The sequence below is a fragment of the Notamacropus eugenii genome, chromosome 1 (genome assembly GCF_028372415.1).
Source record: "Notamacropus eugenii isolate mMacEug1 chromosome 1, mMacEug1.pri_v2, whole genome shotgun sequence".
In the NCBI taxonomy this organism is placed as follows: Eukaryota; Metazoa; Chordata; class Mammalia; order Diprotodontia; family Macropodidae; genus Notamacropus; species Notamacropus eugenii.
Genome location: NC_092872.1, coordinates 607601640 through 607745818, shown reverse-complemented (window position 1 = coordinate 607745818; position 144179 = coordinate 607601640). Strand labels below are relative to the sequence as shown.

General features: G+C 39.5%; 2 protein-coding genes across 5 annotated transcripts in view; one reads left to right on the top strand and one right to left on the bottom strand.

Moving 5' to 3' along the window:
* The window catches only part of PNOC (prepronociceptin), a 62951-nt gene extending 14497 nt beyond the window's left edge, over positions 1-48454 (bottom strand). Inside the window, exons 1-4 of one of the 3 annotated variants that reach the window (XM_072634803.1) lie at positions 47909-48454; positions 47436-47486; positions 44851-44988; positions 17153-17303 (exon numbers count right to left, since the gene is read on the bottom strand). In XM_072634803.1, the coding sequence (XP_072490904.1) occupies positions 17153-17278 (126 nt within the window). In that variant the 5' untranslated portion in view covers positions 17279-17303; positions 44851-44988; positions 47436-47486; positions 47909-48454. Of the gene's footprint in view, positions 1-17152; positions 17304-40300; positions 40416-40620; positions 40643-44850; positions 44989-47435; positions 47487-47908 lie in introns of those variants that run through there. The other 2 variants (XM_072634805.1, XM_072634802.1) reach the window with 2 other exon arrangements.
* A 24733-nt stretch (positions 48455-73187) lies between these two features.
* LOC140520680 (serine/threonine-protein kinase 35-like) lies at positions 73188-142081 on the top strand. 2 transcript variants are annotated; one of them, XM_072634796.1, is made up of 6 exons: positions 73237-73356; positions 88011-88072; positions 92062-92677; positions 103825-104041; positions 106543-106795; positions 141823-142081. In XM_072634796.1, exons 3-5 carry the CDS (start codon positions 92132-92134, stop codon positions 106782-106784), a joined length of 1005 nt encoding a protein of 334 aa, XP_072490897.1. In that variant the 5' UTR covers positions 73237-73356; positions 88011-88072; positions 92062-92131; the 3' UTR covers positions 106785-106795; positions 141823-142081. The 2 variants fall into 2 exon arrangements, with proteins under 2 accessions (XP_072490896.1, XP_072490897.1); XM_072634795.1 differs by lacking the exon at positions 88011-88072 and having other exon boundaries at positions 73188-73356.
* Positions 142082-144179: the final 2098 nt, after the last annotated feature.

Here is a 144179-nt window from a genome sequence, read left to right as displayed (position 1 = left end):
AAATGGTTTATTAAAAAATACTTCAATCGTTAAAAAGACTTCAGAATTCTGAAAAATGTGATTATCAATCATGATTTCAGAGGACTGAGAATTAAACATTCTACCCACTGAGAAGTGATGTCATCAAACTGCAGAAATAGTTATATATTTTGAGGTATGGAGAAAAAGGACATTTATTTTGTTCAACAATATTTGTTATAAGGATTCTATCCCTTTTTTTCTTTTCAATGTTAGAGGGAGCTTGGGGTAAAGGGGTGGGGGCTAGTGATAGAGTTGTTAAAAACAAGAAAAAGAAAAGAAAGAGGTTCGTTGAAGTATTTTTTTCAGTGCACAATGAAGGAAATAGACAAGCAGGACAATTTTGAAAATTATATGTTGGATTTATTATATACTTAAAAAGAGAACTATATGTAACAGATTTATGGTTTCATGTAAAAAATCTTTTTCTGTTCTACTTTTTATATGGACATGCTCATTTTGTTTTGTATTTGTTGAGTTGACAATAAAAATAATTAAACATTTTAAAAAATCTTATGGGCTATAAATAAAGCAAAGAAAAATGAACAGTTCATCAAAGAAATGTCTGGTATTCTATGTGATATCAAAACATTTATAGCAGCATTTTTTTTCTGGTAACAAAAAACTAGGAACAACGTAGATGCCCATCAACTGGCAAATGGCTAGACAAATTGTAGTACACGAATGCAGTGGAATATTATTACGCTGTAAGGAGTGAACATGATGAATACAGAGGATCAAGGGAAGAACTGACACAAAGGAAAAGAAACAGAACAGTCAAAACAATATACACAATGATTACAACAATGTAAAAAAGAAACAACAAAACAATCAAAACTGAATGAGAAATGCTGAGAAATCATGATAACCAAGTTTTATCCCCAAAGAAAAGACATGAGAAGATACTTCTTTGGGGAGATGGGGGTCATGGGTAATAATAATAATAATTAACTATAGCTAATATTTATATAGCACCTACTATGTGGAAGGCACTGCGTTAAGTGCTTTACAATGATCTCATTTGATCCTTACAATAAACTCTGAAAATTAGGTGCTTATACATTTTATAGATGAGGAAGCTGAGGCAAACAGAGGTTAAGTGACTTGCCTGGGGTCCGACAGTTAGTAATAATAGTAATGGCTAATATTATATAGTGCTTACTATGTGTTAGGTGCTTTAAAACTATTATCTCATTTAATCTGCACAAGAACCCTGGGAGGCAGGTATAGTAGTTATCCTCATTTTACAGATGAGATTTGCCCCGGGTTGTACAGCTGTTAAGTGTCTGAGAGGGAGGTCTTCCTGACTGCAGTGCCAGCACTCTCTCCACTGTGACCCAGCTGCCTGCATGGATCACTGCATACAATAGCAGGATACACACACTTGTACACACATATACATATATGTACATGTTATGTACACATATATACACACATATATGTATGTATATATATATGTATAGTTTTCTGGAACTTATTTTTTCTCCTTATTTATTCTTTATCAAAAGGAATGACTCTGAGAGAGGGTAAGGGGAAGGATACCGTAGGAAATATAGGTCATATAAAAACAAAATGTATCAATAAAATGTATTTAAAAGCAGAAATCGTTCAAATGTGACAGATGCATGAAAGAAAGTGTCAAAATATTGTGAATTCAATATTGTAAAATAAGCAATTGTTGCGAAGGGAGGATATGTTGCATATTAGAACTTTTTAAAGATATAAAAATGTATAAGAGTTATTGTATGTCAATATATTTAATTTTTTTTGTCCCAGTACATTTGTTCAAGGGCAGCTAGGTGGCACAGTGAATAGAACACCAGGCCTGAAGTCAGGAAGACTCATTTTTGTGAATTCAGTTCTAGCTTCAGACACTTATTAGCTGTGTGATCCTGGGCAAGTCACTCAACCCTATTTGCTTCAGTTTTCTCGCGTGTAAAATGAGCTGGAGAAAGAAATGGCAAATCACTCTAATATCTCTGCCAAGAAACCCCAAATGAGGTCACAAAGAATTGGACACGATTGAAAACTACCATACAAAAACAACAATTTGCTCAACAGTAGGCTTGCCTAGAGTTACATGGGAGCAAGTGTCTGAAGAAGGATTTAAATTGCAGTTTTCTTGATGCCAAGTCTAGTTCTCTATTTACCATATCACCTAATGTTTACTCTGCCAGACTACATCTGAGGACCACCCTCAGTAAGTTTGGGGAGGTTCATCATCCAATTGACTACAAGGCAATGAATTCTTCAGAAATAGCTCCTGGAGAAGTCCAGTTATCTGAGCTGCTCATTAAGTTTGGGGCTTCCCAGATCTATGAAATCACGTCATCTTTGAAATTTTGAAGTGCTGAAGGAAGATTCCTTTGGGGTATAGTCTAGACTACTTGAGGAGCTATTCCAACTCTTTTCCAATTTTTTGATTCCGTATGACTCTGTTTCTCCTTTGGGAAACATTTTGTCTCTCTCCCCTCCATCCCTATATGTGGTATTTCACAAACGCAAGGATTGCCTTTTTAAAATAAGAACTTAGTTAATCAACATGGAAAAAGAAGACTAACCTATCTCAGCTTTAGTTTCCTCATATGTACAATGGGGGATAATAACAGTACGCACATCAAAGAATTGTTGTGAGGATCTAATGACATGTAAAGTACTTTAGAAAGCTCAAGGCACTACACAAATGCTACCTGCTATTATTGTTATGAATTCTTATTGGCTCAAGGGTGAGCTCTTGGTTTAATTTCTGCTTAACTAAAAAGACCAGAATTTAAGAATATTTCTAAGAATCAGGCCATGCCAACTGACGTAGTGCAATTCGTTTTTAGCTCAAGGCAAAGAAAACAGAAGAAGAAAAAATTTATTTCAAAGTACAATTATCATTAAATTTTTGTACCTATTGGTATTCTAGTGTTACTAATTGACTTGCCCAAGATTATATCACTAGTTGGTATGTTTTAGGCAGTATTTGAATTCAAGTCTTCCTGAATATAAGTCTGACTCTCTCTCTATCACACCAGCTAACTGCCTAGCAGGGAAAAGGAAATATTGTTGCTATAGGACAGAAAGCATCATAATTAATCTACCAGAGTTCTTTAAAGCAATAAATAAGCACAAGGACAGTGGGCAATCAATAGATATTATTTAGGCTTTCAAAAAGTACATGTAAAGATCATGCATCAAAACCAGTTAAAATATTAATAACTCACATTTTTATAGCTCTTTCAAAGGTTTACCAAGTCCTTTTCTTCAAATAACCTGAGAAGCAGGTAATGAAGGTACTATTATACCTATTTCGCAGATGTGAAAATTGAGACTCAGAATGACAAAATGACTTATCTCGCCATGTATTTAGGAAGTATTAGAGGCAGGACTCAGAAGCCAGGTCTTCTGATCTTCTGAGTGCAAGACTCTTTCCATTATATAATAATGCCTCCCTAAAGAGCCTCTTGTGATGGGCAGAAACATTTTTAAGTGGCTGAAGAATGGAGCTGGAAACTGGAGAACAATATGTGGGAATAAACAGGGGCTTCTATGGCTAGAGAAGTGTTAATAATGGAAACCCTGGTGCCTGGTACTGGAATGTTTTTATAAATGGCCTAGGAGAAGTATTGCAATGAAATTTCCAGGTTCACAGATGACAAATTCTTCTGGGTAATAAAATGCCAAGCTGACAGAGATAAATGGCAGGAAGGTCTCATGAGACTGTAGGAGTGGGCAGAAAAATTACAATCTGAACTTTTGGGCAGACAACTACAACGTAATGGATTGGTAACAAAAGCTTCTAAGATATTGGGGGTTAGAGGATTGCAGGCTCAATTGGAGCTAACAGCATGGGAAAACAAATCCAAAAAGTTAAGAGAATCAAAGGTTGTACCTATAGTTTTCATGTTCAGAAGCTGGAAGGTGGTAATCTTGCCAAATTTTGTACTGGTCAGATCATACTTAATTGTTGTTTTGCATTCAAGGCCTCACCTTTAAAGAAGGATATTGACAAATGGCAGCATGTTGAAAGAAGGGGTTGTAATTGATCAGTTGATTCTGTTGTGTCCCGCTCTTCTTGTCCCCATTCAGGCTTTTCTTGGCGGAGCTACTGGAAGGGCTTGCCATTTCCTTCTCTAGCTCATTTTACAGATGAGGAAACTGAGGCAAACAGGGTAGAGTGATTTGCCCAGGGTCACATAGCTAGTAAGTATTTGAGGCTGGATTTGAACTCGTGAAGAGGAGTCTTTCTAATCCAGGCTTGGAGCTGTATCTATTGTACCACCTAACTGCCCATGAAAGAAAGGGTACCAAGATGCTAAAAAGATTGAAGATCATGCCCTACAATGAACTAGGGATGGTTAGATTGGAGAGAAGAGACAGTGGGACATGATCGCTCTCTTCAAGTATTTGAAGGGCTATCATGTGGAAAGGAGATTAGATAGACTTGTTCTTCATTCCAGGGGTCAGAATTAAGGGTTGGAAGTTGTAGAGAGGTCAGTTAGTCAATAAACATTTATTGAGCACCTAATGATACTGGGAACATGAAGAAAGGTGAAAAGTAGTCCCTGATTTTATATGTGTACTCAGAGTTTAGCACAGTGTCTGGAATATAATAATCTCTGTCTCTCCCTCCCTGTCTCTGTTTCTGTTTCCTCCACCCCATTCTCTCTTTCTTTCTCTCTCTCTCTCTCTTTCTTTCTCTCTCTCTCTCTCTCTCTCCCCCTTTCTATTTCTCTCTCTCCCATCTCTCTCTCTTTGTCTCTCTGTCTCTATCTCCCTGCTTCCTTTCTCTCTCCTTCCCTCTCTCTCCCCCATATTCCCCACTCTATTTCTCTCTCTCTGCCTCAGAGCTTTTAGCTACAACCCAAGAAGGAATGTAAGAGGCTCGGTAGAATGTTCTGTAAAGGTATCAATTTAATGTGCTGTTATGGTCCCCAAAAGCCAACAAAATGACAGACATTGTCACAAAGGGGATCACATGTAAACTAGAAAACAGTATTCTATTTTGAACAAAATGATGAGATGCTATGTCTGTATGAAGGGAGTACTTTGTATTGTTCTGGTTCGTTCTCTCTCTCTATCTCTTTCTGACTGTCCATCCCTGTCTCTGTCTCTCTCTGTTTGTGTGTGTGTGTGTGTGTGTGTGTGTATGTGTGTTTCAGTGGGAGTGGGAAAAGAAACAAAAGGTATATATTAAAAGACACCACAGAACAAGAAAATATCAAAAAAGGAGACGATTAAAATGATGAAAAGAGAGCACAGTGATCTCTGCCTGAAGACAAAGGGGGAAAAATCAGTAGGCTTGTTCAAAATCCAGGTGAACTATGCAAAATTATTAAGGGCATCAATAGCGTAAACGTGAAGCTTGTGTTCCAAACCCCAAATACTTGAATCATGAGGCAGCCTTTGAACCCAGAAGTCATCTTGGCGCAACCAAAAGGAAGGATCACTTGACATAGTCCATCTCAGTTTACATGGTTTAGAAATGTGTTACCCAGAGATAGTGGCTTCTGAAAAGATAAACGGGTTTGAATTTGCTTCAGACACATTGATTATTGCTTCTCAGTGAGTTATTAGAAGAAAGGACATGCCAGAGACATCTCTTACTTTTGAGACAGACATTAAGGAAGAGTTACCCCCAAGCTGTCCTTTGAGATGCAAATTCCAGTCTGATTCAAAAGCATTTCTCATATCATTAGCACAGCAAGGCATTAGTAAAATTGACCAATGGTTTCATTCATTCGACTGTCAGTTGTCTGTGTCTGTGTGACTGGTGATCCACATTCCTTTTGTTTGGTGTCTGTGCACAGACCAAGAGCAGCTATGATTCTTGCTCTCATCTTTGTGCCCTGTTCCCTGGGTCAGTTGTATACTCCTGCCCTGAAGAGATTGGCCAAGGTTACCTTAATTGGAATGTCCTTGTATCCCTCTTTACCTGTTGAATTCCATGCCCAGAGCCAGCATAATGCCCTCTCTTCCATAAAACCTTTCCTGGTCCCCTTGGCTGATAACAATCATCTCTCCCTCTGACTTCAAATAGCACTGTAGCAACTCTCTAATATATTTATCATATAACATTGTATATAATCATTACCCATATTTCCATTTCCCATATCCCTCCAAGACTGAATTGCAAGAAGGCAGGAACCATGGCTTGTCTCAACTTTATATGTCCTCTAATACCTTGCATAGACAGCTAGGTGGTGCAGTGGATAGAGCATTAGGCTTGGAATAAGGAAGACTCATTTTCTTGAGTTCAAATCCAGCCTCAGACACTTGTTAACTGTGTGACTCTGGGCAAGTCACTTCACACTTTTTGCCTCAGTTTTCTTATCTGTAAAATGAGGCAGAGAAGGAAATGGTAAACCATTTCAGTGGTTTTCAAACTTCAAATGGAGTTATGGATAGTTGGACTGAAAAACAGCTTAACAACAATAATGCCTAACATCTACTACATGTAGTAGCATGTAGTACCTACTGGCATGTAGTAGGAATTTAATGACTGATTCTTGAATGAATGAATAAATCCCTTTTCCTAAATCTGGCCTTACCATTTTACTGCTATCTAATCCTTGACTAATCTGGTGACTAATCCTGCTTTGTCTTTTGACTTTTCTAGAAGAAGAATTTGTGGCTTATTTAGGCAGCTTGACACTGCCATGGGGTCAAGACTGTGAGATAGTTCGGGTCTTTTGCCTCACTTCAAGCAAGGAAACAGGTCATTGAACCACTCCCTACCAACTTCTCACCAGCCCTCCTCTCCCACCTCTCCCTTTCCCTTTCCCTTTCTCCTTCTCTCTCTCTCTGTCTCTCTCTCTCTCTGTCCATTTCTCCTCTTTTTATCACTGTCTTTGTCTCTCTGTCTCTGTTTCTCTCCACCCCACTCCCATCCCTCAAATTGTCCTGGCCAATCACCAGATGTCAGATATGTGGCTTAGGGAGGAAGCCTTCATAAGCTGAGATAGGACAAGTGCCCACAGATGGTCCTGAAGATACCAGTACAGGGACTACATTTTAACTGATGCAGGCAAGGATCTCTGAGGACCTCCTATTCATCCCAACATCTCTGCCCAGAGAGGGCCCTAATTAGGTACAAATTTCCCTTGTAGGCCTCTGAAATCTCTTTGGTTGTCCTTAACATCTGTGGTTCCAGGGCTGCCAATTTATTCCCAACAAGTAAAATAAAACAAGGGACAGATCGAACAGCTTCTCTCATAGCATCAGAACTTATCTTTGGAAGCCTCCTGTTCATTCATTACTATTGTTGTTTTTGACTTAACAATTTCCTTGGACACTTCTTAGATACTACTTGCCTAGACCTAGGCTCTCCATCTCTCAGATCCTGCTAGTTCCTCTCTGCCTTAGCTAATTTTCAGGACTCAACCTTTTACAACCTAACTATTGTCTTATGAGACTGATTTTATGACCTAATTATTGTCTTATGAGACTGGTTCCCCTTGTTTGACTAGTTTCAGAGGCAGTTACATCCTAGCCTAACAGCAATCATTCATATTTCCATAGGGTTTTAAGAGTTACAAAGTGTATTCCTTACAACAACCCTGTGAGATGGGTAAAACATGTTTTATTATGTGCACCTAACAGATGAGAAGTCTGAGCCCAACAGAGGTCAAGTGATTCACTCAAGGTCACACAACTAGTAAGTCTAGGAGGTAGAATTTGAACTAGCTGTCCTGATCCCAAATCTAGGGTTCTTTCTGCTACAGAAGGCTGCCACTGGATCACAGAATCCTTTCCCTACGCCCTGACATGAAGCACTGGGCTCTTTGTATGGGCATGGATTTTGTCCTGAATGTACAAACCTGGAGATTAAAGTGAATGTTCTATAAGCATAGTTTCCACCTGCCACCTGACTGGTAGCTTGATCATCCTGGTTATTTGACCTGCCACAGGTATACCACTGCCTAAATGGTTGATGAGATACCAGAGCTCCTCTCATTTTTTCTCCCCGCCCTCTTCCATCCCATCACAACTTTTCCTGATTTCTCTTGTCATCAGTGCTTTTCCCCTCACAAACAAAAAAAATTTGTATTTATATTGTCTATATTTTGTATTTGCTTATCCATGTAAATGCTGTAGCCTCCCTACTAGAACATAAGCTCTCTGTGGGCAGGAATTATTTCATTTTTACCTTATACATGGTAGGGACTTAATAAATACCTGCTGAATAAAAAGATGAATGAATGAACACATTCATGTAGGTTTCATTCTCTGCCTCTGCATAGGAACTATTTCTAATTGCCTCCTCCCTCCCCAGTCCCCCACTCTTAGACAGTGGGATCCCATCTTGGACTTTGGCTGGGGGCATTGGTTTTTTCACCCATTTTTGAAGTGTAACAATGTTAAAAACCCCTTAAGGGTCTGCTGAAATTGTCCTTTCGAGTTGCCATATTTTCCAGAAACACTGAATCCAAAGCATGCAGGAGGCCCTGAATATGTCAAGGATGACCCCCACCTCCTAGCTGACATAATTTGTTGTTTGCATCCCAAGCTGGATTCCCTATGTGTTCTTAGGAGGCAAGACAGGCACCAGCCACTTTGTGCCAGGCTGGGAAAATGCCTGTGCAGGCAGTTGGGGTCCTTTGCAGATAGTAGATCCTTCTATCTTCATAGTCTAGTCAAACCAGGGTGGGGAACCTGTGGCCTCTGTCCCGAGGCCACACGTGGTCCTCTAGATTCTCAAGTGTGGCCTTTTGACAGAGTCCAAGTTTTAAAGAACAAATCCTTTTTTAAAGGGATTTGTTCTGTAAAGTTTGGATTCATTCAAAGGGCTCACAAGCATCCTTGTAAAGTAGGTGCTTTTATTTTCATCTCCATTTTACACATAAAGAAACTGAGGCAGAGAATTTAAGTGACTTCCCCAGGGTCATATAGCTAATGAGGGTCCAAGGAAGGATTTGAACTGAGGTCTTTCTGACCAGTATTCTACTCACAATGCTACCTAAGTGCCTGTTATCTTCTCAGCCAAGATGGTACCACAAACACATAAAATATAGGCACCAGGGGAAGCACTCTGTGTTCAATTACACAACCACCAAGTGAAATGAGCCATCCAAGCCCTTCCTTCCACCAGAGGTTTCCATCTGCTTTTTCATCTGAACAGCTCTATACCAGGAATTAACTATTTCATTGCCCTCTGTAGATAAAATTACCATTGGCTCACAGGATGTACCCAGGAGAGACAGAAGGGAATGAAGCATGAAATAAGTAACACAATCTGTGTGTGTTTCTCAGATACAAAAAGAAAAAAACAAGGTCTCTACTTAGCACATTTGTAGATGGATTTGCTTCATAACAAACTGAGTAGAACTTATTTGTACATATGTAATTTAGGGAAATAATCCTATCGGATGAGAGCCTTATGGGACTATCGAATGGAGTTAAGTAGCATTAGGAAAGAAGTAAAATATATGTTAAAACTAAAGGTCATCAGACCTTTGGTGTGTCCCTGGTTTTCTAAGACCAGATGATACAATTAGATTCTATGTTAATGATAGAAAATCAAATTCTCTAAACAAATCTAATGCATGTTCTATTTTCAGAACTGATGTGCTATTAGAAGTACCAGGAGCTGACAATCACTGAAACTAATCGAGAGCCTTAATTGCATTGTTGGCAAATAGCCTCAGATCTAGAATCCAAACCTCCCACAGCATTTTTAATAGCAGTTGGCATATATAAACTTAATGTATTACCCTTTGGACTAAGGCATTCACCTGCCCCTTTCTGATGGTTGGTTAATGGTCTATTAAGCAAGCGAGCGGCATTTGCTCCAGTCCCCATTAATGACAGTTATTTTTAGCCAGAGTATGAATGAGCATCTGGAATATCTCCGGCTAGGGCCAAGTGCAGTGGGTGGAGCAGGTCTTACAGTGAGGCACACATAGTAAATGACAGGGTGAGCGCTCAGAGGCCAGATATTTGGGACACAAGGTGGGGAATTAGCATTTGACCTCTCTGTGAGATAAAGTAAAATTCATTTGCCATTAGCAAGAACAGGAACAGCTGGCATTTATAAAGTACTTTAAAGTTTACAGAGAACTTTGTAAAAGTCAACCCAGAAGCCTTGCAACAACTCCCTGAGGTTACACTGCAGATAATGTTATCTCCATTTCACAAATGAGAAAACTGAGTCTCAGACAAGTTTAATGACTTTGCCTACCATTGCACAGCTGAGATATATCGATTAGTCAGTGAACACACACTTATTACGCTCCTGTGTATCAGGGCTCAGAGGCAGAATTTGAAGGGAGATTTTCTTGACTCTAAGAATGACCCTCTATCCAACCTTATTCTAAGATTGCCTTTGCAAGTTCCTAGAAACAAATTGAACCACTCTGGGGATGCGTGACGCTAGAGATCATTTGTCCGTCAGTCTGGACCTTTCCTGATCTGCTGCTCGACAAGAGAAAAGGATAAATTGGATAAAATGATCATGAAACCGGAGTTTTAAAAATATCTGGAAAAGCTGAAATAGGTTCTGATCTCTTTGTTGTCATTAATATTGGATTGTTTGTGGTTGTGGGTGGGGAAGGGAGGGAACATTTATATAGCACCTCCTAGGTTCCAGGCACTGCATTAAGTGCTTTACAAGTATTTTCTCAGCTGATTGACAACCTTGCGTGGTAAGTGCTATTATCACCCTCATTTTACAATTGAAGAAACTGAGGCAAACAGAGGAGTAAGGAAAACCTGAGTTCAAAGGTGGCCTCAGAAACATCCTACCTGTGTGACCCTGGGTAAGGCACTTAACCTCTGTTTGTCTCAGTTTCCTCAGCTGTAAAATGGGATAACAACAGCACCTACCTTGAAGGGTTGTTGTAAGAATCAAATGAGATAATACTTGTAACACACCTCAGAGTTGTTAAGAGCCTTAAATGAAATAAAATTTGTCGAAGGTAAGTTCCTGGGCAGAGACTAATTCATTTTTGCCTTTGTATCCTGCCTTTGTATCTCATTCTCCTGCCCATCGTCAATGTTTAGTAAAGGCTTATTAAATTGAATTCAACTGAATATGTAAAATGCTTGGCAAAAGCATAAGTTAATTATTATTATTGTGAAAACTTATACTTTGTTTTTTGATGAACATTCTATAGGTTCCTAGATGAATGTATGCTGGTGGATGAGTTTTCCCCAAAGCAGAATGAGGAAGCATCTCATGGGCCTGTCAGCATCCTAAGTGGACACTGACCTTTTATCCTAGAGGAATAGAGGAAAAGGGCAGAGAAATCACTCTGTCTCTCAGCTTGGAAATCTAGTCCTGTTTGGTTGAAATGTACTTGGTAAATGTACCTTGGTACTTTTTCTACATATTGATTGGTTTTGCTGAATTTCTTTCTGTCTTCTTTTTTATTCTTTATTATAGGGACTGCTATAAGCTCTCAGGAAGGGAACAGGAAAAATACACTGGGAAATGTAGGTGACGTAAAAACAGAAAGCATCTATCTAAATGTAGTTTAAAAATACGGCCCCAGTGTGACTTGGACTTGTAAAGTCTGGCTCCTTACGCTGAAACAGATGTTTTGATCAGAGTAGTGTCTCATGCCTGATTTGTTGCTGAGACCATTTCTAACTAATGAGTAGATATCTAGTAGCTAGATACCAGAAAGAAGAGATACTTGAAACAATTTAGAAGCTCCATGTGAGGGGAGGGGGTGCTTCAATGAAACCCCAATTCTCAGGACAGAAAAAGCCAAGAAAATAAATTATTTTGAATAGTTGAATTTTCTGCATGGCCCAGAGTTTAACCCTTGAAGCAAATATTTTAAAATATATTTTTAACCAGTGGAAAGAGTGTGGAATTTGGAATCAGAGGGACTGAATTCAGGTTCCCAGTCTGCTACTTACTACCCATGTATGTGACCTTGTGCAAAGCTCTTGTTCTCCCTGGGGGCTTCTTTCCCTGAAAGAGTCACATGAGGGGGGTTGGATGAGATGACCTCCAACATCCCTTCCATCTCTCTGTGTGATCCCATGATTCCTCCCTACTCAAGTTCTATGATCCTAAAATCACTCTAGACTTCTGTTCTTTTTTTGTAACTGCTTTTATAATTTTTTTAATGTCTCTCACCCCATTTCTAATTTACTGCTTCTAATATGCTATAGGAGAGGCGACTAGATGGTATAGTGGACAGAGCACTGGGCCTGGAGTCAGGAAGACCTGGGTTCAAATCCAGCCTCAGATACTTGACCATTTGTGTGACCTTGGGCAAGTCACTTCACCCTCTTTGCCTCAGTTTCCTCATCTGTAAAATGAGCTAGAGAGGGAAATGGTAAAAGCACTGCAGTATCTCTGCCAAGAAAACCCCATGGACAGAACTGGCATGCTATGGTCCTTGGGGTTATGAAGAGTTGGACACAACTGAACAACTAAACAACAACAAAAGTATGTTATAGGAAGATAGTTAGGTGGTACAGTGAGTGCATAGAGCACCTGCTTTGGAGTTAGGAAGATCTGAATTCAAGTGTGACTTCAGACACTAATGGTGTGATCTTAGGCAAGTCACTTAACTTCTGCCTTAGTTTCTTCAACTGTAAAATGGAGATAATAAAGCTCCTACCTCCCAGAATTGTTGTGAGGATCAAATGACATAACATTTGTAAAGGGCTTAGCACAGTGCCTAGCACATGTTGTTTAGCTGTTTTCAGTCATTTTTGACTTTCTGTGACCTCATTTAGAATGGTTTTCTTAGCAAAGATACTGAAGCAGTTTGCCATTTCCTTCTCTAGTTCATTTTACAAATGAGGAAATTAAGGCAAACAGGATTAAGTGACTTGCCCAGAATCACACAGCTAGTAAGTATCTGAGGCTGGATTTGAACTTAGGTCTTCCTAACTCCAGACCTGGTACTCTATCCACTGTGCCACCTAGACTGGCTCATTGTAGGTATTTAATACAAGCTTGTTTTCTTCTCCAGGACAGGTTTTAGATGAGGTGAAGCCAGGGAAGCTTTCCCATATAAATTTTAGTCCACTGACTTTGTGTTTCTGTTTTGCTTTCTCCAAAGCCTTCCTTGCTTCCTGTTTCTTGGCTATGGTCTAGGTAGGGGAGGATGCTCTATAATATGTAAGTGAGGTATTACTCTATTTCTCTTTTTCTGATCCAACCAGAGAGCAGCCACTGTTGTCATGCCCTGAAGGCACCAGCCTCACTCTTACTGGCAGACATCTTTTAGTATAGGCAATGAATGGATCAAAGCAGGGAGAGTCCAGGCTTATTTAGATTGGCCCACTATACCATGGTGGTAGAGTTCTGTTTCGAAAAGATTGGTGGGCAGGAGAGTCAGATGAGACCTCTTTACAACAAAATAGGGCCTCCCTTATTTTGGACTCTGTTCACCTGGATCACTTTCTTTCTCTCGGTATTCTCCTGTGTCCTGGTGTTACTGGGGAAAGCCTTGTGCCATTGGATTCTGCCTCTGGTTGTTAGTGATCTTGGACACCCGGATACTTGATAACACCTGTTGGGTTCTTCCCCCTTCTTGAGTGCTACTGGATATCACCCAGGCAAGAGGTACTGTACTTCTTGATAATATTTTTCTTTGCCACAAGACAGAAGAAGTATGAAACATAGGGGAACGCAGCAGAAACTCTTAGCACTACAGAATTAATTGGAAGAGCAACTCTAGGTTTCTCTCTCACTAGAGAACATCAAAGGCCAGTGAGTGACTCTTCTGGTTCCAGGGGGTTTTAACTTCAAGGGAAGAAATTTACAGCAAATGAGAACTACTCAGTGGTAGTAATAGCTCATATTTGTATAGTACTTATAGTTTATAAAGTGCCTGGGGGGAAACCAAGGCTAGCCATTGAGAACACTTGAGATAGCTTTTGTTGTTGAGTCATTTCGGTTGTGTCTAACATGACCCCATTTGAGGCTTTCTTGGCAGAGATATTGGAGTGGTTTGGCATTTCCTTCTCCAGATAATTTTACAGATGGGGAAACTGAGGCAAACAGGGTAAGTGACTTGCCCAGGGCCACATACCTAGAAAGTATCTGAGGATGGTTTTGAACTCAGGAAGATGAGGCTTACTGATGCCAAGCTCCAATGCTCTATCCATGTGTCACCTAGCTGTTCTTGGATCTTTTAATTTCTTTGTGTTTTTACATAGAATGTACTCACTTAGAGAGGCAGCTTAGTATTTTGGATAGAGAACTGATCTCAAAGCCAAGAAGACCTTGATTCAAGCATGGTCTCTGAGATACACTGAGTGTGTGACCTGAGCCAAGTCACTTAACCTCTTAGTGCTTTTGGCAGTTTCTAAGGGTACAAATAGCAGAGAAGCTTCTCACATGAATTGGGAGAGAGTTTCCATATCTGAAAGCTCTCCATTCCAATGAAATCCTAGCTCCAGTCCCTATTCCTCTTATGTGTCCTATGTAATACCAGGCATTGTTTATGCATATTGGTTTTAGGATCCTAGGTTTAGAGAGAGAAGGGACGTCAGAGTTTATTTCATCCTTTCTCCTCTTTTACAGAAAACTGATGCTAGAGAGTTTGATTTGCTGAAGGTCACAGAGCAGGTGGAGCCAGAATAGGAATTCACATTCTCTGGATCCAAATTCAGTAACCACTATACTATGCTATCTTAAAAAAAAAAAATAGAAAAATCCCAATTGTCTGGGGAAAGGAGGTGATAGCAAATATCCACCCAGTGAATGTTCACAGTAAGAAGTTATTTCTGAAAGTAATATCCCCCATCTCACTTCTGAACTCACTTAGCTCGTTTTCCTGTCCTCAAGGCCTCCCTGTCCCAGCTGATTTCTTTTACCTCCTTAGCTTTTAGTTGTTCCTATAGACTTTCAGTGTGGTGGAAAGAGCATAGGACTAGCAATCCAGAGGTCTGGATTCTAGGTCAGAGTTCTATTCCAGCTCTGTTACTAACAACCTATGTGACCTTTCAGGGCTTCAGTTTTCTCATATGTAGTATGAAGGAACTGGACAGAGTGATCCTTAAGATCTTCCCCAGGTCCCATATTCTGTGGTCTCTAATTATCTAGGCTAGGGTCCTAGTCTAGGCTGCTTGTTGGAGTGTGGATTAGAATATCCAGGAGGCCCTCAGGTAAGGCAGCCCATGTCCCAGCCCCTTTGAGACCCAACTTTCAGATGATAAAGGCTTGTGTCTATCCTTATTTTCCACGGGCCCTTCAAGTGACTCCTTTGGGACTTGGGAACCTGAAAAGGAAAGGAGGCTAGAACTTGGCATGAGAAGGGTGCTTTGGGAGCCAATGAGCTGCGCAGAATAAAAACCAAAGGCTTTGCCATCAGCTAGGTTTCCTGAGGGGCTATGTAAGACAGAGAAGGCTTTCCAAAAGTGGGGGAAATCCTAGCACCTGAGGCTGGGTCTGCCTCTTCATAATACCCCTAAACTAGACTCAAGCATCCTTTCAACCATGCCTAATGTGTTATTTGGCCCTGTTCCATGTCAGCCAACTGGTCAAGACAAGGGTCAGCAGTATGAGTGGTCCTGAGTATATGTTTGATGCATTGAATCCCTGGCGAACCAGAAGTTCTGCCCTTCTGGGCTACAACAATGACAATGACAGCATCTCTACTCAGCTGACTTCTACACTGACCAGAAGTCTTAAATGGAGAGCAAGGGTCGGAGCATTGATAGGGAGGTTGGCAGGGCAGAAATGAAAGCAGAACTGAATGTCAGTCCTAGATCCATTTCAGTAATGTGCTTGCTTTCTGTATATATTACAAATTTATATATACATATATGTATGTACATGTATGTATGTGTATATGCATGTATGTGTACATACATACACATGTATGTACATGTGTATATATCTATATGTATATATATATATACATAAAATGTTATTTCATTTTATCTTCACTTTACAGATGAGGAAACTGTGGTAGACAGAAGTTAAATAACTTGTCCATGGTCTCACAGCTAATAAGTGTCTGAGATGAAATTTGAACTCAAGACCTTTGGACTCCAGGTCCAGTACTCTATCTACTATACCACCTAGTTGCTTGTTCATTAATATTACATATTTATTAGTGTGGGCATTTTAAAAAGCTTGAGAGGTTTAAGATGTGACATTTTGTGTAAGAAGTGGGAGATGGCATGGTACAGGGGAAAGAATGCTAGGTCTTAAGTCAGAGGACTGGGGTTTGAATCCCAGATCTGGAGTTCAGTACCTGTGTGACCTTAGGCTTAACCTCTCTGATCCTTAGGTACACTATCTTTAAAACAAAAGAGTTGAACAAGATGACCTCTTAAGTCCCTCCTAGCTTTCCATCAATGGTCCTAGGATACTCCCTGAAGTGTTCCTTGATTATCTCAGCTGCAATTAATATCTTCTTTATTGTAGCCTTTCCTTTGATCCTATAGTACACACTTTGTGGTTGTTGTTCAGTTATTTTCAATCATGTCTGACTCTTTGTGACCCCATTTGAGGTTTTCTTGGCTGAGATACAAGAATGATTTCTCATTTCCTTCTGCAGATCATTTTATAGATGAGGAAACTGAGGCAAACAGGGTTAAAAGTCTTGCCCAGGGCAGACAGCTACCAAATATCTGAGGTCAGATTTGAACTCAGGAAGAGGAGTCTTAGTTCCAGGCCCAGCCCTATCCACTGTGCTGGCCTTAGCTCCCCTATAGTACACACTTGGCATATTCTAATCTGCATCATTTTTATCTTCATTCCTGCCTTTTCTCCCCTACAAAATGGCAAGCTCCCTCAGGGCAAGGGTTGGGTTTTATCTAATTTTTTTTCTTCCTGGGACTTAGCATAGGGCCTTCAATATATATTAGGTGCTTGATAATATTCATTAAACTGAATCAATTAAAAATTAAAATATAGTGCCAGGAAAGGAGCAAATCTCCTATTTGTTATTTGGCAGGATCACCTGAAAAAGGAATGACTATAAATCAATTCATGTTACACTAAATTAAAAAGCTAAGATTTTGAGGAAGTTAAACATGATGAAAATCGGTTTATGGAGATATTCTCATGTTGTCTGTATGTGCTTGCAGATTAAGGCATCTCCTTTGGTCCACCCTCCAGTGTTGAAGGTGGTGGGGACTCCAGACGGGGAGAACTGAAAGTGGCCAATGAAAGAAGCACAGTACTCTTTGCAAGGGCTGGAGAATACCTAGGTGTGACCTTACTTACATCAACACTGAAGCTGTCCTGGGATGGGTGAAGCTTCTCTCTGCATGTCAAACAATCCTTCTGACAGTCGCTGAAAACGTTGGAGAAGAGACCCAGCAACAGAAGGTCATAGAGCAGGGTTTTCATGATGTTGGAGGCAGGGGGGGAACCACTGAAAGACAAAAGAAGGGCAGTTTAGTGGGGAAAGTATCTGGACTAAGGATTCTTAACACATAGGAAGGATGAAGCAAAAGGCAGGCAAATTGCTGGCAAATGTTTAACAACTGGCTCTCTGCACCTACCCAGAAAAACTGAATATAACACTTCAGGGGAAAAAATGGTCATTCAGTGATACAGAGGACTCTCAAGCATTCTTGATGAAAAGACCAGAACTGAATAGAAAATTTGACTTTCAAACACAAGAATCAAGAGAAGCATGAAAAGGTAAACAGGAAAGACAAATCATAAAGGACTTTCTAAAGTTGAACTGTTTACTTTCCTACATGGAAAGATAATATTTGTAACTCTTGAGACTTTTCTCAGTATTTGAGTAGGTGGAGGGATTACACACACACACACACACACACACACACACACACACACACACACACACACACACATACAGACAGAGAGCCCAGGGTGAGTTGAATAAGAAGGGATGATACCTAAAAAAATAATAAAATTAAGGGGTGAGAGAGGAATAGATTGGGAGGAGAAAGGGAGAAATCGTATGGGGTAAATTATCATTCATAAAAGAGGTAAGAAAATCTTTTTCAATGGAGGAGGAAAGGGAGGAGGTGAGAGGGGAAAAGTGAAGCTTATTCTCTTCACATTTGGCTTAAGGAGGGAATAACGTTTACTCAATTTGGTATGAAAATCTATCTTATACTACAGGAAAGTAGGGGAGAATGGGGACAAGTGGGGTGGGGGAAATGATAGAAGAGAGGGCAAATGGGAGAAGGGAGTAACTAGAAGTAAACACTTTTGGGAAGGGACAAGGTCAAATGAGAGAATAAAATAAATGGGGGACAGAATAGGATGGAGGGAAATATAGTTAGTCTTATACAACATGACTATTATGGAAGTCTTTTGCAAAACTACACACATATGGCCTATATTGAAGTGCTTGCCTTCTCAGTGGGGATGGGTGGGAAGAGAGGAAGGGAGAGAAGTTTAATTCAAAGTATTAGAAATGAATGTTGAGAATTGTTTTTGCATACAACTGGGAAACAAGAAATACAGGTAATGGGGTATAGAAATCTATCTTGCCCTATAAGGAAAGAGAGAAGATGGGGATAAGGGAAGGGTGGATGTGATAGAAGGGAGGGCATATTGAGGGAAAGAGTAATCAGAATGAAAGGTGTTATGGGGTGGGGGGAGGGGAGAGATGGGGAGAAAATTTGGAACTCAAAATTTTGTGGAAATGAATGTCAAAAACTAAAAATAAATAAATAAACATTTAAAAAAAACCCAACTGGCTCTCTGAAAACCATGACCAACTTTTAAGAGTAATTTGCCTTAAGTGTAATCTACTTTATTTACATTACATTACATTATTTTTGCCAACATTTTCTTAAGTCTAGACTCTAGATAATAAACAAAACAATCAAGCCCTGATTTGTGGTGCTAGCCAATTTCTGAGGTATAAATGCTCACACAGAAAATTTAACAATTGGCTCCTTAGCCAGAATGAGTTAGCTCTAGGACATCCTTGGAAATGCCTTGGAAGAGGAAGGGTCTGATAGAACTGGTTAGATTCTCCTTTCAAGAAGGTGTTGAAAAATGCCCAGTGTGATTATTTTAGATCCACTCCCTCTCATGCTTAAGGAAATTATCAGAGGTATCTCTGTTGGGGTTATTTTGAGATAAAGCTAGGTTGGTTAGCTTGAGGGGTTAAAATATGCTAGAACTAGAATCAAAGATAAATGTTTCATCCCCACACAAACCAGTGAGCCTCCTAGAGCTGGCCAGCATATGCACACACAGACATATAGACACAGACACACATAGACACACACATGCACACTCACACTCACACACACACACCTCCTTCCTTGGTCACAATCTATACCAGATTCTTAATCCTGGCCAAATGCTTTTAATTACAGTGGGAAATCAGAAAAGAACATCTGAATGACCCAGTCCAAACCTATCATACTAGGAAAAGAATTCAAAACACAATAAAATTATTTTCATATAAGAAAGACAGGACAACACATCATTATCTCAGTGCTTTATCTTGGAATCACAGAGTTGCAAGCAACCTTAGATATATAAGCCACCCAATAGTAATAATAGATGACATTTATATAGAACTTCACAAAGCAAGACCCTATAATGGAATTATAGCTCATAGATTGAGAGCTGGAAGGAACTTTTGAGATCACTTAATTCAATTCTCTTGTTCTACAGATGGGGATATTGAAGCTAGAGAGATTAAGTGAGTTGCTGAAGGTTCATTGTTATCAAATCATGTACAACTTTCTGTGCCCCCATTTGGGGTTTTCTTGGCAAAAATACTGGAGTGGTTTGCCATTTCCTTCTGCAGCTCATCATACAGATGAGCAAACTGAGACAAACAGGGTTAAGTTACTTTCCCAGGGTCACATAGCTAGTAGGTATCTGAGGCCAGATTTGAACTCAAGGTCCTCCTGATTTCAGGGCTAGACCTCTATCCCCTGTGCCAACTAGCTGCCCCATGCTGAAAGTTACACAGGTAGTAGTCAGGATTTAAACCCAGATTCTTTGACTTCAAATCCCACACTCTTTCCATTGCACCATGATTCTTCCTCTTGAGCTTCAATCCCCTTTTGGAGGATTTTTCCATTCTACTATTTTCAGTCTGGAGATAACTCATCTTATTTGGGAAAACAAAGCAAGATAGAAATGGAATAGTTTTACCTTATTTTTGTTACCTGTTTACATTATACAACCTTCCCCAAAGAGTGAACTTAATTCTTCCCTTGAAAATAAAATAGATATTTAATTAAAATCTAACTATTGGACGTTAGCACAGCTAATTTTTCTATTAAAATTATTTAATTTAAACATATGAAGTATTGTAATTTTTCAATGCTTTCTCAGAATTCTTTTTCTATTCATTCTCATTCAAATTTTTGTTTCCTATGTTCTTAGTTAGCATGTACTCCATTCTTCTGATTCTGTCTTTTCATTTTTTCATAGCAGTCTTTCTATATTTCTTTGTATTTCTATCCTTTTTTTTCTTTTTTGCCTAGAACATAGCCCGTTTTGTTGTCCTTTTACCCCCTTGTAAACCTTTTTTCATTCTGGACTCATGCCAGACACTATTATGACTTGTTGATGACACTCTTTAATATTTGTCCTTGGCTAGGTGCCCTTGTTTTGGTCTCTTGCAAATGTTCTTTTAAGATATGAGCTCATCAGAGATTTCTCTGCTCAGTCACATTGATAACAAACAGAACTTCAGAATAAGGAAGGATCTCAGAGTCCATCTAGTCCAACCCACATATAAATGAGCATATCCTTGACAATGTATCTGTCTGATCATTTTTTGTCCAGCCTTGGCTTGAAGGTCTCTAGTAAGGAAGGAAGTCAATCTCCTCCTTCTCCTCCCCCCTTTCCTTGCCCCTTCAAGGCAGCCTATTTCTCTTTGGAATAGCTTTCAAACCATAGGAAGCTTTTCTTTATTTTGCTTCTAATTCTGCCCCACTCCAGGTGGCTTCCACTCTCTAGACTTCTCTATCATTCCCCAGCTGCTTTGTTTCCCCAAAACATTCCCTCCATTGTGCTTCCCCAGGCTCCCATTCATGAGCTTCTTCTGGAGTCACCATTTTGGGGAAGGGCCCAGCCTGGCAGGACTTGTTTCTGACTCACTGGACTTCACCATGGTACTTTCCTGCCACATTCCCTTTTGTGCATTGCCTTCCATCATTAAAATGGAATTTTCTTTCCTGTTGCTTGTATTTGTATTCCTAGGGCTTGGCACGATGCCTAATCCATAGTAAATGCCTAATAAATACTTATTGCCTGTCCAGTCTGTTATGTTTCCTGATATAATGGAAATGCCTTAAAAGGAAGAGTTTGTTCATTTTTTTGTATTTTTATTTCTAGCACATAGTAGGTACTTAATGAATGTATGTTGAGTGATTTATTGCTACCTGGGTCTGTTTTGTGGGGTAGAACAAGTCTAATTCTCTTCTACATGGACAACCTTTCAAATACTTGATAGCACCCATCATGATCCCTTTAAATTTTATCTCCTTGAGGTTAAATATGCCCAATTCTTTTAAAAGGTCCTCATATAGCATGACCTGGAGACCTTTAGCCCTCCTGGTCTGATTCCTCTGGATGCTTTCCAAGCAATGTCTTAGACACTTTGCCTCTCTTGGTGTTACCTTTGACTATCACATTAACTCTTTGGCTGCCATATTACACTACTGATGCAAATTGAGTTTCTGGCCCTCTGAAAACCCCAGATCTTTTTCAGACAAGCTTCCATCTATCCATGTTTCTGCCATCTTGTAAATGGGAAGCTGATTTTTTGAATCCAAGTGTAAGATTTTACATTTATCCCTATTAATTTTCACTTTAATAGAGTAGGACTAGAACTCTTACCCGTGGAGATCTTTGGATGCTGAACTTGTAATTTAGAGTGTTAATTATCTGTCCTCATTCTATGTCAGCTGTAAATTTGACAAGGAAGTCACATATACTTGTATCCAAGTCATTTATAAAAATGTTAAACAGTACTGGGCCAAGCACAAATCCTTGGGGCACTCCTCTAGAGATTTCTTTCTAAGTTGTCACTTAAGTAATAATTACCATTTGTTTTTAGTCCAGCTACTCAATTAGCTCTGAATACACTTACATTTACTATAGTATGGTCCACACCTCTCTGGTTTATCCACAGGAATAGCATGAGGTACTTTTTAAATGATGGGATAAAATATATTTCAAAGTATATTGACAGTATTCCCTTGTTCTACTGGTTTAGTAAACCTATCGCAAAAATAAAATAGTTAGTTTGGTACAACCTACTTTTGATGAAGCCATGTTGGCTCTTTGTGATTACTAGATATTCATTAACCAGTCTTTTGATACAAACTTGTACAATTTTGTCAGGAATCAGTCAAGTTCCCTGACTTTCAGATTATAGTCTGTTTTCAATCATCTCTTTTTTTGGGGGGAATCAGGCCAATCTTTGTCATTCTCCAATCCTTGATAGTGGCCCAGCAATTGTACCTGCCAATTCTTTCAGTACCCTCAGAAGTAATTCAATTGAACCTGGTGGCTTGAAATCATCCAAGGTGTTCATTCTTTGGGTATTCTTGGTCCCCACATGAATCAATAGAAGTGAGTATCAGAGCAAAAATTCTGGAAAAGCTCTCTGTTGCAGCTTAGAAGATAGCAAACATCTTACTTGGTTATGTGAGATCAACAAATATCTGACTAACCATCACTCAGCAAAGAATCACCATTGCTTACCTATTCTTCTGGTTACTACTGGATGACCTTTCACTTAGTGAAATCTGTGGATTTATATCATTCTTGGAAGCACAAAATCTCTTTCTCTCCAAGATAGCCCTGTTCACTCCTCTATAGGAAAAAGCCTTATACCTGTTATGTAGTTTCAAATATTCATTGATCCTTTTTCTTCCCATTCTTTTCTATATCACATTTATCCTATACCTAAAATTAATTCCTGACTCAGGCAAGAATTTTTCTCTACACGTTCCATTCCTTTTTATTTTTTGTCTGATCCTTGAAGCATTTTTTTTCAATTCTCTTGAGCAACACATTATTCTCTCTGATAACCCAGAGAGTAGAAATGCTTTCCTTAAGTACTTTCTGTACTGTTGGAGAAAGTCAGACCAATGGATATTTTACAATACATTATATGTATTGACAAAGAAAAATAGACCATTGTCTGTAGTCCTCACAAGATTATTTTTGCCTTCTATAACTCTTGGGAGTAAAAATTACAGTTCTTTATCTTTTTTATTTTAGAACTTCTCCTATATAACCTATATGACCCTTGTGGCCAAGTACTGGCAGCACTGGAGATAAAGTTTCCTTGGCCATATGTGTTTCCTACATATTCCCTACATATTTTTTCCCTTGTGAAGTCTGGGGATGTCTACTCTTCCCAATAATGCAATGTGCATTTGTGAAAAAATGTACCCCGACTTTTTAGGGGTAAATTATTTCTCATTAGAACATTTTTAGCAAATGCCTTTCTTTTGAGGTGATTGTGTTCTCTGACTGACTGATGTAAAGCTAACCCACTGGTAGGGGCTCATGAGCTAGGGTTTTAGAAATTCAGACCCACAGAAGGGTAATCATCTTCTAAGGGCCCAAACCTATGAATGCAATTTGGGAGGGGAGGCCAGAGGATTTCTATACTTGAAAAGGTGGAGAAAATGACAAGGAGAATTAGCTATTCTGACAAACAAAAAGGAGTTGGTTGCTAAAGAAGAGCAGGAGAGAGCAGTGTCACAACAACATTTAGAGAAAAGAATATTTGAGAGCAGAAGGCTCTCAACAGTGTTCATTGTTACAGAGAGGTTAAGAAGGATAAGGATTGAGAAAAGGCCATTAGATCTTTCAATTAAGACATTATTGGTCATCACGTGAACAAAAAGATGGAAAACTAAATGTTTTTTCTGATCCTCATCAAGCCTCAAAATTCCTCATTATAAAAATTATGCATAAGAGCTCTCTAAAAGCTAAAACACCCCAAAGTCTAATGAGATTATAACTCAATGAACTGATAGCAAAGAAGGCTCTTACCTAATTCCTAATGTTCCTGGAACCAACCCTAATAGTATTCATTTAGCACCCTCTCTCCTACCATTCCCCCAGACTCTGTCAGAGAAGCACCTATAGGCTTCTGTTCTGGGATCTGTTCAATGATTTTTCCTCTCATTGCTGCTAGCACACACTGTCCCTGCCCTCATTCAACCACTTTGTGGCAACAGCAGAACTAAACTCTGCCCACCCTCTCCACAGAATTAAAATAAAGAGATAGAACAAAATACTCAGACTCTGTGTCAGGTAAACCTCCAAAAAAAGCAAGATGTGCAATCAGATGAAGCAAAAATAGAAATTAATTGCAATAAGTAAGAAAACTATATTATGCTGAAAGGAACCAGTATACAAGAAGCCAATCTCAATATTAAACATAATAGTCCAAATACCTTAGCATCTAAATGAATAAAGGAAAAATTAAGTGAAAGAGAAGACATAGATAATAATAGCAGATGTTGATGTCTCTCAATTTTAGAAAATCTGAGTGACAGACAAAATAAAAAATATGGAATTGAACAAATTGCTGGAGAAACTAGAGCTAAAAGACATGATGTCTTCTAAATAGGACTGCTTAAGAACATACACACATATGTGTATATATGTATATATGCATATACATACATGTGTGTGTACAGTACATGAAACTTACACAAATATTGACCATGGATTAGGGTCCAATGATATTGCAAATAAATGTTAAAAAAAATCAGAAATAGTAAACACATGCTTTATGAACCACAATGCAAAAAGAGATAGCAATCAGTTCAGGGAACGCAGATGCAAATGGAGAAATGGAGACTACAGTGAAATCCTCAATAGTGAGTGCACCAAAGAAAAAAATCATAGAAACTATTAATAATTATGTGAAAGAAAATGCTAAAGGATGAAAAACATACCATAATTTTTAGAATTTTAGGTTCAATTAAAAAATGCTCCTTAAAGAAATAAAGAATACTTAAATAACGAAGAATATTCAGTGGTCATGGCTGAGCTGTGCCAATATAATAAAAATGACGATATTATCAAAGTTAATTTATAGTTTCAGTGTTATATCATTCAAGATGTAAAAGGGTTACTTCACAAAATTAGGGAATATAATAACAAAATTCATTTGGAGAAACAAAAAAATCTAGAATATAAAGGAAAAATAATGAAAAAAGTTAGGAATGTAGGAGGAATAACACATCCAGACTGCAAACTATGTTATAAAGCAATAGCCATCAAAACCATTTCATATTGGTTAAAAATATTCTCAATAAACTTCGGGTTTTTTTTAAAGGTGCACTCTTGGTGGCGTAGGAGAGAACAATTTCAGTGGAATGATAATGTCAGAAGTCAAATTTAAGAGGGTTTCAAAGACAATAAGAGGAGAGGAAGCAGAGTCACCTAGTATATCTGGCTTTCTCAAAAAGTTTAGCCAAGAAGGGAAGGAGACATACTGAATGCTAATGGGGATGTTATGATTAATTGAGGGTTTTTAAGGATGTGGGAGACATAGGTATATTTGTAGGCATTAATGATGGAGAAGAGGAGGAAGATGAGTGAATTCTGACATTTACCCTAGGCTCTGGAAGAGCAGATTTTAAAGGATTCGAAGAAAGTATAGGTCTAGTGATGTAACTTTTTTAAATTTAGTATTTTTTCCCCCAGTTACATGTAAAAACAATTTTTAACATTCATTTTTTTAAACTTTGAGTTCTAAATTCTCTCCCTTCCTCCCTCCCCACTTACCCCTCATTGAGAAGGCAAGCAATTTTGTATAGATTATAAATGTGCAGTCATGAAGAACTTATTTGTAATAGTCATGTTGTGAAAGAAAACATGGACCCCCCCAAAAAAATTCAAGAAAAATAAGGAAAGCAAAAAAGTGGATTTCAATTTGTATTCAGGCACCATCAGTTCTTTCTCTGGGGACAGACAGCATTATTCTTCACAAGAGCTTCAGAGTTAATTTGAATCTAGTGGTGTAATATTTTTGAAAGGGAAAATGACCCTAAAACAGTTGAGAAGCTCTCAAGAAGGAAATTCAGAAGATTGGAGCAAAATGATTCTGATGTGGAGGCAAAAAAAGAGATAGCACCTATGGAGACCTATGTGACTATCCAGGGAACTCATCAACAAACTCAAATAAAAAAAGAGACATGTATAGAAGATGAAAACAAGAACAAGTAACCAAGATGAATACAGAAGAATAACATGCTCTTATTAGAATAGTGTAAGGAGTTTTAAATCCCAGAATGAGTTGAGATTGGCAGTGAAGGCTAAGAAGAACTAAGGTTTTTGTTTGGTACATGTATGGTATATTGAAGGCAATAGGAGATCAAAGAAAGGAAAAGACTGCTATTTAAGGTTGATGGTATGAAGATGATGACGACTATGATGATAGTGATGACAACTATGACGATGGCAATGATGAAGATGATGATAAACTAGGGGAAGAAGGGTGAGATGCTCAACTCTTTTTGCTTCTCTTCCAAGAAGAACATTGAACAATGGGAAGACGAGAACAAAAAAGGTTAGCAGGTAGTGGAAATATAAGGTGAGTGTGAAAATAGATAGCATCTATTCACTTTCAATGAGTTTAAGTCACATAGCCTTCACAAGTCACAGCCTATAGTACCTAAGGAATGGGCCTATGGGATTGCTGAACCACTGTTGGTGATTATTGAAAAATTTTGAGGAATGCGAGAAATCTTGCTGAACTAAGAAAGTACAAATGTCTTCCCAATTTTGAAAAAAGGGAAGAGGGCTGGGTCTTCTACAATCTTTAGACCAATGAATGTTACTTCTCTTTCTGGTAAAATTATAGAATATGTTATTTATGGGTTGTCTTGTGAGTAGTTACAAAGGAATTGGTAATTTCTTAAAACCAGTATGGTTTTGCCAAGGACAGGTTGTGTCAGATTAATATTTTCTTTTTCAGCTGGGTTATTAGACTAGCAAATCAAGGGAATATTATAAATATAGTATACTTAGATTTCAGGGAAGCATTTAACAAAGCCTTTTGGGGCATGCTTATTGATAAGAAGAAGGGATGTAGTCCAGATGATAGTATACTTAGGTGATAGAATAGTTAGGTGAATGATCCATGTCAAAGAATTGTCATTAATGAGTCAATGTCAACTCGGAAGGACTCTAGTGAAGTGTCTCAAGGATGTATGGTTTTTATATGCTTTTTCCAACATTATGATCATTGCCTTGAATGAAGACGTAGATGGAATAATTGTCAAACTGCAAATTATACAATACCTGGAGGGTTCTTAGGTGATAAATTTCATGATTCAAAAGATCAGAGGTTTGAAACAGGGGTTCTTAACCTTTGTTTTTGAGTCATGGATCCTTTTGGTGGTCTGGTGAAGCCTATGAACCAGTTTTCAGCATACTGTTAAATGCATAAAATAAAATATACAGGATTACACATTAAATCATTATATTTAAATGTAATTCTCACATTAAAAATTAATGTAGCCCAGGTTAAGAACCTTTGGTCTAGAACAATGGCTGAATTAAATACGAAGTCCTACATTTGAAGTTCTGTCACTAGATTCAAAAAGTCAGTTAGTTTGATTGGGGCAGCTAGTGGATACAGTAAATAGAGCACCAGCCCTGGAGTCAGGAGGATCTGAGTTCAAATTCAGCCTCAGACACTTGACACTAGCTGTGTGACCTTGGGCAAGTCATTTAACCCCAATTGCCTTGCCTTCCTCTCTCCAAAACAAGTCAAATCAAAAGTATAGGAGGAAGGAAATGTGTCTACAGTTTGCATGAAAAATATCTGGGGGATTTAATTGACTATAAACTCAATATGATGTGACAGTGCAACATGGCAGTCAAGAAATCTAGAACTTTCTTAAATTACACTAAAAGAGACATAGTGTCTAGATGTGGGCTGACATGTCTAGATCACTGCATTCGCATTTGAATGCCACATTTTGCTAATGACATAGACATACTAGAGCATTTCCAGAAGAAGGTGATCAAGATGGTGAGAGGGCTGGAGAATATGCCATGTGAGGACTGGTTGAAGGAAATGAGGGTGTTTAGCCTGAAGAAGGGAAGACTGAGGAAGGTACCTGGTGACTGTTATCCAGTATCTGAAGGGCTATTCTACAGAAAGGTAAGTAAACTTGTTTTGTTTGGCTCAGGAGCAAGGATGGAAGTTAAGAGACAAATTTAGGCTTAGGCAAATAGTTTGACATGACTGAAAAACAACTTGAACAACAACACAACGAATTTAGACTTGGTGATCAGGAAAAACTTCCTATTAATCAAAATAATCAAAAAGTGCAATGGACTTCTTTGAGAGACTTCTCTTCACTAGAGGTCTTCAAGCAAACGCTGGATAGTTACTTGCCAGGGATATGGTAGAGGAGAATTCTATTTTTCCAGAAGAGGCTGGCCTGAAGAATCTTTAGTTCTGAGATTCTGGTGGAGTGCAGTAAGTGAAAATACATGTCTAATACTACCCAGAATTCTCTTCCTTTAGTGTTATGCACTCCAAGATGACATGATCACTCTCTCCCAAAGTTCCCCTTTCACTTTTATATCACCAATCAATTCTTATTGATAAGAGTGATTATCAATAGCAACTGTTGTTGTTTCTCTCCCAGCCTGATGTAATTATTGTTTTTTTTGCCTCATTAAAGGGGCCATCCCCAACTACTTCTTAAACAGGTCTATTCATTAAATGGGTGGTACCTCACCCTATATGAGTACCTGAATAGACCTTGGTCTAAAGGGGCCAAGGTCTCCCAGTGTATCCAGGGTCTTTCCAGGCATCCTGATGAATATCTGGTCACTGGATTCAGATGGCTCTGGAGCAGAAGTGAGGCTGGTGACCTGCACAGCCCTCCCTCACTCAAAACAAAGTCAAGTGCATCATCATTTCTCAGATGGCATGATCTTCTTTGGCAATAAAGGACAAACACAACAACCAGCCAGTTCTTCCACATTGGTCATTCTTGTAGTGATCTCACTGCCTTATGAGTGATGAAACCACAGGTCATGCAAGGTGAAACAAGACAAGAATTTGTCTCATGCTCTGCTAGCAGTAGAATGCAACCACCAGCAGACGTTTGTGTAATTGAAGTTTCTCATTATAACTTTCCCTTTCCTGTCTCATAACTGGATATTAGAAAAGCATCATCTGTACTTAGGACAAATCACTTAACCTTTCTGTGTCTGGGGTTCTGCATTTATAAAATGATTAACATGGATGAGGTTATTGTTAACATCTTTCCCAGATTCCAATTTTGTAATTTCATGAAGTCTTCAATGTGTCCAAATAATGTATAATTTACTTCCATAATGATGTTGCTCCTGTGTTTTTGGTTTCCAAATACTCTTCAATTTACTTATTTATTTTTAAAAGCAATCTGATATAGGTCTTACATTTACATTCCTGTTAAATATATTTTCACATTAATTACTCTTCAATTTATATATAATCTCTCTTTCCCCTTCTTCCACCTCTGCTAAGCTCATGGATTTCTATACAGCAGCATGGTATAGTAGATAGAATGCTAGATCAGGAAAACTTAGCGTTAATTTCCATCAAATGCCTACTAGCAATGTGTGTGACCATGCGCAATTCACTTACTCTTCCTGAGCCTCAGTTTTCTGGTCTGTAAAATGGGGATGATAATACCTGCAGTCTCATAGGGTTGTTATGAGGCTCAAATGAAATGATGATGATAGCTAACATTTAGATAGCCATTTTAATTAAGGTTTGCAAAATGTTTTACATATATTATCTCATTTGATACAATAATCCTATAAGGCAGATGTTATTATTGTCCCCATTTTACAGATGAGGAGACTAAAGCAGACAGAAGTTAAGTAACTTTCTCAGGGTCACAGAGCTAATACATGCCTAAGACTGGATTCAAACTCAGGTCTTCCTGATTCCCAGTCCCATGTTCTATCCATTGTATCCATATTAGAGTGCTTTGCAAACTTGAAAGTGTTATATAAATGCCAGATATTATTATTATCCTTTTAACTTTAGCGACAGCATGGTGTGGTAGATAGAAGAGGTGTTGGAAAGACCTGGTTTCAAGTCCTGCTTGATATATACTAGCTTCGTCACTTTGGACAAATCATTTCACTTTTTCAGCTACTCAAGGAATTCTCTCAACTATGTTACACAGGAGTGGGTTGATCTGCATTTGTGGAGGGCATTTCTATACTAGAAGTTCCATCCATTGATAAAACTACAGGTTTAGGGAGAAGAAAGAATCTAGGAAGAGGGAGTTTTCAATTGTGTCAAAAAAACCAAACAAACTGGCAGTACTACTTGCCCTCTCCTCTTTGGTCCAGAACAAAACTCATCTCTACCCCCCAAAACAAAACAAAACAAAACTTCCCTAATCTGTTTCCTAAACACCAGGCCTACATCACCAACTGTTTGTTGGAAGTCTTCAATTGGATGTTCTACGGATATCTTAAACCAGGGGTGGGAAACCTGCAGCCTCAAGACCACATATGGTCTTCTAGGTCCTTGGGGGGGTGGCCTTTTGCCTGAGTCCAAGTTTTACTTTTTGTTATGGAAGTTGTTCTGTGAACAGTCAAAGGGCTGCACTTGAGGACCTAGAGGGCCTCATGTAAACTTGAAGCTGCAGATTGCCCACCCCTGTAAAAATATTTTCAAAACAGAATGAATTCTATTTTCCTCTTAATCTCTTCCTCTTCTTCCTCCTCCTCCCCACTCTCTTATTCCTGTTCAGTCACCCAGATTTATAACCTCAGCATCCTCCTCAGCTCTTCTGTCTCTCTAACCCTCTCCCTCTCCCTCACTACATTCAATCGATTGTCTTGTCCTGCCCATTCTATCTGCACAATATCCCTGTTTCTCATCTCTCACCTTCTTTCCACCACCTTTTCAGGTCTTTATCACCTTTCTTTAGCACCTGGATTGCTACTACAGTTTAGTGGTCCCTTCTCCTGTCCCCTGTAGCTTCTAGTCTCTTCCTTCTCCAATTCATTCTCTACACGGCTGACCAAATAATATTCCTAAAGTGTGTCTGATCATGTCATTCCACAAATCAAGAACGCTTAATGACTCCCCTTTGCATCTAGATTAAAATACAAGTCTCTCAGCTTGGTCTTTAAAGTCCTTCCTGATTTGCCCTCTCCTCTTTGGTCCAGAACAAAACCCATGTTTAATTTATGTAAGGCTTTTTTTTAAGTTTAGTAAACATGAGTTTGCAAAGTGTTTTACATATATTATCTCACTTGATACAATAACCCCATAAGGCAGATGCTCTTATCATCCCCATTTTACAAATGAGGAGACTGAAGCAGACAGAGATTAAGTAACTTTCTCAGGGTCTCAGCCTACCCTCCCAGGCTTATTTCACATACTTCCCTTCACATTCACTCCCTTCTAGTGAAACTGGCCACCTGCTATTCTCTGAATGGACTCTTTCTTTCTTGGTACCTTTTCTTAGGCTATTCACTTAGATTAAAAAAAAAACATAGAGAAGATGGAAGCAATATCAGGCAAAAGAGTACAAATAAAAAAGCACGGTATATATTCTAAGAACAATCAGGATTGGTAAAACTCAGAATGAATTGGGGCTGGTGAGAGAAAATTAAAGCAACAAAAATGAGTTTCTTAAAATTACAGTGAGGAAAAGAGTATGATCAGCATAGGGATAGAACTGCAGCTCAGGCTGGGATGGGATAATGATAACTGCCACAAAGTGAAGGCAAACCTACTCACTTCTAATCTGACTTCTTTCTCTTCCAAGGAGAATGACCTTTGAACCAGAAAGAACAGAACCAAAGTGGCAAATAGGAAGGTGGTGCTCAAATTAAGTAAGGATATTCATAATGGCAGTGGTTGGCACAGTAGATAGAATTCTGGGCCTGGAGTTAGGAAGACCAGAGTTCAAATTTGGCCTCAGACATTTACTAGCTGTGTGACCTTGGGCAACTCACTTAACCTCTGCCTGCAAAGTGGGGCTGATAATAGTATCTATCTGCCAGGGTTGTGAGGATCAATGAGATAATATCTGAAGAGCTCGTAGCACATAGTAGGTACTTAATAAATACTCATCCCCTTCCTCTCCACAACAAGGTGCCCAGCTGCTGTTGGTGTGCTCAGGTCACCTAGACCAGCTGAGCTACATCTTCTGATTCTGAAAGAGCTAGAAAAATGTGATTGTAGAAACACTGACATTGATATGTGACAGACAGAGAAGAAAGGGAGCAGGACTGAAGTCTTGGAGAAAGGCAAATGTCTCGGTTTCTTAAAAAAAGGAATAGGGTGGAATCTGCTAAGTATAGGTCAGTAAGCTTGACAAAATTCCAGAATGGATTAATAAAGAAATTGTCAGTGAACACAGAGAAAAGTATCGATCACAAAGAGTGACCAAGAGCAGGATGCGACAAAACAGTTTTTCATTTTGGCAAGGTTACTAAATTGGTAGTTCAGAGGAATGCTGTAGATATTTTTGCAGGTGTAGAGAACCTGTGGCTTCAAGGCCACGTGGTCCTCTAGATCCTCAAGTGGGGCCCTTTGACTGAATCCAAACTTCACAGAACAAATCCCCTTAATAAAAGGATTTGTTCTGTAAAACTTGGACTCAGTCAAAAGGTCATACCTAAGGACATAGAAGGCCACATGTGACCTCGAGGCCACAGGTTCCCTGCCCTCTAGACGTTGGCAAAACATTTGGTGAAAATCTTTCATGTTAGTCTTAGGTGAAAGATGGAGAAATATGGGCTAGACAATAGTATAGTTAGAGGGTTTGGGAACTGGTCCAATTGCTGAAACCAAGGAGTATTTTGATGCCCATTTGAAGGAAGTCTCTAGTGGAGTGCCCCAAGGATCTATGTTTAAAGTGATATATCAAAATGAGCTATGGTCATTCAGTTGTATTGAGAGGTATACTATCCAAGAATAAGGGTGTGGTAGTCTCAAAGAACTCTGCCCCGTTTAGACTACATCTACAGCATGGTGTTCTGTTTTTGGCACCCCATTTCAGGAAGGGTGTTAGGAAGGAAGGAAACTAGGGATCCTTATGTTTTTCTTAAACCTGGGTAGCCCTAAGGCTCTGTTGTAGGCTTTATTCTCTTTTTCCATTAATTCTAGGTGATCTAATTAATTAATTCCTATGTGTCCAGTTATGACATCTATGCAGATTACTTTAAGATTTCCAGCCCAAATCACTTTCCTGAACTCTATTCTCACATCACCAAATGCCTGTTGGATGGGGCAAGTAGGATGATGAAAGGTCAGTTCACACCAGAGACAGATTTGTTGAATGAACTAAGAGAAGACTCGGAAGGTCACAATCACCATCTTGAGGCATTTGAAGGACTCTTGGGGAGAATGCTCCTTTAGGTTCATCACCTTGGCACTATTTTTGATTTGTCTTTCCTTCTTACCTCATATATCTACGCATTTGCTAAATTTTTTCATTTCTACCTCCACAGCATTTTTCACATCCATTCCCTTCTTTTTATTCATACATCCACCATGCTACTTCCACCCTCGTCACTGCTTGCCTATATTCCTGCAGCAGCCTAGATGGTCTCTCTGTCTTCAGACTCTCTCTTCTTTTCCACTTCCAATCCATTCTCCACATAAACTGCCAAAGTGATTTTCCTAAAATGCAAGTCTGGCCATGTCACTCCTCTCCTCAGTAGACTACAATGGCTCCCTATTGCTTCTGTGATAAGCTTCCATGTTTAGTTTTTAAATCCCTTCACAACCTGGCTCCTACCTTCCAACTGTATTATATATACACTCTTCTCCTCCCCATACACTACAATTCAGTTAAACTGGTCTTGCTGTTCCTCACACATGGCATTCTCTTTCTGATCTCTGTACTAACCACCCTTCATTTCTGAAATATACTCCTTCCTCATTTTCACCTCTGAAAACCCCTTTGTCTCCTAACTCTACTCAAGTGATACCTCATAGAGTGATTCTCCCAGTTGCTACTTCCCTCCCCTCTCCCCTTCATTTTACCTTGGATTTATTTTGTGCATATTTTATGATTTAAGCCCCTTTTGACTTTGTATTTCCAGGACCCTGGCCAGTGCCTGACACACATTACAAGCTTAACAAATGTTTGTTGATTGAGTGATTGTTTGGCTCCAGAGGATGGAACTAGGAACAACTGATAGAATTTGTAAAAAAAAAAAAAAAAAAAAAAAAGCAAGCTCACAATGTTAGGAAAAACATTCTAACAATTAGAGCTAATTAAAAGTGGAATGAGTTGCCTCAGTAGGTGGTTGATTCATGCACAGTGAAGGTCTTCAAGAAAATTATGGAGAAGAACTTGCCAGTTATGTTATAGAAAGGTTTTTTTATTCAGGTATGAAATAGTCTAGAGAGCTGCTGGGGTCCCTCCCAACTCTGAAATTCTGATAGCTAAGTGACCTTGGACAAGTCTTTTCTCTTCCTGGACCTTACTCCATTTTCTCATCTATAAAAATGAGAGGGTATTTCTTGATAATCTTAGATTCTTCTCTGTCTGAGAAGATTTTTTTTTAACCTCTTTCTCTGCCCAAAGGAAAACTCAGTTACTTCACCAGAAAGGCTTGGGTAAGGGTGGGGTGTCCCTAAAGTGGTTTCGTTTGCTAGATCTGATAAAGATAGGGGCCCCATTGTGTACTAAAATAACTAGATAACCAGGAATAACTAGAAAATTGAAAAGCAAATATGTGTGGACATTGTGGCTAAGGATTTGAGGACTCCAAAGAAATAAGAGCTAGGCCCCTTAGTCAATCCTACTCCCCTGAGGGCCTGGTATTGACAGCTGCCAGTGTATAAGGATATCAGGGACAACGTTTCTTGTTAATGGATGACACAAGCATTGGAGATCCAAGACGATCCATTTTGCCAAGATTTCTGTATGATTCAAGCCAGATCTCTGTAGCAAATGATTTATCATCAGTTATGCATCTCCACATGAGCAGAAGGGACCCACCCCAATTCAACAAACATGTGTTGAATCCATACTGTGTTCAAGCCAAGCTAATTGCTGAAGTGCTAAGGAATCAAAGAGGAATGAAAGAGGGACTCTGCCCAATTTTCAGCTCCCTTTCAGGCCTCTTTCCCTCATTAGAGTATTAGCTCCTTAAGGGCAGGGATTGTCTCTCTGTATGCATTTGTATCTCTAATGCTAGTCATAATGCCTGGCACATAATAAGAGATCAATAAATGCTTCTTGACTTGATTTGACTTGAAGTTAAAATCTAGTAAGGGAATGATAAGAGATTGTAAGCTTCTCCAGGGCAGGGACTATCTTTTGCCTCTTTTCATATCCCTGCCACTTGGCCCGGTGACTGGTAGATAGTAAATACTTAAAATTTTTTTGAATCAATACAAGACTGAAAGGATAAAGGGCTATAAGAAAATAGGCTCTTTAAGGTTTGCAAAGCACTTCATAAATGGTGTCTTCATAAATGAGAAGTGCTATTATTATCCACATTTTATAGGTGAAGAAACTGAGGCAGATAGAGGTTAAGAAACTTTCCCAGGGTCATACAGTTAGTAAATGTCTAAGGCTGGATTTGAACTGCAACTCAACCCTTTATCCACTGTGCCACCTGTAATGGCAAAGGCCATAAAAGGGAGAAAAAGGGAAATGTGGGAATGAATCCTGAAGGAGTTGGCTCTTGCTTTTACATATCCTAGCCTAGTGGGTTGAGGAAAGGAAACTTCCTAAGGAATATGAGAGGAGAACTGCATGATAAAGCATGGCAGCCGTGAGGTCTGCACCCTAGAAACAACAAGTTTATTCATACTGGATATCCTGACGTCCAGACTGCCCTGAATGCCACTGACTTTCCCCCTTTATCTACGTCCTGCTCTACTGATTGAGAGAATGTGTGCAAATCATTTTGTAAGGCTAAAAATGCCAAGTTTGTTACTGTTCAATCATGTCTGTTCCTTTATGATTCCATTGGGTTTTTGTTTGTTTGTTTGTTTTGCAAAGATACTGGAGTGGTTTGCCATTTCCTTCTCTAGCTCATTTTACAGATGAAGACCTGGGGCAAACAGAGTGAAGTGACTTGCCAAAGGTCACACAGCTAGTAAGTGTCTAAGGTCAGATTTGAACTCATAAAGATGAGTCTTTGTGACTCCAGGCCCAGTGCTCTATCCACTGTGCCACCTAGCAGCCCCCAAATGCCAATTACATGCCAGCCATTACTTTTATTATTATTAATACTGACTATGTGTCAGGCCCTGTGCTAAGTGCTTTACAAATATGATCTCATTTTATCCTCACAAGAACCCTTGGAAGTAGGTACTATTATTATCCCCATTTCATAGCTGAGGAAACTGAGGCAGATAGAAGTTAAATGTCTTGCCCCAGTAAGTGTCTGAGGCCAGATTTGAATCCAGGTCTTTCTGATTGTAGACCAGGGGCTCTATTTCCTGTTCCATTTGTCTGCCTTTTTAACAATCACTTACTAAGCTCCTACTAGGTGCTAGGCACATAGCATACAAAGAGTGAAACTCTTCCATTCCCTAAAGGAACATACATTCTAGTGCAAGAGACAGCGGGCAATGGATAAGAATATGTAGGATACATACAAATTGAATCCAAGGTAGTTTTTCAAAAGCAGCTGGGGAGGGGGGTTGGTCAGGGAGTGGGGGAGTCAGGAAAGGTTTCTTGTAGAAACTGGTAATTCTTCCCAGTTGTTAGTGCCTTCTCCTCTAGGGCTATGTTCCTTCTACTCTATATGTCTTATATGTACCGATTTAATATAGAAAATAGTTCTCCCATTAGGATGTAAAATTTCTTACTTAAAGGCAAGAACCTTTTTGTTCCCTCCCCCGCACTGAACATGTAGAAGGGTTTTTACTTAATAAATGCTTGTTGCCTGACAATCAATGAGTCTACACATAATAAGAAATTAATAAATGCTTCCTATTCAGTGATTACTTGATTTAAGCATAAGTTTTTAATCTTTTTTTGCACTATTTACTGGAATAATATTTTTAAATACATGAAATAAAGTATATAGGAGTGCAAAGAAAGACAATTACGTTGAAATATGGTTAGCAAAATACTTATTTTAAGATACACAAATTCAGGAAAGGAAACCAGGGATTCCACCCCCATCTTTCAGGGCTCAATGAATGTCCCACCTCTTCCAGGAAGTCTCCTCCAAAAGCAGTCACACTGATCTCTCTGCTCTGAACATCGAGAGGGCAATTTGATACTCATGAGCCACAAGCAGTCTTTTGACCAAAATAGACAAATGAATTTGTTCGTGTGCACTAATCTTATTAGGGGGCCAAGGACAAACAATGAATCACTAGATTTAGACACCAACAGGACTTGGGTCTAAAGCTCTCATGGCCTTTTCCCCCAACCCCCAGCCCCAAAGCACGCAACCTCCCCTGCATCTCTCTCAGGCTACTTCTCTTTGGCAGGTACCCTCGTTTGAAATCCCTAGCCCAGGGTCTGTGGCTGTCTACTCCTGTTCTTCCAAACTCCCTCCATCCATCCAATCCTTCAACTCCTCCCCTCAGGGTCAGGCTCTGCTGACTTCCAGGTGCTAATTAGCTAATCTGATAAACTCATTGTACTAATGTGATAATGGAAGATTAGAAGAGCTCCTTTAGGGACTTCTCTATCTCTAATTCTTAGACATTCTACTCCCAGAAATGATTTTTAAAAAAGGGCCTCTCAGCGGCAGCTAATTGGTTTTTTTCCATAAATAAGATAATAAAAATGTTCGAAAGATACAGATGAAGTTGGTGGAAAAATGCCCCACCCCCACATCAAAATAAAAAGAGCTGTGTAAAATGTAATCCAACCCCACCCCAAATTATGTTCAAAGAATACACATACATTTTTCTTACTGTGAACTTAGTAATATAAAAACATAAAAGTTGTGAATTTGTTACATAGTTTTTAAAGGTACTATGTGCAGTACACATATAGTTTACAGTTTTCTCATATATGCATACAATATAGTTTCTTCATAAAGGTATATTAAATATCTACATACGTACAAATTTCTATGAATATCACAACCAATGGCCCCTTTCTGTTTGAAAGTTGCCTGATCCCTGCCGTAGATCAAGTTAGTTGTCCACTATATAGCTCAACTCTTAATTATGTGTTGGTGTTCCACACCAGTGCAACTTGATTGAAACGACTTACAGTCAGGAAAGCCTGGATTCAAACGCTGACACTGTGTGTTCCTGGGCAACTCATTTAACCTCCATGGACCTCATTCAAGCCCCAAGGATTTATGTACTAAATGATAGGACTGTGATCTGGTGGAGAGAGTTGCCACACTACGAGTTTTCCGTGATAATCATGCCAAAATTTTCAGGTAGTTTCTTGTATGTTTTTAAAATTTTCTCTTGCGTTAGTGTTGTCTTCCCAACTAGATTCCCAACTGCCCAACTGGAGGGCAAGAGCCAGTGCTTCATATTTCTCTTGTGTCCTCACCATGAGTTGGGTGAATAGTAGTCACCCGAAAGACACTTGACTGATGACTGAATGTACAATAGCTGCTGGGCAGCTTCCACTATAAGACACAGAGAGCAGGGTTTTGAGATTAATCTTGCAATTACTCCCTTCAGTGACAATGCAAATCTGCCTGCATTTTTGAAATCCCTGAGTGCCCTCAGCTTAGTTGATAATTTAAGGCCTGACAGCCCATTCAGCTCTGAAAAAAAAGAATAGTTGCTGGAAATGACTGTGGCATTGTCCCACAGTGCCCCCTACAGGGGCACTACAGCAGATAAAACAGCCCCTGTTCTTTTGAGTAACTTGAGGAGCTGTCTTTTTGCAAAGGGGTTCTGCCTAGCTCACAGGGCTGAGTAACCGCTGCTCACCTTCATTAAACGGGCAGAGACACAAAAGAAAGAAGACTTAGATGCTTCTTGTCCCCGGCTGTTTTGTAGATGACATTTCCCTGCGACAATTTTGTTAGGGAATGAGACATGCATGGGCACCCACAGACAGCTGGAAAGAATAGGACTTTGTGAGGTTTTGATGAGAAACAAAAACCACATGCATACATACATACCTACATACACACATATGTACTTACAAGCACATACATAGATCTATGGGTGTGTGTGTGTGTGTGTGTGTGTGTGTGTGTGTGTACTGGCAACTTTCTCTGGTTTAGGCATTCTTACCAATGAATGCTGAGCAAAAGCACATCTTTTGATAATCTTCAGGACAATTTTATTGGTTATAATTGGACCAATTATGTACTCCCAGAATAAAGTAAACACAGATGTTTAAGCCCAGCATCAGGAATTCGAGCTCAAGGTGAACTGCTTAAAATAGTAAATTTCCCCAAAGCATCCTGACTCCCCCTCCCTTGAAAAAAATTCCCATTGGGGAATACATATATGATGTAAGCTTGATAGCACATAGCCAGAGATGAGACAAGCTTTAGATAGAGACACTGGGGAAAGATTAAGAAGGAAGGGTGAAGAAGAAATAGTCGGAGAGTAAGAAGTCATGGAGAGAGGGGCAAGAAAAGGGAAGAGGGTTCAGATGTTATGCTTTCTTGAAAGTAGTATTATCTTGAAGGGAGGAAAATCAGAGATAAGAGAAGGTAAAAGAAGAAAAAAACCACTGCAAAATGACTCAGGGAATACTAAGGCAAGGTCATCCTTTCAAAGATTCCTTGTGGGAAACAGGCATGCCAACAGCTGATCTCGACATTTTTCTGATAGAGCGCAACTCCCTTGCCCCATGCTTCCTTGCCCTGTGCCCCTGACGATCTCTCTCCCATAATGAACAGTTCTGGCTGAGAAACAGAGTCTTTTCCATAAGTGAACAAGAAGTGGTCCATCAGCATTCAAAATTCAAACCCCAACGTTTGCATCCAAAGCTCGATAAAAATTAGCATCAGCACAAAATCAGAGGGTAAGAGAAGCAAGCACAGAAAGGACAATATTTGTAAGAAAAGACAAAGCTCAATTTAATATCATGGAAGAAATGACCCAGAAGGTAAGCCAGAACACACCCCCTTATCCCTGATCTTCCCTCTGCCCTGTAGCATCTCAAAGCAAGTCAGGATTTCAAGGGAAACCAAAATGCGGAAAGGAAACTTTTCCTCAGTCCGTCAGCCACCTCATTTCCCGGGAAAAAACTGGACCATTCTCTATCCAAAACATAGCATTCCCCTGGGATGAAAAGCTCAAACCCAAATCCAGACATTTACAATAAGACGATTGGGAATAGGGGATGGGGGTGGAGACAAAGAATATTCTCACAAGGAAAAAGCAAAGTCCCAAACCCCAAAGAGCTCTAAGCATCCAGAGAACAGAAAGATGCACGTCTAAGGAGAGAGGAGCTCCTCTCTAATACTGAGCCTCCGGTCTGAGTGAGAAGCAGTTTGCCTCTTTGCAAAGGTTAGCATGCAGTTACCTACCTGAATGCTGTCAGTTGCTAGGTTCTCTGTTATGTGGCTCCGTTATGCTGTGTCTCTGTCACACTGGTATATATATATATCGTGAACACACAGGCACATGCACACACACACACACACAGCCCTCCCCTTTCCAGCCCACCTCAATCACACCCGCGCACACACACAGACACAGACACAGACACACACATGCTGACCCCCTTAGCCAACTGACAAACAGAATCTTACAATCCACTTATTCCCCCGCACCCCACTACCCACTTCTGCAATCAAACCTGTGACATCCCAACCTCTTAAATAGTCCATTTTCAAGCTTGCTTTACCAGAGCCCTGTTTAGTCAAGATTGCAACAGCTGCTTCTCTGCTTTATCTCTCTCTTCCAGAGGTGCTATAATAACTAAAGTTAAGCCCTGCCAAGTCAGTGACTGGCTGGATGGAAAATCCCCCTGGTGACAATGCAGACCCCGAGCCTGTGAGTCTCCTTGAGGCTGTAAGAACAGTCTCTTTGACTAGGAAATAAAGACCAATAGAAGCCAGTCAGGACAAAGGCAGATCTCATTTTGAATTCCTTTTTCTCCTTGCTATTGCCATTTCTGGGCACTGAGGTGGACACATAGAAGCGAAGGGATCACGTTGGGAAGACTTCCATGGCCCTGTCACTAGACCAGTGTAAACTGGGTGGCTCTATCAGCCACTGTCTCTTTCTAGAGGGATAGGAAGTTTGGGGCTCATCAGGTCTTCTTTGTTTCATTAACATATCCTTATGAGAAACTCCACCAGCACCTCAGAGACCCAGGACAGCCTTTTAGTTTGGAAATAGGGGACTAACTCAGTTAATTTTGTACTCTGCATCACCACCTGATGAAAGCTGGTAGGCCCCAAAGCTATTAGACAGTCCTAGGGAGCCCCCCCTCACCCAGAGGACAGAAGAAAAGGGTGAGGATACCTTTGGGGGAAATCTTTGGATCTTCTCTCTGGATTACAAGAATCCTGAACTGTTGTTCATCTTCTTTTTCCTCCGTTCTAAAAATATACACTTCCTGGACACTAATAAATGTCAAGAAATGTTAGAGCTCAGAGTTAATAACTCAGATCAAATCCCTTGTTTTACAGATGGGAAAACTGAGGAACAGGTGACTGGTCCAAAGGACCATAGTCTATTAGTCACAGAACCAGGCTAGAAGACAGGTAATCTGACTCCTGGTCCCATGTTGTTTCCAGACCACATTGGTCGCATAGTTAAATGGCTAAATGTTCTCTCAAGATTGTACTCACAGTTATTTCCATAAGGCATGGCAAACAAATATCCTAGGTTTTGTAACTCTTTTCCTCAAGGAGCTAATCACTTACTCGAGTGGCACATGTTAACTTCCTGCCTCTTAGGGTCACGAGAAGGAAACAAAGGAAAACCAGTGGGTATTGGTTAGACAAGGTCTATAGCTGGCAAGTCTCCTTTTCTTTTATCAGCAGTACAAGGAAATACTTTGGAAAGAGTATTGTAAGAACTGGAAACAAAAGGAGTGCTGATCAGTTGGGGAATTGCTAAACAAAATATGGTGGAAGTGAGTGTAACGGAACATCATTATGCCTTAAATGATGAAAGAAACAGGTTCAGGGAAACCTAGGAAGACTTGTATGAATCTATGCAGAGTGAAGTGAGCAGAACCAGGGAAACAATTTACACAGCAACAGCAACATAAAGATGAACAACTTTGAAAAACTTAAAAACTATATCCATGCAGTGACCCATCACAGTTCTCAAAGATCCGTGATGAAACATGTTACATGTCTCCCGAAAGACAATCAGTAGACTCAGGATGGAGAATGACCCATATATTTTTGGGCATGATCAATGCATGAAATTGCTTTGTTTGGCCATGCATATTTGTTAAAAGAATTATCTTTTCCTTCTTCCTCTCTCCTCCTACAAGTGGGGAGGGAGGTAGGCAGGAGAGAAACTAAATGTCCATTAACTGAAAATAAAATAGAAGTTAAAAAAAAAAAAGAAGAAAGAACATGGGATTTGGAGTGAGAGGACATGAGTTCATAGCCTACTTCTGTCACTTCCATCTACCTGTGGGTCCTTGAGCAAGTCACTTAAGCTCTTTCAACTTCTGTTTCTTCATCTGTAAAATGAGATGGTTAGAGTAAATAGCCTGTATGGCTCCTTCCAACATTAAAGCTATGGTTCTGTGACCAAAGGTCACATATAGATCAGTGGCTTCTTTATCCCACTTAGGGATAAATCTTTCACCTTTTATTATTGAATGATAGTATAATAAAAGTCACAGGGGACCCACTGGTTTTCACTGGGGAAATCAATTTGGTTGTACATTATTTTTAGGTAACTTTTGTTTGCCCTAGTGTACTATGGGAGACCCAGCTCCATGTTTGGGGCATTGTTTACATTTGGGTCCTGTGCAATATGGGGGCACCTGAAGAGGAGGTAAACTCTCTGGGGGACTGAGGTCAGATTTATTATTCTCCTTGAGGGAATAGAAAGCTTTTTATTCTAACAGCCTGAGAAAGTACCTTGGGGGTGGAGGAAAGAAATACGCAATTCCATAGCACCTTTTTACAAGTATTATCTCCTTCGATCCTTACATACTTAGCACAGACACTAGGCTAAGCATTTTTCGCAGATATTGTATTTGATTCTCACAATAGCTCTGCAAAGTAGGTTGCTATTGTTATCCCGTGTTACAGTTGAGGAAACTGAGGTAAACAGTAGTTAGGTGACTTGCCCAGGGTCACCCAGCTAACAAGTGTCTGAGGCTAGATTGAGACTCAGGTCTTCCTGACTCCAGGCCCAGTTCTGTATCCACTGGGCCACCAGGTGCTTCTCTGGAGGTACCTAGAGAACATAAACCTAAAGAGTGTTGGTAAACTAGGGCTTTGTTTCTGAATTTAATGGAAAATCATTTAAGTGTTTACTATGTGCCAAGCATGTGCAAGCACTGGGGTGAAAGAGAAAACTTAGCTGATCCCTGAGGTCACACATATAACTGGGGAGGGTTCATACTTTATGTTTAGTTCACCGCAGATAGAAAGGCCAAGTACAATTTAGTCAGGCAAAGTTGCAATGCAGATGACAAGGCTCAGAGATCCTTGGGGAGTAATAGCAGAGTTGATGATTGGTTCCCTACCAAGAGGACAGTGGCATTAAGTCTGGAATGGAAGAATGAGAGGGACCCAGGTAGGACGATGGTCCTTTTATTGTCATTTCAGAGGTCTGATTTTTTCCAGGGCAATTTTGGTCCAGAGACTATTGATTTTCTCATGCCTGCATTTCGCAGTAATCTGCCATCAAGCAAACAGAGTGCTTTGGTTTCAGCCTTCATCTGAACAATGAGGCTTAGCACAGGTATGGAAACCTGGGTCAGAGAAGAGTATCATTTTTTACTCTGTTATGCTTTTTATTAAAACTGTAACTTTAAAAAATAAGACAGATAAACATAAACATCAAATAATGTTCTATTTAGCATAACTAGTATGTTTAAATCGGATATACCATTTAGAGAAAAATTTAAGGAAACACCAACATCTAGGTACAATTAAGTACCTAATTTATTCACTTTTAACCATTTCCTCAATTTTTAGCCTGTTTTTCTTCAGGATTAAGTCAAATTTACACTGAACACTCTAACTTAGAGCTATATCCTTCTGGGCCAAATCTTTGCTTTAGCCTCTTCTCAGCTTTGAATCAAAAGTCCTTGTAGGCGTCAGAACCTGCAGCTCTGTTGCTTTCGACTGAGGTAGGTGGTATGATTAGCTTGCCAATGTCATAAAAGGACATTGTCTCTCAGGCTAATTCTCTGTCGACCAAATCAACGGTTGCCTCTGTCTTTAGTTTCTCTCTCTGTGGTATTCCCTTGACCTTGTGGAAGTGTGAAAACTCCCCCCAACCAATTTTTTATCTTGAAGCTCTGGAAACATATTCTTCTGCCTAATCCCCTGGATCTTTCACTTCTGTGATTTTTCAACCTTGAAACAACTTGGCCCATTACACTCTGTTGATTTCCAGAGCTAGGTATCGTGCTGGTATCAGAATCTGCCATTAACACTGCCATGGTGTTATTGACCCCTACCTACCCACTCCATGGAGGTCTGGGGATATGATAACAGAGTTTGCAACTCACAAGTTATCAACAGTTTGTCTTCATCACAGCCACAAATGGTCTATATGCTGCTTGGGCTACTAGCAAATGAGAGCAATGGGCAGACCAATATAGTATAGTGCAGCCTCAGGAGACCTGGGTTCAAATTATACCTCCGGTGCCTACTAGCTGTGTAACCATGGGCAAATCACCTAACCTTTCTGAACACTAATATCCTCAAATGTAAAATGAGGATAGTAATCCCACAAAGAGTGGGTGACTATGGGCAAAGTCACTTAAATCTTAGTATCCTAGGCAACTCTTGAAGACTATAAGCTGCTGAACAGCAGCTCAACATTCTGAATTGATAGAGGAAGTTTTCTCACTGGAAGGTCCCTATATGGATGAAATCACAGTTCTAAACAAAAAAATAAAGAAACTCCCCCAAAACCTTACCTGGTGAGGTCATATCACAAAGCTCTTTGTAACATTACAAGCATAATACAAGTAGTAGTAATTGTGATGGTCTTATCTGCCTTCTTAGCATTCCTGATCAGGTAGGAGTTCTATTCCATATTTTCTCAGATTTCCTTCCTCATGGAGAAAGAGAAAAAAAATGTTTCAGCATTTATTCACCCTTCCTTCTGATCCCACATCCCCCAATTTGTCCAAGTTGTAGTTCAGTCATTTCCTACTCTTTGTGGTCCCACTTGGGGTTTTCTTGGCAAAGATACTGAAGTGGTTTGCCATGTTTTCCTTCAGTTCATTCAGATTCTTTACCAATTCTAGAGGGATTGTGATCTCAGTCTTTGGAGTGAGTAACCACACTAATAAATGAGAATAAATATGAAGAGGAAACTGAGGGAAGCAGGGTGAAGTGACTTACTCAGGGTCACACAGCTAGTAAAAGTCTAAGGTTAGATTTGAACTGAGGAAGATGAATCTTTCTGTCTCCAGGCCCTGAACTCTGTTCACCATACCACCCATATCCCCTATCCATGTTACTGTCTTCCTAGAGCACTCATATGCTCTTACTTGCAGGTCTTGAAATGAGCTCTTGCGCCCTAGGAAGATTTCCCAAGGCATTCTGCCCTGACTCATCAATGGTCTCGCAGTCCCAGTTGCTCCATGTGGCTTGAGTCTTGTATCTGGTATCAGCAAGACCTGGGCCCTAATGCCAACTCAGAAATTCACTAGCTGTGTGATTCTGGGCAAGCCATTGGACTTCTTTTCTGTGCCTTGATTTTTTTATCTGTCAAATGAAGTGATGAAGTTCAATGATTTCAAAGGACACTTCTAGCTCTAAATCAATGATTCTATGATTTAAAAGAGGAATTCAGCCTTGGAAAAGGGCTCCTGGGAAGTGGGGTATAAGCTGATCCAGACTGCAGGAGCATGTTGCTATAAGGCAAGGCTAGGTCAGGGACAAGATAGGACCAGATGGTAGATGTAGGGTTGGTCACGGTCAGACTAAATAACTCAGAGTGTCTACATCATCTGTCCCTAAATGGGCATATAAAGAGGGGGGATTGTAGATCCTTCACTAAAATCCTACTCTTAGGTCACCTAATGATGTGGGGCTATGACCATGCTTCTCTAAGACCATACAGAGGTCATGCAAGCTCTGGTGTATCCAACAAAACAGAAAGGATTTCACTATGAAACTGGGAACATCTCCTGTTCATCTCTTGCCAGAGGACCAACCTAGCTATAGTAAGAAAGGCTCATTCATCCCCAGGTCAGATTCTGGGTGATGGATTTTTTCCCTATCTCTCTGACTTTTGATACTTTAGTTGATCTAGTCACCCTAAAATATTTTCCCCATACATTCTTCTTTGTATTACTTATTTTAAAGTTTTGGTTGCCTTTTATCTTCTTGTGGTAGTATAATAAATGGCTTGCATTTATACAGCCCTATATGTTTTGCAAAGCATTTGATACTCACAACAACCCTGTGAAATAGGTGTTATTATTATCCTCATTTTATAGATGAGGAAATTGAGGTTCACAGAGGTTAAGTGACTTGTCCAAGGTCACACAGCTAGTAAGTGTCTAAGGCATGATTTGAACTTAAGGCTTCCTTACTCCAAATCCAACACTCTATTTACAATACCAGCCAGGTAGCACAGTAGGCAAGTTATACACAGGGTTGTTATGAGCATCAAAAAAGTTAACATTTGTAAATTACTTTGTAAATGTTATGCTTATGTGTTATGTAAGTGCTAGATATTATTATTATTAATTGTTATTATTGGTGGCATATAGAAAGGACATATAAGGGGCAACTAGGTGGCATAGCAGATAGAGCACTGGACCTTGAGGCAGGACAACCTGAGTTCAAAGTCAGCCTAATTCACTTACCAGCCGTGTAACCCTATTTGCCTCAGTTTCCACATCCATAAAATGAGCTGGAAATGGCAAACTACTCTAATATCTTTGCCAAGACATCCTCAGAATGGGGAAACAGACTCAGAAACAACTCAACAACAACCAGTTATTATTATTGACTGTTTTTCTTTGTTGTTCTTTTTTAAGGGAGTTAGGGGTGGGGAGTCTACCCCTTTCAATTTTCCCATTCTAACACCTTGGTTCAGTCTCCTCTCTCTGTGGGATGATGAATTGCTTTGCCCTTTGCAACTCTTGAGGATTATTTACCGAGTCTAGAGGGGTTGTGATCTCAGTCTTTGGAGTGAGTAACCACACTAATAAAACCATATATCCTTGAGGGATTGAAATATGGATCCCTGCTGTGTTGGAGATGGGGAGAGTGAGGAGGGAGAACAGCTTCCAGGTTGCCTGATGATGCAGGAAGTGTGATTGTGAATAGCTGAGATGGATTTTTAGAATATTGTGTGTCTGACATACAATCTTGGTGACAGAAGACCTGAGCCTAGACTTAATGGGAGGACCTTTTCTAAGATAAGGACCCAGGTATATTTCAGCAGGCCTCTCACAAATTCTTTTTGACTTGTTTTTGTTTTCAACTAGGAAAATGGGGGAAATTCAGTTAGTCAGTCAACAAGTATTCATTAAATGCTTACTCTGTGTCTGGCGCAAAGAAATATGGTCCCTGCCTTCAAGGAGTTCACAATCTAATGGGAAAGAAAACATATAAACAATGATGTACATACATTATTTATATTCTCTCAATACATATATGAGTGTATATATGATATATGCACACACAGATATACACATGTATAATACATATACTGAGATATTTATGTATATACATCCACATACATACATACATACGTACATACAACAGCTAGGTGAAACAATGGATAGAGTGCCAGATGATGAGTCAAGAAGACTCACCTTTGTGAGTTCAAATCTGGCCTCAGACACCTATTAGCTGTGTGACCGTGAGCAAATCACTTAATGAGAGGGACAGACAGAGACAGAGATAGTACCAAGGAGATTTTATGCATATGTATATGTATATGTGGCCTATATCTATATCTATTTAGAGACAGATACATATTTATATATCTAAATATCAAGAAAGAATGACCTCCAGAAAAGGTAGGATCCAGTGTTTAGCTTGTTTTGTTCCCACTGCATCTGGCAACGTCAGCACATGGCACTCCTCCAAAATGAGTACCCTCAGATTCTCCAGCAAACTCTCCAGGTACTTATATACAAAATATAGAATAGGTTTTATTCAACACCACATAAATATAGAAAGAACTCATGTTCAAGCCCATACAGAATGAAAAAATGACCCTCTCCTTTTTGATGGGCATCTGCCACTCCCTCTTCCTCCCTCCTCCCCATGAACTTAAATTTGCCAAGAGGGTAGTTGTAAATAGCTAAGATGAATTATTGCAAACTGTTTAACTGCTCTTGGTGTCAGAAGGGAAAAAGAACTTGGGGTTTGCTAGAGAGTCAACTGACACTCCTCCCTCAATTCTAATGGACCACTGCCTTCCTTCAGCGACTTATCCAGTTATTCCTGACTTGTGACATTCCCTTGGGTTAAGAACCTCTCACCCGAGGAAAGAGCACCCCCCCAGATTTACATGACAATCCACATGACTTATTGTAGAGCGAGGGGCAATGCCGGCTTGGTTATGTCACAATGATCAGGCCTGATCCCAAGTTTCCTGATGAACTGATCTTTTTTCCTTTTGGTGCTCCATTACTTGGCTGCCAATCTGGGCTGTGCTAGCCTCTCGCTCCCTTCAGGGCTCCATCATTCTGCTGCTGCCTCCATCTGCTTCCCATTGTGTCTCTCTCATCCTCGGGGCAGTATTGCTACTGTCTTACAATCAGATAGCTGGGGCCAACATGTTTCTGAAGTGTTGGGTACATCTGTAGCTCTTTTAGGCCAGACCAGTGTGACTGTCTCTAAGCCAGAGGAATAGTTTCTGCTTTTTTTCTGCCCAAGACTCCTAGCCTTCCTAGTATCACAAAAAGGCCCTTTGAGGCATCTCTGTCTTACCTTTCTCCACCAAAGATGCCAGGTCCTAACTCTGATTTAGCATAAATTGATTCCATTCATCTCTTCTAAAGAGTCTTGGGACCCAGGGTGTGTGGCCCTCATGTGTTCAGCACTTTTTACTATGTCTTTTGGGGGCTGAGACAAAAATGTTCAGTCTTCTTTACATTTGCCTTTCTAACTCCTATCATTATCCCTAGTGATAGGGCCTAGACCTTGCTGATTACCCTGAGGCTTGGAGAAGATGCTTTGTGGGAGAAGATAGCTGCTAGGGCAACCCTGCTACATTGACAAAGGTAGGTCCCATTAGACAGAAGAGATCAGGGTAGAGAAAATCCAGAATGAACTGATTTGACTGAGAGCAGAAGTATCAGGGTAGCCAGGGAGGTGAGAGATCATGATATCTGGTAGTAACAGAGGTGTCTTACAAAGCTCCAGAATGTCTGTGCTGCCCAAGATGGTTTGGACTCTAGGATAAGTGGCCTGTTGGTCCAGGCTTCCTGAGAGGTTCTGAACTATGGCTGGCTTGGATTTCAGTAGAGAGATAAACCCTTGGCAATGGGAGGACTGGAACTGGCTGGCATGGAACACTGGGTCCTACCTGGTATTTAGATAATGAGTGTCATGTCAGAACAAAGTAGGCAGTGGGCTGTGGATGAAGGGCAAGAAGCCAGGTCTAAGCAAGCAAATCACTCAACAACAGAGGGCGTCTGATAGGGCTGCCTTTTAAAGACTACATGCTGATTTGTTTAGCTTTGGGTTCATAGTAGTAAAATCCTTATAGGGAAGGACAACTGGGGAATCAATAAAAATCATATCTTTCCCCTAGGTTCTCAAGGGTAGAGTTTTGTATCACAAAGCACTCACCTTATCATGCAGTGTTTTAAGACACTGGCTTTTATCCATAAATAGTGGAGAAATGAGTGATTGTACAGTGCCAAGACCATGGTCATTGGATGCAGAGAAAGGTTGGAGATCCAGGAGAGGGAGAGCCAGGAACCTGCTAAAGTCAGGGCTTGATCTAGGCTAAGTGGTGGGTCAGTCACCAGGTAGGGAGTCAGGCAGAGTCCAGGAACACCCATAAAGGGTAAATCAGTGAGTCAAGGGCTGGTCAATTTGCTTACACAAAGAGATGAAGTCAGTTGCTGAGGATGGGTAGGTGAGCTCATCTTTAATCACTGAATTCAGCCTCAGATGTGGATAAAGCTATGATGCTGCCTCATTCCACCAGGAACTGGCTGGTAGCAAAGCATGGCAGCACATTGAGATTCGATTTGATTCAACTGAATAAGCATTATTAAGTCCCTACTATGTGTTAGGCACTGTGCAGCTAGGTGGTCCATTGGATAGGATGCTTGACCCACAGTCAGGAAGAACTCAATTTACATCCCACCTTAGACACTTATTAGCTGGGGGACCTTTGCAAGTCACTTAATCTCTGTTTGCCTTAGTTTCTTCAATTGTAAAATGAGGAAAATAATCGCATTTATCTTCCAGGATTGTGACGATCAAAGGGAATTTGTAAAGAGTTTAGCATAGAGCCTGGAACTTAGTGTTGTTCATTTGTTCTTCAGTCATGTCCCACTCTGTGTGACCCTTTTTGGGGTTTTCTTGGCAAAGATACTGGAGTAGTTTGCCATTTCTTTTTCCAGCTCATTTTACAGATGGGGAAACTAAGGCAAACAGGATGAAATGACTTGCTCAGGGTCACCCAACTAGGAAATATCTAAGGGCAGATTTGAACTCAGGAAGATGTCTTCCAGATTCCAAGCACAGTGCTCTATCCACTGTACCACCTAGCTGCCCTTGGAACATAGTAAGTACTTAATAAATGCTTGTTCCCTTCCCTTCCTCCTCCTAAATGCTGAGGACACAACCACAAAAATGAAACAATCCCTGCCTTCAGGGAGTGCATCTTCTTTGGGGAGAAAGCAACATACATAGAAATACAAATAAAAGACAACATACAAAGTATTTCCATGGGGATGGCATTAATGCCCAGGTGGAATCAACACAGGCTTCCTATAGGCATTGAAATGAGTTTTGAAGGAAGTCTGGCATCCTATGAGATAGAGATGAGGAGGGAGTTGACTGACTGACCACAAACTATATTCTAGCCAAACTGACCTGCCTTCCGTCCACTACTTACAATGTTCCACTTCCTGTGCCTTTGCCCAAGTTAGCATTTGAAGCACGCTGTCTATAATGCCCCTTCTATCTCTAAAGATTTGTGCTTTATGCTTAGAACTATTCTAGGCATTGATTAGGAGGATGCCAACCTATGGGATATCACTTCTATTTTCAAGGTGCTTACAATTTAATTGAGAATACCACATCCTATCAGAAAAGGTTAGGGAAACAGATGTAAGAAACCAATATCAGGGAAACCTGAATTCTGAGACAAGCCATCCAGAAACTGGATGCATTTCTTCTTGAGGCAGAGATCAGAGCAACACTGGGGTTTCAAGCAACAAATAGGCAACTGGTTACACGTGACTAGAGAGAGTCTGGGTGGAATAGAGAGGCCCAAACTTTTCCCTCCATACTAACTGGCTAAAGCACAAAAAAGGAGATTGGGGGGAAAGAGTGGGTTGGGGGCAGAGAGAAAAGGAGAAGGGAAGAGAAGAGAAAGGAGGGGAGAGAGTAGAGGAAGAAGAGAAAGAAAAAGAAGATGTATAAATATTTGCATGGTGACTCCACTATGATGGTCCATTTCTAATGAGAAGAAAGCAGTTTTGCTCTCTCAAAAGAAAAGGACATACCTCCTTCCATCAGGTACTTGTCTGCTAGGTATTTGATGATCACATACTCTCATCTATATAAATCAATCTTCTCAGTAACTTCTCCATCATGCTTTCAGCTTCCAAACTTGCATCTAAGTTTTAAAGGGATTTTAAAGGATCACAGCATGCTAAGACTGGAATTAGCTTTTGAGATCATGTTTTATGAGGCCTTCATTTTGCAAATGAGGAAGATGAGGCCTCGAGAAGTTGTGACTGCATCTAGGTCACAGAAGCAACAAATAATAAAGATGGGATTTGAATCTGGGTCTTTTAGTGTTCAAGGGCATCTAGATGGAACAGTGGATAGAGCGCTGGACCTGGAATTAGGAAGACCTGAATTCAAATCCATTCTCAGGCATTTACTAGCTATATGACCCTGGGCAAAACACTTGACCCTGTTTGCCTCAGTTTCCTCATTTGTAAAATGAGCTGGAGAAAGCAAACCACTCCAGTATCTTTGCCAAGAAAACCCCAAATGGGTCATGAAGAGTCTGATGGGATTGAAATGACTAAGTAACAGCAACACAGTGATTTATCCATTGACATACATGGTTTAGTAAGTGCAGAGGCTAGATTCAAACCCAGGTTTCCTGACTTCCAGTAGAGCACTAAATCACATTGCTTCCCTACAGAGTTATATATCTAATGAAATACCAAGATAGTGAGGATAAGCTGAAGGAAGATCCTATAGGTCTATCAGTGGATAGAAAAGTTTGCATATATGTATTTACATATATATGTGTGTGTATGTATAGACATATGTATATGAATATGTATATATACACACACATGTTTGAAGGTGGGCAACTATAAGGATTTCGGGGAAAATAGTCAAAGCTATACTCTTAATTGAGATGATAGGCCCTAAGGTGTCTGTTATGATGCAGAAAAGCGAAATAGGAAGGAATGTTGACTATTCCCTGAAGTAAAATCTCAGCATGTTGTTATGGAAAACAAAACAAAAAAAAAGGTCATCACCATGAAGGGTAGATATTCTTTGATTCATAGTACAGGAACTTTAGAGCTTTTAAGAGACCCTAGAGATCATTTGATCTGACTAGCTCCCTTTCCAGATGAGGCGATTTGTAGTAAAAACATAATAGAAATGACTGCACCTGGAATAATGAGTTCTGGTCACTAAACAAACAAATATTTGGGGACATCTTATGAAATTTCAAAGAGGTAAAAACAACATTAAGCAAGGCCAAAATGGGTCAGAATTATCCAGACAGTCCAGCTTTTTGTCTCTGACAATGGCACCAAGAAGATGTTTTGTGGAAACATTCTCTAGCCAAGTTTGGAATTTCAAGAATGCGAATAAGTCTCACGCTCAATTAATTTAACTACAAGGCTTAAAACATAATAGGTAAACCATGTGGATGAACGCATAGAAGAAATTTACAGGAAGACAGGTTTATATCAACTTCACTGCCAGAAATGAAAGATTCCTAGGAAGGGGGCTGGCTCTGTGCGGACAAGTCTAATGCCCAACTGTCCCACAGATCTTATAGACTTTATACTGAGTTAAACAAAGGAAAGCAGATTCTCCAGCCTAGGGGAAGTATAGTGAAGCCCTCTTTTCCCCAAGGAGCATGCTTAGTCATCTTAAGCACTGACATTCTCACAACGGAAATTATTTTGTATATATCTTATATTTATTTTGCTGCGTACATGTTGTTTTCTCCTCATAGAATGGAAACTCTCTAAGGGCAGGTACTGCTCTATTTTTGTCTTTGTATCCTCAGAATTCCAAGAGATCATGTGGAAGCTTAGAGAGACTGCTTCTGGCCAAGTATGACTCAAGACTTAAGGAATGGTACTTTGAGGTGATGAAGGGTTCTCTAACTGATTGAGCTAGAAGAGGCAATGACTCAGTTCTACCTCTCTCTTCTTGGCTGCTCTCTTAGCCCCATGACACTCTCTAGGTGTCGTAGTGTGACTGCAGTGAAGGAATGAGAAAGGATGAGTCCTTTCCTAGAGTGACTGACAGTGCTCTCCATATGGAGTATCTATGCAACTAGGTGAGTTTGCACCAGGATTTCTGACCACTTTTGTTGTTTTCTGTGTTTGTTCTTTTCTGATATTAAGCAAATGAAGACCATGAAATCGACCTGTTCAGCCTTGGAAGTGACCTTGTGAGTTGGAAAATTCTGAAGGGCTTGGGTCCCAGTGAAGACCTGGTTGGTAGTAGGGGAAATTACTTCATTGAGAAAGTTTAGCCACCAGAAAAATGATTGAGTCAAGTCTGGACAGTTTTATCAGCAAATAGGTAATGGAGTTTTCTGAACAGTGTTCAGTCTCGGTGAAATGTAAAATGACTAATTATGAGTCATACGAACTGCTCTATTTTCTGATGAGGTTTAAATATTAGAGTTATTGAATTCTGTTCTAATATGGGGGACTTGACCTGATTGAGAGAAGGCAGCCCCTTTTCATTAGAGGCCAGGCTTCTCAGGATTGAATGAAGCCCAAACCATATCTGGATCCAGGTCAGGGAAAGGCCAGTATTCCATCCCTTGTGGTGAAACAGCAGCAGTTCCTCAATGTTAGATAAGCAAATCTCATCCAAAATGTGTCAACCAATGGGTAAGGGGCATGAGGGAAAGTAAAGAGTCAGATGTGACTCTGAAATTGTAAACCTAGAAGGAAGATGGTGTCCTTAATAGAGGTAGGGAAGTTAGGAGGAAGGTTGAGTTTGAAGCAAGGTCAGTAAACTCCATGTACCCCACAGACCTGATTTGTTTCTGTATGGTCTCTGAGCTACGGATGGTTTTTACATTTTAAAATCAAGTTTTGTTATGTTGTAAAATATTAAAAAAAAACATTCTTAGGTCCCTAGGCTATAAAAAAAATAGTGTGTGAGCCAGTTTTGGCCTTCTGGCCATAATGTGAAGACCCCTGGTTTAGCGGGAAAGGTAAAGAATTTGATTTTGGTTATGTTGAGTTTGAGGTGCCTGCAGGATGTTGAAGTAGAGCTCTCTGTTATGCACCTTTTGATGGAAGACAGGTCCACAAGGGATATGAGGGATTTACTCTTAAGTTTGATAGTTATCTTCACAGGGATAATAACTCAATTCATAGGGTTTGATGAGCTCATTGAGAGAGTGTGTAGAGAAAAGAGAAGAGGGCCCAGGATAGATCCCTAGGGAACACCAATGTATGTATGTGTAGTAGGTGATGATCCAGCAAAGGAATCTGGGAAGGAACAGTCATAAGGATAAAAGGAAAATCAGGAGAGAGCAGTATCATGAAATCCATCCCTTCCTCTAATTTTATCCTTCTTTAATCTATCTTCCACAGAGTTGCTCAGCCCTCCCTCACTCAAATCAAAGTCAACTGCAAGTCATGTCATCATCTTGATGTCATGGTCCTCTTCGAGAATGAAGGACAAACACAACAACAACAACAGAGTTGCCACATTGATATTCCCAAACAGTCATTAGAATAAGAGGAAAATCAGGACAGAGCAGTATGATGAAATCCAAAGTCTCCAGAAATTGGGAGGGAAGGAGTTCAACTTCAGGGAGGTCAAGAGGGATGAGGTCAGAGAACCTCATTTAAGGGTCACTGGCAACCTTGTTTCAAGCATTTCACTCTGAAGCAAGGTTTAGCATTGAAAATCAGGTATCAAGGAATTGAGAAGTGAGCTGAAAGTGAGGAAATGGAGGCAGTAAATGTAAGCGATTCTTTCTAGGATTTTGATAGTGAAAGGAAGCAGAGATATAGGATAATAGCTTCAGATGATAGCAGAGTCAAGTGAAGGTTCTTTAAGGAAAGGGAAAACCTGAGCATATTTATAGGTAGAAGGAAAGAAATCAGTGATTAGGGAGAGTTTAAGAGATTAAAGATGAGGTTGAGGAATGATCAAGGAGGCAAGTTTCCTGGGGAAAAAAGGAAGGAATGCATGGGTTGAAGGACACAAATAGAGGGTTAGCATTGGCAAAAAGAAGAGACATCTTTTTTTCAGAGACTGGCCCAAAGGGAGAGTGTGAAAGAATATTTAAAAGAGTGGACTAAGGAAGATAAAGGAGCTAACAATAAATGGCCTTGATATTCTCAATAAAGCAGGAGGCAAGGTTAGCTGTTGTTGAGGGAATGGTTAGTGGATAGCACTGAAGGATTGAGGAAAGAGGAGAAGTTTGGGACCATCTGCTTTGAGCATCATGATAGTCAATTAAGGAAACATAAAAGGATCACCATACAGCAGAGGAATGAATTGAGATTAGATAACCTGAATTTTTATTGGACCTACTTGGCACAATTGTGGGACTCCCTCCAACCATTTTCAGCAGCTCAGGACTAGGAGCAGAAGAGGCAGATGGTATGGGAGACCCAGACATGATGATTGCCAGGATGTGAATGGTAGAAGTACAAAAAGACAAGATATTCAAGGTTGGCAGGAAGTGCTTTACAGAATTGGTTAATTGTAGGGTCAAAACAGAAGGGAAGAAAATGAAGCCAGAGCAGGAGTGGTGGACAGGGACAACAGGGAGAGGATGAAAGGACTAAAATCATGGTAAAGACAAAGAATAGTTTCATGAGGAATGAAGCAGAGGGAAAACAGGAAGCACAAAAACTTATGATCATAGAGTTCAAGATCCTAGAGGTAGAATAGTCAATTAATAATATCTCATGGTCACAAAATCAATCCCTTTCTTTCTCAAGAAGTTTAGTGCCTGTCTCTCAGGTTTGTTCCCCATCCCAAACCTTGCTTTTATCTGGGAGAATCCCACTGAATTTAGCAATTAAAAGGTCATTGGCAACCTTGTTTCAAGCATTTCACTCTGAAGCAAGATTTTAGCATTGAAAATCAGGTATCAAGGGATTGAGAAGTGAGTGGAAAGTGAGGGAACAGAGGCAGTCAATGTAAGTAAATGAATATTCAGCTTTCAGTCAACTAAAATGTTTAATTTTTTCAAACAAGAACTGCTGCCCAGTTATGTCTTTCCTATTCTGTACTTGGTACCAGTGCCTCCTTCTAGATTAATATCAGTTAATTAAGCAGCAGTCGTCCAGTCAATCGCAAATCTTCTTAAATTATACTATCATTCAGATAAGTTCAAGTCAACAAACATTAAGTGCCTGCTATATGCAAGGCATTGTGCCAGGTGGTGAGAATACAAAGACAAAGTGAAAATCTCTGCCCTCAAGGGGCTTATGAATCCCATGATTTACCATCTTGTTTGTAAGGATGGCATGATATCTCCAGATCCAGTCCTTATCTCTCTCCTGAGCTCCAGTCTTGTATCTCCAACTGCCTTCTGGATACCTTCAAGTCAACAAGTCCAAACAAAACCCATTATCTTTCCCCCTAACATCAACCCTCCCTATTTCTGTAAACGTCACCATCGCTCTTCCCGTCAGCCATGTTTGAAAACTGGGAATCATTCTTGACCTTTCATTTTCCCTGACCTTACTTATCTGAGTAGTTGCCAAGTCTCGTCAATTCTACCTCCTCAATAAATATCTTTTCTAACTATCCCAGAGGTGGGGAACCTGCAGCCTCAAGACCATATGTGGCCTTCTAGGTCCTCAGGTGCTGCCTTTTGACTGAGTCCAAGTTTTATAGAACAAATATTTTATTAAGCGATTTGTTCTGTGAAGTTTGGATTCAATCAAAGGGCCATACTTGAGGACCTAGAGGGCCACATTTCTATTGTAAGTATTCTATTTCATTCCTTTTCAATTCTCACTTGAACTATTAGGATAGGGTTCCCTTCCTCTAATATTGCCCTTCTTTAATCTATCTTCCACAGAGTTGCTCAGCCCTCCCTCACTCAAATCAAAGTCAACTGCAAGTCATGTCATCATCTTGATGTCACGGTCCTCTTTGAGAATGAAGGACAAACACAGCAACAACAGAACAAAGTTGCCACATTGATATTCCCAAAGCATAGGTATGACCACTAGTTCCTTGCTCAAGAAGTATCACTGGCCCCCCATTGACTTTAGGATAAAACAACATGCCTTTGGCATTTAAAATCCTTCTCAATCTGATTCCAATCTATTTTCCCAGTTTATTTTACATATTGCCCCATTTCACATCCTCTCTGTTCCGGCTAACTAGTCTATTTTCTGTTTCTTGTACATGACATTCCCTTTTCTTCCTTTTTCCCTTTGCAAAGATTGTTTCCCATTTCTAGCAAGTTCTCTTGCCTCATTCTACCTCTTAGAACCTTTGTTTTCTTTCAAAGCTAAGCTCAAGTACCTTTTTCTTCAAGATTTTCCTGGTTGTTAGTTAACCCTGCCTGTCCCACCCCCCATTACCATGTATTTATTTTGTATGTGCCCTACATTTACTTATCTGTGAACATGTGGTATCTCCTTTCCTTTTTCTTCCTCCTCCAAGGGTGTAAAGGGGCCCAAGATCTCCCAGTGCATCCTGGGTCATCTCCAGTCATCCTGAAGAATATCTGGTCACTGGATTCAGATGGCTCTGGAGGAGAAGTGAAGCTGGTGACCTGCACAGCCCTCCCTCACTCAAAACAAAGCCAAGTGCAAGTCATGTCATCATTTCTCTGATGGCATGGTCTTCTTTTCGGCAGCAAAGGACAAACACAGCAACAATACCACAATGCTTAATACAATGATGGGCACTCAGATACTTATTAAATTAAATTGGATTGAATTTGAAGTAACAACAGGTCCAAGTGAAAATCTCTAGTAACGATCACAAAAATGACATATTTATATGGTGCTTTAAGGTTTACAGAGCACTTTTCCCACTAGAGCTCCTGTGAAATAGTAAATATTATTATCCTCGTTTCATAGCTTGGGAAAATGAGGCTGAGTTAATAGATTTGCCCAGGGTCATAAAATGAGCAAACTGTAATGGTGGAATTTGAACTCAAATCCTCTAGCTCTTGATTCAATATTTCTTCTGTTCTACTGTCCTGGAGTTAAAATGAGAAGACAGGACTAGAGATGAAGGGCTGGAATCCAGCAGGCAGAATAAATAACTGAAATTTTGAAGAGGAATCAATTCACCAAGGGAGAGGCCATAGGAAAAAATGGAACAGAGGGACAAGGTTTTGTAGAATGGCTCACAGCTAGATGGATAGTGGGAGGAAGCAGAGAAACTCTTATTGTCTACAAAATGCAGCAATGTTTGCATTCATATGGATGCTGTCTATGAGTATTCATTAATCGTAACTTAGGATGCCTACTGTTTCAAACAGCAAAGCAACCAATTGACCTTACACAAAGTATCTAACTTCAGTCACAAAGATCTATTACCAAGCCCTTAGGCATTCCAAGATAAATATGGATGATCTACTCCCTTTTCTTAACCATAAATCAACTCTGGCAAGAGATAGGCAATGAGTGATTTATAGATGGGCATTGTGGTAGGGAGGGAGTGAGGAGAATATGTGGCATGCTCTCCTTTGATAGTGGAGAATAAGCTCAATTACTCCCCCCTTATTCCTAGCTATAGGCAAAGCATACTCCATCAGCATGGTGCAATGGAAATTGTACTATATTTGAAGTCAGAGGACTTGAGTTCAAATCTCAGCACTGTCACTTTTCTGTGTCTTTGGGAAAGTAACTCAACCTCTTTGTGTCTCAGTTCTCTTATCTATAAAATGAGGTGATTGAATTGGATGATATTTAAGGTTCCTTCTGGATCTAAATATATGATCCTAAAGGTAGACCTAGACCTTGCATAAGCCTTTATCTCCCAAGCGGAATCCCTGAGGCTGCTTAATAAGAAGGATTGTTACAAGTGCTTTGCAAACCTTAATTGGGCAAGATTATTTTTGCCAATATGTGTCACAGGCAAAACTTGAATGCAAGTCTTGTCTCTAAAGCAGCCTAGTAATGTGACCCTGGGCAAGTCACTTTGCTGATGTCTGCCTCAATGTCCCTAATTGTAAAATGGAGATCATAACACTGAGGAGCAAATGAGACAGTAGCTGTAAGGTGTTTAGCACAGCTCCCGACACAGTCAGCCCTTAACAAATGTTTGTTCCCTTTCCTTATGTGTTTAAGAAATGTTTCCTGAATTGAATTGAATAGGTGGCAAATAGAAAAGGAAGATCCATCATCACCATCACCGAGACTACTGTCATCAAATGTTTTTCTTGAGTCATTTTCAGTCATATCTTGACTCTTCGAGACACCATTTGGGATTTTCTGGTCAAAGATACTGGAGAGATTTGTCATTTCTTTCTCCATTTTACAGATGAGGAAACTGAAGCAAACAGAGCTAAGTGACTTGCTCAGGGTTACCCAGCTATTTAAGTATCTGAGGCTGAATTTGAATTCAGGTCTTCCTGATTCCAGGCTCAGTACTCTATGCACTGCCCAATACTATCTTCAAATAGCTTTCATTAAGCATCCATATAAGTTGGTGACAATAGATTGGACTATGACCTATGTTCCCTCTAACGCACTCAGAAGCAAGTTTTGTAAAATATCAACCTCTTAATATCATTGTCTATTAAGACAATGAAATTGTCTCCTCCAAGGAAAAGAGAGGACATTAATCTTTTGGATTGTTTATAGCAGGAGTGAACAGAGAACTTTTTTGATAGACTGGCCAGAACTTGATAAAATTTTCCTCTCACTTTCTTCTGCAGATTTACTCATAAATGCTGAAAGGAGCTCAGACCTAGCCCCAGGAGTTCAAGCTGGAGTATCCTAATAGAAGATAAGAGTAAATGAGAATAATGTTCCCTCCTGAGTTGGCACATCTGTATTCTAGGCTGCCACTCAGCCACCAATGGGGCTACATTCATGACTTAATGTTTTATTGAACCATTAATACTGAATTTTCTGCCTGAGTTCCTTGCTGCTTGGAGACAAAAGGCACCATAGGGCTCTGAGTCATGGCCCACGGTTGATGTGGGAATACTCTTATTTGCATTCGATGGTTCCTTGGGCACATGGATTTTCATACACATGCTAGAATATGGACACAAATCATGGTGTAATATAAGGAATACTGGATTTGGAGCTGGAGGGCATGGGTCCAGATGTGGACTCTGCTACTTGCTATCTATGTGACTTGGACAAGTCAATTTTACCTCCCCAGTGAGTCTTTGGCTTTCTCATCTGTAAAATGTGGGAACTTGATCTGACGCTTTCTAAAGGTCTTTTTATCTCTAAATCTACCATATCTCTAAATCTACCATTATAAGCAAGTTCAGAATTTGGGACCACTCCTTCAAGGTGAAAACACATTGTTTCTGATTAAAAAAAAAATGATCCCATGTCCTTGATTTAAATGGAGGTTTATATATATTCATGGAAGATAGATTGTGAAAATGTAGTTATCTTTGTGATCTTTTGGGAGGTACGGTTGTATTTTACTATAGGTGGGGTTGTATTAATCCAAGATTAGATGGATTATTTAATGGTAGAGAAAGGCAGATATAATTTTTATCTTCCTATAGAACTCTGACAAAAGATAGAGAAGTTCACAAGGCTCAGGGAGGTATTTGATATTTCCTGACTGGCTTGGTGTGTGTGTGTGTGTATGTGTGGGAGTAGGGTATTGATTATAACCCTACCAATTGGTTAAACCCAATGTATTTGGGAAAATAGCCAGGACCATAACTGAACAGTGATTCGGGATTAGAGACATATTCTTTGAGCTGGGGAAGGGATGATGAAGGAGTGTTTGTTTTTTGTTTTCGGTTTTTTTTTTTTAAAAGTTAGCACTGGGAGCTATTGGAGGGTTTTGAATAATAATCAATGAACATTTATTAAGCATCTACTATATACCAGGCACTATGCTCTGGGGATACAAGTAAGAAAAAGAAAGACAGTTCCTGTCCTCAAGGAGCTTACAATGTAATGTTTGGGGGGAAGGGGTAGTCAAAACCAAGTAGAGCAGTGTGTGGGAAGTAGGAGAGTTGGCTGGAAATTCTGAGCCCCTATAAAGGGAGGATTTGAGAGGAGGTTTTTGCTTTGCCCTCCAATCAGAGTGGAGAGGGAATTTAGGAGGTGTTGAGGGACAAAGTTAGAGCAATCTCCACGATGATCAGATTTCTAGCTTATCCTAGAGGAAGCATGAACAGCTTGCAGGAAATGAAGGACAGAGGAATTTCATTATCACTTTATGTATGATAACTCACATTTGCATAGCTTCAGGGCATTTTCCTCACAACAACCCTATGTAGTATGTGGTGTACATATTACTCAAGTATTTAAATGGACCTTTGATTGGTTTCATTCTGGAATTCCCTCTGACAAAACCAATTGTAACCCATCCTTGACAGCCCATCCAGAATTACTCTTGTTCATATACTCCTATAAATTTACTACGCAATGTGCTGGAGGTCTTTCTTGCTTTCTCTAGAGATTCAAGGGTATAACAATGGAGCACCTTTGCTGCCTACCTCTCATTCTTTCCTCTCATTGTGGGATCAGCTTATTTTCTCTTTCTATCATGTAATGCCTTGTTTGATTTTAAGTTTAATAGTATTTTATTTTTTCCCAGGTACATGTCAAGAAAATTTTTAGCATTCAGTTTTACAAGATTTTGAGTTCCAAATTTTTCTCCTTCCTTCCCTCCTCTCTTCTGAAAACAGTAGGCAGTTTGATATAGTTTATACATAGGTTATCATGTAAAACACATTTCCATATTAGTTACAGTGATGAAAGAAGATGTAGAGCAGTAGAAAAAAAATTTACAAGAAAGAATAAAGTGAAAAAAATATGCTTCAATCTGAGCTCAGAGTCCATCAGTTCTTTATTTGGATATGCATAGCATTTTCCTTCACGAGATCTTTGCACTTGTCTTAGATCATTGTGTTATTGAGAAGAGCTGCCTCATTCATACAATCTTGCTAATACTGTGTACAATGTTTTCTTGGTTTTGTTCATTTCACTTTGCATCAGTTCATACAAGTCTTTCCAGGTGTTTCTGAAATCTGCCTGTTCATCATTTCTTATTGCACAATAGTATTCCATTACAGTCCTATACTGCAGCTTGTTCAGCCACTCCCCAGTTGATGGGCATTCTCTTGATTTCCAATATTTTGCCATCATGAAAAGAACTGCACATATGATTCCTTGTTGATGATATGTTTTTGCTTCTATTCCCCAGAGTTCCTCACTGGCTATATATTGCTTCCTGCTTATACTCACCATATAATTTCTTCATCGTGTTCTCTGTGTTACTTGTTTTTAGCTCTTTGGATGCAAGTATTCCATGCTTTGCTACTATGTAACAATACAGAGAGTATAAAAAAATGGGCTTTTGATTTTACAAGAATATTGTGGCCAATAAAAGAGCTTTGCAATTTCCCTAAAGTAATCAACCACACTCTGTTTCCCCTTTCAGGTCTGGATCTGACTTGTTGTCCATCTATTCTGTTTGTGCTAGTTATACATACTACTAGGTAAGTTCTATGGGGTATGCATTTACATGCAAGTTGGAATCTTGGCAATATACATTCTTCATCCGCTTGGTCCTTCCTGTGTGGATAAACAGGTCAAACTCCTTTGAGTGATTATAGAATTTTTTCCAGGAGCCTCTGCAATCATCCGGACCTTGGTGCCCACAATGTTGTCAAACAAGAGTGTGAGGAGGACCTCCCTTTCCATAGGGAATCCCTTTTTGGCCTGGATGCTTTTCTGGATTTTCTCCATCACAATGCCTTTAGCAAATATACTTTCCCTTGTTCTATGCCTCACTTGATGCTTGTTATTAGAGGGTTGTGAAATAGGTTTATTTCTGCTGTTATGTCTTCCAAGGAACTTTGAATGGTTCTGATATATGATTGGAGACATTTTGTGGTAAAAGAATCTATGAGGTTATTTTTCATTCTTCTGAAACAAATGATTTTTCATAATCAGCAATCAATAAGTACAATGGGATCTCATCTTTCCTGAATCTTTCAATTAACTATGAAATAACAAAAATATATGTTCCATTGTTAAATGTAACTTGCAAAAAAGTCTGCTAGTTCCTTTCCAATACCTCACTGAGGATACCCTCAATTGGTATGTAGATGACTTTCATAAAAAACTTTTGAATTAATGACAGAGTAGGAATATAGGTGGATAGTTAATGATGTTTTCCTTTTGTCATAATGAATAATATCAGAGAGTTTTAGATGCTTTTAGTATCTTCTTTTCCTTCAAATATCTTGTACAATCAGTCTCTCAATGCCCTCACATTTGGGCTGTCTCTAGCATGGATATCCAGTCTAGATGCCCAGTCCAAACATGTTGGTTTTCTGTTTTCTTTAGTGCATTTCTACCTCCTCTATAGGCACAATTGAGACTGCGAGGTTAAGGTCCAAGTATGGTGGCTCCACTATCCTTGAGAGAGAAATGTTTGTTATATTGATTTTTGCCAATCTTTTCCATTTTTTCTATTTCTGGTCCCCTTTTCATTTTCATCCTTGAATGCCCTTGGGATGACTTTGCTGAGTTTATAAAAAATCTTGCCAAGGTTTCTCTAAATTGGTTTTTACCCTTCACTGCTTCTCTCTGCCTTTTAAGATAATACTGCTCATAACTATTCAAATCCTGTCAGACTTTATAGTCTAACCCAGAGTTGTACTTGGTTTTGGCAGCTGTCTTTCTCCTTCTTTTTGTTGCTTTGTCACTCTCTTTCTCTGTCTATCTTTCTCTCTCCAGTAAGTAAGTCATATGTTTGCTGACTAAAGTGTTTTCTGGGTTCTTTTTCCATAGTGGTGGCAATTAATTTACATTGGTTAAATTTCTAGAAAAATGATCATAATTGATATGTCCCTTCTGTTGTCCATTTCCCATTTTGAGTTTCAATTACTTGTTCAAATAGTTCAAAGTTGAGTTGTTTCAATTGTGTGCCATATATTTTTCATTTTTATTTTTCCACAAAAATATCCTAATTTCTATATTAGTTCTGATGAATCAATAGTCTGACTGTACATAGACAATTTACTCAGGGCTAACTTTGTTGCTGTTCAGTTCTTTCAGTTATGCTCAGGACGGTGTTTGGAGTTTTCTTGGCAAAGATATTGGAGTAGCTTGCCATTTCCCTCTCCAGCTCATTTTATAGATGAAAAAACTGAGGCAAATAGGGTGAAGTGACTTGCCCAGGGTCACACAGCTATTAAATGTCTGAGTCAGACTTGATCTCAGGGAGATGAGTCTTCCTGACTATAGACCCAGCACTCTATCCACTGTGTCACTGAGCTGCCTGATCAGAGCTAACTTAGATCAATAATATCTATTTCATTGTTTATGGCTTCACATTCCTCCTTTAAGATCCAGGTCAAATATTACCTTTTCTATAAAGCCTTCCCTAAATCTCCCCTCCTTCCAATTCAGAAGAGGTCTTTCCATTCTTGGACTTGTCATAGTGTTTATTAGCTCTTATCATGAACTTATGTTTTATTGGTTTCATTTAGTGTAGCATTTATTATACCTTTAAATACATGTACTGACTATGCCAAGGATATGTTCACTTGCTATGAACAGCCTCTTTGACATAATCATAATGATCTGACAAGTCAGACTAAGAGTGACTAGATGATATGCTGGTTATATAATCCAAGGATATGGAGCACATCCAAGATCTGAAAAGCAATCAAACATCAACACAAATTTGCATGCAAGACCAAATAAAACAAAAAGAACTAGTAAACTAACTAATTGTGCTTGAATTGCTTGAATTGTGCTTGAAATACTTCTGTTCCCAAAGTTTCAGAAAAACTGCTTTGTTTTGTTTATTGACTCTTGTAGATGAAAGTGTTGACTGAGCCTTATTCTCTTTCTGAAATTGAGAATTTTTGGAATGCTTACGTACTTGTGAAAAGTAAACACATTTAAATGAATTAATTAGCTGTGATCATTAGCAGTTTTTGGCTTTAATACATTTCATATCCATATGGATCTGTGCAACACAAACATCCTCATTGGTTCAGAAATAATTACTGAATTGACCACTTCATTGTTTAGAAACTGTTTACAAACCATATATTGATGACCACAAATTTCCTAGCCTAGTGTATTAAGCAGAACAGGTAGTTAATACATGTTTGTTGAATGAATGGATGGATGGATGGATGACCAACCTTGGAAAAAGGGAGAAGCCAGTACCAGTGCTAGAAATGAAGACTTGGAGTTGCATGAATGTGGGAGAGTTCCTAAACTTAAGGAAAATAAGCTAAAATACTCTAGAGAAAATAAAATAGGAATAAAAGATACCAGAGACTATATCCCTTTGCATAAGTTGCTCCAAGAATCCCTCTTCCGGCTATCTCTGGCACATTTCCCAACCCCTCAATAGAGGTGCCCTGGGAAGTTCTATTCTAGACCTGTGCTCTTTCCTATATCTATACCTTTTCTCTTGGGCATTTCATCAGCTCCTGTAGATTTGAAATTCAAGACACAGATACAGATGATTCTTAAATCTATAAATCCAGCCTTATTATTCTACCTAAACTCCTGAACTTTCATGCACCACTAACTGCTTTTTTGAATACCGACTGGGTACCCATTAGGGTCAAACTCAGCATTTCCAAAATGGAGCTCATTATCTTTCTCCATTTTCCCTTTCCTCCAAACTTCTTTATTTTGGTTAATGGAACTGTCATCCTTTTAATCACACAGGTTTCTCACCCTGGAGTCATCAATTCAATTCAATTCAATTCAATTCAACTAGCATCTATTAGGTACTTTCTATGAACTAAGTACTATGGGATGCAGAAACAAAAATGAAAGCAGTTCCTGCCTTTGAGGACCTTCCATTTTTCACCATTCTTTCTTTTTTATTCTCTGCTCCAGTCTTGTTTTCAAACCTTTGCCTCACCTCCTATACAAATTGAGAAAAAACCTAGCCTAGTGTGTGGGGTAGAACCTTAGAAAAAGCTGACCCTGCATATGTGGCAGGTTCTTAGGAAATATTGGTCCTGTCACATGTGGGGAAGATAATGAATTTTGTTTTGTGTATACTGAGTATGGATGTTCTTGGGACATCCACTTTGAAATATCTAATAGGAAGCTGTTGATGGAAGCCTAAAGAAAGCTCAAGGAAGAGATTGATGCTGAATATATGAATCTGTGAGTCATCTACCTAGAGACAATTAAGAGCTAATGAAGTCACCCAGAAAGTATATAGAGAGAAGATCACCCAGTACAGAGCCTTAGGGAGTGATTAAATTTAGGGAATATGATATGGATAATTAGGCATCAAAGGAGACTGAGAAGGAGCTGTCAGACAGGAGGAGAACTGCAAAAGAGTTGTGTTGTGAAAACCCAGAGATTTGAGGGTGGTCAACAGAGTCAATTACAGTACAAATTCAACAAGGATGAGGACAAGAAAGTGCATCAGATTTGGCAATTAAGAGACCACTGGCAACTTTGGACAGAGCAGTTTCATTTGAGTTAATGGGGACAACAGGGAGCCATTGAAGAATTTTGAGCATCACATGATGAAAGTGAATTACACTATAATTTTGGAAGCCCATTCTTATGGGAAAAGGATTAGGCTCCAATATGTAATAAAAAAAAATCACAGTCAAGAATATTGGCATTTGCTTCAAGGAACATTCTGAATTCATCAGCATGCATGCCTATATGCATTCAATTTTTTCACACAAATAGATAATCAGTGCTTATAGTCTTTTGCACAGTTGACTAAAATCATACACATATTAAATATGCCATGTAGTTTATCTCCATTTCATTTAGCATTCTCACTGACTTGGCAGGACTTAAACGTTAAAGGAGTCACACTGGTATGCATTTTTGGTGGGTGGAATGGTCTATACCCAAGAGGTGTTACAATTTAGGAAGGCACACTAGTGTATCTTTAGACAGGAATGCTGCAGGAGGACAGATTAAAAAGAACAAAGACTTTTTAGTCTGGAAAGATGAAAGGAAAAACAGAGAGAACATGACTGAATTCTATAAAATCCGGAGTAATGTGGGTAAGGTGGACACAGATTTATTAATCAAATCCCAGAATACTGATATAGTCTGAAAATATGAGTAGTTTCAAAGCCTCAATCAATCAACAAACACATAAAAGTGCTTATCTATTATGAGCCAGGCACTGTGCTAAATGCTAGGTTGGACTCTGCTCTCAAGAGATATAGCATTTTGAGTAGATAACATGTAAATATATGTGTGTGTATATATACATACATATGTGTTGAATAATTATGTGCAAAACATACAAAATCAATATTAGTAAAGTTCAGTTGGAGGTGGGGATCAGATAAGACACTGTCTAGAAGGTGGTGCTCAAGGTGCATCTTGAAGGAAGTTAGGGAATTTAAGCTGTGATTAATAAGAAAAACCAGGTATTTGAAAAATCATTACTAACCTTTGGAGCTTGTCAGACTTTTTTGTCGCTATTCTCAGAAGCACAGGAATACAAAACAAGAGTCCTGAGCTCTTGGTCTAACTCTTTCATTTCCTAGTGAAACTCATGGTCCAGGACACTAACTCTTGGGTTTACAAAGACTGAAGGCTTTTCACAAACTACTCTTTTTGGCTTGTGTCCCCATGCAGGGTCTCTCCAAGAGCATCAGAATATAGCTCAAATTTAGAGTTCTCCAGAAAAGATAAAAGAGCCCTCCGCTCTCATACAAGAACTCAAATGAACAATTCTTTGAATAGAGGACAGATTTTATTATATCCAACATAAAACACAAAACGGAAAGGATATGTATTAAACCCATAATCCATCAAGACAATTCTTTCCTTCTAAGATGAATTTCCCCTTCCAGACTTAGGTCCCCTAAAAGGGGAAAGCACAAGGTGAGAGTCAACACACCTTTCAAAGTTAACAGTGGAGGGCAAAGTTCATATTTGTTTTTCCACATTTGATCTCTGGTTACTTGGTTTAGGAGCTCTTTCTTTCATTTCAGAACTCTTGTCTCCAGGAGGTTGGGTCCATAAATTCTTCTTAATCTATTGATACCACTGGCTGCTGCCACGTCTGGGACCATGCAGATCTTTCCTCTTTGGGGTTGAGTGGTTATTTCTTTCCTGGAGCCACATGATTCCTTAGAGGATTCATATAAGTTTTCTTGCATGTGACCTGGGCTTTTCCCTGATCATCTCAGCTCAGTTTCTCTCTGTCCTCTCCCAGCTTTATGTTTTGTTCTCCTTATTAAAATCCTCATCCCAGACGTATGACTCAGCTGTCTCAGGTAGGCTCACTCAATCATTCCCCTATGCCATTGATTCAGTAGATTGTTCTCAACGTAGTGTCAGTGGGCCAATAGTCCCCAGATTGAGGATTCTTGTTCATGCTACATCAAGAAGACATTACTGAAGCTAGGACAAAGTCTCAAATGTGGTAGCACCAGGCATGTTTATGCTTTTCATAAAGAAATATCTTTAAAGCAAAACAAAATCCTTCTCTTTTCACCTTATTAATCAAGTTTTTTCTGGTCATGTCATCTGTAATATCCATGTGACCTTAATTAAGCTGCTTGACCTCAGTTAAGCAGTTTCCTTGTCTGTAAAGTATTGGTAATAATATTTATTCTATCTATCTCATGGGATTGTTGTGAGGATAAAATGAGATAATGCATGTGAAAGTGCTTTATCTCTTACAAAGTAGTAGGCAAATAAATATTACTCTCCTTTCCATAGGTACAGGCTTAGAGAGCTGTGGTGTCAAAATTAAATAGGAACTAAATCATACAACTATAGAATCTTTAAATCATACAAAAAGATTGTGCAGGTCATATATTGACTTAGAAAATATTAACATTATTTATGGTTTATTATGTTTTTATCTATTTTGTTAAATATTTCTCAATTACATTTTAATCTGGTTCAGGCTACATTTCTGGACAGCCTGTTTGACACTTTTGGTATTAGAACAATGCAAGAGGCTTTGAGAGATACAGTGATTTGCCAGTCACACAATTAATACCATACAGGATTTTAACCCAGGACTTTTCTAACCCCAAGTCCAGTACTTTCCACTATACTTTGCTACCTCTTATTAAGAACGAATGGTATTAGTTATAATAATACATCTTAATATTGTACTTCATAGTGTTATATATTATATTTACTATTATTATACAAATATTTTTATATTAGAGCTATGATACCATTGGCATAGGGAACTCCCAGTGAGGAAACTCCTTTTATCAATGCATATTGATTATTTTGCAGCTTATAGTTTTAGAGAGTTATCTGAGGGTAATGAGAATTTATGGGAGGCACCTAGGTGGTAGAGTAAATAGAGTGCAGGCCTTAGAGTCAGGAGGACTTAAGTTCAAACCTAGGATCAGAAATTTACTAGCTGTATGACTCTGGGCAAGTCACCTAACCTCAGTTTGCTTCAGTTTTCTCAACTGTAAAATGGGGACTCTGGAGAAGGAAATGGCAAACCACTCTAGTACCTTTGCCAACCTCCCCCACACACACACTAAAAATGGGATCAAGAAGAGTTGGACACTTGACCCATTGGGGCCAATTTTATGTATTCATGGAGGTTTTCTACATCTGGCAAAAAAGTCAAATACAGCTTTCTGGTCACATGCTTACTATCCTTTTAAGAAAATGCAACTGCTTTGTTTCTCTAGCACTTGGCGCAGTGCCTGACTTGTAGAAGCACAGCCCTTCCTCACTCAAAACAAAGTCAAGTGCAAGTCATGTCATCATTTCTCAGATGGTCCTCTTTGAAAATGAAGGACGAATACAACCTGTTTGGACCGAGCTGCCTGAATGGGGACCCAGCTAGCTGGGTAACTCAGCTCATCCTCTCTCTCAACATCTCTCTCTCTCCCATTCTCTCTCCTCTCCAAAAGAAGGTAAATTTTGATGGCCAGAAGTTGCCCATGGGGTTTACTGGCTAGATCTAGATCTCTCTCCCTCCTTCCCTCCTTCCTTCTCTCCCTCCCTCCCTTCCTTCTTTCTTTCCTTCCCTCCCTCCTCCCAGTGTACTCTGAAGCCCATAGGTTGAACAACAATTGGGCTCCCTGCCCAAGCTCCACTCAGTGGCTGTTTTGGGGACCCTCTAGGTTTACAGTGAATGTCAATAGTAACTGTTTCCGTTCTAAACAACTCTGAGGCTCCTGCGCCTCCCAGCTGGATTTATTTATTTCCTTTCCTATTTAAAGGGGCCATCTCCTGACTACTTTTTAAAGAGGCCTATTCACTGAATGGGCATTACCTCACTTTAAGTGAGTACCTGAAAAGGCCTTAGCCTCAAAGAAAGGCCAAAGTCTCCCATTGCATCCTGGGTTGTCTCCAGTCATTCTGATGACTATGTGATCACTGAATCCAGATCGCTCAGGAGAAGAAAGTGAGGCTGGTGACCTTGCACAGCCTCCCTCACTCAAAACAAAGTCAAGTGCAAGTCATGTCATCATTTCTCAGATGTCACAGTCCTCTTAGAAAATGAAGTATGAAGACCACCTTCTAGTAATTACCTCTACTGACCAGCAGTGCAGAAGCACCTCCTGCTGGGCACCTGTAATGCTAATAAGATTAAAGATCTTCCCCACCCATTTATAGACCTATCTATTAAGGGGAGTTTGACTAGGGGAGATTTGTAGGAAGACCCACACCTTTTGTTAACAAGGCACTGTTCTAATGGGTTCTGGCTCTGCAAATTCTATAAATGATCTGAGGTGAGGATGTACTTTGAGGCTTACTCGTTGGAAGTGTTTGGCCAGAGGAGACTCTGGGTAGCTGTAAGAAGCTAGCCCTTCTTCCCCCGCTTTGAAAACTCAGATGTTGGTGCTTCTCTCTCTGGTAGCTATGTATGTATGGACAGATAGTTATCTCTGTTGATCGTTTCAGGCAGCTGGAAGTCCTGTCTGTTGGTTAATCTTTGTTTCTCTGTTTGTATTTTCTCTGAAGTTCAGTGTGCTGACTTTTTTCTCTGAATTAAGTGAATGACATATGTGCTTGATTCAAGTGATTATTGACCCCTCAAAAGTTGCCTTTCCTTTTAGAAAAGCAGATCTAAGAACCTCCTATGTATGGTATGTGTATGTTGGGGTGCTTGCTTTTATAGCAGCTGGCACAAATTTAGTACCTCATCACCTCATGAGGGGAATTGTCCATTTCTCAGGTTGCTGTTTGGTGGCTTGGATTCAGAGAGAGAAAAACACAAAATAGATGAAGTAACCAGGGGATTGGGGTCCAGTTTCAGGCTCTCCTAGACAAATATATGTTCTTGTGGCCATGTTCTTGAGTTATGGCCACCATTGCTGGTGGAGAGGAGGAAGGGGAGAGAAATCTTCTGTCCAATCTTGTTGGATGTCCGAAGGAGAGGCTCCCTGAGTCCAAAAGATAGGATCAAAAGAAGAGCAAATAGAGAAGAAGAAACTTTATCTTTTCATATCTACTGAGTGAGCACAGTTTCCACATTTAGTTGCAAAATAGCTTTGACAATCACTTGATCAACAAACATTTATTAAAGGCTTATTATGTGCCAGGTACCATACTAAGGGATGAGGATAAAAAGAAAAAGTAAAAACAGTTCTTATACTAATTCTACAGGACTCCACAGTTAGGGACTCTGAGGGATTGCTTGGGCACTCCAGAGTTTAGGTCCTTCAGCAATGAACCAGAGCACACATCTGTCCCTGGGAACTTGAGTGCATGTCCAGAACCTTGCGAGGTTCCCCAGTTCGGTAAATCAAGGGGGCTTTCCTGATGACCTCTACTACACCCAGATTTGTGATTTCTCACAGGGCAGTAATATTCTATTGCATTCATTTACTACAATTTGCTCAACCATTCTTCAAATGGCCTTCCACTTTGTTTCTAGTTCTTTGCTACCACAAAAGTACTGCTATATGAATATTTTGGTGCATCTCCAATGTCCTCCCCCACAGACTCTTACTGAATTTCAGCTCTGCTGCCTACTATTTTGTGATATTGGGAAGTCACTTAACTTCTGTGGACCTCAGTTTTCTCATTTGTAAAATGAAGGGATTGAACTAGATGTTTTCAATGGTTCCTTCCATCTCTAAAGCTATGATACTATGAGTAACTCATCAAAGACACCAAAAAGGTCAAAAGGCTCCAATCCAAGGCATTTTCAAATGAAGATTTTAATTAAAAACAACAACAACAACCAGTCTTTGCTCTCAAGGGGCTTTTGTTCTTGCAGAAGTGGGGAACCACCCGTAAGCAGATGAAGTATGAGGAGTACCAATGAGGAAAATTTAAAAAAAGAGGTGGTAGCCTACAAGCCGAGATTTTAAGAGAGCTGTCTACAAGTACTTAGTGTTGTTTACAAGGAGGAGGAATCAGGCTTGTTTAGAGAGAGGCAGATTTTGGCTTAACAGAACGAAAAACTTCCTAATATTGAAGCTATCCAAAAGTGGAATGCTTTGCCTCCTGTAAGAAGGGGTTCTCCTTTTTGATGTCTTCAGGTCCTTTTGGGATGGTACGTTGTACAAGGGAATCTCTTCAGGGACAGGCTGGAATAGATGGGTTTTTTGAGGTTCTTTCTAATCCTGCGGATTCTCTTATAACATTGCGGAGAAGTCGGCACAGCTGCAGCGGGTTTGGTGCATCCCAGAGGATGAAACGCCCGCGCATCATCCTCAGGGCCCAGGTGAACCAGGTGGTCCCCAAGCTCCACCCCTTTTTGTCTCTGGCCTTCTACATCAGGGAGAGAAGGCCAATGGAGAGGCGCCGATTGGCGGACGTAGGCGCGGATTGGCTAGCGGAAGCCAATGAAGAGGGGCAGATTTGGTGGGCGAAGGCCACTAGCCAGGACTGCCAGGGCTTTCGGACCACGCGGTGCTGGAGGCCGAGGCAGAGCGCAGGAATCCGAGGCGGTGGGGGGCCGAGGGCGGCAAGGTCCGTGGGAGCGGACCTGAGCCGGGATGGACGAGGGCAGCAGGGGGCGAGTGGATCGGGCGGAGGGTGGGAAGGCGAAGCCAGGGACGATGGGGCTGGTATGAGATAGTGTAGGTTCAGGACCTTCTGAGGCGGGGGCTTCGGGGTTGGGAACGTAGGGGGTTGGGAGGGAGGGGGGCAGGAAGGGAAGATAGGGAAAGGAACCCCTCCCTTATTTCGCAGGTGCAAACGATTTAGAACTCGAAGGGACCTTGGAGCCTGTACAATCCAGCCGCCTCGTTTTACCTGGGAACGCACCGAGGCGCAGACAGGTTAACCGACTTGTCCAAGGTCACACCAATAGGAGCAGAACCGGGATTCCAATTCTGACCACAAAGCCAGCGCTCTCTCCAGTACCCAAACGTCATGTATTTAGGCTGAAAAAACTGGTTATTCTACCTGCCATTGATTTTATTGAATCTCTTTTATCAGATCTATTTTATACATCCCATCGAATGACACAATGTATTGGTAGTGGCAAGAGTGCTGGACTTAGAATCAGGAAGACCTGACCCTTAACCTCACATCTGACACTTACTGGTCCAGGCTCTTGACCCCTATGTGTCTTATCCATTTCCAGGGACTTAAACTAAGTCATAAGATGACTTGACTGATATTGGTGGAGAGAATTCCCATAGAAGAAATTTCCATCTAATGAAGTCATCCTCTTTCCCCCATGCAGTCTCAGATATGTCTATCTGTCTGTTTCCCTTTTTAAGGTTTATAAAGTTAAGGTTTTTAAAGTGATTCCCTGAAAACAACCCTATGAAGTAGGTGATTGAGGTGAAAAAAAAAAAAAAACAAACCCCCAAAAACACGAGGCTTAGAGATCGTGATTCACCCAGTGTCATGCAGCTAATTGTCAGATGGGGCTCAAAGCCAGCTCTGCTGACTCAAAGACCAGTATGCTCTTTACATTACAATGTTCTTTCTAAGTGCTGTGCTGTAAAAATGTGGGTGGTTGGACTGCTGGAGAGATGATCGCTAATGTCTTTTCCAGCTCTGATAAGTGAATCATACTTTCTATTTCCCACTAGTTCTCAAATTGTGGTTTAGAGGGCTTCAGGGAGTCTGTGAGATTAAAACCATAATACTAAGGTGTTTTTACTTTGTATAAGGTAAATATTGATAAAGATCACCCCCATAAACAAAAGTTTTTTTGGAGGGAGGGGCTCAATAATATTTAAGAGCATGAAGGGATCTATCTTTGAGACCAAAAAGTTTGAGAACTGCTGTTCTGCACTGACAATGAGGATTTGGTTTCACCAGGTTTTAAACCCAATTTAAGCAATTATTACTTTTCATCAGTTATAATGGTTAGATGCAGTATGTTGGCTTTAAGTTAGGAATACCTGATTTAGGGTATTGAAAACAAATGAGAATTCTTCTTGGAGAACCATGTTATAAATGATACTACCAAGCATTCATTGGGTTGTAAAGAACAAAGAATCCCTAGAGAATGATTGGATCTCACTTGGTATACTTGAGAAAAATTTAGCCTTTCCATTGATAGAAAAGAGAAACCTGGAATTGCTGTTAATAATGAAGTGGTAATGCTTTTGGCATTTCTGTAGAACTTAATTTCATCCTGCCTGCTACCTTAATGCTTAATCCCCCTTCTCAAAACACTTTATGAATTATCTTTGGCATTAGATTCACATTACATATTTGTGGGGGAGGTAGCTGAAAATAATAAATAGATACATTTTGCAGATGATCTACATTTTCACTCCATATTTTAATAGATGAATAAGGAATAGCTATATAGTATAATACTTTAAGAATCTGTAAATTTCATTGCTATGAGTACTCTCCCCACTGATCTTTAGAACCTCTCCATAATTGATTATCTGCTTTTTGAGAATTTCTGTGGACAAAGTACTTGTTATCCCTAGGCCATATTTGGGCAACCATGTCGTGAAGTGGATAGATTGCTAGGGCCTAGAGTCAGGACGACTCATCTTTGAGTTCAAATCTGGCCTCTGACACTTACTAACTGTGTGACCCTGGGCAAGTCACTTAACACTGTTTGCCTTAGTTCTTCATCTGTAAAATGAGTTGGAGAGGGAAATGCCAAACCCCTTCAGTATCTCTGCCAAGAATACCCCAAATGGGGTCATGGAGAGTCAGATACTATTGAAGATGACTGAAGAACAACAACAGCGATGGTCTACACTTTTGAGGCTGTAGCAAATCAGAGGAGTTTTGGTCCACATTGGTAGAAAGAGTGCCTACACCGACAAAATTGCAGATCCTCAAAATATTGAGTAGTTCTTCATAGGATTATTTGTTCTAAGCTGTGAAGTCATGGCTAAGTATAAAGAACCTGGGGAGGATTTGTAGACTTTTTCCTAAGCTCACTCCAAGTACTACTGTGGTCAGATCTACACTGGTGTTTTCTCATGATGGCCCTGTGAAGTAGGTAGTTCATATATTATCATGTACATTTTACATTGAAGGAAACTGAGGTTCAGAGATTTAAGTGACTTGCTTCAGGTGACTTGGCTGAAATCATACCCAGGTTTCCTGACTCTAGGTCTAGTGCTAGGTCTACTTCTGTTGTACCAGGGTTAGTGGTAGTGCTGATGCTGGGGGTACAATGGCACTCCTGACAGAAGTTTTCAATCTTAGTAAAGGCTTCAGTTGTGAGAAATTATAAGATTGGGTATAAGGAGACCAAATTTAGTTTGGCTTTGATTCTTAATTAGCTTTGTGACTTTTGACAAATCATTTCCCCTTTCATTCTTGAAAGCTCCTTTTGACTCTAAAATATTCTGTAATTCCTTTGGGAGTAGAAAGCTCTGAATCGTGGGTGCCATGGGATTTTCCCCATTTTCCTCCATGTGTTCTATGACTTTATGGTTGGAAACTTCTGGGATAGCATAGCACTGTGAAAATGAGTAATAAATGGTTATTTTGTAAATAGTGACCAACATTTTTGGGGAGTAGAGGCTGGGAGGAACCCTTTTCTAACTACTTTTCCTTGATTAATGGTTAATAGGGGATTATAATATCGCTTATCTCACAGGGTTCCTGTAAGAATCAAATGAGATAACATGTACAGTGTTTTACAAACCTAAAAGTGCTATATAAATACAAGCTAATCTTACTGTCTTTAAAAAAAATGGCAGCATTCAAGCACATTTCATGCAGAGAGTGTTGGTTTTTTAGGGTTTGTGCTGGCACTCTCCAAATTCTAGTTTCTTTGGCAGTAGTACCATCTGAGAATACCAGTCTTTGACATAACTTTCTTTAAGTAAACAAAACAAACAAAAATAAAACCCCAGACCCAAAACATTTAGTTGTTTTCTGGGGAACTCTGTATAGTACATTTCCCAAATTATTCTGTAGGCTCCTGGTAGACCATGTGATGGAAATTGGGGTCGTAGGAGAATTTCCATCTACACTAAAGATATTTTCCCCCTCTAAAGTGTTAAATATGAAATTACATAGCTCAAAAATACTAATCTTTGGCTATTTTTCATCATGAAAGGAGTCATAATGCCTTCCATTTTCTACAAAAATTTCTTGTCTTTTATCTCAAAGTTATTTCATTCCTCTTAATATCCTGGACGCCCAGACCAGCGTTTATGATTTTATCAATGTTTCAAGCTCAGAAATATTCCTTGGTCAAACTATTTTGAGGAAAACAGTTTTAATGATATTTCATTGGTCCTTGTAACATGCTAAGTACACATGAAGTATTTGATATTTGTACAAATCTTTCTACCAAAGGTCTGGGGTCCATTAATTCATTCTGGAAACTTGCATTGAATATCACCTTTGTGTGATGAACTGTATTAGGCTTTGTGTGGGGTTCAAACACAGACCCTATCCTCCAAGAGCTTGCATTCTTAAGTACCTACTCTTGGGAAGCCTTACCATGCACAGTCTTGGCAGATGGGCTAAACCAAGTTGAGGGTAACCGATGGCACTCAGACCAGTTAGTGAGTTAGGGGATGTCTACCCCAAGCATGTGAAGACTCCCTGCCCCCCCTTCTTGAATGGATGGATGAGAATAATTTGTTCCAATGGCTGTGAAGGTGGGTGAAGCAGTCACTGTGGAGTACTTAGAACTGGGTCAGGCATTGAAGATGCCAAAGTCATTCGTTGCTTTCTAGGACCATCACCAGTCATCTTGAGTTTTTCCCTGCCACTGGACTTTGATGACTCTGGAAGAGAGAATGAGGCTGACGAGTTTGTGCAACTCCCGCCTCCCTTAAATCTAATTCATGCACCAGACAAGACAACAACCTAGCCCAGTCCAGAGTTTCAGGGAGCAGGCAGTTGCTGTTGCCATAGTGGTAGTGATGCTGGCAAGTCTTCAAATTGATTTTACCTCTAAAGGAAGGAAAAAAAGGTAAGAACTAGCACTAGCAAATTAAACCTTTTAACAAATCGTATAGTCAATCTGAGTTCTCCCAGGATGTCAGAGGTTGTGTTAAGTCATCATATTAGTAATAATAGTTAATAGCTACCACTTATGTAGCTCTTTCAGATTTGCAAAATTCTTTACTAATGGTATCTCTTGATCTCCACGATAACCCTGGGAGGTAGATGTTATTATCATCCCTTTTTTATTGATGAGGAAACTGAGGCAAACAGAGATGAAGTCTGGGTGACACAGCTAGGAAATGTCTGAGATGGGATTTCAACTTGGGCTCAGTGCTCTATCCATTTGTGCCACCCACCTAGTTGTCTCTGCAACTTTTGAACCAGCTTTTTTTTGTCTTTGTATCCCTAGTGCCTAGTGTAACACCTTGAGTTTAGTGGGCCCTTAATAAATGTTGAATGGCAAGTCAGGATGTTATAGTATAAAGAGTATTAACTAAGAGTCAGGAGAGACCTGCATTCAAATTCTGCCTTTAGCATTTATTATATGAACTTGGATAAGTCATTATTGAACTGAATCATCCCTAGAAGACTGTAAGTTTATGCTATAAATTCAATGGCTGATATGCCAAATAAAGGCTCCCTCTATGGCTAAGATCCAAGGTCTATCTCTCCTGGAGCTAGCTCTGTACACTAACTTGCCTGGCCTAGTATTCCTCTGCTTCTTGCCTAAGGATCTAGAAAGAGCCAGAAGATTAAGGTCAGTTATAGGTACAAAGAAAGAGAGAAGGCTGTAGGGAGAGCCATGGGGGGATCTGTGTCTTTTTTTCTTCTCTCTTAATCCTATTTGGAAAGTAGATTCTTTTCTTTGTGATCTTAGAACCAAAGCATGGCTCATATTTATAGCAATGTTTCCCTGTTTCTCATGGAGGCCCTTCTTTTGAGGGGAAAGGCCTGAAAGGTGTTCTTGGATTTCTAGTTCTTTGGTTGATAGAACAACTTCACTAGAATCTCTGGGACTTCACTCGACAAGTATTGATGGAGCATTTGCTATGGGATAGCATAATAGAATGGAAAGGGTAGGTAGGATTTAGAGTCAGAGATCTGAGTTTAATAACAGAGGTGTGATCTTAGGCAAGTCACTTAACCTGAGTCTCATTTATTCCTGTCTAAAATGAAGGAACTGGAAGATCTCTAAGGTCCTTTCTAGTTCTCAGTCTATGATCCTTTCTTCAGCATTGTGTTAGGTATTGTAACAGACACCTTCCCCTCCTCCCCCTACAACCCCCCCAGCTCACTCCCCTCGATGACTGTTTAGGCTTATAGAATCTCAGAATTGGAAGGGACCTCAGAGGTCATGTCGCCTAATCCATACCTGAATAAGATTCTTCTGTGGTCTCTATAACTTGAAGACCTCCATTGGTGGGAAACTCATTACCAGTCTAAGGTACCTTTTTCTACTTTTGAACAGACCTAGGTATCATGAAGGCTACTAGGTCGTGCAGTAGATAAAGCAGCAGGCTTGGAGTCCAGAAGATGTGAGTTCAAATGTAGCCTTAGACACTTATTAACTGTGTGGCCCTGGGCAAGTCGCTTAACCCTCTTTGCCTTAGTTTCCTCATCTCTAAGTGAGTTAGAGAAGGAAATGGCAAAATGCTCCAGTGTTTTTGTTAAGAAAACTCGAAAAGGGCTCTCAAAGAGTCAGACACAACTGAAGATATTGAACAGCAAGGTATTGTAAAATTCTTTAACTTTAGCTAGAATCTGCCACTTCACACTTGACCTATTCATCTTAGTTTAGCTCTGTCAAATTGGCTTCTTTTATATGGGATCATAGAATTGGATGAGGGAGTAAAATATAAGCATTTATATAGCACCTACTATGTGCTAGACACTATGCTATCTTATTCACAACAATAACTGTGGGAAGTAGTTATTATTTATCCCCATTTTACCATTGAGGAAACTGAGGCAAACAGAGGTTAAGTGACTTGCCCAGGGTCACATAGCTAGTAGATGTCTGAGACCAGATTTGAACTCAGTTTTTCCTGACTCCAGACCAAAGGCTCTAAGCACTGTACTACCTAGGTAAATCATAAGATTTAGACTGGAAGGGCATTAGATGTCATCAGGTCCAGCCATTTTATAGATGAGAAAACAGAGCTCTTTCAGATGTTTGAAAACTTCCAATCTTCTCTAGGCTAAATATCAGTTCTTTGAACCAATATTCACATGACATGGTTTTAATGCTATTTTCATCACCTTCTGGATGTGCTCCATCTTGCTGATATTTTTCCTAAAGTTTAGTCAATATTTATCAAGTGCCAGTGGAGTGTGGTGGGAAAGTGACCTTGATTTGGGCTCAGAGGATCTGAGTTCAAATGCAGGCTCTGCTATTTACTACCTGCATGGCCTTGGGCAAGCCAGGTCAGCTCAGCTCTCTAGGCTTCAGCTTCCTTATCTGCTGTATTCTGGTAGGAACAGATGGCTTCTAAAGTCCTTTCCTGGCCTAGATTTATAATCCCCACTATGTAGAAGGAACGTGTTGAGCTATTTGACCTCTGAGGTTACTTCCAACTCTAAATCTATGAAGCTATTCTGTATAAACTTGAAATTCTTGTTGCTTAGGGGTATTTGGGGTGTTCAGTAGGGGGCTAGCACCTTTAGTGGGAGGCCTTGTCGAACCTTTTTCAGGGTTGCTCATTTACCTTTGGTGTCTACCTTCAACTCACATCTATGGCTCCAAGAAGCTATATAGCATGAGCAGGGGCCATGTCCAGTTGGACTAAACCAGATTGAGGGTAACCATTAGACCTCAAACCTCTTGGTGAGTCAGGGGGATCTCTATCCCAGGCATGTGAAGACTTCACATGGTAGAATGGGCAGATGAGAGCAATTTGTTCCAATGGCCATAAAGGGGGCTAAAATAGTCAGGGCTCCCCTGACTGGAACCAGGACAAGGTATGAACCTGGACCTTGAAAGAGTTGACATATTTCCTGTCTCTGTGGCTTGGCTCATGTCTGTAGTGGATTCCTCCATTTTTGTTTGTTGAAGTTCCTCCATTTAAGACCCAATTTGCATTCTACTTCTTTGATCTCTTTCTTCCTTTCCCCCACCAGCATCACTGGAAAATAATTTCTTTCTCCTCAAATTTCTGATAGGATTTTGCCTAGACCTCTCCTTCATATACATCGCATGTTGTCTTGTAGGATACCTGTTTTTGTACCCTTTGGCACCTCACAATTAGATTGTAGGTTCCTTGGGAGCAAGGTGTGTATGATATTTATCTTTTTATCCCCAGGATCTGGTATGTAGGATGTGCTAAAAAAAATGTTTATTGAATTGAATTGGCTTGCCATCTCCTTTCTATAAGGAAACATTACATTATTTCTTGTTTAGTTTTCAGTCCCTGAGGGAGAAGTGCCCATCTAAGGCAGCCTCTCTGCTACTGTCTATGTTTAAGGTTGCCAATTTAATAACTTTTCTGAAAAATATTGAGTAACAATTTTTTGTCTCATTTTGTCTATCAGTTTACTGGAGTAATTTTTTTTAAAGGCTCTTTCTTGTTCTCTAACACCTACAGGCTTGCTAATCTATTTGCTGCTTAACCACAGAAATTCACGGTACAGGAAGGAATTTGCTTTCATCTGTGCCTAAAGTTGTCAATCTTTAATGCCCTTTTTGTTGATGTGGACAACAATGCACTATATAGAAGCCTCCTCAGCTCTTTTTTCAGAATAGGTTATCTTCACCTGTCCTCTGGTGCCAGAGAGTCTCTGGAGTACAACAGAATCAACAGGAAAAGTTGGAAGCATCATTACTGCAGATCCAGGAACAAAAACATCCCCTGCTTTTTACTGATCTTGTCTCTACAGCAATTAAATCTTTAATCCCACTTAATATCAGAGTAGGGAGTGGCTACAAGACTGATCCAAAAAGGTCATTCAGATCCCATTCTCTTCTTCCATACAACCTGCAGACTTAACTCACATGATTTGAATATAAAATAAAACCTCTTTTGTAGTTCAGATCACAATTGTTCTGGGATATCATTCTTCTAACTTGGATATGGATTTCTAGAACTCCTTATCCTACTTAGCCTCTGTAAACTGTACCACAGTTTCTTAATATCTCTCTTGTGATGAGCCACTCATCATTAAGCAGAGTATTCCAGATGTAGTCTGAATAGCATAGGATAGAGTGGACCTAGTTTAGACATTACACATCTGGACATCATGAAGACTAAGATTGTGTTACCTTTTTTTTTAAGCAGCTTTTTTTGTTGTTGTTGGCTTATGTTTAGCTTGTATTCCATGTAAAATCTTAATTTTCATATGTTCTGTTGCAAATGCAAGTATTGCCTATCTTATGTTTCATTATAGAAACGTAAACTTGGAGGGATCTTATGGAGCCTAAGTAGAAGCAGGAGAAGTCCAATTCCATATTACAGTTTCTTTGGGGAACTCAATTGCAGTACTTAATATTTTTTTCCTTTTTCAACTCTAGGTTTCATCCTCATTCTAGCTTGTTTTGAATCTTGATTTTATTATCTATAGGATTAATTGTCTCAACTTTTTGTTATGTCTGATAAGCATGCCATTTATATCTTGATTACAGTCATTGGTAAAAGTGTTGAATCTGTCAAGGCTAATGAGAAAATCCTCAGGCACTCCTACCAGGCTGATATGGAAGCATTAATCACCATTGATTGAGCATCGTTGTTTTCCTGGCTGTGAAATCACCTAACCAAACTGGTATCTAGTCTGCCTTTTGACATTTGAATCACAGGGGTATTGTGGGAGACAGTATCTATGACATTCCCTTTCCCTACTATTTTAATAACCCTATCAAAAAGAAATGAGATTTACTTGGCATGACTTCTTAATGAACTCATGCTATTACTGTATTGTTTTTTAAGTGCTCACAAATCATCAGTTAAATTTTCTATTTTAGAATTTTATCTGTTTTGGAAGGAGCACCTAAAACTTCCCAAAACAGGATGACAAATGTGCCAGAACAGAATATAAACCCCCCGATTTCCACATGCCCAAAACAGTGAACCAAATTCTTCAGTTATCTCTTGCCCACTTCTATAGAATCATCGGTGTGATCTTGTCTACTGAATTTCTCGTATCCTTTGGCTGTGCCAATCAGTCAGCAAGCATTTAGGATTTTCCTATAATGTGCCAGACAGTAGGTGCTGAATTTACAAGCTCAAAAGAGAGACCTTCCTTGCCTTCACTCAGTTTGCATTCTACAAAGAGGATACATGTTCATAAATAAATGTTACCACTGAGTCTAGAGAAGAGTCATTGAAAGATACCATCCAAATTGTCCTCTGTTCACTTGTGAAAATCCTTAGAACAGAACTTATACCAACAAGCCTCAGTGTATGTATGTGTGTATGTTTACACACATACACACACACGCACACACACACACATATATACATATACACATATGCACATATAAATATGTGTATATAGATATGGGGATGGGGTTGAGGAGAAGGACATAGAAACAATTCTTTGAAGACAGCAAGCTAAAATTTCAACATTTTCTCTTATGATCTTCCAGAAATTTGGGGCATATACCCCCTCCTGCATTTTGGAGGAATAACCTTATTTTTAAGTAATATTTTATTTCCTCCCCCAATTATATATATGAAAAGAATTTTTAACATTTTATTTTTTTACATTTTGAGGTCCAAATTCTCTCCCTTGTCCCCTCCCCTTCCCCTTCCCTGAGACAGTAAACAACCCAATACAGGTTATGTATGTGCTCTCATGTAAAACATATTTCCATATTGTGGAAGAAAACTCAAACAAAAAAAGATAGTGAAAGATAGTTTCCTTTGATCTGCATTCGTACTCTGTCAGCTCTTTCTCTGGAGGTGGATAGCATTTTTCATTATGAGTACTTTGGAATTATCTTGGATCATTATATTGCTGAGAAGAGCTGTCATCCACAGCTGATCATCATACAGTATGGCTGTTACTGTGTGATAATATTCTTCTGGTTCAGTTCACTCTACATCAGTTAATGTAAGTATTTCCAGGTTGAGAAATAACCTTATGATAAATTAAAAATTAGATTTTCCTAAGCAGAACTGGGTGGTGAATAGGAATTTATTATATGTAGATATGAAAGTTTTACTATTTTTGTTCCAGTTGATCTGTAACTGGAAATATTGATGTCTTGAGGTCTCTTAAAATTCTTAGGATGTCTTACTTGTCCTTGTCTTGGTATACTCCATGATTAGTCAGTATCCGGTTGTGCTATTTGTTTAATGTTATCTCATCTTTTTGTGTCATTCATTAGACTGCTACTGAATTTGGATCCTGAACTCAAGCTTGACACATCTTACATCTTGGCTCGACAACTGGACTTCATAGGGAGCACTTTAGATATCATTCAGATGAAAACCTTTCAATTTACTTCATCTGTATAGAATATGCAAGCAGTCAGTATCATGATGGCAATGAATTTCTTCATATTCTGTGTCTAATAACTACTACTATTACTAGTACTATTTTGCCTATGTGGAGGAAACCCAATGATGCTTGTACTGAGAATATTTTTAGGCTTATCATTCTCTGGAAAATTTTAGTATCTTGGTCAGGTTCAATAGATCTCCCTTTGGGCAGATAGTTTTGAGATTCTGACCACAGATGCTTCACTTGTAATCTTGGGACCTCATTTGGAGAGTATTTTGCCTGTACTTATAGTCAATAAAGACTATCCTTTCTGCCTTCCTAACTTTCCAAGCTGAAGTTAATGAAAAAGTATGCTAGTCTAGGTGGATAATCAAGTTGCTATGTTTAACATTTAAGAAGAAAAACAAGAAGTAGTCCATGTCTATTGGCAGAGAACCCTTTAGGATCTAGAGACAAACTCTTAGTGGATTGCAGAATGTGGACATATGTGGCTTATTCATTGGCTAGAGTGGGGCAGAGGAGGGGAAGATTGTAATCCAGTAAGAACTTCTGGGCATACCTCTTAAGCTTTCCCAGTATTTCTTTTTCTCCTGCCCTAGCTTCCCATCTGCCTTCAGGCATGCAAAGTTCTCCCTTAGCTAGAGGGGAAAAAAAATCACATCTTTCTGTGTTGGTGTTTACTTTGTTGGTGATCATCTTATTTTTCTTCCTCAGTCAAAATTCTAAAACAAATGGTAGATATCTCTTCTTTCCTCAGTACCCATCTTTTCCTCAAGTGTCTGAAATCTGGTTTTATATCTTAATAACTCTACTGCAATTTTTCTGATCCAAACCCATACCACCTCATCCCTGGATTGTTGTAGCAGTCCTAACTGATTTCTGGACTTCTGGGCTCCCTTCTTATCTGTTTTGTATATTGCTGCCAGAATAATTTTTCTGTGGAAAACAGAACACTTCCATCAAGATTTTCCAATGAGTTTCTGTTGTCTGTAGGATAAAGTGAAGACTCCACCTCATGTCCAAAGCCCTCTATAATCCACAGCCACCCTATGCACTCTTTTTAGCCTGCGTTCCTCATTCTTCTATTTTAACCAGCTTTTTTCACATTCTCTCCCTGAATATAGTACCTGTGAGTTTTTGGTAATGCTGTTTTCCCAGCCAGGAATGTGTACCTGCTATGGTTAGCTGCCCCCTCATCCCGCATCTAGACATTGTCCATCCCTCCTTCAAGGCCCAACTTAAGTTGTATTTCCTTCCTTAGATCTCTTTTCAGTTGTTTGTGGACACATTGGTTCCTCATATCTCAGAGCTCCTATAATATGTCATTGATGTGTTGACTTGTCAAATCTCCTCCCAGCACTCTTGTGCCTGGGCAGGTCCTTCAGCATTATTGCCTTAGGGAATCTTTTGGATTCCCAGTGTGAAAAAAAGAGCTTTTAGAGATTTTCTCATGTAAGTGCTAAACATATCTTAATGGAGACTAAGAGGAAGTCATACAGGACTTTGGGAAGGGACAGGGTTATAAAATGGAAAGAGGATGGGACTTGGTGTTAGGAGAGCTGAGTTCAAGTTCTGACTCAGGCACTTGCTAGCTGCTAGTGCCCCTGTTCAATTATTTAATCTCTCTAAGTCCCACATCTGTAAAATAGAGATACTTCTCACCTCACATAATGTTACATAGTTTTAGAAGAGAACTTAAGAAAACTAATCACAGGATTTAGGGTTGAAAAGAGCTTTAAAGATTATTGATTGTAAACCTATCATTTTACAGAGGTAGTTTGGTGGTGCAGTGCATAGAGCACTAGGTCTGGAGTCAGGAAAATTTATCCTCAAGACTTCAAATCCATGCTCAGACACTTATTAGCTGTATGAATCTGGGCAAGTCACTTAACCTTGTTTGCCGCAGTTTCCTCATCTGTAAAATGAGCTGGAGAAGGAAAGGGGAAACCACTCTACTATCTTTGCCAAGAAAACCTCAAATAGGGTCACAGAGTCAGACACGGCCGAAATGACTGAACAACAACAGATCGTTTTTACTAATTAGGAATCTGAGACCCAGAGAGATGAAATGATTTGCCAGTCTTCTCATTTTGCAGATGAGGAAATTGAGGCCTAGAGAGAGATTGTGACCTGCTCAGTTGCACAGAGGCAAATAGTAAATCGCAGAGCTGAGATTCAAACTGAGGTTTTCTGACTTTAAACCCAACCTTCTTTCCATCATACCACATTGTGTACGTGTCTTCCTGAGAGTATAGGCTCTTTTATCTCAGCATTTATTGAGTGTCTATTTTGTTCGAGATACTTTAGGGACTGTGGGGTGCTCCAAATTCTGAGTGAGACACAGCTTTTACTCTTGTGAATTTAATAATTGAGGAAAATGTCTAAATAATTATAGTACAAGGTATAATGTGATATGTCATTAGAGAAATACCAGTAAAATCATTTAGGGGCTCAGGAGGGTGAGATAATATCTGTATGTATGAAGAAAGGCTGTCTGAAGGAGGTGACATTTGAACTGGATGCTGTTGGTTGGGGAGGAATCTGATAGGTAGAGATGGGAGTGGAGGTAGGGAAGCAGTCCAGGCAGAGGAAACAGCAGGTGTAAAAGATACAGGAAGGAACAGGTTGTATTCTGAAACATTTGAGTGCTTCTGCCTGGCTAGAGTATAAAATATGAATTAGGAGAATGGTGAGAGATAAGGCTGGAGCCATAATGTGGAACATTATGAATGGCAGGCTGAGAAGTGTGAACTTTACCTAGCAGGCCTTGGGGAAACCACAGAAAGTTTTTGAGCAAGAGAATTTGTATGGTTGGAAGTCTGCTTTCAGAAGATTAATGATACGGCTCTGCATGATTGCACTTATCAGTTTATATCAATCTGTATCAGTTTACCAGTCTATATCAAATTGCTTACTGTCCCAGGGAGGGGCAGAGGATGGAGGGGAGTTTAAAAAAGAATGTTAAAAATTGTTTTTATATACAATTGAGAAAAAATAAAATATTACTTAAAAATTAGTTTGGCATCTATATAGACTGCAGAGAGGAGAAAGGCAGAGGAATGTGGGTACTGTAATGTTCCGGGCAAGGAATGAGAACGTCAACGAAGTGGGGAGCAGTAGGAATGTAAAGACAAGGTTGGCTTTAGGCTTGATAGAATCAATATGACCTAATGTGAATTAGATATTTAGAGGAGGCGGGTTAAGGGAGAGGAGTCAGAACTGACTGTAAGAAATGATGGGGAGAAAACAAATAAATTAATTAAATTTAAAATAAAAGAAATGATGGGTGAAAGGATGGGGCCATTAACAAACACAGAGCAGTCAGGAGTGGGACGTTTTCAATAGGCTGGGAGACTAGTAGGAAGTCTGGTAATAACGACAGCATTTATTATAGTATTTATAAATATGGTATTTAGTATATAGTATAGTTTTTATTTATTTATAACTCTTTAAGGTTTACAAAGCAGTTACATAGATCATATCATTTGATCCTCACAACAACCCTGGCAGGTCAATTCTATTGATCTCCTCTTTTTACAGGTGAAGACACTGAGACTGAAAGAGGTTAATGATCTGCCCAGGGCTCCAGAGCTAGTGTCTGAGGCAGGATTCGAACTCAGATTTTCCTGACTCCAAGTTCAGTGCTCTGTCTACTATGGCATTTAAGCTGCCTCTAAGTGGAGATAGTCTAGTAGGCAGTTAAAGTGGAGGCTTGGAACTTGGGAAAGAGGTTGGGACTGAAGGTTTGGGACTCGGATGGATGTTGTGGATGAGGTTGCCTAGCAGGAGGAATGAAGGAGGCCTTAAGTTGAACTTTTCTTACACAGCTGATTTTTTACCCATAGCACTCAACTCTCTGCTGGACATTAATGGATGCTTAAGAAATCTTTGAATGAGAGCCACTGAGGTAGGTTTCAAGTCTGTTTTATATGACAGCCAGTATTGTTATTTTGATTACTTAGAGGAATCACTCTTACATCTTGATGTGTTTAGGACATAGCCTATAAATAGGTATTAATATCTGGAAAGTCTGCAGTCCATATGCTTTTGAGTTAGATGCTACATTCCCTCTTGCCTTCTCCTTCGGGGAACCTATTGAGGAAGCAATGAATGACTAGAAGCCTCTTTTCTCAGCTTACTTAAAATATTGTTATTTGTGTCATCAAGGATCTTTCTAGTAACTTTTAAATAAATACAGCACTTGGAGAATATGTATTAATTAATAAATACTTTATTCAACAAATAGATGGCACAATGGATAGAGTGCTAGGCCGGAGATCAGGAAGACCTGAATTCAAATCCAGCCTTAGCACTTACTAGTTGTGTGACCCTGAGTAAGTCACCTAACTCTGCCTCAGTTTCCTCTTCTGTAAAATGAGCTGGAGAAGGAAATGGCGAACCACTCCAGTATCTTTGCTGAGAAAACCCTGAATGAGGTCATGAAGAGTTGGACGTGACTGAAATGTGACTATCAACAACAGCAGGTTACGTGCAAAATGATACTATATGAGGCACTACGGGGAAAAGGGGACAGGAATGCTGAGTAAAATACAATATTTTTGCTGGATTTTAAGCCTTTATGAGTTGTTCAATTCAGAGTGTTCTGTTAGTCCTTCAGTTTCAGAATCAGACTTTTCAAAATGAAATGGCCCTTAGAGATCGTCAAGGACAATTCCCTTATGTTACAGATAAGGAAGCAGACCCAGAGAGGGTAAGAGACTTGTTTGTCTGAAGTCAATGGCTAGTGACATTTGGTGGTTCTTTTTTCTACCTCTCTACTTTTATTAAAATGCCAAGGAGACTAGCATGGCATAGATCAAGTGAACACAGAATTTGAAAGGAGGGTTTTGGTACAGACAGTCCTGCAACAATACTTGTTTTTAAAACCCAAATTTGTTCCAACTTGATTGACATATTAGGGAACAATTTGAGCATAACAGGTTTTCTCGTTTGCTTCTCAGTGACTTGTCATTCAGAGACAATAAGATGATAATGAAGCATAACCATCCATTTCTGGGGTTACACGTTTCCATCTGATTTCAGATAATGCTCCTTCCATTTCACAATAATTCACAAGCTGCAACCCTTACACAAGCAAGTTTCAGGTCTTTTTCAAGGTAAAGGTTTTATTTTGTGGTGCCTTAGGAGCACATAGGAGTGCTCCACTCCTCTCCCTTCACCTTCTATCTTGGCTGAAGCTGTCCTCTTACCCATAGCAGTTAACTTCATTCTAGTATTTGGGTATTTCTTAAACATTTAACCTATATAAAACTGTGTTACTATTTTTAATAGGTTCTCATCTTTTTTATGTCTCACCGATGAAGTTTTATAGTTTTATGTTCCTAACACCATTTTCCCCAATAAAAACCTAATAAATTTTTTATTGCATGATTTTGCATGTTGTGGTGATTTTTAGGAATGCATCGGTCACTTTACAGCAAAACTGGTTGTACTTAGGGATTATTTTTTTTGGTAATAATAGCTAGTATTTTTTGTTGTGCTTTAAGGTTTGCAAAACCTATTACAAATGTTATCTTCTTTGATCCTCACAACAACCTTCGGAGGTAGGAGCTATTATCATCCCCATTTTATAGATGAGGAAACTGAGGCTGAGAGAAGTTTAGTGACTTGCCCAAGGTCAGTCAATTGGTCAATTAACATTTACTAAGCCAGGTTAAAGAAGACTTTATAAGCCGAACAAAGGATTTTATGTTTGATCTCAGAATTAATATGCAGACTTTAATCAATCAAGTTATTGATTTATTGAGCATTAATGATGTGCCAGGCATTGTGCTGCTAGGTGTTGGGGAATATGTAGAAAGTAAATAACACAGCTGTTGCCTTCGTGGATCGCACATTTTAGTCACATTCTGACACACAAACAGTCATGTGTGTGCAAGATAGATCTAACAGAAGGCATTGGCAGTGCGCAGCTTATCTAGCCCAACTCACACCTAAATAAAAATTCACTGAGCACTACAAGTTGTAATCCGATCTGCTCAAAGCTTATGATGACGCTGACCCACCCATCTCCTAAGGTAGCCTATTCCATTTTTGGATAGTTCTATTTGTCAGGACCCGAAAAGCACCTAGCAAAGTGAGCTCCAACCTGAGTATTAAAAAATCCATGAAGCAGAGGTGAGGAGGGAGAACATTGTGAATATGGGGTACAGCTGCCAAAAATGGATGGTAATGGGAGATGGAATGTCACATGTGAGGAAGAGCAAAAGACCAGTGTTACTGAATCATTGCAAATGTGGAAGGAGTAAAATGTAAAAAAAAGGGAAAAGAAAGATGGGGCCAGGTCACGAAGCACTTTGAAACTAAGCAGGAATTTTGTATTTTGACTCTAGAGGTAACAGAGAGTAAGAGAGTGACATGGTCAGACCTGTCTATGCTGAATGGATACCCACGCAATCTATTATGCATCTAGAACTGTCAGACTTGCAGCCTATAAAACTTTAGTGTGCACCGGAACAAAATTAAAATGTAATTGGGAAATGTTTAAAAAATGAAAAATACAATAAAACATACATAATGTTCATTTGAAGTTTTCTAAGGCAGTATGTAGTCTGTAGGTATGTGTTTCTATTTGAGTTTGACACCATTGAACTAGGAAATGGATCTAAATAATAGAGAGATACGTAGGGGCACTGAAACCTTGGGAGTGTGGAGTCAGAGATTGAGAACTGAGACAAGCATAAGAAGTAGAAAGAGGCAGTAGCATGAAGATGTGCAAAGAGATGGGAGATACTGAGATATCGAAGAAGTCATGTCATAGAAAATCGAATGCACCTCCTTTAGAGCTATGGGTCCCCAGACTATATAGTTTTGACTTAAGATGCTTCATTCACCATGGTGCTGTTATTATTAATGACTAATGTATCTTGGTGCAGATACAACCCCCTGGAATTAAATTAATAAAAATGAGATAGGAAAACTTTATATTCTTGACTCTTGTGTCTATTATAAACTCAAGGACTAGGGAATTATTTTTAAATTATGTTTAACCTTTTGATTAAGCATTAGTTATTAGTCTGATATTTTAATGTTTGGAACTGGTATTTTGTTATTACTACATTTAGACATTCATTAATATTAGCACCTCCTTAAGTGCTTCAAAAATCACAGTCTATTTCCTTTGATGTGTCACACCTTCAGGAGTGAAGGGATAAGTATTAGAGTGTTATTGCTGAGGAGGGAAAATTCTTATGGAATGGAATAACCTCTTTTTGTCAATGCTGTTTTTTTTTTTGGGGGGGGTTGAACTGAGGTGATTCTTCTCTGTTTTATTTGTCTCTTCATTTCTCTGTCCCATTCTCCAAAGAAGTAAACGTTTTTAATGTAAATATACCCTTAGAGAGGAGTGGAAGATGAGCTTTACTTTCAAGGGATCTACATCCATTGTCCCAATTGCCAGACCTAGTGGATGTAGGTATGACCATCTGGTCTTTGGACCCAAAAGTAGGAACCTTGTTATTCTAGCACATAAGGAGGGATGTTGGTTGAGATCCCTTGAATAGGATTTAACAGGAAAAGCATCCATGGTCAGTGTAAACTTGACCATATTTCATTTCAATTCAGTGCCTTCAGTTTCTTAGTAATGTTTATTTTTTAATCCTATTGTGGCTCTGTTGAATTAAGGAAGGCAGGGTTTTCATCTACATGTAGAACAGGAGACCTTTGGGGAATCTGAGCAGCCTAGATTCTAGGGAGGGAATGACGGCAACCAAGAATGGGGTGGAGAAGGCTGCTGCTGGTACAGATCAGGATTATAGGTTTATTAGAGAGTAAGCAAAACTGCAGAGAATAATCTGAGATTCAGTTGTCTGCTTGGGGTATTTTACATTATCCTTTCATTATACATCTTTCTATATCTTTTCTTCTTTGTTTCAGGGTTATTTAAAAATTAGGTGCACTTTTCAGAGATTTCTGTTGCTTCCCCCTTGGGACCTAGATGTGAAACATGACTACAGATGCCAAGTATAACATCCTGCAGGAAGTAGGCCGTGGCAGTTATGGGGTGGTGTATGAAGCAGTTGTTAATCAGACTGGACAAAAGGTTGCGGTGAAAAGAATGCATTGTAATGGACCTGAAAATGTGGAATTGGCTCTGCAAGAGTTCTGGGCTCTTCAGAGCATTCAAAGCCAACACGAAAATGTGATCTGGTTGAAAGAGTGTATCTTGCAAAGTGGTCAGGCTTTCCAGCCAATGAGCCATCACTCCAATAAATCAGATGATCAATTGCTGCTCATAGAGACCTGTCTCAAAGGACGTAGATGCATGGATACCAAGTCAGCCTGTTACCTGTGGTTTGTGATGGAGTTTTGTGACAGCGGCAACATGAATGAGTTCTTGCTGGCCCGAAGTCCAGATGCCCAGCTGAACAAGAGTTTCATTCAGCAAATGAGTCAGGCAGTGGCTTTCCTACACAGAAATCAGATTGTGCACAGAGACCTGAAGCCAGATAACATTCTGATCTCAAATAGCTCTGGAGGGCCTGTGTTAAAGGTAAAGGATAAGGAACTCTTCATCTTCCTCTTGGCCTGATGGGTAACATTATGAAGCGTCTCCTTCAATTCAACAAGTGCTTATAACCCATACATCATGTGTTTCACACTGTATTGAGTGTTGAGGAAAGTACAGAAGAAGTACTAAATCCAATACCTGTCCTCAAGGAGCTTGCCATCTAGTTGAGCAGACAAGGCCATAAATCCAGGACACAACTAAGAATGTAAGATGGTATATACTAAAAAGAGTTATACAGACAATACGAGTGTTATAGGAGTTCAGAGAATGGGGCATCAGTGAGAAATGGAGTGCTCAGGGAAGGTTTTGAGAAGATGGGACAAGAAATACAAGTAGGAGTGAAGAAAGTAAGAACTGGATAGAGAGAGAGGATTAGATATAGCATTCAGATGGGAATGTGAGCAAAATCACCAAGGGGGTGATCACCATGGCATGTTCATGGCAGTGGAGAGAATAGTGGGAGGTAAAGTTGAATAGTTAAGATAGAGCCAGATTATAGAGGATCTTGGAAGCCAGTCTGCCAGGCCCTGTCAGCCTTTCAGAATTGGTGTGGAGATGGGAGTAGAGAGAGATGACAGCTGTCTTTTGTGAATTGTAGTCTGAGGCAGTGTGGTAAAGGGAAAATTGATAGGAATGGTCCCCTAATCCTTGGCCATGGGAATAAATGAATGACTGGAATGCGTAGCACTCTCTGTAACCTTAGCCGTTGTTCAAGGTTAGCATATGAGCAGGCATATTGTGCTCAAGTATTGATCACATCTCGTTCTACTGTGATACTTTGTTCATTTGTACCTTAAAGTTTGCCTTTAAAAATGTAGATTGTAACTTAAGTGGTTATCTTTACTCTCTCATACTTTGCCAAACTGTAATCCTTAATTACTCTCACTATTCCCCTTCTCTTGCTTTACTCCTGTGCTGCTGAATGTTTTCGTAGGAAGTCTTCCAACTGTGTTGCCTGGGTCCACCACAGATTTATGTTATTTAAGTTCAGCTGGGCTTTAAATGTAGCAAGAACATTCTTTTACTCCCCCTTAATTGATTCCCAACCACACTCCCCACAGTAACTGTTTGAGGCGTCTCTTCTCCTCAAGCCATCCACAATACTCCTTTATCCTGTCCTCTAGGCAGAAGACTGTTTCAGACTTTACTAAGAAAATACAAGTTGATTCTTGTGATTCCTCTGCTTTTCTGTATTCTACATCTCAAAAGACCTTGACCTCATTCCCTGTCCTTTCATCTTTTACTTAGAAACTCTAGTTTCTGATGAAGTGGTGATTCTTCTCGCCAAGGTTAGTTCTTCTACTTGGACCCTTGATCCCATTCTCTGCCATCCCCTGAAGCAGATTGCCCTGATAATCATATCTCCTCTCTCATTCGAACCCTCAGTTTCTCCCTATTTACTTGGCTGAATCCTTGCTTCCCACAGACATGCTCATGCATGTCTACCTCATTTTTTAAAAAACCCTCAGCTTGACTGTACCATCCCCCCAAGCTATTATTTTATGTCCATCCTCCCTGTCATAGTCAATCTCCTAGGAAGTTTTTTGCTTCCACTTCTCTCATTTTTTTAGTCTCTTGAAATCTGGCTACTGAACTCATCACTCAATTGAAGCTACTCTCTGCAAAGTTACCAGTCATATGTTATTCGATCAGGCCTTTTCCCAGTCCTCATCCTTCTTGGCTTCTCTGTAGCATTTGACATGTTTGCCTTCCCATTCCTCCTGGATACTCTATCCTCTAAGGGTTTTTGTGATTCTGCTCTCTTGGTTTTTCTTGGACTTATCCTAAGTCTCCTTTGCTAGATTGTCATCCAAACACACCTTAATTATGAGTGTATCACAAGACTCCATGCTCCATACCATATTCATTCTCTCTCTTTTCCTCTCCTCTTGTTCTTTTGAATGTTGTCTTTTCACAGATGACTCTCAGCTCTGTGTCCAGCCTCTATTTCTCTTCTGAACTCTACCACCAAAACACTAACTTAACTGCCTTTGGACATTTTAAATTGAATAGGCCACAAATCTTTCAATCTTACCATGTCTAACACCAGAAGTCATCTTCCTCTCCAAACCCACCTTTCTTACAGACTTTTCTATTTCTGTCAAGGAAGTGATATTCTTCCAATTACCCACATTGGCAAGATGGATATCATCTTTAATTTCTTCACTCTCCCTCACTCCATCAGTTGCCATCTTTCTAATCTGATCCCTTCTCTCCACTCACATGGCTGTCACCTTAGTTTCAGCCCTCATCATCTTTTACCTGGTCTATTGCAATAGCCTACTAATCTGTGTCTCTACCTCAAATCTCTCTCCTCTGATCCATTTTTCCCCATACCTATCTGGTTTCTTCAGGGGATCTTCATAGGATGTGGACTCAGTGCCTTTTGTGACCTTGTTTACTCTCTGGCTTTTCAGTATCCTTCCCTAACTATGGGGCCCAGAACAGAACATACCACTCCAGATGTAACTGTAACTTTCTTATTTCTGGAAGCTAGACCTCTTTTAATGAGGTCCAAGATTATATTACCTTTTTGGGCTGCCGCATCACATTGTTGACTCATGCTTAGTTTGCAGTCCAATGAACCTCCCAGATAAATTGCTGTCTAATCATGTCTCCTCCATTTTATGCTTGTGAAATTGATTTATTTGAACTCAAAGGTAAGTCTTTATATTTATGCCTACTGAATTTATCTTCTTAGATTTGGCTCAATGTTCTAGCCTGTCAAAATCTTTTTGGATCTGGACTCTCTCATCCAGTATGTTAACTATCTCTCCCAGCTTTGTGTCATCAGCCAATTTGATAAGCATGCCTTCTATGCTTTTGCCAAGTCATCAATAAAAGTATGAAATAGTACAGGGCCAAGTATAGATTTTTGGGGCATTCCACTGAAGACCTTCTGCCAAGTTGACACCAAAAAATTAATGACAACTTTTTGGATCTGGCCATTGAATCAGTATTTAATCCAGCTAGCTATAGCATCACCCATCCCACATATCTCTATCTTTTATGCAAAATAGTATGAAATACTTGATCATTATGCTTTCCTAAAGTCTAAGTAGACTACATTGATGACATTTCTAGTTTAGTAACCCTGTCAAGAAGGAATGATTACAGGATCTATGAAGGAAGGAATTCAGAGACCATTTAATACAGTCTTCTCATTTTACAGATGACAAAACTGAGGCCCAGCGAGCTTATGTGACTTGGTGAAATGTCAGAGGTGGGATTTCAACCCAGGTCTCCTGACGTCTGAGCAAGTGCTCTTTCCGCTGTACTGTGTTTCTCTTTGAAAGATGGCACCATTGCTAGTAGTAGGGGAATTAATATGGGATGGAAGATGATTAAATGTAGTTTTGAATATGTGAGTTTGAGGTGACAGTGAAATATCCAAGGAGATGTGACAATGGAATGAATCCTTGATTTAGAGACAGTGGACTTGAATTTGAATCCCAGTTTTGTTGTTTAACATGCGACTAGGTGTTGCCATTGTGCACAGAATGCTGGGCCTGGCTTTGGGAGGAGTTGAGTTCAAATGTGACCTCAGGCACTTACTGTCTACCCCCAAGCCAGTCACTTAACCCCTATATGCTTTGATTTCCTCAGCTATAAAAAGGGGATAATAATAGCACCTACCTCACAGGGTTTTGTGAAAACCAAATGAGATAATACTTGGAAAGTGCTTAGCACAGAGTAGGTGCTTAATAAATGCTTTTCTCCCTTCTCTCCCGCTTCATTGACAACTCAGTTTGGTTCTCTGACTTCTGTTTTTGCCTTTATAAAACAAAAAGACTGTAATGGAAGGCACTTAAATCCTCTTCTAAATCCTAAGGACCTATGTGGAAAGATCCAGCAAGTAGTTTGACATATGGGACTGGAGCTGAACTGAGGGACTGCACCTGGAGACACACATTTGTAGTCCCTGGCATAGAGGTGATAGGTGAAATCAGGAGAATAAATGAGCTCTCTGAAACAGAATGTTGAAAGAGAGATCTGGGTCTGAAGAGTATCCGCAGTTAGGGGACAGGTAGAGAAGCAGAAGGGAACAAGCATTCATATAGCATTTACTGTGTAACAGATATTGTATCAAGGGCTTTACAAATATTATTACATTCGAGAAGATAGAGGAGTATTTAGAAAGAAGACAACCAGAATAGTATAATACCAAAGAAGTCAAGGACAGTGAGAGCTTCAAGGAGAGGATTTGGTTAATAGAGACATGTTTAAGACAAGGAGTATGGAAACTGAGAAGAGGACTTGAAATTTCTCAAGATGGTGGTTGGAGGTACAGTAGGAAGAGTACTGACTTGGAGGTAGAAGAACTGGGTTGAAATCCTCCAAGATTGGACTAGTTCAGAGGTGTCAAAACACGCAACCTGTGGGCCATATGTATCCCATAACCCTCCAAAGGATTGTTCAAACCAGATTAAAATGTAAGTGGGAAATATTTAACAGAAAAGAAATACAATAAAAACATAGATAATATCAGATTTTAAAATCAGGACAATATGCAGCCCACAGAGATCTTTATACATAGATTAGTGGTCTCCATGTCTCTTTGAGTTTGATACCACTGGACAAGGTGACCTCTGAAGGTTCTTCCAGTTCTATTTCTATGATCCTAAGCAGAGAGTAGTATCAGTGGGTGCAATAACCATATTTCAGAAGGTTAGGGAAGAAGGATGATGCAGAACTAGAGATAGCCAGAATAGAGTATTTGTTTTATCAAGTGTGGTAATATAGGAAATGGCAAACCACTCCATTATCTTTGCCAAGAAAACTTCATAAACAGTATTGGTGTGCTATGGTCCTTGGAGCCATGGAGAGTTGGGACATGACTGAAAAACAAAATACAGAAAGTGGAGAAATAACATGGTACTGTAACTGGCTGGAGCTATTAGGATCAAGTTGAAGATTCTTCATTCAAAAGAGGTGAGGCTCGAGTGTGTTAAATGACAAAGGGGAAGGACAATGGGCTGGAAGAAAGTAGATGCTTAGGCAGGAGGACATGAGCATGGAGATCAGCTCTCCTGGGAATCAGGAAGGGTTGGGATCAGGGATAGAGAGAAATTTTTCTGAGAGAAGAAGGAGGAACATGAAGCAGTTGGATTAGATCATCTGAGGTCCCTTCCAATACGAAATTCCATAAATGAATGGGTCCTTTGATCCTTTTCAGACTGCAGTAAAAAAAAAAAATGAAGATAGGTAGCAGAGGGAATCAGTCGCCCTTATAATTCTGCTTCATAAATTTTCATACCCCTGTTCTTAATGGTGGCTTTCCAGTTTGTCTTATTTTCCCTAATCAATTTTGAGCTTCCTTAGGTTTATGGACCATGTCTTGTACAATTACATCCCATATAATGCTTAGAACAATGTCTTTGACTTATTGGATACTCCAGTAAATGTGTGTAGAAGGAATCACTTCGGTATACATCAAGTCCCTACTATGTACAAGGCACTATTCTAGGCCTGGGAATGCAGAGAAAAAAACAAACCAACAACCTAATAGTCCTTGCTCTCTAGAAGCTGTTGGCATCTTACCTCGGGGCTGGAGCGGTGGCTGTTATATGAATGAAACTTTTGAGCATTATTGTAAGTTCCTCAGCCCTTATCAGTTTACTGTTGTATGCTTTGTAGTTTTCAATGCATTTCCCTCACATTAACTCGGTGAAGGAGTGCATTGTTATCCTTTTCGCTAACTGGAAATCAAGACCCCTAGAAATGTCAGAAGAAGGTCAGAAGAAGTGAAGCTGGGACTTAAACCTAGATTTTCTGACCCCACTTCTACTGCTTAAGGTTGCTTTTTCTAAAGTCAGTTCTTCTCTTTTTTCCCCCAATATGAGGAAACTGGAGACCCAGAGAGGTTGTCTAGTTCATAAGAGCTGTATTGTGAGCATCACTTGAGTGCTGGCAGACTGGTTCTATTCAATGATCTGATTGTAGGTGTTTGTGCTGTCGATGAATATTCATCATGGCTCATCAGAAGCAGGATGTGACATCTGTGCTGGTAATGAGGTTTGCAGTTGAATTTCTTTATATGCCAGAATTAAGGTTGGATTGCTTTGTAGACCTTCATTTTGAGACTACCCTTTGCCAATCTCTAAAAAACGTGTTGCCCTCTTCGATTGGGACTTTTGGTGGGCATTTAATGGATGCTAACTTCTTGACTGGTCATTTGTTGGGCAGTCTACTACCTTGGTTCCAATGGTGATGGTAGCTAAATTCTCCTTTGTTGGTGAAAACTCTTGGCTATGATAATCATTCACGTTTGTGTAGTACTTGTACTCACAAAGTATATACATATAGCATCTGTACATAGAAAGCACCTCATTTGCTCCTCACAAGAACTAATACAAGCATTTTTCTCATTTTACAAAAGAGGAGAGAGGCTCCAAAAGATTAAGTAAATTGATGCAGTTTACGTTTTACAGATGACAAAACTGATTAAGTTAAGTAACTTGCCCAAGGTCATACAGCTAGCATATGTCTGAAGCCAGATTTGAACTCAGGAAGATGAGTCTTTATGACTCCAGGCCCAGCACTCTATCCACTGAGCCATCTAGCTCTCATTTAAGTAGCCAATAAGTGGTTGGATTTGGACTTGAACTAAGATTTTGTAATTCCAGGTCCATTTGATTTTCTATTACACCATGTTATTTCCCTTGTATTGGTGGGATCATTTTTTATTTCTGATTTGTCCATATTCACTCACACACACACACGCACATGCACACACACACGGAAACACATACGGTGCACCATACACATTTATTGATATATATATATATTTTGTGTTGTCTATATGAACAGTGTTAAGAGTGCTGGACCTGGAGTCAGAAGGATTTATCTCCCTGAGTTCAAATCTGGCCTCAGACACTTACTAGCTGTGTGACCCTCAGTGAGTCACTTAACCCTGTTTGCCTCAGTTTCCTCATCTGTAAAATAAACTGCAGAAGGATGTAGCCAACCACTCCAGTATCTTTGCCAAGAAAACCCCAAGTGGGGTCGTGAAGAGTTGGGCACAACTGAAATGAGTGAATAACAACCGCACCAACAAGACTGGTTTAGTTTATCCTGTAACTCTTCAATAGCCAAAGAGATTAGTCGAATACCCCCTAAGTTCTGGATTTGTGTATCAGAGTTTGGGGACAGAGTGATTTGGTGCTTCCTTACCGTTTTTCCTATGGGCCTGTCTCTTGCAAGGTTGTAACCCTCACTAATTCTCATCAGGTTTTTATCTCAAGTGATTGGATTAATGAGATTGTGCCTATGTGGTCCTTGTGTTACTTTCTTCATAATTAGTTCTCAGTGGAAGTTGTTATAGTCATGATCATTCTCAGTAGGAAGAAATCTGAGTAGAGCTCTAGAAATTAAGCTTTTGAGAGCCACATGAAGCAAGAGATTTGAAGTGGAGCCTGACTCTAATTCCTACAGGAGAAGGTTGCAGAGATTGTGAACAATAACATAGTAAAAGTTGTGTTTGGCAAGTTGGGAAAGCCTGGATTGGGACTGGGAGTGTGTGTGTATGTGTGTGTGTGTGTGTGGGGGGGGGGGTGTTGGGTGGAAAGGAATGTCAATTAATTTAAAATTCTGATTAAATCAAATCAAATCAGTGAACACTGATTAAGTATCTACTATGTAAAAGGCACTCAGAATTATTTCAGAGGAGTAGAATGCCATATCATATCACAGAAAAGTTTGAAAGTGCTCTTGAGAGTAATTAGGCTTTGATCCTAAGGAAAGTCCTCCATATACTTTCAATCCATCCTTCACACTGGTTTTCCTAAAAGATCAATTTCATAATACCCCCAAATGTTAATCCTACAATGGTTTCCTGTTACCTACTCATTCATTTATTCATTCACATTTGTTCATTCATGGGTTCTTTACATAAAGGAATCAGTTACAGCCATTGAGAAGTATGTTCAATTGATTAATGGGTTCCTTCTCATGAGAAGCAAAGACTGGATGGGGTTGTAGAAGGGATTCTTGTTAGGTGTAGCTTGGATTAGTCCTTTGATTGAGAATCTGTGATTAACTGAACAGACATTTAGTGTTGACTTTGTGACTGATGATCTATCTAGTCATTAGACTGAACATTTCTATGAGGATGTTCTCAGACATGCCCACTCTATTCCTATTGATGAAGCACAGGATAACACAGCTTTTACTGTATTTTTTAAGAACTGCTTTTTGGGAGATCACTCAGTATAATTATGCATACCTGAAAGAATAGGACAGAAAGAATAATGTTTTCCTGAAAGGGTAACCTTAGACCTACATACAGTTTTACCATAAGGTTTGTAGAGATGAAGGCTACTGAGGCCAAATTTACTGGGTAGACCCTTCTGTTTCAGGGACACTAAAATTTTCATGGGAGAGAGAAATTTATTGCAAAGTACTTTCCAAGTATTACTAGTTTCTTCTGGAGCCAGAGTTCATTTCATTTCTCCTCAGTGTACAGGAACTTAGAGATGGGTTTACATAATTTTTTAAAAAAATGTCTTAATACAATTTTAGGTGAGATAAATTTTAGAACTGCCAAAGAGGACTGGATTTCAAATCCTAAGCTTTTTCACTTTCCTCTGTATAACATTGGACAACTCACTAAAACGTCTTTGGGTTTCACTTTCCTCATTTCTTAAAATGATGGGGTTAGGACCAGATAGCCTCTGAGCTCCCTTCTAACTCTGCGTCAGTGACCCAAAGATACTTCTGTTTTGCTGGTAGATCTTGGGTTCGATCTTCATTGACCTTCCTTGGGGACAAAAGGAGGGAGGACTATTTCCTTCTGCCCCACTGTGTCCTGGATCCTGATATTTTTCTACTCTCTCTCTTCTTGAGTAGTGACCTATTCACCCACTCTGCCAGCTGCAGTCTAGCCCAGTTCAGATGGAGGGAATCTCAAGCCTGTTTCCTCATCTCTAAAACAAAGATTGAGGATACCACCATTCTTTCAGTTAACCCAGAGACATCATCTCCTACTCTTCACTCTGCCAAATCCCTCATGGTCAATCAGATGCCAAGTCTTGTTATCACATTTCATGCATCTGTTCTCTTTGCTCTCCTCACATGGCCACTACCTTTTGACCGAAGTTTTGTGATAGCCTTTAAATAGATTTTCCTGCCTTAAGTCTCTCTCATCTAATATAGACTCTAGCTACTCTGTCTTTTCAAGCTTATTACTCAGTTTTTGTGCCATGCCCTGTTCCTGATGCTGTGGTTACAGGGACAGAAAGGAAATAGATCTTGCATGTATAAACATGCCTATGAAAACAAACATCCTTAAAAAAACTCATCCTTCAAAAACTCTCCTTTGATCTGATCATTCTTACTAGCTATCATCCTATATGCCCCTTCCCTCCCCTTTTGTGGCTTGAGAAAGCCATCCACAATTGGTGTCTCTCCTTCCTCTCCATTCATGCTCTTCTAACCTCATCATTCAACTGAAAGTACTGCCTCCAAAGTTACTAATGATTTCTTAATTGTCCGATGTAATGATTTGATCTCTATCCTCATTACTCTTGACTTCTCCAAAGCCTTTGGCCCTAATGAATATTCTGTTCTGGATACTTTCTCCTGTCTTGGTTTCTGTGATGTCACTCTCTCCTGGTTTTTCTCCTACCTTGATTAGTCTTTCTCCATCTTTGCTGAATCTTCATCCAAGTCATGCTCACTAACTGTGGATGGTCTCCCCATAGTCTATCCTTGGCCTTCTCTTTTGCCTTTATGTCAGTGGTTCTCAAACTTTTTGGTCCCAGCACCTTTTTATATTCTTAAAAATTATTGAAGACTTGTCATTTCCCTCTTCACACCATCTCTCCAATACATCCCCTTGTCTCTCACATAGCCACCACCATTATTCAGGGCCTCATCTATTACAGTACCCTCTTCATTTATCTCCCTGTGCTAAGTTTCTCCCCATTGCATTTCATCCTTCACTCAGCAGTCAAAATGACCTTCCTAAAACACAGGTCTGACCATGTCATTCCCCTACTCAGTAAGCTCCAGTGGTTCTCTGTTACCTCCAGGATCAAATACTCCTTTTGACTTTTAAAACCCTTCATACCTTTCCAGTCTAAGGACACTTTACTCTTTTCTGCATTCTCTGTGTTCCAGCTATACTTGATCTTTATAAAACTCTTCTTTGCATCTATAAGTCTATCCTTGATAGGAAAAAAAGGTTCTTTTATTGGTTGTGTTCTCAGGGAAACTTTGGGGTTTCAGCCCCACATCAGTCAAGTGGTGGTTTGGTTGAGACTGATGAGAGTTAAGACCCTTTTCTAACCTGCTCCTCATTATCACTGAGCAGCCTATAGTATTGTTGGTGTTAAAAGTAAGTTTAAAAGATATTCTTAAGAACAGTAACATTCTTTATATAACTTCAAGAAACAGGTGATAAATTTATACTGTTGATAAATTTCTAATTGTTGATAGATAGGTGTGGCACAGTGGATAGAATACCAGATTTGAAGTCAGGAAGACTCCTCTGCCTGAGTTCAAATCTGGCCCCAGACACTTACTAGCTGTGTGAGCCTGGATAAGTCACTTAACTCTGTTTGCCTCAGTTTTCTTATCTGTAAAATGAGCTAGAGAAGGGAGTAGCAAGTCGCTTCAGTATCTTTGTCAAGAAAACCCTCGTTGGGGTCACAAAGAATTGGACAGGACTGGAAAAAAAAGACTCGATAAATTTCTACACTGGAAACACTTTCATATTTAATTATGAATAAACAGCATCTCCTTTGTCCTGGGGCTACAGAATGAAGGGAGAAGGCAGTTTTAAAGAAGAGTACAATTTTAATCAAAGGGAGAATAGAGGTGGGGGTATTGAGACAGCAGAATTTCCAAGTGGATCATAAAAAGAGATTTTGCCCATATTTCCCCTTTCCTTAAGAATCTAGGCCAGTTATGCAAAAGGGGGCCAAGGAGAGAGGGGCATCCTTCATGGAGATCTATCTTGTAAGGTATCAATCAGTTATATAATTCCCAATTAATTTGCTGGAAATCCAGGTCCAAATCATTAAAGTCTTCACTATTCACTTGGTAGCCAAAAGGGCCTATTTCAGTGGAACTGGATATTTTCATACTTGATCTAATTAGCTACCCTCACTCTGATTTTTTTTTTTTAGGTAACGGATTTTGGCCTGAGTAAAGTATGCCAAGGGAGAGTGAATATCAATCAGCATCGGTTTTCTTCTGCCTGTGGTTCAGATTTCTACATGGCTCCTGAAGTGTGGGAAGGCAGCTACACAGCCAAAGCGGACATCTTTGCCCTTGGGATAATTTTCTGGGCCATGATTGAGAGGATTACTTTCAGAGAGGCAGATTCTGAGAAGGAGTTGCTTGGTGAGTTGCCTTCCAGACATGAATCTGATACTGTTCTTTTAACGCAGCCTAAAATTGTATTAGCTTTTTTGGACTGCTGCATGTCCTTGCTAACTGCTATCGATCTTACAATCCACTAAAATCCTTCCTAAGGAAACTTCTCCTGGCAGCGTCAGTCTATGGTGATGTTTTTCTCTCTGAAATACACAGTACTTATCGCTGTCTTTGCCATTCACTTGACACTCAAAGTGGACAATTTTAGGCACTTTATCTTTTTATGGGGCAGTTAGGTGGTGCAGTAGATAGAATTGCAGGCTTGGAGTCAGGAAGACCATCTTCCTGAGTTCAAATGTGATCTCAGACACTTACTAGCAGTATGATCCTGGGCAAGTCACTTTACCCTGTTTATCTCAGTTCTTCATCTGTAGAACGAGCTGGAGAAAAAAATGACAAATCACTCTAGTATCTGCCTAGAAAACCCCAAATATGGGGTCATAAAGAGTAGGACATAAAATAAAAAAGAGTAGGATGAGACTGAACAATAACAGTCTTTTTATATGTATTTTTATCTCAGCAAGTAGATTGTAAATTACTAAGTGTAGGGATTGTCCTGTCCTGGATTGTACTAGTCTGAATTTAATAATTTATCTTCCCCTAGACTGTCTTGCATAAAACCCAAGAGCGGTCTACTATTTGTATTATTTTTCTGAATGTTTTTTTTCTTTTCAAAGACATACCATTTGAGGAATACAGTGGAGAACCTAGGGTCACCTCCATGCCTTGATGAGCTGGCCAAGTGAGATTTTAACGGGGGGGGGGGGTGGTAATAGCTGATGCTTATCAGTCAAATAAAAAAAGCCTGTTTGAACTTAACACTACTTTAAAAATAAATAAAATGTTCACTAATTACATTTTTAAAGGAGAAAATGAGAACATCTCAGGGAAAAAACCCAAGAGAAAGGTGCTGATGATAAAACCTAAGTGTTTTAATTTAAGTTTATCTTTGGTTCAAGAATCAGAGTAATGGAATTTGAACTATTTACTTTCAAAAGTATTATTATAAACGTAATAACATTCAACAAAAACAATCAAATAAACATAAAATTCTACATAAAGCCATTAGCAGTTAACAGAGTAAAACCAAATTAATAAAAGTGACAAATGGGCAAATATATACTTTTGTTCTATGTCGCCTTCCAGGTTTGTCAAAGCTATTAACTTTGCTTTGAAATCACTAAATTTGAGAGGATGGATGTGGAGAGCATTCAATTTTGACTTCAAAAGGAGGTCCAGATCAGTCTTAACAAAGAAGCTCGTGTTTATAAGTAGCATGCATGTTGACTTGTTTTAAGAAGCATATGATTTAACATATGTTAATTAACTACTGTACATCCAGCTCTGTACTAGGAGCTAGGGGAGCTGTGAAGAAGAAACACAATCCCTGCCTTCAGTGGGTTTACAGTCTAACTCTAAAGCAATTTGGCTGAACAGGCTATCCTTGCCTTGTTTCTCTAATGGAGCTAGCTACTGTTTTAGTCAGTTTCAGCAAGCTGATGAATTTTGATGTGGGCCTGTAATTTAATCAGTATAGGGAACTCCTCTTGGAACAAACTCCCTTTACCAGTGAAGACTGGTAACTACTGTGCATTTCCCAATCTTAGAAAATTGCCTGAGTTGTTGCTGGGAGTTTGACCTGCCTTGGCCCACACGGCTAGGGGGTTTCAAAAGTAGGACTTGAACCTAGCTCTTCCTGACTCTTCCTCTTTATTCACTTACTCATATCTCATCTCCAGTGAATACATTAAAACATTATGGGAACAAAGATATCTTTACATCTTTCATGTTTTTCTGAAGAAAAGTTGTACAGTGAGTTGAAGAATGTATTGCTTTTATTTTTATTAAAAAATGTGTCTGGCACTTTCTGAGTTGTGACTGGCTCCATTATATAAATACAGTTTACCTGGGTCAAATAGCACGTTGTGGATTCTTAACCAATTTTTCAACTGTTAAAAATCAGGCATTCTTGCAAGATACTTGCTAGTATTGTTGGTACTGGGGGAACATTTTCTAAACTGTTACTTCTATTTTCATATATCTTCGTGGCTTTTGATGTGGTGAGTGAAGCTTGTCATATCCTTGATGTCCTAATCTGGATTTTGTCATAGTTATCCTGTGTCATAATTAAATTATCTATTGACTTGTATTTAGTGGTGGATTAAAGACACTGTATCGCAATGTAACAATCCATATTATACTTTTGGAGATCAGTTTTTGGTGTACTCTTGACTAACTTTGGCCATTTGGTCAAATTAGGAAGATGCACTATTTAAGTCTTGTTGTCTTTATTTGATTTTCTTTTAATCTCCAATGCAATTCAGTTTCTCAGCATCTGGTTTTAGACTCTGTTGTCACCTTTAAGGTTTGTGTATTGCCATTTCTATTTTTCTAATGCATATAGGATCTTTGAATTATTAAGAAACATCCCTTTTTTTTTTCTTTCCTGCCTGTCACCTTGTTTTCAGGAACTTACATATGCCAAGGGAAGGACATAATCCCAATTGGGGAGGCAATGCTAGAAAACCCAAGCATGGAGCTGCATATTCCCTTGAAAAAAAAGAGATCCATCCCAAATGATCTCTGTAGACTTCTCCATGACATGTTGGCTTTTAACCCCAAAGAACGACTAGATGCCTTCCAGCTCGAAAGTCGTATTAAGCAGATTTCCTATGGGGAAAAGACCCAGTGTTCCAGCTCTTCAAAGTAAAATATATTCAGGTTGGTATATTTTAAGCCCTTATATGTGTTTGACAATTAGGAGAAAAGGGTGAGGGAAGTATAGCACAAAATACACTGGATTTGTAGTTAAAGGACATGGATTTGAATCTTGGCTTTGGTACTTATTGTGCAACCTTGGGTAAGTCAGTTAACATCTGTGGACCCTACTTTCCTCATCTGTAACGTAAGTGAGATGGATTACATGATTTCCAAGGTCCCTTCCAGTTGCAATTTTAATGATTATAACTTCTGGGCTATATGGTTCTCTCAATAATAGATTGGGTTCTGTTGGAAGATCTCAAACTATTATTTGACTATCTGCTAGATATATCTACCTCACTCTCCTGTGGGCACCTCAAACTCAACATGTTCAAAAATAGAACTCATGCTGTGCTCCCTTCTGTTAACAAACCCCCAAAGACCAAAGCCTACTATTCCTCCAAACTTCCTTGTGTGTGCTATTCAAGTTTGCAGCTTTCGAGTCATTCATAACTCTTTGCTCACCATCTTTAGTCACCTGCCAAGTCTTGTAAATTTTACTGCCACTTCTCTTGCATCTATGTTCTTTCCACCAACATGGCCATCACTTCAGGCAAGACCTTCACTTCTCTCCTGGACATCACTTCTACCTCCTCTGTAACAGCCTCTTAATTGATTTCCCTATTGTTTATCTCTCTCCCCCCACCCCCCGCCTTAATTTCCACACCAAATAATATTCTTTTAAAGTGTAGGTCTAACCATGTTTCACTGTTACCCAAGAAGCTCCAGTGATGCTCTGTTACTTCTAGTATGAAATATAAACTTCTTATCTTGTATTTAAAGATCTTTATCACCTGTTTCTAGTCTAGTCTTATTTCTAGACTTATATTATTTTCCTTTACACACTCTACATTCCTGTCAAACCCACCTATTTACTACTCCCCAGACCTGGTGTTTTTTTCTTGCTCTTCCACAAAGGGCTTTGTCCATGTTGGACCACATGCCTCTAATACACTCCCTTCCCAGTCTGCCCCTTAAAAACTTAATCTTCCTTTATGGCTCAACTCAGGTACTTTTTCCATAGGAAGTTTTTCTTGATCCTTTTAGTTATCAGGGTTCTTTCGCACCTTAAATTTTCTTGTCTTTACTTATCTATGTACATATCATATTCCCTAGCAGAATATACTACCCGAATTTAATTCAGTAAATTCAATAAATGCCTATTATATGTAAGATGCTGTGGCAGTTTCTGAGGATACAAAGACAAAAATAAAATACTGCCTACCTTCAAGGAGCTTACATTCTTCTAAAGGTTACAATATATGTATACCAGTGAATTAAAATAAGGTTTGTAGAGGGAGAAAGTACTAACAAGTGGGGAGATCAGGAAAGGCCTCCTGTAGGAGTACTTGAGATTTGAAGGAAGACAGAGATTATAAGAAGTAGAAGTGAGGAAGGGGTACATTCTAGATTTGTACAAAGGCGCATAAGGTAGGAGTTGGAATGACATATACAAGCAACAGCTGGCAGACTAGATTGAATCTATGTGAAGTATGAAGACTAGGAAGATAGGTGAAAGGTTTAAAATGCTAGAATGAAGATTTTGTATTTTATTTTATTTCTTTTTTTTTGGTTCCTTTTTTTATTTATTTGTTTGTTTGTTTATTTTTTATTTATTTAACTTTTAACATTCATTTCTACAAAATTTTGGGTTCCAAATTTTCTCCCCATTTCTCCCCTCCCTCCACCCCAAAATGCCAAGCATTCTAATTGCCACTATCACCAATCTGCCCTCTTTTCTAACATCCCTCCCTTCCCTTATCTGCATCTTCTCTTTTGTCCTGTAGGGCAAGATAACTTTCTATACCCCATTGCCTGTATTTCTTATTTCCTAGTAGCAAGAACAGTACTCAACAGTTGTTCCCAAAACTTTGAGTTCCAACTTCTCTTCATTCCTCCCTCCCCACCCATTCCTTTTGGGAAGGCAAGCAATTCAATATAGGCCATATCTGTGTAATTTTGCAAATGACTTCCATGATAGTCATGTTGTGTAAGACTAACTATATTTCCCTCCATCCTATCCTGCCCCCCACTGCTTCTATTCTCTCTTTTGATCCTGTCTTTCCCCAAGAGTGTTGACTTCAAATTGCTCCCTCCTCCTGTTGCCCTCCCTTCCATCCTCCCCCCAAGCCTGCCTATCCCCTTCTCTCCCACTTTCCTGTATTGTAAGATAGTTTTTCATACCAAAATGAGTGTGCATTTTATTCCTTCCTTTAGTGGAATGTGATGAGAGTAAACTTCATGTTTTTCTCTTACCTCCCCTCTTTTTCCCTCCACTAAAAAGCCTGCCTCTTTTATGAGAGATAATTTGCCCCATTCCATTTCTCCTTTTCTCCTCCCAATATATTTCTCTCTCACCCCTTAATTTCACTTTTTTAAGATATGATCCCATCCTATTCCATTCACTCTGTGCTCTCTGTCTCTATGTGTGTGTGCATGTGCATGCGTGTGCATGCGTGTGTGTGTGTATGTAATCCCACCAATTACCCAGATACTGAAAAGTTTCAAGAGTTACAAATATTGTCTTTCCATATAGGAATGTAAACAGTTCAACTTTAGTAAAGTCCCTTATGACTTCTCTTTGCTGTTTACCTTTTCATGCTTCTCTTCATTCTTGTGTTTGAAAGTCAAATTTTCTTTTCAGCTCTGGTCTTTTCATCAAGAATGCTTGAAAGTCCTCTATTTCATTGAAAGACCATTTTTTCCCCTGAAGTATTATACTCAGTTTTGCTGGGTAGGTGATTCTTGGTTTTAGTCCTAGTTCCTTTGACTTCTGGAATATCATATTCCATATCCTTCAATCCCTTAGTGTAGAAGCTGCTAGATCCTGTGTTATCCTGATTGTATTTCCACAGTACTTGAATTGTTTCTTTCTAGCTGCTTGCGATATTTTCTCCTTGACCAGGGAACTCTGGAATTTGGCCACAATGTTCCTAGGAGTTTCTCTTTTTGGATCTCTTTCAGGCCATGAACAGTGGATTCCTTGAATACTTATTTTGCCTTCTGGTTCTAGAATCTCAGGGCAGTTTTCCTTGATAATTTCATGAAAGATGATGTCTAGGCTCTTTTTTTGATCATGGCTTTCAGGTAGTCCCATAATTTTTAAATTGTCTCTCCTGGATCTATTTTCCAGGTCAGTTGTTTTTCCAGTGAGATATTTCACATTATCTTCCATTTTTTCATTCTTTTGGTTTTGTTTTGTAATTTCTTGGTTTCTCATAAAGTCTTTAACCTCCATCTGTTCCATTCTAATTTTGAGAGAACTATTTTCTTCAGTGAACTTTTGGACCTCCTTTTCCATTTGGCTAATTCTGCTTTTGAAAGCATTCTTCTCCTCATTGGCTTTTTGAACCTCTTTTGCCAATTGAGTTAGCCTATTTTTCAAGGTGTTACTTTCTTCAGCATTTTTTTGGGTCTCCTTTAGCAAAGTGATGACCTGCTTTTCATGCTTTTCTTGCATCTCTCTCATTTGTCTTCCCAGTTTTTCCTCCACCTCTCTAACTTGATTTTCAAAATCCTTTTTGAGCTCTTCCATGGCCTGAGCCCATTGAATATTTATTTTGGATGTTTGAGATACAGAAGCCTTGAATTCTATGTCTTTCCCTGATGTAAGCATTGTTCTTCCTCATCAGAAAGGATGGAAGAAGATATCTGTTCACCAAGAAAGTAACCTTCTATGGTCTTATTTTTTTTCCCCCTTTTCTGGGCATTTTCCCAGCCAGTGACTAGACTTCTGAGTTTCCTTTGCACACCCACCTCCCCACCAGATCCACCCAGCTAGTGCTTGGGGGCTGAGATTCAGATGCTGCTTCCCAGCCTCAGGGCTTTGGGGGTGGGGCTGCTATTCAGTGTGAGATTACGTTTAGGTGCTCAGTTGGGGGCAGGGCACCACAGGAGGCGCAGTTCTCTCAGGGGGTTTATGTGGAGACCTTCTACAACGGATCCAGGCTCCTGCCTGCTTTGGGAGCCCCAGTCTGCTACTGCCTGCGCTGCTGCCTCCCAAGGGGGCCTGAGTTATGGGGACACCCTGCTCCCCTCTCGGCTGGCCAAAAAGACCCTCTCACTGATCTGTGTGTGGAGGGACCTGTGCAGCTGCTAGAGATTCTGTCCCTGAAGCCTGCTTGGATCTGCTCCTCTTGGTGCCACATGGCCAAGGCAGGGCTGGGCTCTGCTCCCGGTGTGGTGTGCGATGGACCTTTCGTGTCAGTTTTTCAGGTCTCTCTGTAACAGAAATCTCCTCCACTCCATTGTTCTATGGCTTCTGCTACTCTGGAATTTGTTGGGAGTTCTTCTTTACAGGTGTTTTATGGGCTGTGAGTTCGGAGCTAGCATATGTGTATCTTTCTACTCCACCATCTTGGCTCCTCCCCCTGTATTTTATTTTAAAGACAACAGGAAACTATGGAAGGTTTTTGATTAGAGGAGCAACATGGTGAGATCTTTGTTTTAGGAATATCCAGTTTGGGAGTTGTGCAAGAGATAGATTAGAGAACAGAAAAGATGGAAGCAAGGAGGCCGAATAGGAGGCACTGCAGTAGTCTAGTGGTAGAGGTGAAGATGACACTGAGAGAAGATTTGGATGCAGGAAATGTTGTGGTAGTAGGATTAACGAAATCTGGCAATTGATTGAAAATAGTGAGAGAAGGAAGAACCAAAATAGTGAATCTAAGTCAGAGGCTGTGAACCTGAATGAAGGGAAGATGGTGGTGAAAGAGAAAGGAAAATTTGGAGGAAGGATACATTTTGGGAAAAATACAAATTCTATTTTGAACATGCTGAGTTTGAGTTGCCCACAGAACTTCAGATGATGTTTAGCCCATAGCTGGTCATGTGGAAGTGGAGGTGAGTAAAGAGCCCAGGGATGGTTATATAGATTGGAGTGTCATAAACATAGAGATGATAATTGGACCTGTAGGATCTGATGAAATCAGCAAGAAAAAGGATGCAGGGACTGGTTTTAATTTTATCTTTCTGTCTCAATATCTTGATATATAGTAGGCTTCCAATAAATGAGTATTGAATTGAATTGATTTCCAAGTCAGTTTCTGCTGATAAGTTTCCCAACCCACTCTGAAGTTTGCCAAGATTCCCAATATTTCTGGAGGTGTTGTTGGTAGCCCTGCTTTCCCTGGGTACTTTATTTTCAATCCTCTAACTTGCCATAGTCAACCTTGAGTCTTTAGAGAAATTAAAAGAATTCTTCCATCCAGAAAGGCTGGGAATCATTGCACCTGAGTGTGAGTAGGTACAACTAGGGGCATGACTTTACTTGTATCATTAACTATTAGATTTAGAGACTCTTCTTATTTTACCTTGGGCCAAGTACTATGCCAGACATTTACTAAATGTGTTTTGTTGTTTATTTTGCTGAAGGAAGTTTCCCAGGAGCAGTCAGGTGGCACAGTGGATGGAACACCAGATCTGGAGTCAGGAAGACCTGAGTTTAAATCTGATCTCAAACACTTTGTACCTATGTGACCCTGGGCAAGTCACTTAACCCTATTTGCCTCAGTTTCCTCATCTGTATAATGAGCTGTAGAAGAGAATGGCAAACCACTTCTTTGCCAAGAAAACCCCAAATGGGGTGATGAAGAATTGGGCACAACTGAAAAAATGACTGAACAATAACAAGTATGTCCAGTGACAGGTGGTATTTTTGTCATCCAAGAACCTATCTGGCTAAGTTAGAAAAGACTTTTCACCAGGGTGATAAATTTTTGGCCATAGACCAAGGCCATCTACTAAGTCATAGAGAATGATCCTTCATAGAAGGGAGTACCCATGCCAATCAAATCATTTCTAGAGGTGATAAAGGATCTATACAAATCTTTACAGAACACCATAGCCAGTTCCATGTATAATCTGTTTGTGCAGTGCATTTATGCCTATTTTATAGGGGAAAACTTTACTATTTTAAGTCCTTCTACAGGTTTACAGTTGCATCTTTGCTTTTAGAACCCTTAGGTCATGACTAACTTTTATTGGTAATGAGTGTGCAGTGAATCACAGTGAAGCACATATTAAGTGCTTCCTGTGTGCTAAGGACTGTGTTAAGTGATGAAAATATAAACATAAGCAGAAAGACAGTTCTTGCTCTCAAGGAACTTGTATTCTGAAGTGGAAAGACAACACCTAAAAAGGGAGCTGGAAAGGGGTGTTGGAGGTGGAGATATTGGTACCTGGTGATGGGACAGGGCGGAGAAAAGCCTTTAGAGATGAGTCAGCCTTGCAGCTTGGAGAAGAATAAAGATGTGGCTGGCCTGGGCCTCCTCCTTACAATGGAGATCTGGGAGGAACCAGCCAGTCCGAGGGAGAGGACACGGGGGCTGAGGGTGCTTCCAACATGAAAAGTAATAATAATAGCCAACATTTTATGTAGTACTTACTATGTGCCAGGAACTTTGTTAAATGCTTTACAATTATTATCTCATTTGAGCATCACCACAACCTAGATGGATAGGTGGTATTATTATTTTCCAGTCAGGGAAACTGATTCAGACAGAAGTTAAATGATTTTCTTGGGGTCACACAGCTAGTAAGTGTCTGAGGCTCAATTTCTAATCATGTCTTCTTGACTCCAGCCCTGATATTCTACCTACTGCACTGCCTAGCTGCCAGTAGTCTAGAGATGGAATGAGCTTCTAGCCTTGAGGAGGTTTCTCAGGCATGGTGGAGAAAGTCTTGTGAGGATGAGTCAGCAGCATACTCTGGAGAGGAATAAGGACACAAAGGAACAGTTTCCAATCTTAACATTGTTCCTGTGGTGGTGAGGAAGCAGTCTGCTTAGAATGATAAGCTTTGTGATACAGTTTCCAGAAATGAATTGAGATGAAAAATGTAGTATCCTATACTAAAAATTCACCTCTCTCTAACCTCCCCCACTGTACCTCCTTTCATCTCCTTTACTCCTAGTTTCAATTTGAATCTCACTAAAAGTCTAAGACAGAGCTTTACAACCTGGTATGTGTGTTGGATGAATTCTTTCAATGGCTCACCAGCTTTCTCTTGGTGAGGGGGTGGAGGCAAGAGGAAGGATGTGAAGTGGGTGAGTTTGGAAAGAGGGGGGGTTGCCACACTGAAAATCAAATGAAATCCATGAAGATAGGAGAACCACATAACAAGAAGAAATTGACTGTATTCTTGAAATGGGAGCAGAATCTCAAGGAGAATCCCTTCAATTTCCAAATGATCAATATTCTTAAACCAAACTTTCTGATTTTCCTCTCAAGGAACAATTTTTTCCTTTTCCTCCCAAAGCTTACCTTTCTGTCATTACCTCTCAGCTTGCCCTTGTGAAGAGCAAACTTGAGTTCTGAGACCTTTGTAGAAAATGTGAATGGGTATGAGAGTCAAGGGTGTTTTCTCTAGATTGAGAGTTTCCTTTCCCTGAATCATAGGCTCTTAGAGTTAGAAAGGACCACAAATGACATCTACCATCATCCATACTTAAATAAGTCTCCTCTACATCCCTAATAAGTAGCTTCCATTTGAAGGCCCCTCTCCATCCTGAGGGGGCTTATTTGCATTTGGATGACTGACTGTTGGGAAGTATTTCCTTACATCAAGGTAAGAAATTTGTCTCTTGTATCTCCCTTCTGTTAAAACTACTTATGCTGTTTTAGCCCAGCAGAGCATTGCTTTTAATGAACCTTTACAAAGTACCTACTTTGTACCAGGAACTGTGATAAGAACTAGAGATACAAATTTAAAATGTGAGTGAGTCTCCTTTTCAAGAGTCTTGGTTACATTTTAATTGGAGGGCCCATCAATTAAGCATGTGCCTGTTATGTGCCAGACCATCTGTGTTAGGAAATGGGGATACAAAACCAGAGGTAAAACAGTCCTTGATCTCAAGGAGCTTATATTCTATGGACAGAGAAAACAGGCAAATACACAGATACGTATTTTAAAAACTACAAAGTACAGCCTGGAAAACTAAGAGGTTAAGAAAGTTATCCAGAATCACTCCGCCAATATGTGTCAAAGGCAGGGCTTAAGCCTGGGTCTTTCTGGGTTTTGAGCATAATGCTCTATACATTATGGCACATTGTCTTTAGAATCTTCTAAATGCCTGAAATATCTTGATATTTTGTGGACTTAGATACTCTTCACTAGAATCATACTGCAACTACAAGTTTTTATCCAAATAAAATTATTCTAAAAAATACAAACTACAGATAAGGGAGAAGATATGAGTTACTCTAGGCCTTAGGAAAGCATTTGTGTAGAAAATGCGCTTGAAGAAAACCAGAGATTTTAAGTAGGCAATGCATTACAGATTTGGAGGGCAGCAAGTACAAAGATATGGAGACAAGTAATGGAAGGTCATGTATGAGGAACAATAAGAAAAATGGTTGAACTGAATTGTAGAGTATTGGAAAGGGAATAATAAATAATAAGACTGATAAGGTAAATTGGGACAGTTGTAAAAAACTTTGAATGGCAAATAAAAAGATTTATATTTGATCCGAGTGGTGATTGGGAGCTACTGGAGTTTATTGAGTGACAGAGTAAGATGATCAGATCTCTGCTTTAGAAAAATCGCTCTGGGATACGGACAAGCAAGACATTTTTGAAATTAATGTGTTGGATTTATTATATATTTTTTAAGATTTAAATTTATTTATTTTTGGTTTGCAACATTCATTTCCACAAGATTTTGAGTTCAAAATTTTCTCCCCATCTTTCCCTGCCCCCCACCCTGGGATGGCATGCATTTTGATTACCCCTTTCCCCAGACTGCCCTCTCTTTTGTCATCCCTCCTTCTTATTCTCTTCCCCTTTACTTTCTTGAAGGGCAAGAGAGATTTCTATACCCCATTGCTTGTATATCTTATTTTCCAGTTGCCTGTAAAAACAATTTTTTAACATTTGTTTTTAAAACATTGAGTTCCAAATTCTCTCCCTTCTTCCCTCACCACCCACCCCCATTGAGAAGGCAAGCAATTCAATACAGGTTATACATGTGTAGTTATGCAAAAGACCTCCATAATATTCATGTTGTGAAGGACTTACTATATTTCCCTCTATCCTATCCCACTCCCTCCCAATTATTCTATTTTCTCCTTTGACCCTGTCCCTTTTCTAAAGTGTTTGCTTCTGACTAGCCCCTCACCCAATCTGCCCTCCCTTGTATGATTCTCCCCTCCTCTTATGCCCTTCTCCCCTACTTTCCTGTAGGGTAAGATACCCACTTGAGTGTGTATGTTATTTCCTTAAGCCAAATTCAATGAAAGTAAGGTTCATTCATTCCTTCTCACCTCCCACCTCTTCCCCTCCATTGTGAAACTTTTTTCTTGTCTCTTTTATGTGAGATGAGACCAGGCCAGGTCACCCAATCGTCTTTCACCCAGTCCCACAGAGTTTTCTCACTGACCTTTTTGGTGGGTTGAGAAGTCTGGAAACCGCCAGAGCTGCCAATGATCCAGTCCCCTGAGGCCTTATCCTTCCTGTCAACTTTCCAGGTTGTCGTGACCTGGAGATTTGTTTCACCCAGTCATTTTGTGAATTTTTGAGAGAGCTCAGGGAAATCCCTGTTTTTACCCTGCCATCTTGGCTCTGCCTCCTATTATGTACATTTTAAAAAGCAAGTTTTAGGTAATAAAGATTCATAGTTTTGTATACAACCCTCTTTTTTAGTTCTTTTATATGAAAAGGTTCATTTTGATGTTTGTCAAATTCAGAATACCAAAAAAGAAGAATTGTAAGTAAAATCCCTTTGGCAGCTATGTGAATAGATTATAATAGGGAGAGATTTGAAGCAGAGAGACCAAATAAGAGGCTATTACAGTAGTCCAGGAAGCAACAAGGTGACATAGTGGATAGAGTGCTAGGCCTGCTGGAGTCAGGAAGACTCTTCTTCTTGAGTTCAAATCTGGTCTCGGACACTTAATAGTTGTGTGACCCTGGACAAGTCACTTAATCCTAGTCACCTCACTTCCTCATCTGTTGTGTTGGTCCTTCATTCTCGAAGAGGACCATGACGTCAAGATGATGACATGACTTGTAGCTGACTTTGATTTGAGTGAGGGAGGACTGTGCAAGGTCATCAACCTCACTTTCTTCTCCTAAGCCATCTGGGTCCAGTGACCTGATATTCATCAGGATGACTGGAGATGGCCCAGGATGCAATGTGAGACCCTGGCCCTTTCAGGCTAATGTCTTATCACATTCTCACTTTGAGTGAGATACATTGATTCAATGAGTAGGCTTCTTTAAGTAGTTACTTAAAGGATGGCCCCTTTAATAAAAAAAAAAAAAATCAAACTGGGAGGGGAAGACCCTTGGTGTTCCTGGGTAAAAGAGAGACAATTACTATTTTGGATTAGTTCCACTTGCCTCCTCCCACCTCTTGGAAAGGCCAAGTGAGTTATATTCCCTCATGCCTTTTCTAGAGTCATCTAGAACCTATCAGGAAGGAAAGCTTGATCATCTGAGTGATAATTACTAGGGAAACCCGATCACTGAGATTAAATGAAGTCTTTAGGGAAGTGTTTGTAAACCACCAAACTGACACCAGGGGTCAGCATTCCAGGCAAGGACATTTCAAAAAAGAAAGAACAGCCATCTTCCTATCATGAATATAGACCAATTTCTCGACCTCCCCCATCACAGGTATCACTACTTCTACACCTATCCCTCCACCCCCATTCTTTCTCTCCCTCCATCTTTTCTTTCTCTAACTCTCGTCCAAGTTTGATAAAGCTATATATCTTCTTTCTGTCTGTCTTTCTTTCCTCCCTTCTTTCTTTACCTCTTTCTAGATTTCTTTCTTGATTTCTTTCCATATATTTCTTTCTTTCAAGATTTCTAGATTTTTTTCTATATCTCCGTCTGGATTTCTTTCTGGATCTTTCTAGATATCTCTCTAGACCACTTTTTAGATCCCTTTCTATATCTCTGTCTAGTCACTCCAGTATCTTTGCCAAGAAAACCCCAAATGGGGTCATGAAGAGTTGGACATAAGTGAAATGAATGAAGAACAACAAATAGCAGTCAAGACAAGAGGTGAAGAATGCCTGAAATAAGGTGAGGTTATGTGAATGGAAAGATGAGAACAGGTGAGAGATACTTGGTAGAGGTAGAAACAAGATCTGATAACTGGTTAGATGAATGGATTGAGTGAATGAGGAGTTGAAGATGACACTAAGGTTGAGAACCTGAGACTAGAAGGATCGAGGTGTCCCTGATATTATCAGGAAAGTTTGGAAAAGGGATGGGTTTACATGTCATCACATGTAGAACAGTGGTGGCCAGGGCAGGAACTTTTGGTCTAGGAATTCACAAGGATTGTTAGAGAAATTATAGGGCAATATGCCCTTTCTAGTAGCCATGATGGCATTGGTTTGATTATTGTTTCCAGCATAAGAGCAATAAGTAGAAGGGGAAAACATACGAGGTAGCAGAGAAAGTGGCAAGCTGCCCACAATGGATAGACTGTTGAGATGCATGGTCTCTACTTGGCTAGAAATATAGTGGATTGAGGTGATTTTTTTCATTAATTTCAGGACAGCTTTAGACAGAGAGTAAAATCTTAAAGGTGATTGGATTAACTTCCCAATAGGGATGAGAATAGGAGGAGTGTATGCGATTACTGTTCCTAGTTGTGCAGGTCATGTGGCAAGATACCTATGTTGGCACATCCTGGTCTCCTGATAGACACATGATAACACTTTAGTTACTCGCACAGTTATCATGTTCCCTCCTATGTCTTCTCTTTTCAAAGTTAAACATTCCTGACTCCTTCAGTTGGTCCTAGTATGGCACGGTTTCCAGTCTTCTCACCATCTTGCTTGTATTATGCTTTCTAAAATGTGGTCTTTAGACCTAAATTTGATGATCTAGCTATGATATGAACAAGGCAGAGTGCAGTGGGACTATAGCTTCCCTTATTTTGGATATTGCTTGTATTAATTTGAAACCTAGGACAGCATTAATTTTTTTGACTACTGAGTTACCCTATTGCTTTATTTGTTATGGTATAATAAAGTCCTTAGATTTTTTTCACAGCCATTGTTACCTAGACACACCTCCATTGCCGTATATTTGTGATGTTGATTTTTTAAAAATACAAATGTGGGATAGTCATTCCTGTTAGATTTCATCCCATTAGATCCATCACACTATAGTAACCTGTTGATAGTTTCTTTTAATTTTTAAAATTATATGCAAACAAAAATTTTTAACTTTCATGTTTTAAAATTTTGAGTTACAAATTCTCCCTCTTCCTCCCTTCTCTTCCACCTTTTTGAGAAGGCAAGCAATTTGATACAGATTATATATGTACAGTCATGCAAAAATTTCTATATTAGCCATGTTGCAAAAGAAAATTTAAGCCAAACCCAAGAATAATAAAGTTTAAAAAAATAGGCTTCAATCTGTATTCAAACTCTGTTAGCTCTTTCTCCAGAGGTAGATAGTATTTTTCAATTGATACAGTTTCAGTACTGATTCTGTCACCCAATGTAATAGAGCTATTCCTCCTGGATTTGTGTAATCTGTAGATTGGATAAGCATGCCTTCTATAACTTCAGTATTGATGGACAACCATAAAGCTCTCTGGGGAACTCAACTAGGAGATTTCTCTCTAGGTTGATATCATTTCATTAACCACTACTTTGTGCTGGCCATTCAGCCTGTTTTGAATTCACGTAACTACACCCTCATCTAGTGCATATCTCATCACTTTGTTGAGAAGACTATCTTGAAGGATTTTGCCAGGCATCTTCTAGAGATCTAAGTATGTCATGTGCAGGACTTCCTCTTGATCTACTAATGTAGTTGTATTTTGTATAGGACCAATGATTTTGTTGATATAGGAAGTTCCTTATGAGAAAACTCAATCAATATAGAGCACCTATCCTGAAATTTATAGTTATCTTAAGTGAATTGTCCAGGGTTGTACAACCAATATGTACGAGAGGAATGATTTGGACCTGATCTTCCTTACTACATTACACCATGCTACTTCTCAATAGTCTACTAACTCTGTCAAAAGGATAATAAGGTTAATCTGATATGCCATATTCTTTAAATTTTTTTTCCTTTTAATTATGAGCTCAACACATCATCAAACACAAACATTTCATACATACAAACAAACAAAAAAGGATAGCATTTGAAATTGTGAACCTCTGTTATGTACACTCAAAAATGTATATGAAATTTAATGAGGCTTACCCTGTTTGTTTCCTGTTATGAATTTCTTTTTCTTTTGTGTATTTTTAAATTTCTTATTTTGTGTATTTTTAAATTTCTTATTGATTCTCCGTGAAAATTTTTTTTGCATATTTGTCAGTATCAACTAACTTATTCCTTCCGTTGAAGGCCTCCTTTATAATAAGTAAACATTGTTTAGCAGAAGAAATCAACACAGTGACTGTCTGAAAGTGTGTGCCTCATCCTGCACCACTTCTCGGCCAGAGTCAGAAGTGTCCTTTGTTATCAGTGTGACTTGTTCCTAAGGGAGCCAAGGTACCTGTTAGTGAACACAGCTTTCCTTCATAATTGTTCACAAACCATCCCTTTGAAAACACATTGCAGAATATTACCAGGAATTGAAATTAAGCTCACAAGCTTATTTAAGGATCCCAACCATTTTTCCTTTTTGGAAAACTGGGAAAATATTTGCCTGTCTGCAGTGCTAAAGTATTTCCCAGTTTTTCCTGATTTTTCAAAGATCACTGACAGTGGCTTAGCAATCACGTTCACATATTCTTTCAGTATCTGAGGAGGTAGTTTTGCTAGGTCTGGTAAAGCCACTTATTTTTAATTTCAAATCCCAGTCAACCATCTTTTGTTTTGTCTTTTCTAGTTGAAAAATTATTCTCCTTGATAGAGAATACAGAAGTAAAGTAAGAGCTGAGTAATCTTAACTTCTCCTTACCATTAGATTGACATCTAAGTGACATTACTGAACATGAGTCATCTGCAACTTTGATTCTTTAGAGAGAGTGTTGTTCCCAGATTTACAATCATACTGAATAGGTGGGGGAACGTTTGTGTTGACAAGACACATCTTTGCTCTAGAAGCAGCTTGGGATTGCTAAAAAGCACCGTGCAGTTTTCTAAATGTAATGTCATCTATTCTCGTTCATGCTTGCAATTTTGTGCCCCATTTATTGTCCATTAGCATGTTGAACCTGTCCCAGTTATACATATGGATATACTGGTTTGCCATCCAATGGTATATCATAGTAGGAGCCATTGGCGTTTTGTATCGATTTTATTATTCCTGTATAGATTGACTTCTTTTGAGTCATCATGGATCCCATTGTAATGTTCTTGTACTTGATGTACTTATCACAGTATCATCTACAAACAGGAGCCTCTGGGGCACCTCATCACCTATAGAGAATTTATCTTCCATGTGGTCTTCATTCAGGATTCTATCTGTGGGCACAGTAAACACTTTTGGGGAGCATTTACATCTCTGCTTCACTTGACATTATTAATGAGACATTGAAAATCATTACCTTTGTGACTGTATTTATCAAGAAATATTGTATGATCACTGTTAGAAAATCTCTCAAGCTGCATTTTACTCTACTAATTGATATATTCTTTGTAATCAGCAAACAAATACAGAAGTAATTTAAATTTTCTGTACTATTCATCCAGTTGTGTGACCCTAATGTTGTGATTTGCCATAGAGCAGGCCTGCACAACCTGCAGCCTGTGGGCTGTAAGCAGTCTGCGGGCATGCCAAAAGATTTTGGGTGGCTGATGAAAAATGTGTATGTTTTCCTTTACGTTTTTTGTGGGCTGTCGGAAAGCCTTTGGTGGGTTGCAGATTGTACAGGCCTGCTGTAGAGAATCTTATCAAGGATACCCTTAATGTTGCATGTCGATCATTTCAGAAAGATTTTTATAACGGTGAGGAAGTAAGCAAATATGAGCTGTTAGTTATTGATGAATTTCCAGTTTGGGGGAGGATGTTAGTATAATCTGAGATTATATCCCCTCTCCCCAATTCTATTGCTATCTCCCAGTCTTTGGGAGTTCCTCCTATTGATTCCTTAGTGCTTTCAAGATTGTGTCACCTTGGATGACACATGGATCTTCTCAGTGTTCAGGGCTGAGGAGCATCTGGGCCAGCTCTTCATCCTAAGTGCCACAATATATTAGGGACTGAGGAATTATGGCCCAAATGCAGTTCCTCTGTCACTGGTAATGAAAATATTCATAGAAACATCTGCAGATTTGTTCCTTTTTATTCTATTTGTTGTTCTCTCGCAATTTTCATTTAAGAATGTTTTTTAAGGTGAAGTGGTTGATTTGGGTCTCATGCTGATCTTTCTATAGACTTATTTTTGCTACTTTGTGAGGCCTTGCTGTGGGTAGTCTGCCACCCTCCTTCCTAGTGTTTTAAAAATGAATTTATTTTCTAAACCAGTGTTTCCCATGGCTACCATATCTCCTCTTGGCAGGGAGATTAAGTGTTTGCTAGCTACCCTGGGTTCCAGGCTCTTTTGGCTGCTTCATTGCAATGATTGTTTTATGTAGGTCATACTTCTCAGGAAATGATGATAATCAAGGTCAGTATCTTAGCTCATTTCCGTTTCCTCATTTGAGCATCTATGGCCAATTTGAATAGTTCATGTTGAAGATGCTGCAGTTGTTAACACAATCTTCTCAGTCTTCTGATTTGATGTTTATTTTAATCTGTGCTCTATTCTAACACATCAATGAATTGCCTGCACATAGACAGCCAAATCAATATCATTTCCACAACAGTGACCAGTAATTTTCTCTCTATTAAGATACAATCCATTTATTTATCTCTTTTTTGTGGTGCTGTTTGGTGCTTGCCATGACTAGGGCTTTCCAAATTTCAATAGGCATGAGACTTTTGAGTAATCTGCAAGCTTTTTTCATTTCTCAAACATGGCCTGTATTTTCCAACTTTTTTTTTTCATCATCCACTTCTACACCCACCTTTGCGCTAAAGTCACTGGGGAGTAAAAGGTCCTTTGATTTACTTTGGAGGATCTGGTCCAGTTCTTCACAAATTGCTCTAACTCTTTTTTTCTCTTCAATATAAGCTACAATGATCTTCAAGGAGGTCTTTTTGTTTGTGTTTGTCATGAACATCATAAGATACAACCAAATATTTCATGACATTTAGTGCCTTTTGAGTGTGTGATGAAATCAACTTTGTCAAATTCTTTACTTCTTCACAGAGAACCTGGGAACCATCTTTCTATTCAACGGCAGCTTGTTATTTCTTCTGGGTTTATCATGGGACTATCAACATAGATGTGGTTCAGTCATTTGAATGGTATTTTAATTTGTTGTTCATTGATAGAAAAAGTCTCACATTTAGGGTACTAAAGTTAATGAGGACAGATGTTCTAAAAACTGAAAATCTTAGCATCTTCTATTTCCTTTGCTTCCAGTCTTTTACTGTGCTTTGTAGGTAGAAGGGAGCTGTACAGGGCTGAGTCACATATGCAGTTTCTTTGTTTCATGGTTTGTCATGGACAGAAAGTTCATTGCCTAGTTGCCAACCTAACTGATGAGGTATCTCTGTTCTTAGCAAGGCTGGTCCTCAATCCAGTTGACTTAATATTTGGTGGGGATTATCAACAGAGCAGAGCTTGCTTGACCTCTTGCTTTGTTACCATAGTCTGAGGAACCCAAGTTCATCTCCATACCACATCAGATAGGATTCTGAGGAGGGTCTTAGTAATGGTTTGTATTTAATAGATTTTTAAAAAAGTAGTAGCATTACCTTTTCTGATGGGGAAATTTTTGTAGCACTTTCAGAACATCATAGTCTGCCTGCCCTTGACCCTTCCTTTAATCCTTAGTTTGTATCTACCCCAAGGATGTAGGAATTTCTCAAATGACTGAGCATCCCTTGATTCTAGACTAGAAGCTCCAGAAATGTATTTGCTTTCTTTCTTTATGGTTTAGCAAAAACGATTCGGACCTTTTAAGCCAGGAAACATGGGCTCTAGTTCTGGCTCTGACACTGTTTTGTTCAATGATGTTTGCAAGTAGTTGCTTTCTTGGAACCTCAGTTTCCTTCTTGGAGAAAGGGGAGTTTCATCTGCTTTGTTTAGGTCAAATGAACTTCAAATGGGATATTATGGATATGAAGATATTGTAGAAATATGAAATGCTCTATGAATAGATGGTAGCATTGTTTTATCTGGAACTGGGTTACGTGATTGCATTTTTTAGAGAGTAGTGTCTAAAATACTAAACAAAACATTCTTCAAGATTAAAATTCACATTAGGTAAAAACAAATTAATTTGCTCCTTCATAAATTATATGAAATGATATCTGTGTTTGCAAGGACTTACATGGTATCTTGAGGCAGCAGGCAACTGCTATTGTCTTGAATGGTTTTTTTTTTGTATGCTGATTTCATTGTAACTTCTGAATTTTAGTCCCACTGGATATTTGCCTGAACTGATGTGCTAATTAAAACACTAATTAAAATTAGCTGCTCAAGAGGTGATTAATTCCACGTCTTGAAGGGTCATTTTCCCATTTTCTGAGGCAGATTGGTCTGATCTAACTTGACTGAGCATGTCTCTCTGTTTGAGTGAGTCTATCCTGCCCCTTAATTGAGGTTTGACTATGAGCTCTGACTCCCCAAGGGCTTCTTCTTAAAGAAAATTCCTGTATGTAGCACTTCACAAAAGAGCTTTGACATTTATTCATTCGATCCTCACATCAACTCTGTGAGATAGGAGAGGCAAGGAGTTTTATCATCCATTTTACAGCTGAGAAAAAAATTAGATTCAGAGGTTAAGTGCTTTGCCAACAAGTCTAGTCATTGACTGAGGTGTGGGACTAGATCCCAGCTCATTTCACCATCCCATGTCAACTTAGGTAGGTATTCATTGGTCACTCATTTGAAATATTCAATCAAATTCTGGGTTTTGCCAAATTGTTAGTATTACTACTTAGATCAACTGTTCTTGACTTTTTTGAGAACACGACTAAAGAAGATTCTGTCAAAATCAAATTTCATTCTGTTCTTGGTTTTGATTAGTAGGAGGAAAAGTATTTCAGTTAGCACTAAACCTCTGTGATCCCGAATCAGTTAATTCTAGGCCCTTAAAAGAAGTAACTCAAAAAGCATCAAAGTTCCCTGCAGTAATCGACAACTGTTCCCAAAGCTCTTTCCTTGCTTTGATAATGAAATGGTGTTTGATTTCTGTTAGTGTGACTGAGTCTCAAGGGAGTCTAGCCGCAGTCTCTGTCCTGTTTAGTATTTACAATGCATGGATAGATTCATTACAGGCAAGGGAGACATTGAAAAACCTGTTTGTCTCATCCTGTCCACCCATTTTTTTGCACACAGTTCATGTCATTTTACTTGGCTATATAAATCATGCTTTCTTGGAAGTGTTACTATAAAGTGAAGTAAATGTAAAACAAATTGGCATTTTAGGTCTTTTACCATGCCTAACATTTTTCTGTAGTATTCTTTCTGTTATTTTAAATGAAACAAAGCAATTCTACTTCAGTTATTATACAAAGCTAGGGACCTGGTGTTGTGGCTAAGGGAGTCTCCAGTTAACTAAAAGGTAAGCTGTTGGTTCCATGGACCATCTATAAGTGAAGAGGTCCATGTTAGAATGCAGCAAAGGGTAGTAGAAAGAGTCTTGGATTTTCAATCAAAGATCTGAATTTAAGTTCCAGTTCTGCAATGTTATTATCTCTGTCCAAGACTGTATGACTTGAACAAGTTATTTGACTTCTCTGGGTCTCAATTTCCTCATTTGTAAAATGAAGGGGTTGGGTTAGATAACCTCTAAAGCCACCTCTAGCTTTAAATACATGCCCACACACATACACTCATATGTATATGTATATAAGCATACACACATATATGTACTTGCATACATACATATATACCCCATGTTATATATGTGTATATATGTATATACACACACACATATATATATAATATATAAATAAAATGAATTTTGTACTGTGAGCCCCTCACCTCTTTATTAGGAGGTGGGTGGCTTTTTTTCATTAGTCTTCTGGAATCATGGTTGTTCATTACACTGATCAGAGTTCCTAATTCTTTCAAAATTATTTGCCTTTACCATATTGTTGTCTTTGAATAAATTTTTCTCCTGGTTCTTAATTATTTCACTCTGCATCAGTTCCTATAGGTCTTGTCAGGTTTTTCAAAAACCATTCCCTTCATCATTTCTTGCAGCATAATAACATTGCATTCCATTTGTATACCATAACTTGTTCAGCCATTCTCCGGTTGATGGACACCACCTCAGCTTTCCGTCCTTTGCTACCTCAAAAAAAAGCTGTAAATATTTTCAAGTATCCTTACAGTTTATTTTGCTTAGGACTAATCCTTCCCTTATCCTATTCTTCACCTAATTCCCCCTTCTCCCTTTTCTCCATTCCCTTCTATTTCTCTGTTGAGTGAATTTTGTTTTTGTATCCTTCTCTTTGTGTGTCCTTTTTTCCTTTGATTAATCCAGATGAGAGTGAGACTCAAGTGTCAGTTAATCTCCCTCTACTTCTCTTCCTTGTTTCTACAGAAGTCTGATTGCACACCATGATTATGGGTGATAATTTTCCTTAACTATCCTTCCCCTTTCCTTCCCCCAAAGTATTCCTCTTCCCTTCTTTTTCTATTCTTCTCTTAAGATCAAGATATAACAGAACCACTCCTGGGCCTTCCATCTAATTTGACTCCCTCTATGACAATTGATTATGATAGAGTTCACAGGGGACACGTATCAACTCTCCATATTCAAATGCAAGTAGTTTGTCCTTGTTTTAGTTCTTTATATCATCATTCATTCATTTAAATCTCTTTATGTTTCTCTTAATGCCTGTGTTTGAACTTCAAAGTTTATAAATAGCTCTGGTCTTTTTATCAGGAATGCTTGAAAACCTGTCTCATTAAAGATTTTTTTTCCCTGTAGGATTAGGTTCAATTTTGCTGGGTAATTCTTAGCTGTGATCCTATATAATTTGTCTTTTGAAACATGGCATTACAAGCTATCCTCTCCTTTAAGCTGGAAGCTGCTACATCATGTGTGATCCTGACTGTGGCTCCTCTGTACTTGAATTATTTCTTTCTATCTGCTTTGAGTATTTTCTTTAACCCAGAAACTCTGGATTTTGGCTTAATAAGTGTTTATTGATTGACTGAGATATTGTGGAGAAGTGGACAGTTTATATAAGTAATGACAGATAAGACTGGAAAGGTCAGATTGTTGACGACACTGAATGTCAGACCAGGGAGATCGTATTTTTTTCCGATAGGCATTGGGGAACCATTTTTGAGTAGGGAAATGACATAATCAGAATGATACATTAGAAAGATTACAGTGGAGGAGGGTGTTTGGGGTGAGACTGGAGGTGGAAAGACTGTTTGGAAGGCTGCTGCAATAGATGGAAGGAAATGAGTGTTGGTGTTAAAAATATGGCCATTTGTGTCAGCAAGCAATTTGAGACTGTTGAAATGACTGAACATTTCCTCAAATGTGATTTTGCTTTTTTTCTGCATCCTACTCAGTTCTGGGTACAGTTCTGACCATATATAGCACCTGCAAAGAACATACATATCAATAATCTAATTTGGGGGCTACTTGTCTAACTAGCTTGCTTGTCTGGGAAATAATCATTCTTCATCTATTTTGTTTTTCAAGTAGAGATAGTCTTATTTTTTGCATCGCTGTGGATTATACTGAAGAGGCTTTATAGCTTTGGGTCAGGAGAGGTAGGCTCAATACAATTAGTATGTAGTTATCTTTGAAAAGGAGAATTTCTAGAATTTCACCATGAGTAGAGAATCCTTTTGTTTGAATTTTGTGTTAAATCTTCCATGATACTAACAGTCACCTTAGATATCTCTTTTATTGTACATGGTTTAATGTCAGTTCTGAACAGATCACTGAATAGTTATCTCTGTAGTGGTACCTGTCATTGTTGTAGTTCAGTCCTTTCAGTCATGTCTGACTCTTTGTGACCCCCATTTGGGGTTTTCTTGGCAAAGATACTGGAGTGGTTTGCCGTTTCCTTCTCCAGGTGTATGTCATAGTCTTTTGTATAATTGTAACACGTGTGTGACACCTTTCATGCTATGACTGTTCAAGACTGCATTTTGTTTTACTTAGTCAAGTGCTTTTTTTCTTTAAAAAAAAAATCTTTTTTTTTCACCTAAGCATTTATCTCCTTTCCTTCCCGTATCATCCCTCACCTGCCTTCCTCCTCTAGGGGAGAAAAGGCAAAACCCTTATCACAAATATGCAGAGTCAAGTAAAACAAATTCCTACGTTGGCCGTGTCAAAAAATTAAGTCACATGCATTCTAAAAATTGACAAACAGTAGACACAGCATCTTAGAATTCTGTTCCTCCCATTCAGTTGTGACCAAAAGGTTTAGAAAATAGTTTGCAGAAACCTGTTTTATTAACCTTTGTTTTCAACGAAGGTGTTCCTAGACCATCCTCATGAAGATTTTTGTAATTTCGAGGAAAGTATATGGATCCATAATTGTTCAAGGGCCTTTTTTTTGGAAAAGCAATGTGATATTTTTCATTTATTCAGAGTGTTTTTCTTTTGTAATACCTTGAGAACCAATCCCATTAAACTTCTAGCAGCTTTTTATAGTTTTTAGTCTGGAACAGCTGGTCTTGATTACGTCTTAAGTGTCATTGCTACTTCCTCACATTGCGTGCAGGGTACTGAGGTGGCAGAGCCCAAATATAGCTTGGAATGGCCTGCTAGACTTTTGCTCTACTGAGCACAAGTGAGGGGTGGGAAATAAGCTTTTATCAAGTGCCTGCTATGTGCTGGGCCCTGTGCTAATGCATATTGTATTATTTGATCCTCACAATAGCTTTGCAAGTTAGGCGCAGTTATTATCCCTATTTTGCAGTTGAGGAAACTGAGGCAAACAGGGTTAAGTGACTTGCCCAGGGTCACACAGCTAGTATGTTATCTGAGCCTGGATTTGAATTCTGACTCCAGGTTCAGTACTTTATCCAGTGAGCAACTTAGCTGCCTCTGGGCAAATATGACAGTTACGTTATCACTGCTGATGAGAAAAGATCATTCTATCCATTTCCTCCTTTCATTTCTATCTGAAGATGCTTTTCAGATGGTCTGCTTAGCTGGGACTCCTGCCAAGCTTTTTGCAGACTTATTTTTCCCCTGGCTGACTTTCACCAATTCCAGTTATATGACCCTGGGCAGGTCACTTAAACTCATTACCCCAGCAACTCTCTAGGACTAGATTACAAAGAAACTGCTGATCTGCATCAGGTGGAGGTAGTTTCCACATCAGGAGTTCTTTACATAGATTGAATTATAGGCCAAGAGAAAAACATCTACTTGCTAGTGACAGTTAGGAAGAAGACATTAAAATGGTTCCTCATTCATTGAAAGAGACATGTTAGACCTGGAAGGAATCTGAGAGATGAGTGAGGGTGGGAACTTTCTGTCTTCCCTGACATCTGTCACACAGTAGGCAGCTAGGTGACCCTGACCAAGTCACTTAACCTTGTTTACCTCAGTTTCTTCATCTGTAAAATAAACTGGAGAAGGAAATGGTAAACTACTTCAGTATCTTTCCCAAGAGAACCTCAATTGGGATCATGAAGAGTAGGACCCAACTGAAAACAACTGAACAAAGGTACTTAATATTTGTTGAATGATTCTTCTGGGATACAGGACGGACCAAGGATAGACTTCTGTATCTCTTTATAGAGGCAGGAGACAATGGGGTATAGCTCAAAGACAATGGATTTTGATTTAGAGGTCCTTGGGTAGGTCTTTTCACCTGTTTGAGCCTTAGTTTTTTTACCTTCAGAATAGGACCAATAATGCCTTTTGGCTTACCTCACAGAGTCCTTGTGAGGATCAAATGAAAATATCTGTAAAGTACCTTGTATATATAACAGACACCATAAATGTCATCTAATAGTAGTAGAAGTAGTAAGAGTAATGAGGAGGAGGAGGAGCAATTATACCTGTACTAAAGTCCAATGTCCCATTGTATTGTGGAATTACCCCCATAACCATGAAAACTATGCCAGTAGAGCATGAGGTCTGGCAGATTATACCAGACTAGAGAGACTTTGAGCATGGATCTGCAACACTGAATATCTGTTATCTGAACACTAGCTTATGGAATCATAGGCTCATCACCATCAAATATAAGTTTCTGTTTAGTATTTCAAACTCTTTGTAAGGTGTGTGTGTGTGTGTGTGTGTGTGTGTGTGTGTGTGTGTGTGTGTGTTAGGGGATTGTCTAAATATATAAGCGCATAGCTCCATTGTAATATGGATACATATGAATTGATGTCTGGCTCATCTTTGTGGAAATTAAAGGGATAGTGCCTGCACCATCACCCGCAAGGGAGAAAGGGGCGGCAAGGTTCCAGGTCTGCTGAGGCTGAGAAGTCTTCTATCTCCAAGAGGGTTATTGGGCTAACATTTCACATATATGTATATCTACATATAGATATATATGATGAATTTCTTATACACACATATATGTATGTGTGTGTGTGTGTGTGTGTGTGTGTATTCTACTCCCACAAATATTCCTTATCTAAAGCGATGATCTCTGCAGGTTCAGATGGAAAGCTTTACTCATAAGGATCACTGTTTTGGAGGAAGGTATCCCTTAGGTTTCAATTTCCAATTTAGCCTTTTCCCAAAAACCTATGATTATACAAAATATCATCACAAATAGTGATTAGTGAGTAAACCCATTTATTCAAGCAAAAGAGCAAACAAAAATCTGAGAAGTTCTACATATTAGAATATGCTCAAGAAAATGCAGGAGTAAATGACTAGGAGTGAGATAAAAAAATCTCAGTCCATACTAGGAGAGAATGGTATCACCCAGGGGAGGTTCCAATCATTCTAGTCTTCTTTATATATTATCCCTCTCCATAAATTCTTTGACCCAGCCATGCTGACTTTATTTGCTTTTGCTTACACATGATACTCCTCTTCATGTCCTTGTGTCTTTATGATGGCTGTCATCCATGCCTGGAAGGCTCTCCCCTTGCTTATTTCTGCTGCTTAGCATCTTTGGCTTGCTTTAAGACTCAGAAAAATACCACATTCTACAGGAGACATTTCCTGATCCCCCCAGCTATTAGAGCTTTCCTGTCTAAGGTAAACTTCTACCTACTCTGTATGTATCTCATGTGGAACAGCTAGGTGGCACAGTGGATAGAGTGCTGGGTCTGGTGTCAAGCTTCATGAGTTCAAATCTGATCTTAGACACTTACTAGCTCTCTTAACCTGGGTAGGTCACTTAACCCTGTTTGTCTCGGTTCTTTATCTGTAAAATGAGCTGGAGAAAGAAATGGCAAACTTCTCCTTTATCCTGGCCAAGAAAACCCCAAGTGGGGACACGAGGAGTCAGACACAACTGGAAAACAACTGAACAACCGCAAAATGCATCTTGTGTAGACCTATTTCTTTACATGCTGTTCTCCCATTTGAATGTGAACTCCTTATTGCTTAGAAGAGTTGATTAATACGGAATTTTTTGGCCACAGCAACTCTCTAAGACGGTGTACTAATTCATGCAGGGATGGCTATTGGTGGAAGGAATACCCTCAGTGATAGAATCACAGATCCTTGTTGTATTGAACTAATTGTGGTAATGATAATAAAGACTGATCACAAACTTTTGTGCAGCTTTCATGGTATTTATTTAATAAAAAAGCTGGTTCTCTTTCCTTCTGAACCTTTTAAAAACAATTTGTTTAAAATGGTTTAAATAGTTAAAAATCCAGTTATGTTTCCTGAGAGAGGGTGAAATGTCAAGGGCAGATTATTAATTATTATTAATATTTTGCTTATCACCAGAGGCGGGTTGAGCCTCTGTACAGCACAGATTTATTCTCTTGCTGATCCGATTTCCTCTTGTTCTTTGTCAACCTGGTTAGTGGCCAGACAAGGCAGGGCATTTATCAGAAGCACCCAGTTTCAGATGAACAATGAGTTGTGGAAAAGGTTACTGTTGATTTCACTGTGGCCTGAAGCATCAATATGGGAACAGGAGCATATAAACTGAGACCAAATTGATCCTTATTGGTCCTGTTCTTTTTATATGGAAATGTTCATTTTTATTGGTGTCTGTCAAATTCAGCATGACAAAAAATTATTTTAAAAAGCCCAAGTCAAAAAGGGCAGGTACCTCATAGATCAAGACACATTCTTGGTGATTTAATATTTTAGAGAATTAACTTTTTTTCCTTGTGCATCTCCATCACCATTTTCACTTTAAGGAAATACAAAACCTAAATGAAAAATTAAATAGCTGGAACAAAAGTAAACTGAGCAACAGCTATCTTCCTCTTGGATAATGGAAGGAGTGGCAATGAGAGAAACCAGGAGAACAGAGGCAAGACGGCAGTGGTTGGAAGTATGTTGGACTTTCAGTCAGAAGATCTGGCTTAATCTGTTCATGATTTTGCCACTTGTTTTGTGATCATAGGTAAATTGTTTTAATTTTTCTGAGCCTGCATTTCCTCATTTATATAAAGGCAATATTACTACTTGTGTTACCTTTCTTCACAGAGTGGTTATGAAGAAGAACCTTTTGTAAAGTTAGGTGGTATAGCCATGTGATCTTCATTTTCAGTCAACAAGTATTAAGCACCTACTATGTGTCAGATACTGTGCTAGGGCTACAGATACCAGTTGATTATACGAAAAGGTCATAATACAGGTAGGTATTTAATTTGTTAAAACTAAATATAGCTCGAGAGTCAATCAAAGTCACTTCTATGGTTAATTTCTTTTTTTTTATTAATTAAATTTATTTATTTAACTTTTAACATTCATTTTCACAAAATTTTGGGTTACAAATTTTCTCCCCTTTTATCCCCTCCCCCCCCAAACACCAAGCATTCTAATTGCCCCTATGACCAATCTGCTCTCTCTTCTATCATCCCTCTCTGCCCTTGTCTCCATCTTCTCTTTTGTCCTGTAGGGCCAAATAGCTTTCTTTACCCCTTTACCTGTATTTCTTATTTCCTAGTGGCAAGAACATTACTCGACAGTTGATCCTAACACTTTGAGTTCCAACTTCTTTACCTCCCTCCCTCTCCACCCCTTCCCTTTGGAAGGCAAGCAATTCAATATAGGCCAAATCTGTGTAGTTTTGCAAATGACTTCCATAATAGTTGTGTTGTATAGGACTAACTATATTTCCCTCCATCCTATCCTGTCCCCCATTACTTCTATTCTCTTTTGATCCTATCCCTCCCCATGAGTGTCGACCTCGAATTGCACTCTCCTCCCTATGCCCTCCCTTCTATCATCCCCCCCATCCTGCTTGTCCCCTTATCCCCCACTTTCCTGTATTGTGAGATAGGTTTTCCTACCAAAATGAATGTGCATTTTATTCTTTCCTTTAGTGGAATGTGATGAGAGTAGACTTCATGTTTTTCTCTCACCTCCCCTCTTTATCCCTCCACTAATGAGTCTTTTGCTTGCCTCTTTTATGAGAGATAATTTGCCCCATATAACTTCTCCCTTTCTCCTCCCAATATATTTCTCTCTCACTGCTTGATTTCATTTTTTTTTTAAGATATGATCCCATCCTCTTCAATTCACTCTGTGCACTCTGTCTCTATGTATGTGTGTGTGTGTGCATGTGTGTGTGTGTAATCCCACCCAGTACCCAGATACTGAAATGTTTCAAGAGTTACAAATATTGTCTTTCCATGTAGGAATGTAAACAGTTCAGCTTTAGTAAGTCCCTTATGACTTCTCTTTGCTGTTCACCTTTCCATGGTTCTCTTCATTCTTGTGTTTGAAAGTCAAATTTTCTTTTCAGCTCTGGTCTTTTCATCAAGAATGCTTGAAAATCCTCTATTTCATTGAAAGACCAATTTTTCCCCTGAAGTATTATACTCAGTTTTGCTGGGTAGGTTTTAGTCCTAGTTCCTTTGACTTCTGGAATATCCTATTCCATGCCCTTCGATCCCTTAATGTAGAGGCTGCTAGATCTTGTGTTATCCTGATTGTATTTCCACAATACTTGAATTGTTTGTTTCTAGCTGCTTGCAATATTTTCTCCTTGACCTGGGAACTCTGGAATTTGGCCACAATGTTCCTAGGAGTTTCTCTTTTTGGATCTCTTTCAGGTGGTGTTCTGTGGATTCCTTGAATATTTATTTTGCCCTCTGGTTCTAGAATCTCAGGGCAGTTTTCCTTGATAATTTCATGAAATATGATGTCTAGGCTCTTCTTTTGATCATGGCTTTCAGGTAGTCCCATAATTTTTAAATTGTCTCTCCTGGATCTATTTTCCAGGTCAGTTGTTTTTCCAATGAGATATTTCACATTATCTTCCATTTTTCCATTCTTCTCGCTTTGTTCTGTGATTTCTTGCTTTCTCATAAAGTCCTTAGCCTCCATCTGTGCCATTCTAATTTTGAAAGAACTGTTTTCTTCAGTGAGCTTTTGAATCTCCTTTTCCATTTGGCTAATTCTTCTTTTGAAAGCATTCTTCTCCTCATTGGCTTTTTGAACCTCTTTTGCCAATTGAGTTTGGCTAGTTTTCAAGGTGTTATTTTCTTCAACATTTTTTTGGGTCTCCTTTAGCAGGGAGCTGATCTGCTGTTCATGCTTTGACTTCATGTCTCTCATTTCTCTTCCCAGCTTTTCCTCTACCTCTCTAACTTGACTTTCAAAATTCTTTTTGAGCTCTTCCATGGCCTGAGCCCATTGGGTGGGCTGGGACACAGAAGCCTTGATTTCTGTGTCTTTGCCTGATGGTAAGCATTGTTCTTCCTCATCAGAAAGGAAGGGAGGAAATGCCTGTTCACCAAGAAAGTAACCTTCTATAGTCTTATTTCTTTTCCCTTTTCTGGGCATTTTCCCAGCCAGTGACTTGACCTCTGAATATTCTCCTCACACCCACCTCGACTCCTGATCCTCCCAGCCAGTGTTTGGGGTCTGAGATTCAAATGCTGCTTCCAGCCTTAGGGCTTTTGGCGGGGGCAGGGCTGCTATTCAGTGAGATTAAGTTCAGGTGCTGAGGTTGGGGCAGGGCTGCCTCTCAGGCTCAGTTCCCTCAGGGGGTTTATGCACAGACCTTCCACAATGGATCCAGGCTACTGCCCCCTTGGGGAGCCCCTGTCTGCAGCCGCCTCTCAGCTTCTACCTCCCAGGGGGGCCTGAGTTATGGGGGTACCCCACTCCCCTCTTGACCCGCCAAAGAGACTCTCTCCCCGACCCCTGTCACCTGTGGGTGGAGGGACTTGTGCGGCTGCTGGAGGTCCCGTCCCTGAAGCCTGCTCGGATCTGTACCTCTCAGTGCTGTGTCCACGGCAGGTCTGGGCTGGGCTCCGCATCTGCAGCTCGATGGACCTTTTGCGAGAGGTTTGCAGGTCCCTCTGTGGGTGGAGGGACCTGTGTGGCCACTGGAGATCCCGTCCCTGAAGCCTGCTCGGATCTTTTCCTCTTGGTGCCGTGGCCGCGGCAGGGCTGCTCTCTGCTCCCAGTCCCGGCGCCCAGTCCACAGCGCGAAGGACCCCCCGCGAGAGGTTTGCAGGTCTCTCCAGAACAGAAATCTCCCTCGCTCCAATGTTCCGTGGCCTCTGGGTGCAGAATTCGCCGTGAGTTACTTCCCTGTAGCCGTTCTATGGGTTGTGGGTTCGGAGCTATGTGTATGTGCGTCTTTCTACTCCGCCATCTTGGCTCTGCCCCCCCTCTATGGTTAATTTCTGCTAATTTTCTTGAATTCTTCTGTTTTTCCCCTTTTATATTTGGTTCTTTATGCTAGTGTTCTTTCTTTAAACTGATTTGTTTCTTATTCTACCCTGTCTCTCAACTTTTAAATCAGCAAACAGTAAGTATTGTGGTGGATGTGAAAAGGCATAAGGTACTTCCAGATTTAAAGAGCTCACACTGTAGTAGGAAAGATAAGGCATGTGTAGAAAAAATAAATGCTACTCTTTTATATGTAACAAGTACATGGCAAAAGATTTTAGAGATCACTGTGGGATGGAGTTGTCAGGAAAGGTTTTGTGAAAGAAGTAGGGTGGTTTAGGTTTTGAAAGATGGATAGGAAAGAGCAAGGGGAAAAGATAGTTGGGAAGATGTGGAGAGAGAAAACATAACACGTGCTCAGTGAGCAGAGAGCTTTGTTGTTGTTATTCAGTCATATCCAACTCTTTGTGACCTCCTTTGGGGTTTTGTGGACAAAGATACTGGAGTGGTTTGCCATTTCCTTCTGCAGCTCATTTTATAGATGAAGAAATTGAGGCAAACAGGGTTAAGTGACTTGCATAGGGTCACATAGCTAGTAAATGTCTGAGCCTGGATTTGAACTCAGGAAGATGAGTCTTCCTGACTCCAGGACTGGCACTTAATTCACTGTGCCACCTAGCTGCCCATATCTGGCTTAGTAGAGAGTTAATTTAATGGAGTAATGGGAGATACTTTGATGGTCTTGTCATCCACAAAGTAGGTATTCCCTTCACAGGCATAGATTGTAACCCATCCATGTCTTCTCATCCTGTGTGGCTCTTGCACTCTCATAAATCCTTCATGAAGTATTTTGTAACATGCTGGAGACCTCCCTTCATGTATTTTAATATTTTGTATATACCAGCACAGCTTCTCAGTATCCAGTTGTTACCCATTATTCTCTCTGAACACCTTCTTTTTTCTCATACCTACCCTTGACAATATACTTTACACCATCTCTTTTTAAAAAGTTTTATTGTTAGTTTCTTTTTTTTTATACCCTGTCATTTCCCCCTGAACATCCTCTCCTTCCCTAGTCTCAACTGAACACTTTCTAACTAAGAAAAACGTATAAGCAAAGTCAGCAGACATAGCACTCAGTTTTGCAGCACTTTTTCACGCAGGTCATTTTGTGTTGTAAACTTCTATTCACCATTGATCTTTCTGAATGGGCACGGACCAAAATGAGGACTTTTGTGCATATTTTGAGGCGATGCAGTCAGCACAATGCCATCTGTAGAAAGGAACATATGAAGAACCTCATCAAACAGCCAATGTCACTGGAGAGAGGACATTGGGTAGGAATGGGAGAGCGGTGGGCATGTTACAAGGTACAAGAAGACTGGAAAGGTAGGGGAACAGGTTATTAAGGACTTTGAATGACAAATAAATAACTTCATATTTGATCCTGACAGTGATAGAGAACTATGAGAATTTATCGAGTGGAGGGTGCACAAGGTTAACATAGTCAGACCTGTGCTTTAGGAAGACAATTTCAGTAGCTGAGTTGAGGATGGAATGGAATGGCAAGAGACTTATGGCACAAGGACCAACCAAGCAGGCTATTCCAGTAGTCTAGGCATGAAGTGATGAAAGCCTGGATTAGGGTGGAGGAAGTTTTGCTATGAAGGTATCATCTACAGGACTCAGCAATTTTGAATTGCCAAAAAGATTGAATGTGAAGGGTAAAAAAGTTTGAGGAGTGGGGAATATTCTGTAGGTATCTCAGACTCAAGATGTCTAAATAGAATTCTTTATTTTTCTTCCAAAACACTCATCCAAATTTCCCTAAATCTATCTAGGGTACTGTCATCCTTTCAGTCATTCAGATTTTGTAATCTTGTACTCATCCTTGATTCTGAGTTCTCCCTTACCCAATATCCAATAAGTTGCCAAGTCTTGTTGATTCCACCTCCATAGCATCTCCTCCTCTTCCCTTTGCTTAATGGTTACCACTCTAGATCTGGCCCTAATAATTCTTGCTTGGACTATTGCAATAGCCTCATCTTTTCCCTTTCCAACCTACCCTCCACACAGCTGCCAAAGTGATCTTACTAAAAAGCTTATCTCTGATCATGTCGCTCTGTTGCTTAATAAACTCCAGTGGCTATTTATTGGCCTCAGATCAAATACAAACTCTTCTATTTGCCCTTCTGGCTCCAATTTATCTTTCTAGGCTTATTATACACTGCTCACCTTCACACACTCTATGGTTCAATTAAACTCTATGGTTTTACTGGGTTTTTTTAACTTCACATTCCATCTCTTATCTCTGTGCCTTTGTTTTGGCTGTACCCTATAATGGGAAAACACTTGCTCTTTACTTCTGCCTCTCAGAATCCATAGTTACCTTCCAAGGTGAATTTGTATGCCACCTTCTGGAGGAGCCTTTCCTTCCACTGCCTGTTGTTACATGGTATTTATTTTGTATATACTTACCTGTTGTCTCCGGGGTTGGGGTTTTTGTCTTTGTATCCTCATCACCTGGCACAGTGCTGGCATATGTTGTTGTTGGTCAGTCCTGTCTGACTCTTCGTGACCTCATTTGGGGTTTTCTTGGCAAAGATACTGGAGTGGTTTGCCATTTCCTTCTCCAGTTCATTTTTACAGAAGAGGAGACTGAGGCAAACAGGGCTAAGTGCCTTGCCCAAGATCACACAACTAGTAAGTATCTGAGGCCAGATTTGAACTCATGAAGATGAGTCTTGTGGCTTTTTTCCTTAATAGTATTTTTTCAATTGCATGTAAAGATAGTTTTTAACATTCATTTTGGTAAAATTTTGAGTTCCGAATTTTTCTCCCTCCCTCTCTTCCCTCTCCCCTTCCCAAGACAACAAGCAGTCTGACATAGGTTGTACACATACAGTCTATGAGTTTTGTTGATTCCAAACCCAGCACTCTATACATTGTGCCATCTAGCTGTGCATGCTGGCATATAATAGGTACTTAATAAATGTTCATTGATTGATTAATTTATTCCAAATCAGTGTTGCTCTTGGCCTCTACAATTCTGCTTAGGAAGATGATCACATTGCTGGCTGTGGTGGTTTCTGAGATGTTTTGACTTTTCCATTATGGTGACTTTTATATTGGTTAAAATGCTTTGCAAAATGGTGCTAATCAGAATCCATATCTTAACTTTTATCTGTTTTTAATTTTTCAGAATCAGCATTTTGTTTAAATAAGTCATATGTGTTTTAATTGCATGCAATGTTTTTTCATCTTTTATCCTATATTCTAAATTGGTATTAATTTTCAGGTTTGCTCTAACTAGTTTATAATCTGCACCCTATCAGATAATTCATTAAATGACTACATGGGAATAAGGATCATATTTTATTTTGGGGTATTTCATGGGTTTGCCAACTCTTTTGCCAAAGATTTCATAGCATTTTGTGGTCAGTCTCTTAATAACAGCCTCTCTGCTTTTATGAACAACAGATACTCTGTTGTGTTTATATTCAAAACCCTTCTAGCTTGAACTTTCCAGGTATAGTATTCAAGAACTCAGGGTCATCTCCATACCATGATAAAACAACACTTTTTAGTGAATAACGTTTATCTATGAAGGCGTTGAAAATATAGATACAGTGGAGATTTTTGAGTTGGGGATTTATATAGCTGAAATGATGTTTTGAGAAGGTTGATCTGATGAAATGAAAGTGTTCTCCAGTGTTATGAAGGATGTCTTGTGAAAAGTTGAAATAAAAAACCCCCCACAATCTACCTATTAGCTCTGAAATGTTTCTGTTTGTTGAGGACATTGTGCTTTGTGATTCTTAGAGCACTTTAGGGTTAGCAGTCAATACTAAAAAAAGCAAATGAATGATGAATGGGAGGAGGAGGAGATCCCATCTGGGCAATCGGGTTAGTTCTTTCAGTAACAAGTTGCTACCTATTGCAAGTTCCAAGTTTCAGAAAATCCAGTTCTTTTATTGATGCTATATTATTTCAAGTTATGGAATAACAATTTAAAAGAATCAAAATAGCAACAAAAATAAGTTGCATGTTGGAAGTGGCATAAAAGTCATTAAAGACATGTATGACTCAGAAAAGAAGTGGAAATAGTTCTCTCTTAAAAGCCAAATCAAGTCTACAAGCATTTATTAGGCACCTACTATATACCAGGCATTGTGCTAAGCACTGGGGATACAAAGGCAAAAAATAGTTCTTACTTTTAAAAAGCTCATAATCTAAAACAAGAGATTCCCCAACTTACTTGGCCTACCACCCCTTTAAAAAACATTGTGCAGCACCACACGCTAGAGATCTACTAACTTTAACCCTTTAATAGTTTTTTTTATATAAAATATATTTTTTTAAAAAAAGATGCATCTTAATATGAAAATGTGTTTAATAAGAAGATATGTGTAGAACCCATATGAGATTGCATGCCATCTCGGGGAGGGAGCGGGAGAAAATTTAAAATTTATGGAAGTGATTGTTGAAAATTGAAAACAAATAAATTAATTTTAAAAAGACACATCTAAAATGTAATAATTTATTGTAAATTTGTGGGGTTTTCTGCATTGAAATTTTGATGACACAACATTGTGTCATGTAGCTGTACTGTATTGTAAGCAAGTTATTGCATGCACATATTCCTGCCAATGCATGCTGGACTTCCCAAGAGGGTGCAATAGGCTCGTCTGCCAACACTTGCTAACACCTATTGGTGGATTTGACCATTGATCAGTTATAACTTGACTTTTGTGTTTATTTGGAAAATATTGTAATTACTACCACTTTAACTCTGTTAGCACAACAGATGAAACATGTATGAATGGTTTTTCAAAATATTCATCTCTTCTTTACTTATGCTTCCACTGCCCCCTTATTATTATTCAGTACCTCCCAATTGTACCTGAGGCTACTATGCCCCACCCCCATTATTTTAATCTTCCCAGGGAGCAGTATCACCCACTTTGGGAACCTCTGAGGGGGACACAACATGCAAACAGCTGTGTACAAACAAAGTACATACAGGATAATTTAGAAATGATCATCAGAGGGAAGGCATTAGCCTGAAGAGGGATTGGAAAAGACTCTTATAGAAGGTAGGATTTTAGGTGGGAATTGAAGGAATACAGGGAAATCAGAAGATGGAGATGAAGAAGGAAGACATTTCAGCCATGAAAGATAGCCAGTGAAAATACCTGGAGTCTGGAGACAAGGAATGGCAAGAAGGCCAGTGTCACTGGGTCTCAGAGTACATGGTTGGGAGAGAGGGAGAGGAGGTATAAGAATCTTGGAAAAGCAGGAAGGGGCCAAGTTATGAAACTTTGAATAGTTTTGAATGCCAAGCAGAGGATTTTCTATTTGACCCTGGAGATGATAGGGAGCCATTGGAGTTTATTGAATGGAGATGGGTTGTAGTGACATGGTCAGAGCTATGCTTTAGGAAGCTCAATTTGACAGCAGTTTTAGTTGATTTCTGGAGGGTAGAATCCAGATTTCAGGACATAATGGGGAAAATAGGTGGTGTTGAAGTGGAGGCTTATGCTTCCATGAGTTTGGTCATATTGATAGCTTAGAATACTAGGGGCTCAGATGCAAGGAGATGGAGGCCACCTGGGCATACGTGGAGGTTGAGAAGAGAGACAGTGGAGTGAGCCTGAAGCTACTGAAGGAAGAGAGAATTAAGGATTCAAAGTCTGCTTTTAGTTACAGTGGAAGTAGCCATCACATGTAAAATGAAAGATGAAATTAGTGAACCAGATTAGATTCCTTTTTGGAATCCTTCACCTCCTCTGGCTAACTCTTTTTTTCTTTTTCTCATTTTAGCTACAATTCAACTTCCAGTGTTGTAAGGTTGCTGACCATAACCAGACCAAAGACAACCTAATAAGTCTGAAGTAGCTAGATTGTACAACACTCCTAGAATGCTGGGTGTGGAGTCAGGAAGACTGGAGTTCAAATTCAGCCTCAGATACTTACTGGCTCTGTGTGACCCTGCACAAATCACTTAACCTCTGTTTGCCTCAGTTTCTTTAACTACAAAATAAAAAAAATAACAGTACACTACCTCACAGGGTTGTTGTGAAGATCAAGTAAGAAAATACTTATAAAATGCCTGGTACATAGTAGGTACCATACAAATGCTTATTCACCTCCCTTTCCCCTACTAGGGTTTTTTTTCATTATCAGGTATAACAGCCATGGTGTTATTTATGTAAGCCTCTTCCTCTGTATTCCATCTTCTTGTAGACTATAAGGTAGAATTCCTACTAATTCCTTTCTCTTTCTCATTCCAGGAGTGATCATTAGCTCAATGGTGGGTGAGGCTATTCATAGATTATCATGTCAAACTTCAGAAGACCCTGTAGGAGTTCTAAACAAAAACTTATGGATTCCGACAGAACCAGAGTGGTGCTCATGGGAACCTGGAAACAGCAAAAATGGGCTTTGGCAGTTATACACTTACAAATTTCCATGTCTTTTTCTTCTTCTTCCCTTCTCCCAAGAGATTCATAATTGTTAAGTACTGAAATAAAATTGGTTTTTAGAAGCTTATCGAAAGATTTACAGACACTGAAAAATTACTGTCTTTACATTTGGAGACACTGCTATCACATCCACCTCAGTGTAGAGTGTGCACATGTACATACACAGATTTTACAATGTAAATGCTGTAGTGGGAAGATGCTAGTTTATGCTTTCTCACCTTGGGGCTGCTGTGAAGACCAAGATAGCATGTTGAAAGCTATGTAACAGGAAAAAAAAATACTAGACAATGAGGACAAGAGGCCATGGCTCATAAATGCAGTCTAAAAAAATGCCAGTTGGACTAAAGTGGAGATCCCCTGAGAGGGCTGATGAGAAGATGAGGTCAGATTGTGAAGGATGTTGAATGTCAGGCTACCTAAATAAAAATTGCTCAGACTTTCTTCTGTAGAAAAGAGGTAGAAGATTTCAAGGCTTCTTGCTCCATTTGTAGCCAAAACCATTAACTCTACTCCTCTGCCTGTTTGTCACTAACAACATCCATTCAAGGAGATGCATGCAGGTAGTGTGCTCGGGGAACTCATCTGTAGCTGGCACAAGTGCTAGAAAGCCGATGGAAGTGAGAAAAAGGTTTGACCTTGAAAATGGGGAAACTCCAGACAATTGTACTGCACTACAAATGCTGTTTCCTTTTAGCTATCTCAACCAACTCTATCTGGCCTGAGCTAAACACAACTCATCTCTGCTGCCAACTTTCTTTTTTTATTTACTATTTTATTTTCCCCCATTACATGTAAAAGCAATTTTTAACATGCTTTTTTAAAACTTAGAGCTCTAAATTCTCTCTTCTTTCCTCCCCACCTCCCATCCTCATTGAGAAGGCAAGCAATTTGATGTAGGTTATACACATGTAGCCATGCAAAACATTCCCATAATAGTCATGTTGTGAAAGAAAACATATACAAAAAAAAAGCTCAAGAAAAATAAAAAAATGTACGCTTCCATCTGTATTCAGACACCATCAGTTCTTTGTCCAGAGTGGGTTTTTCATCATAAGACCTTCAGAGCTGTCCTGGATCATTGCATTGCTGAGAATAGCTAGGTCATTCACATCAGCTGCTAGCTTTCAGTTGAAAGGGACCATCTCCCCTCTAGGTTTTTGCATCATGAAACACTTGGGTCACCAGTTACATTTAGAGGATGAATTTACATTCACCCTTCTGATCTCCTGAAAGGCACAATGGACTTCACAGTATGGCTCCCTCCCTCCCTCTTTTCCTGCCTTCCTCCCTCCCTCCCTCCCTTCCTCTCTTTCTTTCTCCCTGCCTTCCTTCTCTCCCTCTGCCTCCCTCTCCCTTCCCCCCTCCCTCCCCCCTCCTCCTTTTTTCTCCCTCTCCCCCTTCTCCCTCCCTTCCTTTCTTATTGTTTTGTCAGAGTATCACAGAACCACTGTTAAACTAACTTGTTAATGAATTAATGAAAAAGCATTTATTAGGTGCTTACTCCATGTGCTAACCCTTCAGGAAGCTTATGTTCTAATAGGGGAGATAACACACAATGGGGAGTGATGGTCAGAGAGGGGTTTTTTGGTTTGCAAAATTATAGTGATAGTGATTGGGGCCCTTGGGGGGTAGATTGATACAGGCCATCCAGGCACAATGGCAGAATTGATTTAATTGTGGTAGAACTGGGAAGCACTCAAGCAAGGCTAGGACTTCAATGATATGGTGGTCTAGGAGAGCATTCAGCACTGTGAGGCACCAGCTTGGAATCTTCAGGAAATAGTTTCTGGTGGTTATGGAGTCTGTTGACAAAAGCTTCAGTAAGAGTAGACTGTAAATGAACAGTTTTCACCTTTTTTAGCATGGAAAGAAATCATTGGCAGGATTTTCTACTCAAGTCATGGGTTGAGTAGATGACCTTCCAACTCTAGATTCTGCAGTTTTATATAGGACTTTTCTGGAGTAGGTTGGTAGATGAACAAAATCACCACCAGGCTGCCTGAAGTTTAATCAATTAATTTCTAGATTACAACCTCCAGGACTCTGGATGTCAGTCCTGGTCTGATTTGGAATGTTTTTTTTTTTTTCCCACTTTGTTAATATCTTCTTTTTTTCCAATAACATGTAAAGATAATTTTCAACGTTCCTTTTTTATAAGATTTTGA

Bases quoted from the DNA above. Each gene is read 5' to 3' on its own strand.
- LOC140520680 (XM_072634795.1), top strand. From the start codon at position 92,132: ATGACTACAGATGCCAAGTATAACATCCTGCAGGAAGTAGGCCGTGGC. The intron at 92,678-103,824 runs GTAAAGGATAAG...TTTTTTTTTTAG, and splicing joins CTGGAGGGCCTGTGTTAAAG to GTAACGGATTTTGGCCTGAG. The intron at 104,042-106,542 runs GTGAGTTGCCTT...CCTTGTTTTCAG, and splicing joins TTCTGAGAAGGAGTTGCTTG to GAACTTACATATGCCAAGGG.